The 127475-nt window shown below is 38.3% G+C and overlaps 2 protein-coding genes, 1 long non-coding RNA gene and 1 other non-coding gene across 5 annotated transcripts; 3 read left to right on the forward strand and 1 right to left on the reverse strand.

Annotated features, from left to right (window-relative positions):
- Positions 1 to 3446: 3446 nt before the first annotated feature.
- On the reverse strand, positions 3447 to 92763 carry BTAF1 (B-TFIID TATA-box binding protein associated factor 1). Of its 2 annotated transcripts, none has more exons than XM_081554484.1 (38): positions 92462 to 92763; positions 78977 to 79100; positions 73420 to 73534; positions 71588 to 71734; positions 64202 to 64365; positions 61410 to 61546; positions 59708 to 59837; positions 59386 to 59454; positions 58306 to 58395; positions 57310 to 57405; positions 57003 to 57179; positions 55872 to 56012; positions 54924 to 55048; positions 52353 to 52473; positions 43417 to 43521; positions 41244 to 41393; positions 40810 to 40952; positions 40069 to 40243; positions 38543 to 38746; positions 32634 to 33060; positions 31454 to 31644; positions 29185 to 29338; positions 28660 to 28769; positions 27097 to 27298; positions 25799 to 25947; positions 21505 to 21657; positions 20870 to 20991; positions 20612 to 20779; positions 18587 to 18664; positions 18321 to 18450; positions 17332 to 17473; positions 17059 to 17189; positions 15283 to 15408; positions 13745 to 13897; positions 8296 to 8507; positions 6930 to 7089; positions 6378 to 6548; positions 3447 to 4988 (listed from the first exon to the last, which is right to left on the reverse strand). In XM_081554484.1, exons 1-38 carry the CDS (start codon positions 92473 to 92475, stop codon positions 4845 to 4847), a joined length of 5550 nt encoding a protein of 1849 aa, XP_081410610.1. In that variant the 5' UTR covers positions 92476 to 92763; the 3' UTR covers positions 3447 to 4844. The 2 variants fall into 2 exon arrangements, with proteins under 2 accessions (XP_081410610.1, XP_081410600.1); XM_081554474.1 differs by having other exon boundaries at positions 61407 to 61546.
- LOC145531734 (uncharacterized) lies at positions 15333 to 32632 on the forward strand. Its single transcript, XR_014072699.1, has 2 exons — positions 15333 to 15431; positions 30439 to 32632. It is a non-coding gene; the product is annotated as an uncharacterized LOC145531734 (long non-coding RNA).
- Positions 75802 to 75908, forward strand: LOC145539949 (U6 spliceosomal RNA). The gene has a single exon (XR_014078086.1). It is a non-coding gene; the product is annotated as a U6 spliceosomal RNA (small nuclear RNA).
- Positions 92764 to 103380: 10617 nt separating the features above from the next.
- On the forward strand, positions 103381 to 104160 carry FGFBP3 (fibroblast growth factor binding protein 3). The gene has a single exon (XM_081554931.1). It carries the CDS (start codon positions 103381 to 103383, stop codon positions 104158 to 104160), a length of 780 nt encoding a protein of 259 aa, XP_081411057.1.
- Positions 104161 to 127475: the final 23315 nt, after the last annotated feature.

Raw genomic sequence — 127475 nt, forward strand, 5'->3', positions numbered from 1 at the left:
GGTGACAATACACAGCCTTGACGTACTCCTTTTCCTATTTGGAACCAATCTGTTGTTCCCTGTCCAGTTCTAACTGTTGCTTCCTGACCTGCATACAGGTTTCTCAAGACGCAGGTCAGATGGTCTGGTATTCCCATCTCTTTCAGAATTTTCCACAGTTTATTGTGATCCACACATGTACACACTGCTATTTAAAATGGATAACCAACAAGGACCTATTGTATAGTACATGGAACTTTGCTCAATGTTATGACAGCCTGGATGGGAGGGGAGTTTAAGGGAGAATGGATACATGTTATTATATGTATGGCTGAGCCCTTTTGCTGTGAGTGAGCGAGTGAGTGAGTGAAAGTCGCTCAGTTGTGTCCGTCTCTTTGCGACCCCATGGACTGTAGCCCACCAGGCTCCTCTGTCCATGGGATTCTCCAGGCCAGAATACTGGAGTGGGTAGCCTTTCCCTTCTCCAGAGGATCTTCCCAACTCAGGGATAGAACCCAGGTCTCTCGCATTGCGGGTAGATTCTTTACCAGCTGAGCCACCAGGGAAACCCAAGCCCTTTTGCTGTACACCTGAAAATATCACATTGTTAATTGGCTGTACCCCAGTATAAAAGAAAATTTTTTAAAAATTTGCTTAACTTTCAAATAATGTTTTCTATATTTTCACATCTAATTATTATTTTATGGTCTTTCAGATTATTCTCTTTGCAGTGTTTAAATAATGCATTCTCCTATTCGCATCTGCTGACTCTTCCTTCTGGTAGTTCGTGGCCTCCTGTAGACTGTGTGTGAGCATAATCCTAGAATCTTCACCCCATGGTAATCCTATGGGACCCTATCTGAAACTGCTCCTGTAGGGAAGTTTTGTATTTGCTTCTGCAAGGGTCCTAGAGTTGATTGGTTATTTTTTGGCTTGTGGTTCCTATAGCTATATGCTTAGCATAAACCCAGCCTTAAGCTTACCTGTGGTGTAGGTATTCTGGGATTCTTATTTCTCTTGGGTGACATGGGGATTTGGGGTCACGGACAGTTCTGCCTGTCCTGTTTCAATACATGAACTCTTTGTGGCTTTATGGAGAGAATTAAGTTATAGCTCCTCTTTCTCCTGTAAGCCAGAAACTATGGCTCTTGTCCCTACACAGATAATAGAATCTCAGCCCCTATATTCTTCAACAGAACTTCACTGGTTGGAGGGAATTTATCAGAGATTGGTAGGAACCCCTTCGTGAAACAGGAGGCAATTTTAAAACATATTTGGTTGCACCGGATCTTTACTGTGGCATACAGGACCTTTAGTTGCAGCATGTGGGATCCAGTTCTCTGACCAGGAATCGAATCTGGGCCCTGTCATTGAGAGTGCAGAGTCTCAGCCACTGGACCACCAAGAAGTCCCAGGAGGCAACTTTTTACAGTTCATTCTTATTGCAGTATAGTTGCTTTACAATGTTGTGTTAATTTCTACTGTACAACAAAATAAATTAGCCATATATATATATATATCTCCCCTCCCCTTTGGATTTCCTTCCCATTCTAGTCACCAGAGTGCATTAAGTCGGGTTCCCTGTGCTATACAGTAGGTTCTCATCAGTTATCTATTTTATACATACTATCAATAGGCTTCCCTGGTGGCTCAGTGATAAAGAATTTGCCTGCAATGCAGGAGACTCAGGTTTGATACCTGGTGTCAGAAAGATCCCCTGGAGGAGGAAATGGCAACCCATTCCAGTATTCTTGCCTGGGAAATCCCATGGACAGAGGAGTCTGTCAACCTACAGTTTATGGAGTCACTAAAGAGGAAGACATGACTTTGCGGCTGAATGACGACAACAGCAATCAGTAGTGTATATATGTCAATCCCAATCTCCCAGTGCCTTCCCTCCCCTCTCCCCCTTGGTATCTGTATATTCCTTCTCTACATCTGTTTGTGCTTTGCAAATAAGATCATCTGTACCATTTTTCTAGGCTCCACATGTGTTAATATACAGTATCTGTTTTTCTGACTTCACTGTGCATGACACTCTCTAGATCCATCCATGTCTCTACAAATGACCCAATTTTGTTCTTTTTATGGCAGTGATATCCCATCATATAAATGCACCACATCTTCTTTATCCTTTCCTCTGTTTACAGACATGTAGGTTGCTACCATGTCCTGGTTATTGTAAATAGTGTTGCAGTGAACATTGGCATACCTGTGTCTTGTTGAATTCTAGTTTTCTCTGTGTATATGCCCAGTAGTAAGACTGCTTGTTCATATGGTAGTTCTAATTTTTTAAGGAAATTCCATACTGTTTTCCATCAATTTACACTCCCACTAAGAACGTTCCCTTCTCTCCTTACCCTCTCCAGCATTTAGTTTGTAGATTTTTTGATGACGACCATTCTAACCAGTGTGAGGTGATACCTCATTATAGTTTTGATTTGCATTGCTCTAAAAATTAGCAACGTAGCGCATCTTTTCATGTTGGCCATCAGTATGTCTTCTTTGGAGAAATGTCGAGTTAGGTCTTCCACCCAATTTTTCTGATTGGGCTGTTTTTTTTTTTTTATATTGAGCTGCATGAATTGCTTGTATAGAGATTAATCATCTGTCAGTTGCTTTGTTTGCAAATATTTTCTCCCATTCTGAGGGTTGTCTTTTTGTCTTATAGTTTCCTTTGCTATGCAAAAGCTTTTAAGTTTAATTAGGTCCTATTTATTTTTGCTTTTATTTTCATTATGCTTAAGTGGGTCAAAAAAGATCTTGCTGTGATTTATATCACAGAGTGTTCTGCCTGTGGTTTCCTTTAAGAGTTTTATAGTGTCTGGCCTTACATTCAGGTCTTTAATTCATTGGGAGTTTATTTCTGTCTGTGGTATTAGGGAGTGTTCTAACAGCATTCTTCTACATGTAGCTGTCCAGTTTTCCCAGCCACTGGACCAGCAGGTAAGTCCCAAGAGGCAGTTTTTGATGTCTGACACTGACTTGTTGGATGGCAAATATTTTCTGTTAATTGGCACAACTCAAGTTTTTGCTTTATAGCCTCACATTGTGTACTCGGGCACTTGATAACACATGCTCCTACAGTCAGTCTCAGATTCCACTGATGCAAGCAAGCGTTCTGGGAAACTGAGGTCTATCTTTAATCAGGACATGTAAGATTGTACTGAGATTAAGTATCTGGAACAGTGCTTTTTTTTGATACCGTGCTTTTTATTTTTCTGTAATTTCTATTATATTCTTATAGTCTCCCCACTTTTGCCTCTGAGTGGTCACATTCCCACATAGCTTTACTGTGTGCTATATAGAATGGATGTTCTATATAAACTCAAGAATTTCTTTTGGTCTTCTATTGAATTTGACATAAATTCTCAATAATGAAAAAAATAACCATTAGAAAGAAAAAAGATCTTTTCTTTTGCTTTTTCCAGTGATCATTTCCTACAAATAACACACAGTTACACATATTTTACAGTTAAATCTTTTTTTTATTCTCTTGTGGAATGCTATGTTTAATGTTACAGTATGGTTGTCAAAGCTACTGAAATGTGACACATGTCCATGTCTAAATGCTGCAGAACAGTATAACTTTAAACAAAGTTATTTTACAGCTGAGGTCTGATGGTTTTTAAACCAATGCCTATGTGTATGGCCAGCCACAAACCTGGGGGATGTCTATTTCCTGTACATGTATATACAAATATATCCATACATATTTATATGCACACAGGCATGTATTAATTTATGTGTGAAATTTATAAAATTATGTACATACACATACATGCATATCTATATACATATACCCACCCTTTCTATTGAGCTCACTTTTCTAACACTAATCAGCTTCATGCCCAATTATTGCTGCCCAGTATAACTACATGATTTTAGTGCCAATACCAAGCACCTTTTCAGATGCAGGACAGGTATGCCTGTGCATATAGATATGTGTATTTATGTATGTTTGTGTATATAAAGGAATCATTTCTCCCTTTTATGCTTTAGTCATGCATTACTACAATAAACAGTCTTTTCACCATAGGTCTTGAAATTCTAAACAGTGTAAAATCTACTTCTGGAAAACTGTATATGTTCATAGTTACAAAAAATATATTATATATATGATTGAAACCTATTGAGTACATATGTTCTCTGAATCTGGCTATATCCTAGCCCTTAGATAAATTAAAAAAACACCCTCTTAACAGGATGTTATGATAGGCTTAAATAGAACATTACCTGTATTTAGAATAGTTGATAATATTTTAAAAGTTGACAAAATGATGTTAAAGATTTGAAAAACACTATGCCTCTGCATTAAATATATAAACGTTTCCACCAAGGGCCTGGTTCAATTCATTCTAAGATTCTCATGTTCCAAGCGTAACCAATAATTGTTGTCATTATTCTTAAAATTATGGCTCATTAAGGCTTTTATACAAAAAAAAAAAGCCCTAGTTTTAATCATTTATAAAAACAAGTTCTATTTAAAAGAAAAAATGTACATGAACACTAAAGTACTCATGGATATTATCCTGTACAAAGTGTGACTATGTAAAGATAGGAGGCTCGTTCCCGGTAAGAACACCCCATGGTAGCGCATGTAAACCTGGTTTGGTTCCTCTGCTCTGCAGCTATTCAGCATGTAAAATTTAAACCATTTTTCACATTAACATTTAAATTTAATACAGTGCAAATGTTTGAGAGTAACTTGTTCCCCCCAGTGAAACAAGGACCAGCGTTATGCTGAATATTCTTCAGATCTATTTACAAATTGAGCTAAAAGTTCACCATAAACTTTGAAATTTGCTGAATATCAGCAGAAATGTTACTGAACTAGCAGCAATTGCATTTACAATATCTGATAGTTATTTGAGCGAATGCATAAAATTTTCCAGGCTGTACTCTGAATCATATTGCTCTTGATCCCAAAGATCACTCAGGTTTTCAAGAATTGATCTTATACTTGTTTTTCCAGAAGTAGAGGTGTCAGCTTTTTCTGCTTTGCCATCCTTTAATTGGAAGAAAGATAAAATGGAAGATTAACTTCAAAAATTGTATTTTTCTTTACAATACCACACTTGTTTCTAACATTGCACTTTTTCAACAGAGTTGGAAACACTTCAAACTATGGGGAAGGTCATGATCTCGTAAGATAGCCTATTCTATTTTCCACTGCCCTAATAATTTACCATTTTATGCTTTTTATTTGAGAAGAATTTTAAAAACATTGCAAAGAACTCACTGTTAACTGTGTGACATTGGGCGCTATCATTCTTCCTCCCTGTATATATATTACAAAATTAGATATTTAAATTATCAGCCTTTCCCTAAACCAATTCAGAGTAAGTTGTAGATATTATTTATGCCCCTTTACCCCAAGAACAAGGACACTCTTATATAACCAGAGTACAAAGATCAAGATCTCATATATTCAGATTTTGCTAGTAAGATGGTTTATGGCAACAGCTGTTGCTTCCTTGGAAGACCCCTTGAGCCCAGTTCTGCTCGCTGAAAGAAGTCACCCGTAAGAATATTCTAATGAAATAAAAATACATTTAAGCAATCCATGTTTCTTTGAGCCTTTTTTCTAGGTGACACGGATCTTGTTCTCTCTACCTTATCTTACATGACATGCTTAAGGAACTTTTCTCCATTCTGGCCACCTTTTGGGGACTAATTTGTTACTGTTGCAAATGCCACACTCAGAATCAGACATAATATTCTAAACATGGCTTAACAGACAGAGTAGAGGGGAACTACTTTCTCTAAAATTTGGACATGATCACCCTGTTATTACAGCTGGTTTAACTGCATTATATAAAGCCATCTCTTACCATAATTTATACTGAGTGTACAATTGATTTTCTGAACCTACACAGGACTTTAAATCAACCCTATTTGTTTTACATTATTAAACTGACAGTATTTCCGGCTGGTGCATTCTTTGCTAATGGATTGTTATCTATTAGTTCTGTCATCCACAATAACAACAATACCTATTATCTTCATACCTTTGTGGTATTATAGGCATTGTTGTCCTGCCAAGGCTGAAGATGCTCAGAGAATTTAATTTGCCTCGAGTCACCAGTTAATAGGAGGCAGGGCAAGGACTGGAGAGTCAGGTCTAGCTGACTCGAGATAGCTGTCCTTTAGCAGGTAGGAACTAAGGAAAGAAAACCCAGGGAGCATGCTAGAGCCATCCATCAGAAAGTCAAAACTTCAAACATCCCCTAGTATCCGAGAGTTTTATCTGGATATCAAAAATGCCCTCAAAGGGTTATCTAGTTGATACTAAAGTGAACACCTTTGCTGGCCCTTTTAATGCTTTTACCAAGTAGTGCCAGGAAGTCTGTGAATACATATATTAAAAATACAAAAATTGTATAAAAGTTCTTTACCTTATCAAGAGTGAACAGATCAAGGAGTTGATCTGTCCCCATACTCTGCAAACTAGAATTCTCTTGGCTAATAACAGTATTTGCTATGTTCATCTTGAATTTCTGCAAACCCATTATTTTCTCTTCCAGTGTTCCTCTGGTTATCAATCGGTACACATTAACCACACGTTTCTGAATGAGAAAAAGAAGTTAAGCAACTGTAGCACAAATAAATGGATAAGCTTTGAGATTCACCAAATCAGAGGGCTTTGTATGCTTGTTTTAGGTACTTGACTACTACTGAAAGAGGACTGCGGGTTTTTTAAAAAATCTGTGCGCAAGACCTTAAAATGTTTGCAATCACAGAATATTAGGAATGGATAGTATCTCAGGTTTTCTTGGCCCAAGCACCTCATTTAATGTGTGAGGAAGTCATGCAGCAAAATTAAGTGACTTGCCTAATGTCACAACACTTATTAACATAAAAATAGGACCTTAAACCAAGACTTTGTCTTTTGGGGGAAGTATTTTTCCCAGTGTGCAGATTAACACCTGTGAGCGTTGACTTCTTACCTGCCCAATGCGATGGGCCCGGTCCATGGCTTGTAGATCACGCATGGGATTCCAGTCATGCTCCACAAATACCACTGTATCAGCGCCTGTTAAGTTAAGCCCCAGGCCACCAACATGAGTTGTAAGTAGAAGAACATCTATGGATGGATCATTGTTAAACCTAAAAACGTAGATGTTAAAAAAAAAAATTAGTACATTGCTTCCTAAAGTTCCAATAATAGACACTTAAAAGTTTAATATTGAAGAGCACAAATAAGAACATTGCTTTATAAATCCATGATATAGCCATTTCTGTGACCACTAGAGTTGAGACTACCTTCTTTTAAATATACATAACATCTTTAGTAGTAGATAAAAGGTATTCTAGAACATGTTAGAAATTTCATACCTAGCAATTAAGTCCAACTGCAAAATGTACTTGAGTAATTTTCAAAAATGGAACACTAAGACAAAACCCAACTATGAACCTATAACATATGGACACAGAGTAGTGTGGGAAAAGGTCAGATCAGTCAGGGGAGGCAGAAGATTAGGGTGGTAAGGGTTGCTAAAATCATACTAGTCCTAGAAGATATTGACAAAGGACATCTAGTAGCTTCTAGGAAAAAGAAAAACTAACTATCATTTATTAGTGACTCTGAGACAAACACTGGGCTTTTACTTTATACGCTTTATATTATTTGTTACAGTAGCTCTATAAGGATATTACTATTTGAAAGAGACCCAGGCTGTGTGGATAATAAACATTAGTGCCCAAAAGAACACTGCTTTGATGGTGGAGCTTGGAGTCAAACCTGGGTTTTAAGTCCCTTCATAGGTCTCTGTTTTGTGCCTTAAGATCTCTTAGGAATGCCTGTTAAAAATGCTTTGAAGTCAGCAGACTGTATGACAGATCCTAGGAATCTGCATTTTAAAAAATGAACCACTGACATTTCTAAAGCAGACCACACATAAGAAACACTGCACTCAGAGACTGCTTCCAAGCCAGGCCAGCTTCCAACTTGTTCTCCGTGCAGATGGAGAGATGAGGATAAAGATCATAAGCTACCTGTTTGCCACCTCTTACCCCCAACCACCAAATACAGATGAAGGGGAAATAGTTACCTCTCTGTTTTGATGCCTTAAACTTCTTTCATGCCCTTAAGGATGCTTTCCTAATACAGTTCTTTCCCCCTAGCTAAACAAACTACTCAATTACATTTCTGCAGTTCTGTATTTTAAAAAGGTAAAGATTTAGTTGGGTTGAATTATATAATAATAAAACACATTTTTCAGATATTTAGTCAAAGTAGTTCGTGGGTAAACTATGTAAGTAATAGTAATACACTGACTATAACTTGATTTATGAGCTTTAGAAGACACTTACCGTGAAACAATTGAATGCCTCTGACCAGGAGGTATGCTACCATCCAATCTCAAGTAAGTGACAGAGGGTAAATGAGGTTTGAGAAGATCATGCTCTACTATATCAAGCATGCTTTTAAGTTGACAGAAGATCAGTATCCTGTGCTGGGCTACTATAGACTCTGTGCCACTCTCGGAAGTACTGCCATTTCCCAAACCACAGTCCAACAGCAACTTGAAGAAAGAATTACTTGTTAAATACAGGTGTCCCATAAAAGTAGGCAATCAATCTCGCTGAAATAAATGCTTCTCTTTGTGGTGAGAAAAGGTTAACTTACCTGTGACCTGAAAAACAGGTTAGCATTTTGGGCTATCGTTATATAATATTTTCTACTCTAGCCCATGTGAAATCAAAACTCTTGATCCATTAGTGATTCTCAATAAAACTTAAGCCAGAAAAGCTATAAAAAGCTAAAACAATAACTGAAGTCCAGATTTTAAAACAGGCTTTTTTTTAAGGGTAGATAAACTAAAAGCCATGCCGTGTGGGGCCACCCAAGACGGATGGGTCACGGTGGAGAGGTCTGACAGATTGTGGTCCACTGGAGAAGGGCATGGCAAACCACTTCAGTATTCTTGCCTTGAGAACCCCATAAACAGTATGAAAAGGCAAAAAGATAGGACAATGAAAGATGAACTCCCGAGGTCAGTAGGTGCCCAATATACTAATGGAGATCAGTGGAGAAATAACTCCAGAAAGAATGATGGGATGGAGCCAAAGCAAAAATGATACCCAACTGTGGATGGGACTGGTGACAGACGCAAAGTCCGATGCTGTAAAGAGCAATATTGCATAGGAACCTGGAATGTTAGGTCCATGAATCAAGGCAAATTGGAAGTGGTCAAACGAGATGGCAAGAGTGAACGTCGACATTCCAGCAATCAGCGAACTAAGATGGACTGGAATGGGTGAATTTAACTCAGATGACCATTATATCTACTACTGTGGGCAAGAATCCCTTAGAAGAAATGGAATAGCCATCATGGTCAACAAAAGAGTCCGAAAAGCAGTACTTGGATGCAATCTCAAAAACGATAGAATGATCTCTGTTCGTTTCCAAGGCAAACCATTCAATATCACAGTAATCCAAGTCTATGCCCCGACCAGTAATGCCGAAGAAGCTGACGTTGAACAGTTCTATGAAGACGAACAAGACCTTTTAGAACTAACACCCAAAAAAGATGTCCTTTTCATTATAGGGGACTGGAATGCAAAAGTAGGAAGTCAAGAAACACCTGGCGTAACAGGCAAGTTTGGCATTGGGAGTACAGAATGAAGCAGGGCAAAGGCTAATAGAGTTTTGCCACGAGAACACACTGGTAATAGCAAACACCCTATTCCAACAACACAAGAGAAGACTCTACACGTGGACATCACCAGATGGTCAACACCGAAATCAGATTGGTTATATTCTTTGCAGCCAAAGATGGAGAAGCTCTATACAGTCAGCAAAAACAAGACCGGGAGCAGACTTTGGCTCGGATCATGAACTGCTTATTGCCAAATTCAGACTTAAATTGAAGAAAGTAGGGAAAACCACTAGACCATTCAGGTATGACCTAGATCAAATCCCTTATGAGTATACCGTGGAAGTGACAAATAGATTTAAGGGTCTAGACCTGACAGACAGAGTGCCTGATGAACTATGGACAGAGGTTCGTGACATTGTACAGGAGACAGGGATCAAGAAAATCCCCATGGAAAAGAAATGCAAAAAAGCAAAATGGCTGTCTGAGGAGGCCTTACAGATAGCTGGGAAGGGAAGAGAAGTGAAAAGCAAAGGAGAAAAGGAAAGATATTCCCATCTGAATGCAGAGTTCCAAAGAATAGCAAGGAGAGATAAGAAAGCCTTCCTCAGCGATCAGTGCAAAGAAATAGAGGAAAACAACAGATTGGGAAAGACTAGAGATCTCTTCAAGAAAATTAGAGATACCAAAGGAACATTTCATGCAAAGATGGGCTTGATAAAGGACAGAAATGGTATGGACCTAACAGAAGCAGAAGATATTAAGAAGAGGTGGCAAGAATACACAGAAGAACTGTACAAAAAAGATCTTCACAACCCAGATAATCACGATGGTGTGATCACTCACCTAGAGCCAGACATCCTGGAATGTGGAGTCAAGTGGGCCTTAGAAAGCATCACTACGAACAAAGCTAGTGGAGGTGATGGAATTCCAGTTGAGCTATTTCAAATCCTCAAAGGTGATGCTGTGAAAGTGCTGCACTCGATATGCCAGCAAATTTGGAAAACTCAGCAGTGGCCACAGGACTGGAAGAGGTCAGTCTTTGTTCCAATCCCAAAGAAAGGCAATGCCAAAGAATGCTCAAACTACTGCACAATTGCACTCATCTCACACGCTAGTAAAGTAATGCTCAAAATTCTCCAAGCCAGGCTTCAGCAATATGTGAATCGTGAACTTCCAGATGTTCAAGCTGGTTTTAGAAAAGGCAGAGGAACCAGAGATCAAATTGCCAATATCCGCTGGATCATCGAAAAAGCAAGAGAGTTTCAGAAAAACATCTATTTCTGCTTTATTGACTATGCCAAAGCCTTTGACTGTGTGGATCACAATAAACTGTGGAAAATTCTGAAAGAGATGGGAATACCAGACCATCTGACCTGTCTCTTGAGAAACTTGTATGCAGGTCAGGAAGCAACAGTTAGAACTGGACATGGAACAACAGACTGGCTCCAAATAGGAAAAGGAGTACGTCAAGGTTGTATATTGTCACCCTGCTTATTTAACTTATATGCAGAGTACATCATGAGAAACGCCGGGCTGGAAGAAACACAAGCTGGAATCAAGATTGCCAGGAGAAATATCAATAACCTCAGATATGCGGATGACACCACCCTTATGGCAGAAAGTGAAGAAGAACTAAAGAGCCTCTTGATGAAAGTGAAAGAGGAGAGTGAAAAAGTTGGCTTAAAGCTCAACGTTCATAAAACTAAGATCATGGCATCTGGTCCCATCACTTCATGGGAAATAGATGGGGAACCAGTGTCAGACTTTATTTTTTTGGGCTCCAAAATCACTGCTGATGGTGATTGCAGCCATGAAATTAAAAGACGCTTACTCCTTGGAAGGAAGGTTATGGCCAACCTAGATAGCATATTTAAAAGCAGAGACATTACTTTGCCAACAAAAGTACGTCTAGTCAAGGCTATGGTTTTTCCAGTGGTCATGTATGGATGTGAGAGTTGGACGGTGTAGAAAGCTGAGCGCCGAAGAATTGATGCTTTTGAACTGTGGTGTTGGAGAAGACTCTTGAGAGTCCCTTGGACTGCAAGGAGTTCCAATCAATCCATCCTAAAAGAGATCAATCCTGGGTGTTCACTGGAAGGTCTGATGTTGAAGCTGAAACTCCAATACTTTGGGCACCTCATGTGAAGGGTTGACTCATTGGAAAAGACCCTAATGCTGGGTAGGATTGGGGGCGGGAGGAGAAGGGGACGACAGAGGATGAGATGGTTGGATGGCATCACTGACTCGATGGACATGGGTTTGGGTAGACTCCAGGAGTTGGTGATGGACAGAGAGGCCTGGCGTGCTGCAATTCATAGGGTCGCAAAGAGTCGGACACGACTGAGCGACTGAACTGAACTCAAACTAAAAGCTGAGTTTTGCAATAAGGAGCTCACAATCTGTGATATGATGTGCTACAAGTGCTATGAGCAAAATGGGAGAGTAAGCAGTTTCTAGAAAAATAAATTCAAATGGTCCACAAGACCATACATTATAATCAGTCTGATAATCACAGTGACAAAAAGAGAAATCTTGAAAACAGCAAGGGAAAAGTGACTCCCACCACCCCTGCACTGCATGATTTGTGGGATCTTAGTTTCCTGATCAGGGATCAAACCCAGGCCCTGGCAGTGAAAGTGCTGAGTCCTAACCACTGGACCACCCGGGAATGCCCAGAAGTGACTTCATGTGAAAGGGATTCTCAATGAGATTAACACCCGTTTTCTCATCAGAAGCTACAGAGGTCATTATCAAGAAAGTGAAAAGAATCTACAGAATTGGAGAAAGTATCTGCAAATTATATATCTGATAAAGGCTTAATATCTATAATATAAACTCCTAAAACTCAACCAAAAGAAAACAGTCCAATGAAAAAAATAGTCGAAAGACTTCCAACAGGTATTTCTCCAAAGAAGATATGTCTTAATAAGGACATGAAAAAAACACTATTATTAGTCATTAGGAAAAACAAATCAAATCAACAATGTGACACCATCTCATACCTACAGTGATGGTTAAATTAAAAAAAGGAAAATCTTGGTGAGGATGTAGAGAAATCAGAACCCTAGCACATGGCTTGCAATGTAAACGTTACAGCCACTGTGGAAAGGTTTGGTAGTTCCTTAAAAAGTCAACCATAGAATAGCTATGTAATACAGCAGTTTCACTCTCACATCTATACCTAAAATAACTCAAACAGATACTTATAAGGTAATGTTCACTGCAGCATTATTCACAACAGCCGGAGGTGGAAACAACCCAAGTGTCCATCAACACATGACTGGATGAACAAAGTGTGGTGTGCTGTGCTGTGCTGAGTTGTGTCTGGCTCTGACCCTGTGGACCATAGCCTTCCAGGCTCCTCTGTCCAGGGGGTTCTCTAGGCCAAGAATACTGGACTGGGTTGCTATGCTCTCCTCCAGGGGATCGTCCTGAACCAGAGATGGAACCCTGGTCTGCACTGCAGGTGGATTCTTTACCATCTGAGCTACCAGGGAAGCCCACAGCGTGGTGGTGGTGGAGGTGGTGGTAATAACAGCAACAACAGAAGATTATTATTTGGCCATAAAAATGAAGTACCGATACATGCTGTAACGTGAAGGAAACTTGAAAATAAGTGAAATTAGCCAACCACAAAAGAACAAATATGTGATCCCACTTACATGAAATATTTAGAACAGGCATATTCATACAGACAAAGTAGATTAGAGGCTCCCAGGGTTATGGAAAGGAAAGTGGGAAGTTACTGCTAAATAGGTTGAGTTTCAGGCCTTCCCTGGCAGCCGGGTAGTTAAGACTTCTCACTCCCTACGCAGGGGGCCAGGTTCAATCTAAGATCCTGTGTGCTGCATGATGCAGCCAAAAATAAATAAATATAGGTACAGAGTTTCTGTTTGGATGATGGAAAAATTCTGGAATAGTGGTGATGGGTACATAACACTGAATGTAATTAATGTCACAGAATTCTACATTTCAAAAATAGTTGAAGTGGCATTTGTTATACTTTACCACAATTTTTTAAAAAGCTGTATCAAAAATTAAACAAACCAAATTTTTTGAAAATGGTAAACGCATCAGTAATCTTTTGCAAAAGCAAATTTACCTACTGTTACCGATCAGGAATGTACAACACACAGCTAACACTTAAAAGATGTACTTACTTGTTTCAAAGCTGAGAGTTTAGGGGCATGCTGAATATCATGGAGAGAAGAATTCTGAGCTGCAAGTTTTTCAGTAGTACTTCTGAACTCTGGATGCTGAGGTGTTAAGACTAATGCTGGATGGTTGCACAGTTTACGTAAGTACTGTAATGCCTTTAAGAGAGAAAAAAGTATATATAAGTCTCCTTCACATGACACAAATGTTTGTATCTCAATATCTTTTCCTGTGCTACCGCATCTGTCTAGAATGCCTTTCTTCATCTTATCACTACTCCCATTCATTCTTCAAGAACCAGTTCAAATATCTTATCTTTGATGTCTTCATCTGTGCTTCTTGTGCAATTTGTGTTTATTTCTGTGAGAGAATTTATAACATGTAAATTGTACTGTGATGTCTATCTTCCCCACTAGACCAATGACCTCATGACAGAAAGTCTTATTAGTTCCTATAGCTAACCCTTTTGAACTGAAAGTGCCCGATAATGTTGCTAGATGATTCTAGAATTAGACATCATTTCCTAAAGGAAGGTTCCTCAAACTTTAGTGGGTATAAAAACCTCTTAAGAACCTTTTAAATCTGTGAATCTCTCCCCTCTACACAGTATTTTGATTCAACAGGTCTGGCGGTGGGAAAGGGAAGGGGGAGCTATGTGGTTGTGTTTGAGAATCAGACCCTCTAAGGTCTTTGTTTCCTTTCTCTCACTCAGCCATACCCTTGTCTTTTGTCATTTACTTGGCCTCTGATTTGGGTCTCACTTTTGACACACAGATTTGTATCAGTAAGCTCCACTGCTGGGCACTATGACAGAAACTGGGCTTTCAAAATCGCCTTTTCCCATTTCCATCTTTAAAAATGCTGTAGTATTTTAATATCTTGGTGACAAGGAGGGGTTTGGGAGATATTCTACAGTGGAATATTTCAAAAGGGAAAGAAAATATGAGTTGATGCTTTCTCTTTTTTCTCAAGCATTCATCATCTGTCTCAGGACTTCTGTACTGTATGTAATCTCTCTGCCTGGAATCATTTCCTCCCACGAATCTACATGCCTTAACTTTCATTCAGATCTTTGCTCTAATGTCACCTTCTCGGTGACATCCCTGATCACCCTGTTGAAAAACTACAACCTACCCTGACTCCTATACTGTATAAACCCATAGTTGATTTTCTTTTACATGATACATGTTTTTTATTACATCTTTCACCCCTAGGGTCTTGTTTACTGCTTTAATTAACCCCTGAGGTTAGAAAAATTACTGCCTTGTGGTAGGTATTCAAATATTTTTTGAATAGGAAACAAAAATTCTCTATTTTAAAACTCTTCATGTAATAACATATTGCAGTTTTCACTTTAATATTAAATTACCTGTTACTAATTATGAACATAAAAATTAATTAAATTGGCACTTTACCTATTTTCAAGAATGTATACACAAAATTGAAAAAATTAGATAAACCCATATTTCAATGTTTGATATAAACATTGCTGTACTGAAGAGCATTCTTCAACAACATTTAAAAAGTGGGCTATAATATGTACCTGGAATACATGACCTGTAGCTTTAAGCTTTGGTTTTTCGGTTTCTTCAGAAAGTGCAGCTGAAGAAACTGTTTCATCAACATCACACTTGGCACGAGACTTAGCAAAATCCTCATAGAGCTGAACCTGTAAATTCCCCCACAAAAGCAGTAAGTATATTTATTTTCAATTGTTCAAAACATAACTAGAAAAGGCCAGTAAGAACAGCAATGTAAATCAGCCCTCATCAAAGAAAATAAATTACGCAACCTATGTTTCACTACTTGAATATAGATGATCCACTGCATCGTGGTAAATTCCTTTTAAATTACATTCAGAAAACAAGTTTAACACATTGTTTGGCTGCTAAAATATTTTTCAAAAAATAGTCAAATAATCCTAAATTCAATTTTTCTACTCTATTCAAGAAGGTAAATAAGTTACCGATAAAAGAGAACCTGAACCCTTACAAGTAAATGAGGAAATTGTCCTTAAAGTGAAGTTACATGGTCGAGATCCTAACAGGTATGTTTCAAAAGACCAAGTTTTTAAAAAGATACTAACCACAGAACCCACACCAAGTTTAAAGTATTTCCTTAAGAGTCTGGGTCCTGCCTTGTATGTTAAAACAATGTGAAAGGGAAGAAAATCTACAGTGCTAAAGAACAGAAGTCCGATAATAAAAACCTGTAGGTGCAAAACAAACCCAGATGTCACTTCCCTCTCCAGATCCCTTCCTCCAGACTACTTAAATGTGTTCTATGCTGATGTTGTAATACCACTATAATATCTCAGGTTTTTTCATATGGCACCTTTTCTTCATCATACTTAAAGTCTTCATCTCATTACCTCTAAAATTTTTCTTTCAAGAAATATTAATCTGATTTTTACAAACAAGGGATGGAGGCCGAGAGATGATGTAGATAATATCATAGAGCTCTTGGCATTTAAATTAGTGTTTTGTCCACAAAGCTGAAGCTGGATAGATAAATACTAAAAGGTTATGTCTATATACTGGAGGGGAAAGGAGCTATTTTGGAGATACGTCTGTGTATCTTTTATTCATTTGAACCATACTAAATCATCTGATACTGAAACAGACTGATGCTTACTAACCTAGAACACAACGTAAACATTCAAAGAGAAAATTCTGTTTATGATAAGGCCATATCTTACTAAGACAAGAGATAGCTTCCCCTTACAAAAATACCACACATAAACACACACACAAATACTACACAAGGAAAGGCATATGATAAACGCCTTTGACGATGGTCTCTATGTACAAAATCAGAACTGGGCAGAAGCCAATACTTCTCTTGAAAACTTATTGCCAATACTTTAGAAGACATGAGGTCCCACTTCCCAACTCAGCCCTGATGTATACACCTATATTGCCGCTGTAAGGAAAAGACATCACAGACCGACTTCTGGCCCTAAAAAACACTGGCTTACTTCTTTATCACTGGCTTACTTCTTACTTCTTTATAATTTTAACGTTCCAACTTTTTCAATTAACTTGAGATGTATAACAAAGCAATTATGACAATAGACTTTGTTTTAATGCTGTGTTGAAAATGCACAAACCCAAATGTGTACTTATATACCCAAACAGATTCATTTAGGTTTTATCTACACCCGTTTGAAAGAGAATATTCCTGAAGTCTAAGGAAGCAGAAGCTAGATTAGGGCAATAAAACCAAAGGCTAATCCCCTTTACTCACTACTTCTGTGATTTGTTCAAAGCATTCTAGTAATAAACACAGCATCAACAACCACAATCACCAGATTCCTAACCTGGAGAGGACTGAGAGTACAGTAATAGTCTTGAATAATTTTGGGTGGTAGATCCTGTAAAACATCTTCTTTCATTCTTCTCAAAAGAAATGGCAGGACCTGGCGGTGCAGTGCATCCATTGCAAGAACACCTGATAATAATTATTAACAGAATTAATTTTATTCTATTTATTATTATTAATTTCTCTAATAATAAAATTAAATGACTTCCTCCAAATTAGATATAAATTATATTCACTTCATAGAATACATAATGGTATCTCTTTTTCCTACCTGCTTCTTGTTCTCGACTGGAGCTTCGAGCATCCCTACTTGCTAATATAGGTTTACCATACCGAGCAGCAAACTGGCGTTCAGTCCCCAAAAATCCTGGCATGAGGAAATCAAATAATGACCACAGCTCCAAAACGTTGTTCTGAATATAAGAAAGGAACACCAGTTATCTTGTGTACTAGGATTATTTCCTTATACTTAAAAATGGAACATTAATGAAAGCCCACTGTAATGACATAGATGAGAGAGATTATCACTATATTTCTGGATATGAGTCTATATTTTATTGTGTAAAATTTGGAGAAAATACTCTATCCTGTTTAGAGGAACTTTCAAGTCTTTTCCACCACAATACGCCTTGGTCCACAGTATTTAAATCCTTTTGGTTGGTTCTATCAAGTAGTAAATAGAGCAGAAAGATGAATACGTTTCTGGTTTTTTTGAGACTAAGATTAACAACAAGATTTAAGAAATTTGGCCAACATCACCATTTATTCAACACAGGAAAACCCAGAAGAGTTTGGTTATAGGTTATGTCTACCCAATATTTATGTGTCATGAGAAAAGGTACAGGTTCTTTCCAATTCTACTTGGAGTTTCACGAAACAAAAACCAAAAAAAAACCCCCACACTTTTCCATTTTGGTTGCTTTCCCAGTATGTGTGGATCCTAAGGTACCATCCTATCTGTTTACCCCTTCCAGAAGCCCTTCTCACCCTGCTTAAGCTCTGGCTCACTGTGGTGGGTTGCCCTCCTGCAGTGAAACCCTTCTAATTGCATTTGGGCTTTGCCTCCTGACTCATGGGCTACTATAGCCTAAAGTCACATTTTAAATATGAGATTTAAAACCCAGTTTGCTCAGATACTGCTACATACCAAATGAACCATTATAAAAGCAAGATAATTACTGGAAATTATTCCAAAAACTAAAAAAACCCTCTTCTTTAATTCACTGTCAAATGCCAAGTAAAGAAAAGGTAAATAATTACCTGGATTGGTGTTCCAGAAAGAATAATCCTATAATTAGCAGTCAGTTGTTTTACTGCTTTTGACAATTTTGTTTTTCCATTTTTGATGACGTGGCCTTCATCAAGAATACAGTAGTTAAATTTAATATTTCTAAGGAAGAATAAACAAAAAATGTTAGCATCTTTTACTATAATGTCAGGAACAACACGAAGAGTCTTTGAGGCAGAAAGATACTAATTCTCTCTGAATTTGACACTGTTTTCCTTTAAAAAATTTTAATTCTTACCTAAAAAAATCTATGTCATTTCTCACAACATCATATGAAGCCACTATGAGATTGTGCCTTTTCACCTGGTGCTGTAACCTGCATTTAAAAATAAGATTAGAAAATGGGGAATCTGCAAAGTTTGTAATATACTTTCAAAGGGGAAAGCACAGATGCCATTGTATAAAGTGATTTCAATCTGCCTACCAAACCCAATATTCCTTTCTGCTTACTCTACATCCATGACCCTGCTACCTGAAGGCCATTCTCCTTACAACTTGGTCATGTGGCCTTAACTCAGTCTGATTAGAAAAGAGGTGAGTACCTGACCCACAATGTGGAAGTCATTTTAACTTTATTTGCCAAAACCTCTTTCTTGGAGGCACTATCCCTTCATCATTCCATGATGTGCTGGGGGCTGAGCGCGAGCCATCAATCACATGTCCCCATAATCACCAAATAGGTGAAGCATTTTAATCAGATCAAGCCATTCACAATATTTTATTCCCCAACCATGGAGGCTGGTTTGGGGACATGACCCAATCAAGGCCAGCCAGTCTGAGAGAATATCTCTGTTCATTACAGTTGCCAAGTAGGAGAATGTAGGCCTAAGACTGCCCATGACCTTTTATCTACACCAACAGTAGACAAAAGTCCAGTAGAGACCAACAGAACAAGCTATGCATGGGGAAGAACAGTAATTTAGATGTACCTGAAGCAAGCATTCACCCCAAGATGCTCAGTTTAATTAATGAATTTCCTGTTTGCTTAAGCTAGTCTGAGTTGAGTTTCTACTACTTATAAATGGATGAATTCCTTTACAGTAAATTCTTTCAGAGTACAAGCTCTTGAGCTGCCTGTGTTCAAATCTTCATTTAATCACACCTGCTGCTGCTGCTGCTAAGTTGCTTCAGTCATGTCCAACTCTGTGCAACCCCATAGACGGCAGCCCACCAGGCTCCCCCATCCCTGGGATTCTCCAGGCAAGAACACTGGAGTGGGCTGCCATTTCCTTCTCCAAATTACACCTAGTGACCTTCTATTTAATTAGCTGAGTGATCTTCTTCCCAGGCCCCATGTCTTAGGCTCCTCATCTGCAAATTGGGAACAATAATAGTACCCATACCTCATAATGTAATTAAAAGAATACATGGTATTCAGTTCAGTTCAGTCGCTCAGTCGTGTCCGACTCTTTGCGACCCCATGAATTGCAGCACGCCAGGCCTCTCTGTCCATCACCAACTCCCAGAGTCTAAACTGCTTAGAATATCTAATGCCTGACCAGTAAGTGCTCGGTACATGTTAGCTATTAATTCACAGAAGGGCAGCAAATTTACGGACTAATCAAAAATCTGTGACTATCCAAGCTTTAAAAGACGAACTGAAACTAATGATACACCACTCTTCAACATCTGTATTTAGGAACAGAGATGTATTAATAGAACTGTAGTGTTCTATGGTATCAGGGCAGCCAAAGCAAGCCACTGTGCACCAAAAGCATTTTTGGGGAGAGGGAAGAGGAAGAGGTAGCTCTTAGGGAAAGTGAGTAGAAAATGAAGAAATAACAGAAGCACCTAGGAGAGGCTATGATCACAAGATTTTAGAAAAGGCACCAAGAATGGTTTTGGTTCTTGATTGTTTCCTAGCTCCAAAAACTTAGAGCCTAACTGATTGTTGGCAGTGGTTAATGTCCTTACACTTTGTATTTATTTTATGATTTATTTGACTATTCCATGTTTTAGCTGTGGCTTTTAATTATAGCACATGGGATCTAGTTCACCAACCAGGGATTTAACCCAGGCCCCCTGTATTGGGAGCACAGAGTTTTAGCTAAGGAACCATCAGGGAAGTCCTAAAACTTTTTAAATTTTGATGAGTCTCATTGATTATATTTTTATTTTGTTCATTTGCCTTTCTTAAATAAGTTAAAGTAAGTTTCTATGTCTGAAACCAAAAAAGCTAACTAGAATTGATTTTTAATAAATTTTATTCTTCCAAACTACTTAAAGCAAAAGATTAAACATTTTTTGATTGTACAGTTCTTACCTTATTCTTTCAGTAGGAGGTCCAGTATAATGCAGTGGATTGAGATATTCTCTGGAGCAAAATTTACCTACTTCATCCACCCAATGACCCGTTAATGTTGGTGGACAAACCACCAAGGAAGGAAGTGGCATACATTCTGCCAATTTTGATCTTGCATATTCCTGGGCCCTTTACAACAGCAAAACACAATGAATTAACCAGCTTGTTTATATTGCTCAGCATCTGAAAGCCTTCTGTTAAAATAACATTTAAAATTACCTGTGACAGTGATCTCCTGCTAGAATACAGATGGACTGTAAAGTCTTCCCTAAACCCATGTCATCACACAGAATTCCATGAAGCTTATACTTATTAAGAAATGCTAACCAGTTCACACCATCCTGAAAGGTTGGGAGAAAGAGAAAAATGGTAAATGTGAACAGATCATAAAAATAGTTTTCTGTAAAGAACATGTTTACAAAGACCAAACACACTATATTTTTACAGGCAGAGAAATAAATGGATACAAGACACCAAACACAAGAATTTTAATTATTAAATCAGTCTTTAAACTCTTCAAGGTACATTTAAAAGGAATAATCAGTATTTATACTGCTACTGCTAAGTCGCTTCAGTCGTATCCGACTCTGTGTGACCCCACAGACGGCAGACCACCAGGCTCCGCCGTCCCTGGGATTCTCCAGGCAAGAATACTGGAGTGGGTTACCATTTCCTTCTCCAGTGCATGAAAGGGAAAAGTGAAAGTGAAGTCGCTCAGTCGTGTCCGACTCTTCGCGACCTCATGGACTGTAGCCTACCAGGCTCCTCTGTCCATGGGATTTTCCAGGCAAGAGTACTGGAGTGGGGTGCCATTGCCTTCTCCCAGTATTTATAAGATAAGTATAAAACTTTACCTGTTGATATTTTCTGAGTTCAGCATTGATTGGTACTGGAATCTTGTAATTTTCTAACTTTTTCCCATCTAACAATTGCTCCAAAAAGTGTCTTTCCTTGGCTTTCAATTGGATTAATTCTTCTGACATATTTGGAGGGTCCGGAATGCCTGCCTAAAATTATTTTTTAAGTGTATTAAAACAATTTGCTACTATCTATTAATTTGTCCATCCCCAGATTATGAAATTATTTCAAGTCTTATCAAAATGTAAATGCAGAGATAACACAATATTGTAAACCAACTATTCTCAATTAAAAAAATACCAAAGGTAACCACACGCATGCACACACACACACAGAAATATGCAAAGCAAAACCAATTCAAAAATAGTATCATTTTAATGACTAGAAGACAAATATTTAAGAGTTTGACAGGTATTAAAAGCACTATATAATGAGATTATAAGCACATCTGAGACTATTAAATAAGCACATCTAAGATATTTTAAGAACACAGCTACAACTTATTTTTCCCATACCATGTGTTACTTGATAAAGACAAAACTGTATTGTTTGTTTTAAGTGGAATGCTGTTACTATAGAGCCTCTCAATTTTAGTGTTAACAGTTACCCAAGGTACTGGTTCTCAAAATGTGGTCTGCAGACCCCTCAGGATTTCTAAGACCTTTTCAAAGGGTTACTGACTACAGCTATTTCATAACAAAGGATAAGACATTGTTTGCTTTTTTCACTGTGTTGACTTTTGCTCTGATGCACAAAAGTAATGGTAGGCAAGACTGCTTTTGCCTCAGAAAGAATCAAGGCTGTAACACCAAGTGTACGAGCAGTCACTATTACTTGCAGCCATGCACCAGCCTTTTTTTAAAAAAAGCTGGTTTCACTTAATGTCATTGAAGAAGTAAAAATAATTTTATTAAACCTCAAACTTTGAATGGCACATCTTTTTAACATTCTGTGCAACAAAATATGAAGTATTTCATAAAGCATTTCTGCTGTATACCACACATATTAAAGTACAAAATGAAAAAAAAAAAAAAAAAAAAAAAAAAAAAAAGTACAAAATGTTTAGGAAAAGCACTTGTAAGATTTCTTAAAATTGTGAGTTGACCTAGCGATTTTTTACAGAACGAGTTTACTTGAATGGGCTGACAAACTATGGTTATTCTGACTTGAGTATTTGGCAGATTATTATCTTTAAAAAATTTGGTCACTGCAAGGAAAATGAGTGGCACAACTCGTTGCCAATGATAAAATGCAAGCTGTCAAAAGAATTTAGCACTGCAGGTACTTCCCAATATTTAAAAATTTTCTGTTGGTGATACTGAGTCTGTTTTTTGCTACTGTATGCTGAAATGAATCAACCTTTAAAAGATTTACATAACTCAGCAAGCCAGTGTTCTCCAAATGACCAATGCATGTTACAAAGCACATATTTGTAAAAGGTCTATTCAAAAGTCTAATGGATTCTTTAAATGAATTAATAAATCTTTTTCCACTTCTCACTTTTAATTTCTACTACAGAAAATATGATAAACAAAAGTTCTTTGGGGTCTTTAATTTTTAAGAGTGTAAAGAGGTACAGAGACCAAAAAGTTTGAGAACTACTGCCCTATGATTAAGAAATGTAAACTTAAAAGTTAAGAAATGTAACATTCTGAGAACAGAACTTCAGTTAAATTCAAGTGTATGTTTCTTATAATACCAGAAATAGTATCAGGAGTGAGGTGTATATACTGTCTTAAAATGATTATATGTTATATTTTCAAAAGGGGTTTTCTTTTTCTGCCATGCTGTGCAGCTCAAGAGATCTTAGTTCCCCAACCAGGAATCAAACCTGTCCCCTCTGCAGTGGAAGCTCGGAGTCCTAAACACTCAACCACCAGGGAATTCCCTCAAAAGGTTTTAGAATTAACAACTTAATCAAGATACATTCAATATCCTAATGATAACCATCAAAATGAGGCCTTTCTGCACAGTGCTTTACATGGAAGTAACAAATCTTCAGGCATTTATCATCATGGACCTTTTCATAAATAACAACCAGATAAAAGGCCGTAGTACTTCCCAAGTGGCACTAGGGGTAAAGAACCTGCCTGCCAATGCAGGAGAAATAAGTGATGAAGGTTTGATCCCTGGGTTGGGAAGATCCCCTGGAGGAGGAAATGGCAACCCACTCCAGTATTCTTGGAGTATGCCTGGAGAATCCCATGGACAGAGAAGCCTGGCGGGCTACAGTCCAAAGGACCACAAAGAGTCGGACACGACTGAAGTGACTTAGCACAAGGCCATACAATAAGGTACATTTCGTAACAATGATTAGGATTCATAAATATTGTACAATGCCAGGAACCCTTCCACTGATATCTTCCTCACTCAAATTTCTATAAAAGCAGCAAGAGTTACTAACAGTGCAAGGAATGAAAGCTTCTATCAAACCCACTGCTTGATAGTCCCTGAATCCTTGAAAGGAAAGAACATGACTCTTCTTATGAAAATGTAGCAGAGCGAATCAACATCAAGTAGAATAGGAATTAACCTGCACGGCCTTTTTGTTTCTACTGCTGTGTCTTCAAATTCACAGCATCTAATCTGTCATTAATCCTATCCAGTGTGTTTTTATTTGTAATTGTATCTTTCAACTCAAGAAGTTCAACGTGGGTTGTTCTTATTTCTTCCATTTCACTCTTTATTACATTCATGCTTTCCCTCTACCTTCTTGAACATATGGAGCATGTTTTGATGTCCTTGTATACTAATTCTATTATCTGGGTCATTTCAGGGTCTGCTTCTATTGACTGACTTTTCTCTTGGTTTTCTCCGTGTAACTTTTTTTTCCCCCTCTGGCCACACCACACGGCTTGTGGGATCTCGGTTCCCCAACCAGGGATTGAACCCTGGTCATGGCAGTGAAAGCCTAGAATCCTAACCACTAGGCCACTAGGGAATTACCTCTGGTTAATTTTTTGATGTGTGCTAAATATCCTAAGTTTTATGCTGTTAGGTGCTGAACTTTGGGGGGTTAAATATTTTATTTTTTTAAAGTTTTTCTGGGATGTAGTTAAATTATCTGAAACCAATTCAATCCTTTAAGGCTTGCTTTTTTTAGGCTTTGCTAATGTGGGTTCAAATCAGTCTTCTCTCAAGGGTTAATTTGGCCCCACTACTCAGGCAGTGTACTTCTGAGGACTGTACTCAGTACCCTATGGTAGATCCTTCCTTTGACTCAGCTTTTTTTTTTTTTTTTTACCAGATATAGTCAAACTTTTTTTTCTCCCTGAGAGACTGTTCCAAAGTATTATGCTTATACTTTGCTAGTAGAAATATAAAATGGTACAGTTTTCTGGGAAAACAGTTTGACAGTTTCTTAAAAAGTTAAACATCATATGACCCAGTAATTCCACTCCTAAATGTCTGCTCAAAAGAAAGAAAAGCAGGGACTTCCCTGGTGGTCCAGTGGTTAAGTATCTGCACTTCCACTGAAGGGGGCATGGGTCTGATCCCTGGTAAGGGAACTAAGATCCCATGTGCCTCACAGAGAAATCAAAAAGAGAGAGGAAAAAAAAAGAAAAGCTTACACCCAAATACTTTATAAGTGCATGCTCATAGCATCATTACTCATATTAGCCAAATGTCCATCAACTGATGAGTGGATAAATAAAATGTGGTATTCTAGTGTATTATCTGGCCTAAAAAGGAACTACTTACTGGACACATACTACAGAATGGATGAAATGCATATATACTTACTTCTTGAATTACAAAAATCCCATAAAATATATTAAGTGGCTAAGTGGCTAAGTCCTGGCTTTTCTCTTGCTTCAAGCCACTTCTATTTCCTGCATTGGCCACATATATTATTTCTGTCCCATAAATATACTCCAAAATTGTACAACTTCAGCCTTGCATTCTGCTTTCTCCATAATCCAACAGACATATCATTTGCTTTTTACACTTTCAGTTACCATCTCTCAAATTTACCTTTCATGTAAACTCCAGAACAGAATCTTGGATATTACCCGGGATACTCAGGAACACAATTTATTTCTAGAATAGCATCTAGAAATTTAGCATCACCTAAAGAATTATCATTCTTTTAGGAACCATAGTTTTATTTAAAACAGTGTTAAAAAAAATTACCTATTAAAACATAAAAGTCTTAACACTTATAATGTAAACATATTCAACATCTTTTTTTAAAACCCGTTCTTTAAAACGTGTTCTTTAAAAGGGGTTACAATTATTATGAAGTTATTGAAAACATTAGGTTCATAAACCAAGTTATCATCAACTTACCTCAAGTGGCATGAGTCTAATTAGTGTTGCAAAGCATTGTGTAGCCATGAATCTTACGCTGTCCGTCTGATCACTCATTCTTCCCAACACAGGCACAACTAAGAGTACAATATATGGAACAATACCAACATCCAGTTGTTCCATTACACCTGAGTAAGTTACTAAGGAAACTTCTAACTGGTTCCAGGGTAGATGTTTTCATAAACAAACTGATACACCAAGACTGTGACTTCTAAAACAGTTCCTCATTGCTTACCTGTATTATGAGGGACTGACTATCCCTCAAGGTCTATGATTCAATTATAACAGCATTTATACAGGGTTACTTGTTTGTAAAAATTATGTAAATTTCTCATGATTAAGAAGATGATTTTTTTCATCTGAGGAATGCTGGAGGAAACCTTGACAAAGATTTTTTTCCACAGAGAAATTCCTACAAATTTCTAGAATTCACATATCAAAATAAATTGATTTACATTGCAAGCAAGGGAGCACAACTAAGTGTCAAAGATTAATTCCAATTTTCCCACCACGCTCTTAACAACCCTGAGCTGGAGACAGCAGGTCCAGTGAGTTCAGTCCCATAATCTTTAGCATCTCTTAGCTAGAGTTTCCACTGGTTTGATCTCTATCCATCTTTCTTGCTCTTAGACCAAAATATCTTTTAGGTATTTGGAGTTAAACAATGTTAGTGGATGCCATACCCTTGGTAAAAAAGCTTGTCTGTATATTTCTAGTTAATTAATCATTTTGCCAGACAATCAATGAACAAAGAAAACACAGTAAATTTATAAGAACTACCTACATAGTATCTGATTAATACTGGGTTGGCCAAAAAAAGTAGCATAGCATCATACAGAAAAAGCCAAACGAACTTTTTTGGCCAACCTAATATTTAAAAACATACTGACTATAAATTTTTTGCTTATAAAAAGATCTCTTAAAATTAACAGTAATTCTTCAATTTTTTTGTGTGAATATTATAATAAAATGTAAATACAGGTATAATATAATGCAATAAAAATAACACTTCGAAATAAAATGTAAAAAAATAGTTTTCTTTTTTGGAGCAAGGCAGGTTGTGTGCACATTTGTTTTTGGTGATGGTTTTTTTTTTTTGGCTTGTTCTCCTCCTACCCCCCAATCCCGACATGGCTTGCTCAGCAGTCAAAGTGTGCAGTCCTAACCACTGGACCGCCAGGGAATTCGCTGTATATATCTGAATAAATTTTATTTTAGTCACTCTTAAATAAAGCAAATATAATTTCTGAGTAGTTTTTAAAAGTGAAAAAGGATACAGGCAAGTGCTTCAATTGCACCCTCTTGTTTGATATTGTCGTCAATTGCTCCCAGCCATGGAAGAACCTTCTCCAAAAATATATTCATTGTTTCCATGGTAGCTATTTTGCTCATGACGCCCACACAACGAGCAGCCATGTGCCTCACTGCAGTGCTGGGGTACTGAAGGCACATGTAAAGATGAGGCAAATGCAGTACCAACTAAAAACAAAAAGTTTAAGACAAGTCAGAAGACTCATTAGGGAATCTAATGTTTAAATACAATTATAATGGCCCTTACTCAGAGGTTCTCAATATTCTAAGTGATGCTAAATCCAAGAATTATCTCCAGTTACTCAAAACACTGTCAGAACATCCTCAATAAAAATTTAATCTAAATCTACATTATTATAATACTTTTAAAAAGAATAGATAGATGCAGAACTTCTCCCCTGTTCAATATTCTCTTAGGCATCAGGGAACACTCAATTCTTTCCAAAATTCACAGGGAACACATCAAAGGCACTTGCACGATTCTCCTACTAAGGCTGGGAAAATGACACTACATATCATCAGCCTCCTCCAAATCTGGCTTAGGTTTAAGTACATACTTTGTATTCACTGGGTTGGGTGATCCTGATTTTGTTCTAGGCACCATACTCTGGTAGTTATTTTCCACTTTAACTTCCTGGCTTTCCATATGCAATATAATAATAATAATCCCATTATTAAATGTCTGATGCACAGAAGCCAGGATTAATGCTGATGAGAGTCAGGTACTTGGTCAACAAACTAGCCTTACAGTTCAACTGAATGCATCCTGTTTGATCATGGAGGGTGAGCACATACAGACGAATTCTCCCCTTCTTACTAATGCTAAATTCACAAAATTTAACAAGTAAAAGAATATGCTTTATTACTACATAAACAGAAAAATTTCCCTCTACTCTCTCCTATGTGAATAGAGAATTGACGCTAGCACCCTTTACGATGTTATAAATTGCAGAGAGCTTCCTATTACAGTTACATGGAAAGAATAACATCAGTACTTTCTTCAATGGAAAAACCAGATAATTAATTCTCTGCTCTATGTTCCTCCTCCCTCTAATTATTTGGTGAAAGATATTTTAACAGTCAAAAAATAAACCATGTTCTATCTTTGCCACTGACTAGTTTCATCTCAGAGAGGTAACGTCCTCCTACCGTTATATTTATCTAGGGAAGAGGTTTTATCACCTGTATTCTTCTGTTCCTGGACTATATTATTAAGATGGTACAGATGAACAGGGATGCAGCTTTCTTTTGTGTTTGCAGCTGGCTTCAGTGTCATCAGAGCCCTGTTCCTACTGCCCCGTATTCTAAACTCTCAGGGTGGGTTTTCTCTCATTCATGCACCCAGCTCTGCCTCAAAGCCTGGAAGAGTTAAGTTGTCAGGAAAAGAAGGAATCTAGTTATAGCATCTAAAAGAAAATGAAATCATAAGGGATGACATCATAGTTGCACTTTTCATTCAAGTCTTAAGTCTTTCTAATAAGACTACTCGTTTTATTAGAAAAAAAACTACACTTGCATTAGTTAGTTACCAGGGGATGAAGCTCAGAATCCATTGATACCGCTGCTGTTTCAAAAACTTGCAGAGAATTCACCAGTTCTTGGGCAGGGCCATCTCCCTTTTCCAAGAGGGACTTTCCATCTATTAAGATACATTGATTTAAGTGCATATTACCTTACAAACAGTTTTTCAAAATCCAGAGTCTACAAAAAGTCTTTGCACTCCCCTAGCTACTGTGGGAGAATCTCTTACTTTATAATGTAACATGAATTACCACACCTTTAATTTAACTGCTGAGGTGCTACTTCTAAAGAACTAAAGAAGCTTAATATAATGATCCATTTCAAATCTCTTTCTAAATACATAACAGGAAAAGTAAAAAGCAAGAAAGTATACAAAATGACATGAAAATCAATGTTTTTACCAACCGTCTATTTAAAAACTTACCAGCTGGCCTAGGATAAATAGGCACAGGCATTGTTATTTTATAAAGACATATGTAATGGATTTACACTGAAATCTGTTTCAATCCCAACTCGGAAAAATATATACACACCAAAATTATGTATGTCGATTGTATTCCTCAACGGGCCAACCATAGCATCCCAGAGATGTGGCAACTTCACTGCCATTTCACCACCAAAATGCTTCACTATAGTTGTCAAGGCAAACTCAGCTCCTCTCCGTTGTACCAAGTAAGGCTTCTGGGCCTAAAAATTAAATGTTAGGTGAAAACAAGATTTCAGAAAGAACTATAATGCTTTCAAAATGTTATTAAGAGAATTTAAAAGTCAGTGTTAAGAATTCAGTGTTACCATTAACCAATGAAGCAATTACTGGACATACTTATCCCTCAATAAATTTACACAGGCATAAAATCCTGAGCTAGATTTTTACATCCAAAGTAAAATACTTTGAGGGACTGGAGAAAAGAAATAGAAGAGTACGTGCTGTTTCTAGAGATAGTCCTAAGTGACATGTTTTTTTCTTCTTCTCTCTACCCCAAAGAAACTTACCATGACCTGCCCTTATTTATACTTGCTTAAGGGATAGCATGGCTTCCCTGAAAGCTCAGTTGGTGAAGAATCTGCCTGCAATGTAGGAGACCCTGGTTTGATTCCTGGGTTGGGAAGATTCCCTGGAGAAGGGATACGCTACCTGCTCCAGTATTCTTGGGCTTCCTCTGTGGCTCAGCTGGTAAAGAATCTGCCTGCAATGCAGGAGACCTGGGTTCGATCCCTGGGTTGGGAAGATCCCCTGAAGAAGGGAAAGGCTACCCACTCCAGTATTCTGGCCTGGAGAATTTCATGTACTGTATAGTCCATGAGGAGGACGCAAAGAGTCGAACACGATTGAGTGACTTTTAAGGGATAGAATATAAGCATCTGTTTAATTTAACAAGATTAGTATAACCTCATACTTAGCAGTAATTTCATAATAAATATAAAGAAAGTCCCCCCAGAAAGATACAATTATATTTTTAAGTGAAGGAACTATGCAAATCACCAAAATACACATTTTTGATTAAAATTAACATGAGAAGAATATAGTTAGTGAAAAAGCCTTCATTCACAGAATATTTTAAAAGGAATACAGACAATGAAATTTTCGTTTAAAAAAACAAAATAGGCCTATAGTTTATAGAAATATATTAAACACATCTTTCAGCACTGATAGTTTATTGCTGAAATCAGGTAAGTTCCGATGTCTTGCAACTGGAAGAGCTACCTAGAGAATTCCATTGTTAAAAATGTGACTTAAGATTTTTCAAAACCAAACAGTTAAAAAACAGTTTTTCTTTTTTTTCCAGCCACACAGCAGTGTGAGATCTTAGTTGCCTGACCACGGATCAAACCTGCACCCTCTGCACTGGAAGCACGGAGTCTTAACCACTGGACCACCAGGGAAGTCCCACCAAACGATTTTTAAATTGTCTTTAAAAACTGTACTGTAGAACAAGTAGATCAATGAAATAGAATAGAAAGCCCAAGGAGATCCTTACATATAGGAAAGCAGGATATATAACAGAAGAGCAATGGCACCCCACTCCAGTACTCTTGCCTGGAAAATCCCATGGACGGAGGAGCCTGGTAGGCTACAGTCCATGGGGTCGCTAAGAGTCGGACACGACTGAGCGACTTCACTTTCACTTTTCACTTTCATGCACTGGAGAAGGAACTGGCAACCCACTCCAGTATTCTTGCCTGGAGAATCCCAGGGATGGCGGAGCCTGGTGGGCTGCCGTCTATGGGGTCACACAGAGTCGGACACTACTGAAGCGACTTAGCCGCAGCAGCAGCAGCAGGGAGGAAAAGATTCAATGGTGGGATAACTGGTTGTTCCTATGGGCAAATAAATTTAGATCCCTACCTCACATCACACAATTAATAAATTTCAAGTTGACTAAAAGATAGGCAACAAGTTATTTGACAGTATAAACTTATCCTCTGAATATCAACAGTAATTCCTAACACTGGTAAGACTGAGAAAAGTTAGCTTTCACTATTACTTAACATCTCCGTAATCACTGCTACAGGAGGGAATTAGTTCGTATTCATGAATGACTTATACACCCACTATTGAGAGGGTTTCTTGCTAGGAAGATAATCAGAAAGCTAAATTAGTAAAAATAAGAGGCTTGAGAAATTTGAAGTTTATAGTTTTTCTGAACTCTGTTGCTGGAGTACTCCAAAAAGTTATTAGCCCCAGTTCATTCACTTAAAATATAAAAATATAATTCTAGAAGCTGATACGACAATTTAGCTCTCAATCTGTAAGAAATTTTGTTTTAAAATCAGAGTATTCAAAGAAGAAAAACTATTTACCTCATCAAGTTCAACAAGGAGGTTTCCACTACCTCCTGCAGGAAGATCTGCTATTTGAGCTTTGACGGCTTTGGGGGTAGGACCTCGCCTACTTGTGATAGCAAAAGCAGCTTTCTGATGCCGATAGAGTGTAATTATACCCCGGTGCTTGGTGACAGTATGATGCATTCCATCTTTTTCAGAGTTGGGTCCTATTAACGAAAGTCAAATAATCCTTAAAGCATAATATAGGTGACCAAAAGTTTCCTGCTCCAAAAGATACAACACATTTGAAAACTGTCTTTTAAGCCTCAATTTTTATCGGCCAATGATATTTTCTCTAGACAATGAAATGGTCACAAAAATCAGTAATTTGCAACATTAAGTTAAACATTTTGATATCTGCATAGGACCATACTTAATACAACCAAGGTTGCAGAATCCTGTTAACAACCAGAAATATCTAATGCAAGGATGACTGTACCTTCTGTTAAAAGTACATTAATTCTTTAAAAATGAGTTACTGTTTCCAGGCATAAAAAGACACATTAAAAAAATATTGTAAGTAAGTTCTCTCTTAAAAAAAAAAAGTCTATAATAACCATGAATTCAGAAACAGCAACCAATAAAAAATATTGTTGCCTCAACCAGCTCTCAGGGAGGGGGATGGGAGGAAATTAGGACTAAGGCATGTGATAAAACATTGGTCCTTGAGACTAGACTACAAAGAGCAGTTACTACTTTACATATAAATTTTCTGGAGGAAAATAGAAAAGCTGTTTAAACATTATTTGATAACAGAGTCCACTTATCTCATAAGACATGTACTAAATTAGAGGAAACAGAATTTTACAGGAAGAACTTTCAATCACCATTGGATACAGTTAAGTTTTCTAGCCCTGTTAACAGTAAACCTTATAATGATGATCTTGAAAGAAAAGTTAAGGGTTAATACCTGTCTTATAGAATTTAGTCATCTTAAATGTGAGAACTTAAAGACCTTAAAGATATCAGGTCTTTTATAAATAACTTATGAATTAAGAGGGCTGCTGATTTTATTAGCAATATTTGCAAATTCTCTCAAAGTGGTAAAAAGCTCCAACATAAACTGGATTTTGCTTAAATTATACCTGTAGATAACTGTAAACAAATTTAAATGGTTAATTCTTTCTCTACCCCAAATAAAGGCTTAGATATGTACCTTTAGAATTTTCCTGGCCACTTTGTGTTGGTACTGGACATGTGACAGAAGGAGTTAGATATGGGTCCACACAAAGAGAGCTACAGAGATTTTTAATAATTTTTGAATTGGGACAAGGAGTCCTTGTTGTGCACTGCTGAAGTAGTTTGGCCATGCATTGAGCTGCGTAGTTCTGCACTAGCGTATTCTCTTCTTTTTTAATTGTCTCCATTAATGGTTTTATAATAGGATTTAATTTCTCCGGAAGTTGCTGCAAGTTCACAACTGCACATGCAGCAAAAGTATGCACTCTCAACTGCAACACTTGCCACTCCTGGTTGGTCTCTGTTACTGTCATTTGGACCTGCTGTCGTTTACTATCTAACTGCTGTAATACTTGAGGATTTAAATTGAAGGATGATGTGACTTCGTTAAAAACAGTAGTGACCTATTAAAGAGAGAAATCAATAATCATTAATGACATCAACCCCAAGTAGCCTGTACATTCTTAAAGGGAAGACAGCAAGCTTTCTGTTTCAATTGTAAGTTCTACAATAACTAGTACATTTTAGTATTCAGTAAACTAAATGTCTAAACCCTTCCAAGTAAAGTTTATTTTAACCTGACTTAATTTAACATTGTATTATACTTTTTTAAGAAAGACACAATCTCTTCAGAGACTTCTTATATTTAGTAAGTTTGAGTGAAAAATCACACATAATACCCACACAGCACTTTGGTGAAGTAAGAACACTGTGAGCAAATATAAACCAATTCTTTGAGAATGGTTTAACAAGAGGAGGGTGACCGTGGCGGAGGTGCTCCAGAGCCAGCGCTCCAGAGCCGGGCTGAGAATGGTTTAACAGTTGTTAATTCTTTAATTACCAAGAACTGCTTGGAGCTACAACTGTGGCGTTAGACTACTTTACAAGCTCCATTAAAAGACTGTTCATTATATCTTTTTAAAACAACTTAATGAGATGTAACTCACATACAATACACTCAAGAGTGTACAGTTCAATAGTTTTTATTATATACAGAATTGTACAACCATCACCACAATTTTAGAACATTTTCATCATCTCCAAAATGAAACTCAATACCTATTAGTAGTAACACCTCATTTCCTCCATTTATGTAACCACTTATCTAAATTCTATCTTCATAGATTTGCCTATTCTGAATATTTTCATATAAACTAATATAATGTATAATCTTTTATGACCAGATTCTTTCATTTAGCATAATTCTTTAAAGGTTCACTGATGTTGTAGCATGTATAATTACTTCATTCCTTTTTTTGGCTAAATAATATTATACTACATGGATATACCATATTGCATTCTTCCATTCATTAGCCAATGAATGGTTGGGTTGGTTCCACCTTAGTATTGGTTGGTTCCACCTTAGTTAGTATTACAAATAATGTTGCTATGAACATTTATGTACAAGATTTTGTGTGCACGTGTTTTTTAAATTACCATTTAAAGATAGTATGATGGCTTACATAACAAAAATAGTCTTGTTTGATAAATAACTAGAGTCATAAAAAGGCTCTATAAATGGATCCAATCTGATCAATGTTGGTCAGAAAGTCTATAACATTAAAGAACCTAACTTTTTAAAAATGGATAACCCAATTTTTCAGACTTAGAAATGATCAACTTTCTTACGGGCAAGACTGGTAATGCCAGATTCTTATTATGAGAAGCAAAACAGGCACACAGATAAGATCTTCTTTTATCACTAAAAATATGAAAAACTTTAAGATCTTCTTTTATCACTATAAAATATGAAAGACTTTAAATTGAGCTTTATCTGCTTGATCGTGATCTGTTCTCTACAAAGAAACATGATCATATACCATTTCTAGCTTATATTCTCCACTTTGCTTTGTCTGTTTTATGTGTTCAAGCTCTGCATAAGATTATTTGAAACAGGGTTTCACTACTAAAAGTTTAAAACACTGTCCTAAATACACTATGCTTCTGTCAATTTTCAATGATTATAGGCAGCTTAGGTAAAACTTTCCAATTTCCATTCATTCAGTCAACAAATATTTAATGAGTAATACTAAAACATGAGTAAAACCAATGTCTTTATACATTCAAAAAACTGTTGAGACAAATGTGGGAGATACACAGGTAAACAATTAAAGACAATATAACGTGAAACTAAGGTAAGTGCCAGTTGCTGTGGTAGCACAAGGATAGCTTAACTCTTCTCAGGTGACAAAAGCAATGAAAGCTTGTTAAGGGCAGTTAACACTTATGCTAGGTTTTTAAACAATAGTTAAGTCTGGAGTTATGAGGACATCTTGGCAAAAAGAGTGAGGTAGTAAGTGGAAGTCGAGACACTGTTCAAGGAACTGACAGCAGTCATCATGGCTTGAACACAGGGTGCAGATGAACGAATATCAAGAAATGAACTTGGGATGAGCATAGAGGGTTGAGGGTAGGGAATTTTCGGCAAAGGGAAGAGGAGTTCAGACACCAAAGACAGAATGAGTGAAGCAAAGAAAGTGAGCAAGGGTGCTGTACTTTTGCAAGAGAAAAACTAACTAGGCTTAAGTGGAGGAAGTTTGAGAAATAATTTGAAAAGAGATGGGGAGTTTAGAGGTGGTGTTGAAAGTAAGAAAGGAAAAAACCAAAATCAAGGAAAAAGAAAATAATGTTTTTAAGTAGGGGAGGGATGTGTTCAGAGTGGCACTAAGAACTTCACTAGTCTGGCACAGCAGGCAGGGTGAAATGAACCAGAGACTGCCTGGAGCCTTAGAGATGAATCAGGACCTAGTCATAAAATACTAAGGCCTTTGACTGGGTTGTAGTGATGGAAACAGAGAAAGAATAAACGCATGCAACTTTCTGAAAGGAAATGTTAACAAGATTCGAGACTGTGGATAAAAAGGGCTATTTTCTGTTAAAAAGTAAATTCCAGTTTTGGTTGTGTTAAGTTTGAAATGACAGTGAGATATCCAAACAAAAATGCCTAACTGAAGAACATAAAAGATCAAGAGAAGACAGTACAGCCCATGGATAAGAACTAAATTAGTGAACGGTGAGAGACAGAGGAAGACCGTCAGGAAATGCCTGTATCTGGCAGGTAAGAGAAAAATAGGAATGCAAAGAAAGATACAAAGAGCAACTCTTAGCCAGGGCCAAGATTAATCTTTTAAAACTGTTCTTCCTTCAAATATGCTCTTCTGGAGACTCTGATATCCTAGGTCAAAACCACTGGACTAAGGAAGTTGATGAAACAGAACAGTAGTTCCACTAGGGACTAAGAGGTCTGAATAAGAAAAGCTTTAAAAGGCCAAGTAATAGCTTGAAAAAAAATCTTGTCAGAAACAGTAAAAAGGGATCCCAGACCTTAAAGAAAATTTGAGATTTTATTCTAAGAAAGCAAAATATGGGGAAGGAGAGGCAAAAAGGAGAAATTTTTTCCTATGTATTTACCCAAAAAGAAGAATGGAGAAATTTTAGCTTTTTCTCACAGGTGAGATCAAAAACAATTTCAACTATATTGTGTTTTGTTTTGTTTTTAATAAGAAAGGGGGATAAGAAATGCAACATGCTCCTTCACAGGATCAACTCAAGTAAAGTAGCTGAACTTCTGATTCTATAACTCAGGAAGAACTCTTTGACACTACCTAACCTCAAAGACTTACTAAATACAAAGATACAGTAATGAAAACACTGCTGCTGGCATACAGAGAGACAAACAGAATGAACAAATAGAGCCCAGATACAGAACCACACATCCATTTCAAATAATTTTTGACAAAAGAAACAAAGGAACACAATGGGAAAAGGGAAATCTTTTCAATAAATGACAATGAAAAAATCAGGTATCTATATGAAACAATGCAGTCTCTATTTAGCACTATATATAAACATAAATATGGATACTGCTGCTACTGCTAAGTCGCTTCAGTCATGTCCAACTCTGTGCGACCCCATAGACGGCAGCCCACCAGGCTCCGTCGTCCCTGGGTTCTCCAGGCAAGAACACTAGAGTGGGTTGCCATTTCCTTCTCCAATGCATGAAAGTGAAAAGTGAAAGCGAAGTCGCTCAGTCGTGTCTGACTCTTCGCTACCCCACGGACTGCAGCCTACCAGGCTCCTCCGTCCATGGGATTTTCCAGGCAAGAGTACTGGAGTGGGTTGCCTATGCCTTCTCTGTAAATATGGATGATTAAACATTAAAACTGGAATGCTGTAGAAGAAGATATGTGTGAATACCTTCACCATTTGGAGATAAGAAAAGATACCTTAGATCACAGAACACAATAACCATAAAAGAAAACAACTGATAAACTAGACTTCATCAAACTTAAAAATACCTTCTTATTCAAAGACAAAGCAAGCCTCATATTGAGAGAAAATGTTCTGAAAGCATCTATATGATAGAGGATTGGTATCCAAATTATATAAAAAACTCCTACAACTCAATAATAAAAAGACAACCTAATTAAAAATAGACAAGAACTGAACACACATTTTGGAAAGGAAGATCAACAAATGGTGACTAAGACATAAAAAAGTGTTATACTTATTAGTCATCAAGGAAATGCCAAGTTAAAACCACAATGCCACTGTCACACAACCATCAAAAAGGCGAAAATTACAAGGAGTGACCATCACCAAGTGTTGGTGATGACGTGGAGCAACCAAAACTCTCATATATTGCTGATTAGAAGGTAAAATGATATAGCCACTTCTGGGAAAGTGCAATTTTTTATAAAACTAAATAAACATCTCAGCCTATGACCCAGCAATTCTACTCCTATGTATTTACCCAAGAGAAATGAAAATATGTCTTAAAAAAAAGCTTATACAAAAATGTTTATAGAAGCTCTGTTCATAACAGCTGAAAACTTGGAGCAGCCCAAGTGTTCATCAAGAGAAGAAGGGCTTACACTTAATGTGGCATGTTTATACAATGAAAGAAAACTCAGCAATACAAAAGAATGAAGTACTGATACATATAACACCACAGATGATTTTAAAAAACATCATGCTGAAAAAGATCCTTACATCAAACAGCACAGAGTATGGTTCCATTTATATGAAATTCGAGAACAGGCAAAAGTAATCTATGGTGCACGAGAAACCAGAACTAGGGTTCTTTGAGGGCGAGGGATTGACTGGGAAGTGGGTATGGCACTGGCTGTATCTTGACAGAGGTTTGGGTTTCAAAGGTATACATTTCTGTTAAAATTCATCATATATTCCATTGAAGATTTGTACAATTCATAGAACATAAGTTTTACCTCAAAGAAAGAGCAAATCACCATAAAAACTAAATTTTAGTTAATGACACAAAAAGAGCAAAAAAAGGGAAAACCCTGAATTTTAGTTGAAGTGTACTGATAGCTGTCTGCAACTTATTTAGAAATACATCAAAAATATGGATTAATGGTTGCATATTACAATTAACACATATGTGATAAAGCAAATTTAGTAAAGTGTTAACTGTGGAATCTAGTTGGTAGGTATATGAGTATTCATTGTGTAATTCTCTTATGTTTGAATGTTTTCACTGTAAGTTGGGAAGAGGGAGGAGAAATACTCAGAAACTTTTTTATTTTCCTATACTCTGCCAGTCTTAGGCAAAACTGAGAAATGACAAAAGGCAACACCTTTTCTAATAAAGGTGTATTGGTTTGTCAAAGCTGAGATTTTTTTTTTTAAATCCCTTCCCCATTCTCTTGTTTGAAGAAAAGTCAATACAATGAAATAACCTTTCCAAAGGGAATTTAATTCCATTAAATTTTCCACCTAATGACTCTTACTTTATTCCAAATATATGATAGGTTACCAAGCCACAAATAGATTCAACAAATTAAGTGTTTTTGTGGTAAACATGATATGACAAATTTCTTATCTTATTTCATGCTCTAAAATTAAGAAAGTCACTTCTTTACTCACCAGGTCATTTGCTTGATCAATTGTAAAAACGTTGTTGTTTACTCTGTTACCAACTTCAATATGTGCATCAGCTAATGATGAAATAAGCTGTTTACACTCATTTTGCATTCGTGTAAATGGAACGGCAATTTCATCATAATATAAATGTTCTGAAAGGATATCAAGTAAACGTGGCTGCACAGCTAGGGTAACAGCTCTACACTCCTAAAATATAACAGACAACAAATATTCAGGGCAAATATGTAGACATAATTCTAGAAATGCATAATCTTCACTTGCAAACTACCAAGTCTAAATTTCTATTGTTTTTGAATCTATATTCTGTTATCTCCCAGAACCACATCGTTAGTTTCACAGAGAAAAGGTATCACACTCAAACTACTCTAAAATTTTAATATGAATGACTATAGAACATGCACATGGAACTATTACAATTCCATTAAATTTTCCACCTAATTACTCTTACTTTATTCTGAATTAATTCCAAGACAGATTTAAAAATATACAACTGTAAAAAGAAATCAGTCAGAAAAGAACACTTAGCATGCACTATAAAATGTTATTTAAAAACTCATTAGATTTCTTAACAATTGAACCCATAGTTTCACATGCCATACTGTAGAAATGGATATATAATTTAAAAGCTACTCACCTGCCCCCAAATTTAACTAACCCTTCCCACTCTCTCTGGTTGTTGCCTGCCCCAACCAGAGGGGGAATGACCTCAGTGGTGAGCCATGAGGGATTCTGTGGGATCTGGGTGATCAGCCTGGGCTTCACAGAGTAAGTCCAGAGAAGCTCTGTGAGGGTCCAGAAACCGAACTGTCAACACTTGCTGCTGAGTCTGAGAGGCACAAAAACACAGCATCACTGCCTCTCCAGCACACCACGTCCTGCCTAAAAACAGATGAGCCTTGCTTCTTTCCAGAGGCAAAGCTGGGGTTTCAGTTGCAATAGAGCATGGCTCAATTACTTTTAAACACAGCTTTGACAAACTGTTAAGAGGCAGTAACAAGCAACTCTCACAGCAAGTGCAGACAGTTAAATTTCCAGAATTCCAGTCAATGGAATAAACAAAGCCAGCAGGAAGTTTCTTTGATTTACAGAAGCAAGTCTTACACAAAATCAATACATCTTACTAGAAGTTAAAAATTAAAGGGGCTGCAAGGGAATGGTTTATTTGGAAACACAAAGATTTGGGTTTAAATGTGCTGATTTTATTCTTCCTGTGACCAAAAATCTGCCCTTGCTACTACTCATACAAATGGACTTCTATCTCTCAAAGCCTCTTATCTTTTGTGGTTCTCAGGTACAAAACTGGGGGTTCTAAGAAAAAAGGCTAGGGTTAAAGGCAAATGAGAGAGAAACAAAGTTTCAGTATAATTTGGAATACTTTTCTATAAATGTTCAATATTTTTACAGAGAAAATTTTCACTTTTCTGTTTGTAAAATACAATGAAAATAATCCTAATAGCTAATGGAAACTAGTTTAGATTGTCTTTGTTTATTTGGGGGCAAAATCTTACCTTCTGTAAAGCAGCCCATTCACAGATTACCAAAGCTACACTAATTCTCTGTAAGGCAGATTTGGAATTCAAATGGAAGAGTAGTAACTGGCCAAGGGATTCAGCTGGTTTAATTTCCTGGGTTACCACATTTACACTTGGATCACAAATACAGCAACAAAGTGCTCCTAACAACCTAAGAGGGAGAAAAAAAGAAATTACTATAAAAATTACTTTAAGTTTCCCCTACTGAAGCTATAACTTTTCCCAGGGAAGACTTAACTCCTATCTTATCTTCATAAAAAAATACAAATCCTTGGAGAAGGAAGTGGCAAACCACTCCAGTATTCTTGCCTGGGAAATCCCATGGACAGAGGAACCTGGAGGGCAACAGCTCATGGGGTCACAAAGAGTCAAACAGGACTTAGCAACTAACACAACAAAATAAACAAAGGAAATTTTCAGGCCTGAAAACAGTTATGTGGCCTAGATGTTCAAATTTTGTTGTGGACTGTGCAATTGTTGGGTTGCCTTCCCAAACAAATTTTAGTATCTGCCATTTAAGATGACTTCACCTAAGCTTAAATATTAAAGTATATGTACACCAAAAAAATACAAATCTTGTTTTTAAAACTTCAAAAGAATGAAAAACGTTTCCTTACATTTTAATTTTTTTCTTACTCTAGTATGATGGAGGAAGGATTGACAGACACATGGGAGGAATCTTTTGGTTAAATGACTTTTGAATTTATGTATACTCACTTAGCTGCCATCATTCTGGCCCGCATAACAACAAAGTCCCTGGTGGTGGGGTCTTCCATGATGGTGTCTGCACCTGCAATGTACTCCTGAAGTACTTCTTTACTCTGGCTTTGGCCCTGGCGCACCTTACCACCTGTTTTTTCCTAAGTGAATAAAGGGGGAAAACAATAATTAAAGATTTACCATTAAAATTTAATAGATAACATAAAAAATAATCTCATTTGTTACAATCCCACTAAAATACAGTTCTTTCACAAAACCTTAATGGATAAAAATTACTATGCATTTTGTCAAGGTTCCAATAAAATAATTTTTCCTTCTGTTACAATAATAATATCACACTTATATTAAAGCAATACAGATTTCTTAACACAGTTACTGTATTAATAATTATGAGTTGAACATACAAATACATTATGTTCCTCCACACTTACTTTGGCTCTAGCTTTTACTTCCAGCAACATATTTAAATCAATAGGTAAATGAGAAGGCTGCATCATTAAGCAAAGCCATGCAGCCATCCATGGACAAGCGGCCGCTACCACATACTGAACTGAAGCCTTGCTCAATAATTCCATCCAAACCTGCAGAATGAGAAGGGAACATGAAAATGAAATTTTTCTAGCAAGGCCTAATAAAACCTAATACTTTTAGTGATACTGAATTGAAAAAAAAAGTAGGAAATAGCACAAAAATTAATTTTAAAATTCAACATATAGGCTTACTTTCAAATACTGTTTTAGGGTAGGTAAGTTTGTATACTAAAAAAAAAGTAATACAAAAGAAAGTTTTTTAAAAAAGAACACAAAGTATTTTCCTCAGTATTTTATGAAAATCATTTTTTACAATACCCATAAAAAAAGTTATCAAAATTTCAGTAAATACCTGGAATCCTTTCTTTGTATCATAAAGCTCTATATGCATTCCTATATTCAATACATGCTTCAATATATAACAGCTCCTGCTAAATTTAGAGGAGTAATACCCTTAGTATATACTAGAGTAATATCCTACTAATATCTAGTATATCAGAGTAGTGAAAGTCGCTCAGTCGTGTCCAACTCTTTGTGACCCCATGGACTTTACAGTCCATGGAATTCTCCAGGCCAAAATACTGGAGTGGGTAGCCTTTCCTTTCTCCAGGGGATCTTCCCAACCCAGGGATTGAACCCAGGTCTCCAGAATTGCAGGCGGTTTCTTTACCAGCTGAGCCACAAAGGAAGCCCAAGAATACTGGAGTGGGTAGCCTATCCCTTCTTCAGCAGATTTTCCTGACCCAGGAATCAAACTGGGGTCTCCTGCATTGCAGGCAGATTCTTTACCAAGTGAGCTATGACGGAAGCCATATCAGAGTAATATACTAGAGTAATATCCTAGTATAAATTTAAAACAATGTAAATCTTCCTTCATGATCTTACTCAATAAAGCACTTTTTAAAAAACAATTTTATTTATTTATTTATTTATTTATTTATGGCTGTGCTGGGTCCTTGGTGCTGCAGAGGCTTCTCACTGCAGTGGCTTCTCTTGTTGCAGAGAAGGGCTCTAGGGCACTCAGGCTCGTAATTGCGGCTCCCAGGCTCTAGGGCACAGGTTCAGTTGTGGCACATGGGCTGAGTAGCTCAGAGGCATGTGAGATCCTTCCTGCTCAGGGATCGAACCCAAGTCTCCTGCATCGGCAGGTGGATTCTTTACCAGTGAGCCACCACGGAAGACCTAAAGCACTTTTCTCGATGCCTAGCATTAAATGGGCTAGGGCCAGCATGTAGCTACTGCTGCTGCTAAGTCGCTTCAGTCGTGTCCAACTCGGTGTGACCCCATAGACGGCAGCCCACCAGGCTCCTCCGTCCCTGGGATTCTCCAGGCAAGAATACTGGAGTGGGTTGCCATTTCCTTCTCCAACACATGCATGCATGCTAAGTCGCTTCAGTCGTGTCCAACTCTATGCGACCCTATGGACAGCAGCCCACCAGGCTCCTCTGTCCACAGGATTCTCTAGGCAAGAATACTGGAGTGGGTTGCCATTCCAGCATGTAGAAACACCACCAGTGTTAACCCACAGCTGTTAACAATGAGTCACTTCAGAGGCCAATGATTCAAGACTACCTTAACAGGTTTTAAGAGGACAACAGTGCCATTTCCTCCCATAAATATTATTAAACATATCAAGTGGCTATTCTTTATAGGTTCCAACACATATGACCAATCTTCCTAAATAAAGGGAAAAAGTACAAGTCTAAATTATGACAATCAGACTCTATATATTACCAATAAATCCCAAAAGATACTCTGTAGGACAGATGAGCATGCTGATAGAAAGCAAAAATAAGTGATGGAAAAAAGTTGTCTTTTCCTCATTTTTTATTTTCTGTATTGAGGCTATGAAGAAAGTGCTTAAAACACCTGCCTAATGGGTCACACAACTAACCAGGACTTAACCATTATAATCCATAAAAAGTCTATTTCCTTGATCTCCAGACTATTCAAGTGTCTTGGATGATTTCTAATTTCTTAAATCCCTGATCAACAACTGTACAGAAATATGAAAAAAAAATTTTACATCTACCAAGGTACTGGGAGAAGGAGTACAGATATATTCATCACATACCTTGTGAATGAGGTCCAGAATTTCCTGGCTGCTTTCTAAAACACAAAACTGAAATATATGTCGAAGCATATCAGGAAGGATAGGTGTAAGCCAAGACGAAGAGTTCTAAAAACAAAAGCAAAATCAAAATTATAACATAATTCTGCAGCATTAGCTTATTTTAAAAGTTTTAAGTCAAATAACAGAAATACTACCATGAAAAGACTGTTATGACTTCATCAAAAATGTTCAACTGGTGATAAATTTTGACAAGATTCTGAGCAAAAACACTGTATTATTCCAGTGATTTGGAGAAATTAAATGGTATACAATCTCTAGGAACCTGGAGAAAGTCTGATTATGATTAACAACACTGAATTTTGCTTCTACAAACTGAAACTATCCTGTATATGGGAGCAAGCTCTAACCAGTGACATCTCTTCGGTTTCATTGTGTATCACTGCTCTGTCATGGAAATTTGACAAATGATCACACTACAGTTGTTGTGCTAGATAACCAGCTTAAGTTGCATGTGCTCATCATTAATGCAAGAAAAGAACTGTGAAATGATATCCAATCTAGAAAATTCAACTTTGAGTTCACTACAAAATTAAGGCCAAACTTCCTAATTTATTTTGGGTTAAGGACTCTCTGAAAATCAGGGAAAGACTATGCACAATCTTCTCTTAGAAAAATACACTTATATACATACTTATGTATAATATTCTGCTTTCGGAATCAGGGATTTCCTTAAGCTCATGTTTAGAACCTCAATCTAAGGAATTTCTCAACAAATCAAAAGCCCACCCAAATCAAGCAATCAAATGGTGTTTAACTAAATCCACTGTGTGCTCAGAATTGTAGAAAAGGAATCTCATGTTGTCTACTGTTCAAATTACAAGCTCGCTGAATAAGAACTAACTAGTTCACAGTACTTAACATCACATCCTTCCACAATTTTTTTAAAAATAAAAACTATGTTGTCTGGAAGAAAGCTGAGTGCAGAAGAATTGATGCTTTTGAACTGTGGTGCTGGAAAAGACTCTTGAGAGCCCCTTGGACTGCAAGGAGATCCAACCAGTCCATCCTAAAGAAGATCAGTCCTGGGTGTTCATTGGAAGGACTGATGTTGAAGCTGAAGCTCCAATACTTTGGCCACCTGATGCGAAGAATTGATTCATTAGAAAAGACCGTTGCTGGGAAAGATTGAGGGCAGGAGGAGAAGGGGACGACAGAGGATGAGACGGTTGGATGGCATCACTGACTCAATGGACATGAGTTTGGGTAAACTCAGGGAGTTGGTGATGGACAGGGAAGCCTGGCGTGCTGCGGTTCACAGGGTAGCAAAGAGTCGGACACGACTGAGCGACTGAACTGAACTGAACTGTCTGGAAGAGACTGAAGAGAAATTTGGAAAATATTTAACTAAAATTCCAGAAAGTGAGACGGTCTAGGGATAATGCATAACTCAGAAAGCTACCTACAGTTCTCTTGCCAGTGGGAAACTAATAACCCTGGGCTTCTTTTTTTCACATGTTTCTCAAAATGGCTTGAAAGAAATTTAAAACAGACTGCAAAATCATCAGCTGGGGGGAGCCTACTCACTGACAAAAAAGAACTACTTTTCATTGAAAGGGAAAGGGATATTGGAAAGAAGAAAAGTTCTCCTTTCCTCAGCAGAGAGAACAGGCACAATTAGGAAAGCTGTAATAGCAATAAGCAAATAATTTAATATTACCCTCCTATATTTCTTCTCATTTCCCTCTACCATATTTACCAATTCTCATAATCCACCCCTAACCTCATCACTGGAAATCAAAACAGTTGCTTGTAGATCCCAAAGCCATACCTATAGATGAAGATTTTTTCCCCCTATATTGATAAACAGTGAATGTAATATAAATTGTAGTAGTCTTCTCAGGCTATAAACTTTATTACTCTAGTAAATTCTAGTCTATAATTATTTAAAAAACAATCAAAGGAATAAAGGAATGAAAGAACATAGGGTGTTTCTACGGTACAGAAACTATTCTGTAAGATACAATAATGGAAAGAGCATCACACATTTGTGAAAATCAGTAGAATGAATATGCAACATCAAGAGTGAAGCCAAGGGAACTCCCTGGAGGTCCAGTGGTTAGGACTGTGCTTTCACTGCCAAGGGCTGGGGTTCAATTCCTGGTCAGGAAACTAAGATCCTGTAAGCAGTGTGGCACAGCCCAGGAAAAAAAAAAAAAGTGAAGCCTAATATAACTATGGATTGGTTGACAATGACATGTCAACATTCGTTCACTAACTGTAACATTCTGGTGTGCAATGTTGATGGTGGGAGCAGCTATTTGGGGGAGAGTAGGAGGTATATTGGAGAAGGAAATGGCAACCCACTCCAGTGTTCTTGCCTGGAGAATCCCAGGGACGAGGAAGCCTGGTGGGCTGCCATCTATGGGGTCGCACAGAGTTGGACACGACTGAAGCGACTTAGCAGCAGCAGCAGCAGGAGATATATGGATGGGCACTCTGTATTTTCTGTTTAATTTTGCTTTATAAAGTGAAGTCAATAAATAAAGAGGAAAATAAAATTTTAAAAATAAAGAGAAACAAAAAGCCCAACCAAACAAAAAATCCAACCCAGAATATGCAGGTCACTATCATCACATGAATGAGTATTTTTAGAAATGCAGATTTCTCCAGCAACATAACATAAAGTCTGCCTAGCAGAAAATACAAGTTACAAAATAAAGCTGAGAAAACAGTTGAGGCCAAATTCAGTCTATCTGAACAACTGTGCAAGCATCTCCTTTTAGATATTGTTGCAAAAAGTTACATGCTTCAGCTCACTATTAGTATTTTCTCCAAAGATTGCTAAGTACAATTTGGCCCATCCAGAAACAACCTGCCTCTTGCAAATCTGAAAGTTGGTCCACCTGTTTTCATAAAGTTTGTGCCTGTCTTCCAGTAGACACTGACTTAGGCAGGTAACCTAATGTTGCTTTTTATTTATAGGTTTATTAAACTGAATTGGTTAGGAGTGGGGTACAGTGAGGGCTACAATACTTTAAGTTGCTTAGAAATTAACCACGTTGGGATTTTCCATCCCAAAATTTTAAAAAATAGTCAATGGACTTCTCATATGCTACTAACTAGGAGTCTACTAGTCACAAATTTCCCTTCTAATCTTAGGCAGTCTGGAAAGTTTTGATGACTTCAGAGTCGTCTAGCAGAGTATAATCCCAATTACAGAAAAATTCCTACCACAGACTGTTTACTTCACCAGGTTTAAATTAACTATAAGCTGTATTACTGCAACTCAAGTTATAAGTGAATTCATGTTTTTTTTTTGAATTCATGTTTTAAGAGGGCTTTTAAAAAAATATTTTGGTTTATGTTAAATAATTAACACAGTATTAGCACTTTATGTCAGTGCTAATAAACATGTTTCCCAGCATTTTTATAATGAGGGTCAGATGGAGGGGTGGGCATCTGTGGGAATACTCAGGGGAATGACTGGTAGTTATTTAGTGTAAAGAGAATGGGGTAGTCTCTGTACAGCTCCTTTATTCAGACTGGTGTTCCCTCCTTCACTCTGCCTTTGTGGAACTCAGAATAAGGAACGCTGATGACAAACAAAAATAAGACCATCAGACATGTCTCTACATTTACAAAATCAAGCTGAAGCTTTTAGCCATCTACATCCCCACACTCAATCCTTCAGCCAGACCAGTTTCCTTTCCCTTCCTCTGCAGTGCCATCATGCTCACTTCTGCTCCCGGAGTCTGACACATGTTCGTCCTCTGTTACCCTGCTCTTCACCTGGTTAAATTCCATTCATCCTTCAGGTCTCAGTTTCAACTGTACTTTCAGCAAGACACTTCCTTGACCTTTACTCACCTCACTAGTAAGGATCCAGTAGCACCATCTTCTTCCCCTACCAGGTCCTTACCTCATTATGTAATGATGGCTTTATAAAATGGCCATTATGTAATTATAAGGGCTTGTCTAGTTGTCTTCTCCTGTCTTGCTTAGCTTCCTGTTTTAAGCTCTACAGAAGGACACAGATCTTTTCTCTTACCAATCAGTATCTAGAAAATTGTAGGCACATAGTAGGCACTAAAATATCTGTTGAACAAATCCACCTTGACTATGAGAATAGTCAAAGTCACAAGGAATAGTTGGTAATATGCAAAATTTTCCACAATTGTAGGCTGGTAATAAATCCCTAACTGGCAAAATTGGCATCTTAAGTAGGATAAGATCTTGCCAGCACCATTTTGCTATGCCCCCTTTTTTATCTTCCCACAAGCACACCCATAAAGTGTGTAGATGTTGGGGGGAAGGGGAAGCAGCAATCTGATTATCATTTACCATGAACACCTGATTCATGTTGGTAGGTATCATCATTTCTATCTCCACATCAAATGATATGGGGTTGCAAGAAACTCTGCAAAGAAGCTACAACAAAGTTATGAATCATACTGAGTTCTGAGCTCCTCCACTAATTTGGTCTGAAATCCTATTTTAGCCCACTGCCAAAAAACAAAACCCAATTCTATAATCAGACAACTTGTAACTCCTTGTGTTATTTGTCCAATCAATATTTACTGAAAGTCAGATAAATATTTAAACTTTACTCTTTTCATACCTTTAGAAAATCTGGCCAATACCTAATTATGCTAATGTTCTCAAATGCCAAAGTCTCAGTCAACTCTGTTTTTTTGGTCTTTATTCCCTTCTCTACATATGCATACATTAAATTTTCTTACATCCTGGACTAAGTATGCCCCCAAATTCCAACTCAGTCTCATGTATATCTTCATGCTAAATTTATAAGCATCATGCTAGTGACTGCCTTTCAAATAAAAATCAATACTTTATGTACTGAAATTTTCAAATGACTCAGAAGGTGAGTCTGATGCAAACAGAATGGAAAAGCATACCCAGTCAACAGAATATGGCTAAACTAGAGGTTCATGTCCAGAATATATTTTCCTAGCTGAATTCTGACTAAAACCACTATTAAAGATAGCAGTTATCAATGCTAATTAATCTAGACATTCCAGTAAAGTAATTCACAGATAAACATATACATTCATAAATAAACCTGCATGAATAAAAAGTAAAAACAAGTAATGATCTACATGGGAAGAGAACCTAAAAAAATGAATATATATGTATGATTCATTTTGCTGCACAGCAGAAGCTCACACATGATAAATCAACTATACTCCAATAAAAACTAATTTTTTTAAAAAAGGAAAAACAAATGATAAATTACTTCACTTGGTCAAGCTCTTAGTTCAGCAAAAAAAAAAAAAAAAAGTTACATTCTGATTTTAAGTCATTACCAAATAAAATTAATTTGGTTTGCCTAAGAGTTCTTATTTCATACTCTCTGAGAAGCCAGACTTGCCAATACTTTCACATGTTAACATCAGAGATAAAGGCACAGGGATTAAACAATTTATCTTCAAAGATGCCAAGATATGTCATAAAAGAGTCTAATACAAATGAGATTTCAGGAATTTCCTAGCAGTCCAGTGGTTAGGACTCCATGCTTCAACTGCCCAGGGCCCAGATTCCATCCCTGGTCAAGGAATTAAGATCCTCCAAGCCATGTGGTGCAGGCAAATAAATTAAAAAAAACAAAAAAACAAGAATTTATAAATAACTTATTAACTGTGGTTCTATAAAAAAACATTTTAGAGATTTCATGGACTCGACTCACTGCCCCACCCTCCCAGAAACTGTTCCCCTCCCTTTTTGGCTAGGGTGGTAGCAGTTCTATTGTTACCAGTCCTGGATGACTATGTTCACTGTTGTATCCGGGTCCAGTTCTATGGCACATGTGAACTAGTCACATGGTTCACTAATTAAGCATTTTAATGAATTGATGGGAACCCCTAGCAATTGGCAAATATCTGCTTACATTGTGATGTCGTTTTTGATTCTTCCTTTTCTACACAAATCTGTCATTTATGTTCTAGGAAGTTATTACATCCATCGACTGCTTCAAACGCTACGATCACATTTGGCAAAAGGAGAAAGAAGAAACTATTATGACGTTTATTATAAAAAACCCCTCACTTCCTGAATTTGAATCCCAGATTCTCTACTTCCAAAAACTAGAGCAAGAAATTAATGCTGAACCTGAATATATCTGTGTGGGTGCCATTGCCCTGTACACAGGTTGGTTCATTATTTTTCAGTCAGTCATAAAAATTCAACAGTGTTGTTCTGTCTTTTTACCTAGATTAGCATTCCAGCAAGTTCTAGCTTTCTTAAAGATTGACTTTGCTTTTATGGGCCTCAAGCTTCAAGACCAATTTGCAGATTTGTTTTTAATTCTCTTCTGCATAATTATTTATTCTGGACTATTTTGGGACACTTTGCTGCTAAACCTTTAAAACAAAGGCTAATTAAGAGAAGGGAGGACTCTCTCATATTTGGAATTAAAGTGTACTGTTTTTAATAAATAATGATAACAACAACAAAAAAAAAATAAAAATAAAATGAGGACAGTCCATTAAATTGTAAAAAAAAAAAAAAAACATTTTAGAGACGAGCATATATGCATACATACTTATGATGGGATAAGTTGTAAGATTCAGACTATCTTCCTTATAAAGTCTTATGGTTTTGCAAAACAAAACAAAAAATTAGTAAAGATAGGCATATGAAAAGATGTTCAACATCATACATCATTAGAGAACTTCAAATTTAAACTATAGTGAGATACAACTACACACTTATCAGAAAGGCTAAAATCAACAACACTGACAACATCAAATGCTGGGAGAGGATATAGGGCAACAGAAAGTCCTAATTGATTGATGGCAGAAATGTAAATTGGTACAGACATTTTTGGAAGACATTTTCTTATAAAATTAAATATATTCTTAGCATATGATCCAGCAATTGTGCACTTCAGTATTTACCCAAGTGCACTGAAAACTATGCCCATACCAAAACCTGCACACAAATGTTTAAAACTTCATTTAAACTGATAAAAACAGAAAGAAAGGAAAATATCCTTTAATAGGTGAATATATGAACTGTGGCACATCCATACAATGCAGTATTACTCAGTGATAAAAAGAAATGAGCTATCAAGTTATAAAAAAGATATGGAGAAACCTTAATTTTGTAATGCTAAATGAAAAAGAAGCCACTATTAAAAGGCTATATACTACGTGTGTGTGGCTCAGTCGTGTCCAACTCTTTGCCACCCCATGGACTGCAGCCTGCCAGGCTCCCCTGTCCATGGAATTCGCCAGGCAAGAATACTGGAATGGCTAGCCATTTCCTTCTCCAGGGGATCTTTCCAACACAGGGATCAAACCTGGGTTTCCTGCATTGCAGGTAGATTCTTTACCATCTGAGCCACCACGGAAGCCCACATAATACATAACTCCAACTATGTGGTATTCTGGAAAACGCAAAAGTATGAGAACAATAAAAGAGTAGTGGTTGCTAAGGTTTTGAAGGAAGGAAAAGTGGAAATGCATAGGTGTGGCACAGGCATTTTTCAGTGCAGTGAAAACTATTCCGTATGATACTCTAATGGTGAGCACATACCACTGTACATATGTCAACCCATAGAATCTACAATATAAAGAGTGAACCCTAATGTAAACTGTGGGCTTTAGTTAATAATGTATCAATACTGGTTCATCAACTGCAACAAATGTACTACACTAATGCAAGATGTTAGCTAAAGGGGAAACTGTGCATATGGGTAGGGGCATATGGGAACTATGTACTTTTTGCTCAGCTTTTCTGTAAACCTAAAACTGCTCCTAAAAGTAAAGTGTATTAAAAAAATAGAAAACAACACCACCATGAAGGGAAGAAATTTGATAATTTCAACAGGTCTATCTAAAGTGAATTTAAGAATATTTACATCAAAAACATTTAGGCAAAACTCACAAAACTGAAAAAAAAAAAAATGATGTGAAAACTCAGAACCCATGCCAGCAGTTTTTTATATGAACCCATGCCTGATCAACTAAGGATTATATTCATAAAATGGACCTGATCGTTTTTTCTTAGAAGATTCTGATCAGACAAAAAAGATAATGCAAAAGGAAATTTACAAATGTTGATTCATGGTAGTGCAACACAACACTGTGCTATAGATTAAAGTAGGTCTACAGGGAATATTCCTAATTCACATAGGAATGCATGGTTGGTGAACACAAAAGAGACATTTATCCACAGTATTAATATATTGTCTAAAAAAAAAATTAACCATTGTTTTTTAAAGACCACTGGCTCAAACTGCAGCACCTATAAGTAACAGCGTAAGAAATGGATTCCTTATGATGTTTCCCTAAATTCTAGTATTTTGTTTGACTTTTAGGGCTATTTTTAAAACAGGAATGTGAAACCTTTCACAGATGGGGCAAGGATTACTCAGCTCATAAGAGATTTCTATTTACACAGTGATATTACCTGAAGGTTCTCTGTAGGCATTTCAATGTGTTACTGCTTGGAAATAAAATGCTCTTAAGACTGAGTATTCCTTAAAAGGAAGTAAGTGCCTAGCAATTGTATTATCAGTGTTTTCAAGTCATACTGCAGAGCTTCACAGGTAGCTTTCTAACCTGGGATGGTTTTTGCCAACCATCCAACTGTGAACCACACAGAGCAGGCAAAGAATGAATAACATGATCTCTGACAGGGAGGAATGATTCCATCTTTCCTTCAACAAAAACTTACTGAGAGCCACCTTTGTGTTAAGCAATATTCCATGGGCTGGGAATACAGACTAGAACAGTATTAAAATATTTCTGCCTTTATGATGATTATATTCTTATGTGTCTACATAGTCACCTTACCAATTTTACTAGCCCTAGCATTCTCCTGATCTTTATGTGAAGCAAGGGTAACCTGGTGGTCATATTTATCTTACAAAATTAATCTCTAAAAATTTCAAGATTACTGTAGTTATTAGTTCTTACCTGGTCTTGTGTTGATAATAAAGTGAACAGAGTTTCCAAGGCTGCTCTTCGAACTGATGATATAGTGTGATGCAAAAAAGGCCAGACACGTGGAACTAAAACTGTGAGTGACTGCTGAATACTAATAAAGAAGACACAGATTAATCTTACTCCTTCTTAGTTAAAATTCTGTTCATACATCATCTAAATATCATTTCCTTATGGACCTAGCAACTTTTTTGATGAATAAATTCTAAAAAGACAATACAATTTTCATATGAACACTTGCTTAACACCCTCATACAAAACTGTTATTATAAGACCAGAATAGACAGAACAAATGCAGTCATAAAGAGTAGCAGAAACATTAACATGAGGTTATCCTGTGGCACTAATACCATGAAGCACCTCTATCAAATTAGAAGTTTTCAGTATAACTGCACTTATTCTCAGCCTGTTCTCACTCAGGAAAATGGGACATGTATCTTAGTTGATAGTCAGCCTACACAAAAATCAGGATTGTTAATCCTTACTCCTCTCCTACCGTTAACGCCAATGGGTAACCAATAGGTGCACAGAATTTATATCCCCCTTTAGGGCCATCTCTATCACATATCAAAAGTATGGTAGTAGCTTTGGAATTTGTTATCCTAATCTAGCATTACTAAATTAGGAAAATTCAAATTATCTTCCTTCTCACAGATTAGATTTTAAATGTGAAAGCAAGCAAAGCCACAAGTTGGCTAACAACTTGGATCACAGGATTCCTGTCACATCCATGAGTCATTTATAAAAGTTACCTCAAATTAGCAAATTATTTATAGTAGCATTTGAAATATATACCTTGGTAGAAAAAGACATAAGGAAAAAAGAATATGTCAGTGTAATTATCTGTTCTTTTGGTTCCTCTCAGGAGGTCCACCTTTTAACGCTATTTTCATTACTTGTAGGTTTATATGAACATCGCCTTTTACATTTATTTACACATCTAGTAAATTTACTTATATAATTACAACTTAAACACATGCACACACAGACATAAAACAGACTCAAATATGAAAAAGCATTATAGCAGGTTTTGTTAATAGTGTAACTCTTCATGCTCCAAATACATGCTGCATTTCTTCTTACATAAGCTGGAAAGTATCTGCCAAATATCACAACATATGAAGCAAATTTTCTAAGGCAATTTTGAAAAAAAAAAAAAGATCAAAAACTACATTATTTCACACTGAATTAACAGAATTTTCACTACATTCTTTGATTTGTTTTTACATTATCTAGCTTTTCCAACACTGTCCACTTGATTAAATACATACATTTTTAAGTCCAAAGCCTGTTTTCTCTTTAGGGCAAGTGCCAACAAACCAAGGCTCACAGTTCAAGTTCACTCTATGTGAGTTTTTAAATAAAATTTTATTGGCTCACAGGTATGTTTACTTCTTTATGTATTATCTACAACTGCTTTTGTGCTACACGGACAGAGTTGAGTAGTTCTGACAGAGATCATATGGCCACAATGCCAAAACCTCATTATCTGGGCAGAAAAAGTTTGCCAACCCCTGATATATAATAATAATTAAGAATTCTTGCATTTTGCAGCTTGAGAAGGGCTTTCACACAGATTAACTCATTTAACCCTTATACCAATGCAAGTGTCTGAAAATTAGGAAACACCACTATATGCACTATCATTTCAATTTTTCTCTTCACTTTATAAGCACTTATTTTGCTATTCCAATTTTGGGTTGTCCCACTAGCCTAAATTTAACATTGAAGGACGACTGCAGGTCAGTATTATTTGAAACATTCTCTCCATGTTTTTCACACATCAATGATTTTCATTGGAAACAGATTTACTCACAGAACCAGAAATCATTTATAAACATAATTATATAAACATTCATTGAATACACTCACTAGGCTAAGAAGAGTAATTAACTTTCTCATCTGTAATTTTTTTTCCAGTATCTCCAAGGATACTAATATTCAGGAGCCAGTCTAAAAGGTAGGGAATACATTAATTAGCTAAGCTTCATTTCAGATATCAAGACAGGAAAATAAATGACACTAAATTTTTGGTTTACATCTTTGCTTCACCCATTCTCTGCTTTTGAACATTATATTACATTATTATGTATTCCCTTCCTGATGAGTGATTATTGAAATCAAGAGAATATTTCTTTGTGAACATTAGGAAGAAAACGCTTTTACAGAGTAGCAAAATTTGGAAATGTAAAACTGATGTTCACTGCTAATTCTATTAGCCACTGTCACAAAGGCTACAAAATTCTGTAGTCTAGAACTAGAGGTGAAAATAAAATGGATAATTGTTTGTCTAAAATTAACTATCATAGGATAAACAAGTTGAATGATTATATAATGGAATTAACCCAAGAATATGGCCCAAGTTTCTGCCCCAAAAGAGCTGGTGGCTAGAGAATAAAGAAGAAAAGTCCTCCTGAAAATAACTGTCTTTGGCATCCCCAACTTACAGTGCTGTTCTAAAAGATGCTAGACTACTATATTTTTAATTATCTGGAACTGTATGTAAACACTTTCTACTTTATTCCATTGAATAGAAATAATTACCTGCATTGTTGAACCTGAGGATAAGTTAACAAGGATGACAGAAGAGTCATAATACTATTTGTTGAAGCTGTTAGATCATCTAGTTCCAGAAGAGCATCCCATAATGTATTTATAATGAAAGGTACCTATAAGATCAGTTATCAAGAAAACAGTTATTAATTTTGCAAGAAATATTCACCAGCCAAGTCAAACTGTATTTCAGGAGTCACTACTGATTCAACAACATATACAACCCCAATGACCTTGGATAATCCCAGTTCTGAGTAAAGTTAAGGAGGAAACATTATTTGTCTTCAACAATTCTCTACCCCTCTTTTTAATGCCACTCAGTTCTACTTTGGCATTTACCTTTCTATCGAGGTTCATAATGGATGGAGAATTCAAGAAATAAGATATCCCAACTCTATTTTCCGTTAAAAAAAAAAATCGTAAACTTTGAAAACAATACAGCTTACACATACATGTCAGGACCCTCTGAGCAATTTTAATATAGTTAAAACATTCTTAATCATCATGAAAAGACAAATTTAATTTCTGAGCTTTCGAACTACCCTCAAATACACATGATATTGTTTTAATAATAGAAATCAGATGGACCTTAAAAGAGGTATTTCAAAAATGAAAACATAATAAAAAACCAAAAGTCAAAATCAAACTCTAAACAAGCAAAAATCTCATATGCCTAAAAACCAGGAATTAAATGAACAAGGAATGGTTGCTTTCTTTTTAAGGAAGTTCTCTACATCTTCTGTACGTGAAAGGGAAAGATAAAAAGACACAATTCACTCTTCCCAAGAATATATATATATCAAGATACTATGCACTAGAGGGCTGTCATAAGAAAAATGGAGAATGTCAAAAAAAAAAAAAAAACCTCAATGTTTTTTCTAACATGCTACACAACAAATGTAAAAAGGCTCTACAGGAAGAAAATGCAAAAATACTTACTTTTTGTGTCTGAAGATACACAAGGCTTTCTACCACAGGTACTAATGATGCTGCAGCAACAGCTCTGACATCATCATCAAGATCCTGGAGTCCTTCAATTATTCTAGTTAAAACTTTAGGCAATAAAGTATTAATTACATCCTATAAAAGAGTACACCAAGATAGATTAATTTCTATAGTACCAGTGATGTGCTTAAAAATCTTTTATTAAATTAACATACAAAAGTATAAATTCCAATATTTATTTTAAAAGAATCATGTAAACAGAAATGAAAAACAGTGTCATTAGATGCCTATGTAATTAATCTCACTTGAGAAAGAACATAACAGTATTAATACTTCATTATTCAATGTGACTTGAAACATCAGAACATGTTTTCAAGGCAGGAGCATGAATTCCTAGTGTGAATACACATACATATATACTCCTGTGCTAGAACCTGAACTTCTATTTCTCATTCAATACCACGGACAACCAAAGGGAATATGCTGCTGCTAAGTCGCTTCAGTCATGTCCGACTCTGTGCGACCCATAGACGGCAGCCCACCAGGCTCCGCCGTCCCTGGGATTCTCCAGGCAAGAATACTGGAGTGGGTTGCCATTTCCTTCTCCAGTGCATGAAAGGGAAAAGTGAAAGTGAAGTCGCTCAGTCCTGTCCGACTCTTAGCGACCCCATGGACTGTGGCCTACCAGGCTCCTCCGTCCATGGGATTTTCCAGGCAAGAGTACTGGAGTGGGGTGCCATTGCCTTCTCCGAAAGGGAATATGAGAGAAGAGTAAAAAGAAAGCCATCTCTTCCTGCTTCTCATTACTCCAAATTACCCTCTTTTCAATTGCCCCAATAGAGTCAGCCCCCACAGGCTACTCCTATGATCGTACACTAGAAATGTCACCGAGAATTGGTCTTGCTATGAAACAGAAACAGGTTTCCAAGCATAATTCTCTTTTAATTCTTACGTACATTCTTATTAGCATCACTGGTCTCTATGATACTACCTCAAGACGGCAAATCTTAAAGGACTGACTTATCTGTAACACCAAGAATCTAAAGCCATTTCATTTAATTAATGAGAATAAACTAAGAGGGGAAAAAACTCTCCTATACTTGCTTCAAAAACTGAAGTGTTTACCTGACGAACTGCCAAAGCATACTTTATTCCTAGCAGACCACCATGTCTAACTTCCCACTGTTCTTGTGTAAGTAATTTAAGCAGCACATCCACAGTCTTATGAACTCCTGTTTCATTCATGTGTTTTAACACCACACCTAATGTTTGAGCACAAGTTTCACGAACTGGTGCCACAACCTAAAAATGAGAAAGCAAGAAAATTCACATTTGCAAAAAATACACACACACACACACACACACACACACATATATATATTTTAAGAATTTGAAATCTGATTGGGTAAAGCCTCCCTTAGGAGATACTTACTTCATCAGAAACAAAGTCTCCAAATCTGTCTAAAGCAAACACACAAAGGAGTCTAATAACCAAGTCTTCCAACCACTCTTGATGCTGTTGAATCATCTGTTAAAATAATCACTTTTTAATAACATATTAAAACATATTAGGTCCAAAAACTAAAACTAAACTATTACAGCAAACTAAAACAAAACACTGGGACAGATTATTTTAGCTGTAGGAACAATAATCAAACTATGGAGTAGTCCCAATTACTATCTTCAATATTAACCTCATCTTCTTTGATGATTATTTAGATATACTGTACCAAAATCTATAAAATTTATGAATTCTATTATTTTACTTGCACTCCCAGAGAAATTGAGAAACCACTTAAGGTTACTGTAATGTCAACTACATGCAGTTTGGCTCAGTCGTCTCCGACTGTTTGCGACCCCGTGGACTGCAGCACGCCAGGCTTCCCTGTCCATCACCAACTCCCAGAGCTTGATCAAACTCATGTCCATTGAGCCGAAGATGCCATCCAACCATCTCATCCTCTGTCGTCCCCTTCTCCTCCTGCCTTCAGTCTTTCCCAGCATCAGGGTCTTTTCCAATGAGTCAGTTCTTCGCATCAGTTGGCCAAAGTATCTGTTATCTAGCCTGTTACTAGTGTCTCCATGTTACACCAGTCACATTGCTTACTGACCTTTAAACTGTACTCTCATTCATCTTAATCTACATTCCAATCCATTACACCCTGCTCAAATGTGAGTGCTTCTACATACTTTTCCACTCAATATTTCTGAACATATCTTTCCCCTGAACTCATTCTTTCTCTATCTATAATAGAAATAAACCTCTTCCTAACTTTTTAACCTTTTTCCTTATGTTCACCCTTCCGTATTTCTTACTATTCACCTCTCATTTCTATCTCATGGCACATGCTCTGTTACTTTCCTGTCTGAGAAAGAGGATATCTACTGAAATCTGATGATAATTTTGATTTACTACACTTATACTTACCTCTTCTAAAGTGCTATCTCCCATTTTACCACCACTTTTCCCATGAGCTTTAAGGATTTCCCTAAGTCCAGTGCCTGCACCATGTCGAACCTAAAAAGAACCAAGAAGCAAATATTGGAGGTTAAATGCTTAAGAAACAGTGTTTAGCTTTTCTTCAATATGAAAAAGGGATACTAGATTTTTAAGAAATTGGAACAAACTGAGTGGGACTTCACAAGAATGTGTTTTTCTACTATTATCCAAGAAGAATTATATATATTTATCTCACAAGTTGGATTATATGGATTTTATTTTTTAAAAAGGCAAAAAATAGCTATTCTGAATTCTTTCTGAGATACTAAACTGATTGGCTGTCACTCCTCTCTACTTGCATTCAGCATTATCCACAGCAAAGGAGAGAAAAGAAGCATCATATAATATCCTTTATAGTCCAAACACCAATATTTTAGAAATAAATACATCAAAACTAAGTTCCAAAGCCACCAGTGTTAAACATCAAAGGAAGACAATTTAAATAAAATGTCTCATGACTAATACTTCATTGTAGCCCTGAAGCCTTCTGCAATGTCATCTGGAAGGGAGGAAACATGCCACTGACACTGCCCCCGCTTATTAAAGACCCCATTTGAGTTAAAACTTGAATAGCTTTGAACAGAAGTACATCTGGGAGCAGAATGCTAAAGGTAAAGCTAAAGCTAAAAGGTATTCCAAAACAGTGTTTAAAATTACCCAGAGACAAAAGAATCTTTTGAGATTACCAACCCTCAATTTCAACCAGAAGAACTTCTCTTTCATCTCTTCTATATATTGAGACCTGTTCAAGATCTTCTTTGAAGAACTATTTCTGAGGCTAAGCTACCACTTGAAAACTACTGGTCTTAATCAAAACTGTCCACTTCCAAAGGAAATTTTTACTGTCTGAGAGAGATATGCAACTCTTTATGAAGCGACCTGACCAGTGGTTCTGAGAGGGACATCGGGGAAAAATAAGGACTCTGACAAGACATATTATGATTGATATGGTTCCTATCATTAGCAAAGAAAACAGAGTTGAGAGAAATTGTAATGAAGAAATCCTACCTCCCAGGAGGGATTAAAAAGGTCATTGCAAAGTTCTTCACAAAAGCTTTCCAAAGGCCATTCATTTGTCTGAATAAGAAAGACTAAATTAATATTAATTTAAAAGATCTATTTAATGCTAATAATTTAAGTGTACTTATCTGTAGGACTAATAATAGTCAGACTTTTAAATAATCAAAAAATTTTACTAACAAAAAGTACTTAGATTTTTAATAACAAAATTTCTCTCAATTAACAGATTATTATATACCATCTACTAACACATTAGTATGAAAAAATTATAAATGATTTCAAAGGATGCTTCAGGGTATTTCAGTAGTACCTCTTCAATTAAGGGAGAACTGTCTGGAATATTATCAATCAGAACTTTGGAATCAACTGCAGACTGATTAATAACAACATTTGGTATCTTTCGTCTCTTTTCTTCTGGTTCCCCATCAGTGCTATCATTGCTTTAAAAAAAAAAAAAAAAAGGTCACTATTTATTTAAAAGAAGTGAATACAGAACACTGTGAACCACAATGAATGTAAGAAAGTAAAGACAGTTTACCCACAGAGCTCTTTCCTACAATAGGATTAGGTAAATAAGCCTGGATTATTACCCACTATTTGGCTTAGCCCTCAGCCAAAGGAACAAATGATGTAATATGGTGACAGTTCTCACCTTACAAAAGTAGCAGTCTTGTAGCCCTCAGGCCATCTCTCTGAATTCACTCTCTAATACTCTTCTGTCTACTAATCCCAGCCATACAACCTTTCTGTTTCTTGAATATTACATGATTCAGGTATTTATACTTTTTCCCTTTACCTGGAATGCACTCCCCTTGGAAGATCTTCAATCCTCATTCAGAGCTCGTAATTATTATGAAAAAAATTTGCATATATGGATCTTCCTGGGGAAGTTGTCCTAGTCTCTAGTAATAGTAAATATGCTCTCTGACAATTGAGGGAAACAATCCAAACGGTACTCCACAGCTAAAAGCAATGTCATCAAAATGTTTTTGGAAATCAAGCAGACCAAGATTTAAGTTAACCAACATCACTATTTTAAATAAGCAAAAAAATTGATCATTATTAGAGAAATGTATATCAAAACTACAATGAGGTATCACCTCACACCAGTCAGAATGGCCATCATCAAAAAAGTCTACAAACGATAAATGTTGGAGATGATATGGAGAAAAGGGAACCTCCTTGCACTGTTGGTGGGAATGTAAATTGATACAGCCACTGAGGAGAACAGTATGGAGATTTCTTAAAAAGTTAGGAATAAACTACCATATGGCCAGCAATCTCACTACTGGGCAAATACGCTGAGAAAATCACAGTTCAAAAATACACATGTACTCCAATGTTCACTGTAGTACTATTTACAAAAGCCAGGATATGGAAGCAACCTAGATGTCTATTGACAGATGAATGTAAAGAAGTTGTTGCATATATATATGCACACATACAATGGAATATTACTCAGCCATAAAAAGGGACAAATCTGAGTCAGTTGTAGTAAGGTGGATGAACCTAGAGCATATTATGCAGAGTGAAGTAAGTCAGAAAGAGAAAAACAAGTATCATATATTAATGCATATATACAGAATCTAGAAAAATCATACTGATAAACTTACTTGCAGGGAAGGAATGGAGATACAGATGTAGAGAACAGATTTATGGACTCAGCGGGGTAAAGGGAGGGGGGAAACAAACTGAGAAAGTAGCACTGACATATTTACACTACCACATGTAAAACAGCTAGTGGGAAGCTGCTATATAACATGGGGAGCCTAGTCTGGCACTCTGTGACGACCTAGAGGGGTGGGATGGGGGTGAGGCGGGAGGTAGGCTCAAGAAAGAGGGGGGACACACACACACACACACACACAGAGTTATGACTGATTCACACTGTTGTATGGCAGAAAAACAACACAATATTGTAAAGCAATTATCTTCCAATTAAAAAACATTTAATTAAATAAAATGGTATAACAATAAATAAATATATAAATGAGCAAAAAAAGGATTACTACCTCTTCTCATTCGTTTCCACTGCATCCCTGGATCTCTGTTTTGCAAATAATTTGGCCATTCTTTTAGCTTTGTTCTTTTGTCTATTGCTCATTCCTGTTCGAAACTCTGAGTCAATCAGTTCAGCAGCCTGGAGAGTCTAAAAGAATAAAAGAATGTGCAGTTTGAACTTCTGAAGTTAAAATATATACCCACAGTCTCAGCCTCAGAAGAGGACTAAAGTCTGTAAGTTTCACTATATACAAACTGACTACATTCTTCTTTGACAGATTCATGCTCTTCTGCTGTATAGCTGTACCATAATTTCACTCTCTTCTTCCTTCTTCCCTATTCTTCCAGTTGCCAGGAAAAGCTCATGTGTTTCCTTACTTTATGTCATAGATGTGGCAAAAATGTATGATCCTAACTCCAGTGAGGACTTTGAAGAGGTGAAACTTTAAAATAACCATAATATAATCTAAAAGTTGTAAGCACATTAGTCACTCAGTCGTGCCCGACTCTTTGTGACCCTGTGGACTGCAACCCACCAGGCTCCTCTATTGGTGAGATTTTCCAGGCAAAGATACTGGAGTGGTTTGCCATTTCCTTCTCCAGGGCATCTTCCCGACCCAGGATTGAACCCGGGTCTCTTGCACTGCAGGCAGATTCTTTACCAACTGAGCTACCAGGGAAGCCGTGATGTAAGCATAAAGAATGTCAATTTTTAAAAAAAATTATAATCACCTTCTACTGAAAAAATAAAAATAACTATAGCCATAAATAACTGGCTTCCCAGACGGCTCAGCAGGTAAGGATTCTGCAGCAATGCAGGAGACACGGGAGACCTGGGTTCAATCCCTGGGTTGGGAAGATCCCCTGGAGCAGGAAATGGCAACCCACTCCACTATTCTTGCCTGGAAAATTATATGGACAGAGGAGTCTGGCGGGCTACAGTCCAAGGAGTCACAAAGAGTCTGACACAACTAAGCATGAAGACCTGATAAGTAGCTGGTCTTTCTCTCTTAACCACTCACTGCATACGGCTTTTGCTCCTTATTCCATTCATAGGAGACATTAAGGCTGTGAATAAAAATGCTTTAATAGAAGCCTAAAAATCCTTCTGCCCTTAACTGATTTAAGATTCAACTGAAATGTACACTACCACAACCAGTCAGGGTCACTGGTGCGGGTGCCCTGCTATAGACTTGTCCAGGGACCACTAGCGTATGTACAAGGCAATGGAGCAGTGATGAAAACTACAACAATAAACCTCAGCAACTCTTCCCAAAGGTCCCTGACATCTAAAGCCAACCAAATTTGGATCCTGCCAAATTTGCTGCCGCCATCTCCTATCCAATTATTCTGTCCACAGCCTATTTTCTCTAATACACTTACCTATTAATTTCCCTACACAGTATCCAACACCACACTGTGATCACGTTTGTTTTCCTTTGTTTTATTCTATTTTTTTTTATTTATATCTTATGCTTCCGTTCATACTCCATCTTTCTGTTCCTTCATGTTTGTTATTATATTTTCTGCCTCTTTGTACTCTTCCCTCCAGAATCTGCCCTTTTTTCCTCCTTGTCTACAAAAGTCCCATCATCATCACACACTCCTCAATGCTAAAAAACTTACTTACAAATTCTAATGATTTAGAGGACAACTAGAATAAAGGCGAATAGAACCATTCTCCACTTAAGCAAAAGGAAAAGCCAAGAGAATGAGAAGACATGGGTCTCATGTAAAGCAAGCCAAGAAGTAAGAGCACTAAATCCCCTGAAAGGTAATATTTCACATGTATGTACATTCTTCTAAGGAGCAAGAGCCACAGCTTTTACTGGAGCTTATGAAGACTTTAATGTATAAAAAAAGAAGCACACAGGCATCCATTGGGAATTGGAAAAACAGAAACAGGAAAAATACAGAGCAAAATTATGGTACAGCCATATAAACAGAAAGAAGCTATCAAGAAACAATGTGATCAGTCTGTATATATGGATGGGCGTGGATGCATGCTCAGTCATGTCTGACTCTTTGTGATCCCATGGACTGCAGGCTGCCAGGCTCCTCTGTCTGTGGAATTTTCTAGGCAAGAATTCTGGAGTGGGTTGCCATTTTCTACTCCAGGGGATCTTCCTGATGCAGGGATCAAACCCATGTCTCCTGTGTCTCCTGCATTGGCAGATGAATTCTTTACCACTGTGTCACCTTGGAAGCCCGCACACACAGGCAGACGTGGCTTAAAAAGGACTTGTGCATACACAGAAAATTTCAGGAAAAAAAGGACAAATAATTTTAAAAGGGTTGCTGTGAGACACAAGGAAATGTGTGTCCATCATTTACCAGAAAGAAACTTACTTCATATTGTATGTCTTTTTGCACTGTTTGAAAGTTTTCACCATGTTTGCTACTTTCTCAAAAGAATCAGCTCTAAAGATTTATAGTATCAGCATATCTAACTATGATAGCCCTTACTATCTCCTACCCTCTGAAATATTTTTTTTCTTCACTGAAGAATAAAGGAAAGAGCAACTGGTGCAACTATGATTTCTCAACACCAATTTCTCCTGAAAGGTCCACCACAGCTTTTATCTAATAGCCTAGCATCTATGAGACAGGCAGACGCTACCTTCTACCTCTTCAGAATCTATCACTAGAAATTCAACTTATGGAGATAGTAAATTATGGTGACACTAAGCAACAATGAGCAGAAATAAGGAACGTGGTTTTTTTTTATTGCAATTGCATAGCAAAATAAAAGCAAATCCTCTGTATTATTACTTGCAGTCAGACAACCAAAGGTTTTACCTACAGGTTGTTTGTTTACAAGGGCTGCTGAAGTTGGGGTATAATCCAAATCTTCATCATTGAAGAGCTCTTCAGTGCTCATTCCAATGGCTTCTCCCATATTAAGGCCAAGTTTTTTCTGTAATAGCTTTCGTTGGCGTGCTATCCTCTCCTTAGGATCCACTTCACCTTTAAACAAAAAAGAAATATATTTTCTTCAAATCAGTTAAGAAGCTTTCTAACATATGAAGATCAAACTCGATTAAAGAAAATTTTTTTAACTATTAGAACACCTCTCCTGATAATAAAACAAACCACACCACTCACAATCTCTGAACATGTCATGAACTTTATTATGTAATAGAGTAAGTACTTTACTGAATCTTGGAAAATAGCGTTCTAGCTAACAAAAACACTCTAAGAGTAATATCACTCACTTATGTTACCCCACTGCCTTACTGTCAATTATCAAGTATATATAAAATGAGATCTATTTCTATGAAGATAAACCAATCTTATTATTTTATTGCTACTCTTTGTACATTCTCTGAAATATCTAACCACGCTTTAAAAAAATATATATAGACTCTATTTGACAGAAAAGATCTCAACAAATACATGCTTATTCCAAGTGTGGCCTTTGTAGTATTCTGAAATGACACAGTCCTCTATTTATTTAGTTATCTATTTGATAGCCCAAATAAAAGACAAAGGCATAAAAGTAGATTTGAATGTTCCAAGTAAAATCCCTCCATATTTCAGTAGAAAATAGATCAAAAGGTATCATTTTAAAAATAAAAATTTGGGCTTAAAATATTTAAGCAGCAAGATATGGTTCTATCATGATTAGCTTCCAATAATAGCTGGCTTAAGTTCTTTTGGACTACCCCTCCAAAGATAACAAATTCTAGCTAAAAAAAAAAGTAAACAACCACCCAAAGGCACTGGAAAGAGAACAAAAGTAGGCATATACTTGGAGGAGTTATTAGTGCCTGGAACAAAGCATAGCATTAAGTGACTTTCCCATTTTTGAACCTTTTTAGCCTGAAGGTAGACCCAGTCTATGGTATGTTGAGCAGTCATATCCTACATTTAAAAGTTGTGCAAAAACCCAGTATGTCTGGCTTGAAGAACTAGAGGAAAGAGTCAGGAACAGCATAACCATTGGAAAATAAGGAGAGAAAACCCAGAAAGGAGAGAACCAGAGAGAAAGCCAAATTTCTGGATGATCTCTGAAATACGCACGGACAGCATAGACTCCAAATAGTCCAAATAAAGCTAAAAATTGAATTGAGATTTGAATTGCTGCCCACCACAAATGAGACTGAGTTTGCAATTTGAGTTTCATCAAATTAAATACCTATTAAAACAAGCAAGCAAAAACAACCAAACTAAACCAAACAAATCAAAACACTCTCTGGAAGAATATAACAGAATCTAGCCTGCAGTATAAACATTTACAATGTGAGAAATACAATCCAAAATAACTGACATACAAAGAATCAAGAAAATGTAACCCATTCCAAAAGAAGGCCAGTTAACGGAGATCAACTCTTAGATAGCCCAGATGTTGGAATCGGAAGACAAAATTTTTAAGCAACTAATATAACAATATTCAATGTAAAGGAAGATACTGTCACAATAATGAGAAGATAGGATACCTCATTACAGAAACAGAAACTATTTTTAAAAACAGAATCATACACTTGAAAAGGGTGACTTATATGTGCAAAATATGCCAGTTTTTTTTTAAGTCTGGAACTAAACAATACTTGAAAATTTTAAATCAACAAATGTGCTTAACAACTTAAATTGAGATAACAGGACAAAGTATAAGTGAATTCAAAGGTAAAGCTATGCAAAGTCCCTTATCTAAAGAACAGGGAAGGGGAGGAAGATTTGAAGAGACAAATGACTTGAATATAAAATTAACAAAATAATTCTTACTAACAACATCAAAAGCAAAACGTAAAATTTATATTTTGAAAACTACAAAATATTGGTTTAAGAAATTAAAGATCTCAATAAATGGAAGAACATTCTATGTTCATGGATCAGAATACCTAATAGTAAGACAGTAATACTTCTCAAATTGATATACAGATTCAAAACAATTTCTGTCAAAATATCAGCTGGTTTTTTACAGACACTGACTGATCTTAAAATTCATACAGAAATGCAAGAGACCAAGAATATCCAAAATAATCCTGAAAAAGAACAACAAAGTTGGAGGTTCATACTTGTTGATTTTAAAAATTACCTCTAGATCAAGACAATGAAATATTGACACAGACATCAATCAATAATACTACATGTCTGCAGACAAGGGTGAAAAAACAATCCAATGGGGGAAAAAAAGAATCTTTTCAACAAATGGTGTTGAGACAACAGGATAGCCACATATAAAGAATGATATTGGGAACTTCCTTGGTGGTACAGTGCTTAAGAATCCACCTGCCAATGCAGGTGATACCAATTCGACCCCTGGCCCAGGAAGATTCCCATGCCACAGGGCAACTAAAGCTCGCAAGCCATATCTACTAAGCCTGTGTAATGCAACTACTAAAGTCCATGCACTAAGAGCCTGTGCTCTGCAACAAGTGAAGCCACCACAGTGAGAAGCCTGTGCACCACAACAAGGAGTAGCCCCCACTCACATCTAAAGAAAACCTCTGCCCAACAATGAAGACCCAGTGCAATCAAAGAAATAATAATTAACAACCAAAAAAAAAAAGCCTCAAAAAGAAAAAAAAAAGAATTGTTAGGCTCTTAACCCCACAAGGTACAAAAATAAGCTCAAAATAGATCAAATACCTAACAGAAAGAGTTCAACTATAAAACTCTTAGAGAAAACAAAAGGGTAAATGACCTCAGATTTGGCAGTAACTTCTAACATATGATATGAAAAAGCTTGAGAAACAAAAGGAAAAAGATAAACAGGATTTCATCAAAATTAAAAACTTTATGCTTCAAAGGTCAGGAAAGTGAAAAGATAATGCATAGAATGGGAGGAAATATCTGTCAATCATTTATTAGATAAGAGGTTTATATACAGAATATATAAAAAACTCTTATACCTCATTAATAAAAGAACAGATATCCCACTTAAAAATGGGCAAACAACATGAATAGACAACTCTCCAAAGAAGATATAGAAATGGTCAATAAACACATGAAAATATGTTCAACATCATTAGTCATCAGAAAAATGCAAATCAAAACTACAATGAGATATCACTTTATAGTCACTGGTATAGATACAGTCAAAATCAGTGAATAATAAGCAAACACTGGCAAGGATGTGGAGAAATTGGAACATTTGTATCCTGCTAGAGGAATGTGAAATGGTGAAGCCAGTTTGGAGAACAGTCTGGCAGTTTCTCAAATGGTAAAAGTTACCATAAGACCCAGCAAGTCCATTCTTAGGTATCTACATCAGTTCAGTTCAGTCACTCAGTCGTGTCCGACTCTTTGCATCGCCATAGACTGCAGCACACCAGGCTTCCCTGTCCATCATCACCCTCCCAGAGCCTGCTCAAACTCATGTCCATCGAGTTGGTGATGCCACCTAACCATCTCATCCTCTGTCGTCCCCTTCTCCTCCTGCCTTCCATCTTTCCCAGCAACGGTCTTTTCTAATGAATCAATTCTTCACATCAGGTGGCCAAAGTATTGGAGCTTCAGCTTCAACATCAGTCCTTCCAATGACTATTCAGGACTGATTTCCTCTAGGATGGACTGGTTGGATCTCCTTGCAGTTCAAGGGACTCTCAAGAGTCTTCTCCAACACCACAGTTCAAAAGCATCAATTGTTCAGTGCTCGGCTTTCTTTATGGTCCAACTCTCACCTCCATACGTGACCACTGGAAAAACCATAGCTTTGACTAGATGGACCTTCGTCACAAAGTAATATCTCTGTTTCTTAATATGCTGTCTAGGTTGGTCATAGCTTTTCTTCTAAGGAGCAAGCATCTTTTAATATCATGGCTGCAGTCACCATCTGCAGTGATTTTGGAGCCCAAGAAAATAGTCTTTCACTGTTTGCATTGTTTCCCCATCTATTTGCCATGAAATAGGACTGGATGCCATGATCTTAGTTTTTTTGAACACTGAGTTTTAAGCCAGCTTTTTCACTCTCCTCTTTCACTTTCATCAAGAGGCTCTTTAGTTCCTCTTCACTTTCTGCCATAAAGGTGGTGTTATCTGCATATCTGAGGTTATTGATATTTCTCCTGGCAATCTTGAGTTCAGCTTGTGCTTCATCCAGCTCAGCATTTCACATGATGTACTCTGCATACAAGTTAAATAAGCAGGGTGACGATATATAGCATTGACAATACTCCTTTCCCAATTTTACAACAATCCATTGTTCCATGTCCGGTTCTAACTATTGTTTCTTGACCTACATACAGATTTCTCAGGAGGCAGGTAAGGTGGTCTTGTATTCCCACCTCTTTAAGAATTTTCCAGTTTGTTGTGATCTGCACAATCAAAGGACCATGATGTCTACTAGTGTGGTAAGTATCCCTTAGAAGAAATTGAATAGCCCTCATCAACAAAAGGTATCTACATAGAAGAAATGAAAACATACATGTACAAAAATCTGTACATGAACATTTATTGTAGCATTACATAAAAGCCAAAAAGGTAGGAACAACCCAAATGTCTTCAAACAATGAATGAATATATAAAACGTTATATTCATACAATGGAATGTTATTCAGCCAGAAAATGAAATAATTTCATACCTATCAGTATGGCTGCTACCAAAAAAACAAAATAACAACAGTTGAAAAAGTTATGTGGAGAAACTGAAAACCTCATAGATTGTTGGTGAGAACGCAAAATGAAATAAGCACTATGGAGAACAGTATGGCAGTTCTAAAAAAAAAAAAGATCAAAAATAGAATTACCATATGATCCTATAATTTCACTTCTGGGCATAGACTCAAAAGAACTGGAAGCAGGAATTTGAATAGATATTTGCGTGTCTGTGTTCACAGCAGCATTATTCACAATAACCAAAAGGTAGAAGCAACCCAAGTGTCTAATGATGGATGGATAAACAAAATAGGTATAAACATACACTGGAATTTTATTCAGCATTCTTAAAAAGGAAAGAAATTTTTACACATACAATACAGATGAACATGAAAGGAGATTATGTTAAGTGAAAAAAGTCAGTCACAAAAGGATAAATACCGTAGATTTCACTCAGATGAAGTACCTCGAGTAGTCAAATTCAAAGACAGAAAGTAAAACAGTGATTGCTGGCGTGGGGCAGGGGGGTTGAGGGGAGAAAGGGATAGGAATTATTGTTTAATGGGTATAAAGTTTTATTCTGCAAGATGAAAACAGTTCTGGAGATTGGCTGCACAACAATATGAATATACTTAATACTACTGAGCTATACACTTAAAAATGATTAAGATGGTAAATTTTACATTATCTATATTTGATCAAAGTTAAAAAACAGATAAACCCTATAACAGTAATAAATACTATTTAAGAAAAAAAATCTAAACAGTACTAACATGTGTACTACAATATAGACAAACGTTGGAAAAATTCTGCTAAGTAAAAAAGAAGTCAGTCACAAAAGACTACATACGATTCCATTTATATGAAATGCCCATAATAGGCAAATCTATAGATAAAGGAAGTAAATTAATGGTTCCTTAGGGCTGGGAAGAAAAACGAGGGATGTAGGAGAATAGGAGTATGATAAAGGATATGGAGTTTCTTCCTGAGGTAGTGACAATGTTCTAAAATTAACTACACAAAACTGTAAATATACTAAAACTCACTGAACTATACACTTTTAAAATGAGTGATTTATGTGGTATGTAAATTATACCTCTCTATACTATAGCTATAGTAAAAAAAAAAAAATAATAATAATAAGGCTGCTCTACCCAGAGGGAAAAACACTAGGTATCCAACATGAAAACTTCTGGATCATAAATTCAGTACACTCACCAAGAGCTCCAAATCAGTCCTCTCATTTCAGGGAAAGTTCTATTGGGGAAAATAACCAACACAACTGCAAAGGAAGTAAGACTGGCACCTATGCTAATCATGTATGTGTCATTTATAAATATGTAGAGATCAACATAGATGAACAGACGTTTAAAGAAAACCTAATTAGAGGGTTTTAATGAGCACTCTTTGGCATGCTATGACTTATCAGCATTAAAAACTAAGTTCTAGGGTGGAAAAAACTGAATTCTAAAAAAACTGGGGATCCCAATCCTGCTTACATATCAGTCAACTATGGAGTTTTTTCTTTTAATATACAATTTCCCAGAACTCTCCACAGATGTATTAAATCAGCATCTTTAAGACACGACCCAAACACACTTTCTTTTTTAATGACAAAAGTCACACTGACTTTTTTCCCTAGATAAGGGCCAATAATCTCTCATGATGTTCCTGGGAACACTACTAAGATTGGTAAACTAATTTGTAAACTTAGAGATAACTTTTTTCAAATTGTAAAGTTTTTGAAGACTTTTACTTCCTTTATTTAAAAAAACTATGCTTTTCTGGAACTTAAGCAAATTCTCCTCTTTATTCTCTCCATAAATAACTACACTAGATTTTTCAATAGAAAGCATATTAGGCAAGAGGAAATGAGTATCTGACTTGTTTTTTTAAGATGAACAAACTGAAGATCATTTCATTAACCTAGCTAGTTAGATATGCTTTGACTAATGATTAATTAGCAACAAAACAAAACACTGTTCTGTTTTGGTTTAAGTCAAAAAAGCAATTTATTTACTTACAGAAATCCATTAAAAACATCAAGGTTTTTTCCACTCAAGGCATCAATCTTGAATGGCCAAAACATTTATTTTATATCCAGATGGATTCTGTAAGTTTAAAGATAATGGGACAATTACCTATCTAAGACTTATTTTTCATCTTTTGCTTTGGTCATTAGCATCAGTAGTCCAATTACTTAAATATTTAAAATATATGATAAAAAGAATTGTCATAGTCTCTTAAATTTCAAGAATTCTGAAAACATTACCACAATTTGTGCTAATCCTGGATTTTAAAATCTACTCAACTAAAGCTCTTCGGTACCGCTTTACAATTGCTATACTGAAATACTAAAATATTAACATGTATGCTGACATACTAATATCTATTAATGATGCATATATATATATGTGTATATAATATAGCACACATTCAATTCAGGGATGAAAACTATTCCTATTTGTTTTAGACAAAGTGCTGTTGGTCACCTTCCCTATGCCCCACACCTCAAACTGCAAACTTCGTGAATTTACACTTCACGGCATCTGTTAGGTTTTGTATGACTGATCACATAGCACACAAAGTAACAAACTGATTTGAACACATGTTTCAGACTTTTTTTCTACAGGACTGTAGAATAACATACCTGATTTTTCATCTTGTACTTCAAATTCTGCACCAGCAGATCCCAAAAGTGATGCCCCGTGTTGTAACAATCTACATATATCAAATCTGTCAAAATTCAATCGATCTGTAGTAGATGAGTCTTCCATAGCACTTTCTGAAGTAGTTTCTAGATGAGGATTAAAAACATTCAATTTGATTATACAGCTAAAGTGCAGAATGAAAGAAAATAGCATTACTTCAGGTGGGTGGGTAGTATTTTAAGAAAAGTAAAATGTGGAGGAAGTAGAAAAGTTATTGTAGATTTATTTATGATCAGCTCTTATTTATGAAAAAACTATTTAGCAGATGGCTCCCTTTCTACCAACTATCAGAATGTTAGTGGGTGTGTAACTTTTTGACTATACAAGCACAATATTACATGAAGAAATGCATCCCCATGTTGAAATATGTATATTAAAGATCATGTTATATGTTAAACAGTTGAAAGATGCCAAGGTAATTTATCACAGTGATAAACTGAAAGATAAACATATTCATATAAATTTTCATAAATAACACTAATGAGCATCATCACTCCCTATACCTAGGAATATCTAGGACATAAAGGAACTACTCAATCAATAGGACTCATTTCTCATAATATAAGCAAATTACAATCTCCTAGCAAACTGCTAAAATTAAATATCTGTCTGGGGCCTAAAATTATTTATAAAATGTTCTGTATTCCTCCCAAAAAGGTTATGCCATTATAAAATTTTATATATACTATAAATTGTTCACTGACAATTGTTTAGCTGGCATTTGCGTATAATTCTCTATAAACTAAAGTATAATTGCTGAACTGAAAGGGAACTGCTATGAATTTCTTGATGTTTTCTAATGATGACAAGTAACCTTACTATATATTTTAATGCTAGTGTAACTAATTTAAAGCTTTTTTGGGGGGGGTGGAATTCTCTGGCAGTCCAGTGGTTAAGACTCCATGTAGTCAATGCAATGGGCTTGGGTTCTATTCCTGGTGAGGGAGCTAAGATTTCATTAACCAAGTTGTGCTGAAGGAAAAAAAAAGTTTTGAAAAGAATTTAAGTCCCAGTATCTCTGTATACCAAAATAAGCAGGGGTAATAAGTTGGAAAGAAAATGGCTCTTTTCTAAAACAATTTGTAACTTCTTCTGGTTATGTATTTCTTATGATGAGAGAAGACAAACTAACACAATCCCTCAAAATAATAGGTGCAGCAAATTAAAGTAAAAATTTTAGATGAGTTAAGACAGGATAAAACTTGTATTACTAAAAGTGACTTGAAAATGAAATGCAGTTAACCATATTAAATTCTCACTTAATTAAAATGTGTAACTTAATAAATTTGTAAAAGCATACGTTCATTTCAAATGTCATATACAACAGGCAGTCAGAAAACAAGTAATTTCCACTAAAAGACATCTAAAAGGCATAAAAGGACTAAAGACTGACCTCTCCAAATATCCACACGTAATTGTGCTTATTAAATTTAGTAAACAACTACCCTATTCTCACAGCAACAAGAAAAATTTGACTGTTTTAACTATAAAATATTTATACTCAATTGATTTCTTTTTTTAGGACATAAATCCTTGAGGGAAGTAATAATCTCTGCAAATCAACTATATTGTAGAATTAATAATTTAAAATATATATGAGAAGAGATTGTCTAGTACAATTTTTAAAACATAGTGAAAAAGGACCTTGTTCAATTTTATTTCCCAAAAAGACTGCACCTAAAAGTATGAAAATTAAGCCTTTAAAAGTGGAATTACTAAAACATAAAATGTATAGTTCTTACTACAAACTACTTTTTCCTCTTAAAAGCACCTTGTTTGGTTCTTGGCACAGGATTCCATTCAGGTACATTTTTCACTATAGCTTCAACAGCTTGTCCTGCTGCAATCCGAGTATCCCAATTTGTACTCCTTAAATATATCAACACCTTAAAAAATTGTAAAATAAAAGTTACACACCAAAAAATATTGTTTGTTCAAACAGTCAAAAGAGAGGAACACAAATTTACTTATTAATTTCTAATTTTGCAGCTCTCAAATTTATACAAAACACTGTGGAATTATGAAAATCATTTATAAGATTTTCTATCAGTCACAAGAAATATCACTACACTTTAAAAAAAGGAAACGGGAAGGGGACTTCCTCTGTGATCCAGTGGTTAAGAATCCGCCTTCCAATGTAGGGGGATGCAGGTTCAATCCCTGGTTGGGGAACTAAGATCCCACATGCCATGGGGCAACTAAACCCTCGAGCCGCAACTATCGAGTCCCTGTGCCACAACTAGAGAGAAGCCTGAGCATTGCAACGAAAGATCCCAAATGCCACAACCAAGACCAGACACAGCCAAAAATAAATACAGGTAATTAACTTTTTAAAAAGGGAAACAAGAAACTTAATAAAAGAACGCTTGCTGCTAAGTCGCTTCAGTCGTGTCTGACTCTGTGTGACCCCATAGACGGCAGCCCACCAGGCTCCCCCATCCCTGGGATTCTCCAAGCAAGAACACTAGAGTGGGTTGCCATTTCCTTCTTCAATGCATGAAATTGAAAAGTGAAAAGTGAAAGTGAAGTCGCTCAGTCGTGTCCAACTCTTCGTGGACTGCAGCCTACCAGGCTCCTCCATCCATGGGATTTTCCAGGCAAGAGTACTGGAATGGGGTGCCATGGCCTTCTCCAAAAGAATGCTTAAGTGCATTTAAAAAATAAGTTTTTAACATACTAAAAAGCAAAGTGCATATTAGTCACTAAGTCCCATTACTTAATGCAAGAGTTATAAAACCATTAGAAAAGATAAGTAAGTACAGCAAGAGAGCAAGATATAAGACATTGTACAAAAATCAACTGTATTTTTTTATTTACACTTTCAACAATCTGAAAATGAAATTAAGAAAATGATCTCATTTATAATAGTATCAAAAAGTATAAAATACTTAAGAATAAATTTAACCAAAAAAGTGCAAGACTTGTATACTGAAGACTAAAAAAAAAATTCAAAATACTATTGAAAGAAATTAAAGAAGACCCAAATAAACAACACCTCATGTTCAGGGATTAGAAGACTTAATATTATTAGCATAGTAATACCCTCTAAACTGAATACGGATTCAACACAATTTCTATCAAAATCCCAGCTTTTTTTTTTTCCTGAAGTAGACAAGTTGATCTTAAAATTTATATGTAAATGTAAGGGGCCCAGAATCACCAAAACAATCTTGAAAAAGAATAATAAAGTTGGCAGATTCACACTTTACAATTTCAAAGCTTACTACAAAGCAGCAACAATCAAGACAGTGTGGTAACAGCAGGACAGATACACAAATCAACGGAAAAAAATTTAGTTGAAAAATAATACTATGTGTCTATGGTCAACCAATTTTCAACAACAGTGTCAAGACAATTCAATGGGGAAAAAAAGGATCTTGTCAACAAATGGTGCTACAGCAACAAAATAATGACTTAAAATCCTTACTTCATGGTTTCTCTGGTGGCTCAATGATAAAGAATCTGCCTGCCAATGCATGAGACACAGGTTCGATCCCTGATCCAGGAAGATCTCACATGCCTCAGAGCAACCAAGCCTGTGTGCCACAACTATTGAGCCTGTGCTCTAGAGCCAGGGAGCACAAATACTGAGCCCACATGCCACAAACTACTGAAGCCTGAGCGCCTAGGGTCCACACTCCACAAAAGAAGCCACCGCAATGGGAAGGCTGTGCACTGAAATAAAGAGTAACCCCCAATCACTGCAACTAGAAAAAAGCCCGTGCAGCAATGAAGACCCCAGCAGAGCCAAAAATAAATAAAATTATTTTTTAAAAAATAAAAATAAAATAAAATCCCTACTTCACACCAGACCAAAAACTAACTCAAAATTTACCAGAGCCTAAAAATAAGAACTAAAACTATAAAACTGTTAGAAGAAAACATGGGATAAACCTCTGTAACCTTGGATAAGGCAAAGGTTTCTTAGATATGATCTCAAGAGCACACAAGTCATGTGTTTAAAAAAGTCATTAGTTTAAAACTAATAACTTTTATGCTTCAAAGGATATATTAAGAAAGTGAAGACAACCTCAAGACTAGCAAAATGAATTTGCAAACTCAAATCTGATAAGGGGCTTGTATCTAAAATGTATAAAGAATCTTAAATCTCACCAATAAAAGAACAAATATCCCACGTAAAAATGGTCAAAGGGTGCGCGCTTCGGCAGCACATATACTAAAATTGGAACGATACAGAGAAGATTAGCATGGCCCCTGCGCAAGGATGACACGCAAATTCGTGAAGCGTTCCATATTTAAAAAAAAAAAAGAAAAAAAAAATGGTCAAAGGATCTGAATAGACAGGTCCCTAAAGAAGATATAGAAATGGTCAATAAACAAATGGAAAGACTTGTTCAACATCACTAGTCATATGAAAATGCAAATCAAAACTATAGTACCACTTCATACACACTGGTATGAATATAAACAGTCAGTTAACAGTTATGTGCTGGAGACTTCCCTGGTAGTACAGTGGTTAATAATTTGCCTGCCAATGCAGGGGACACAAGTTCAATCCCTGGTCCAGGATGACTCCTCACGCCGTGGAGCAACTAAGCTTGTGTGCCACAACTACTGAGCCTGAGTTCTAGAGCCTGTGAGCTGCAACTACTGAAGCCTTCGCACTCTGGAGCCTGTGCTCTCTGCAACAAGAGAAGCCATCACAATAAGAAGCCTGCACACCACAACCAGAGAGTGGTCCCTGCCTGCTGCAATTAGAGAGAGCCCACACGCAGCAACAAAGACCCAGCACAGCCAAAAATACATAAACAAAATTAAAAAAAAAAAGTGTTGGCAAGGATATGAAGAAATTAGACCTCTCATACATGCTGTTGGGAATGTAATATGGTGGAGCCAGTTTGGAAGGCGGTCTGGCAGTTCCTCATAAAGTTAAACACAGTTACCATATGACCCAGTAATTCTACTCTCTAGTATACACCCATGTATGAAAACATACATCCATACAAAAGCTCGCACAGAAATTTTCACAGCAGCATTATTTATAACAGGCCAAAAAGTGGAAACAACTAAAATGTCCATCAACTGATAAAGAAATAAATAAAATGTGGTATATCCAACAACATTATCCATACCCATACAAAGAACGATATTTGGCAATAAAAAAGAATGAAAAATGAAACATGCCAAAATATGAAAGGCGGCTTCCCAGGTGGCACTAGTGGTAAAGAACTTGCCTGCTAATGCAACAGACATAAAGAGACATAGGTTTTGATCCCTGGGTTGGGTAGATCCTCTGGAGGAGGGCATGGCAACTCACTCCAGTATTCTTGCCTGGAGAACCCCATGGACAGAGGAGCCTGGCAGGCTACAGTCCATTGGGTCACAAAGAGCTGCACACAACTGAAGTGACTCAGCACGCACAATATGAAAGAACCTTGAAAATAATATTTAAGTGAAAAAACAATCACAAAATACCACATATTTAATATAAAATATTCAAAACAGGCAAGTCTATAAACAGTAGATTAGTGGTTGCCTAGGACTGGGTATGGAAGGGAGAGTGATAGAGAGTGATTGGTAATAGACATAAGGTTTCTTTTGAGGGAGACAAAAATGTTTCAGGGCTTACCCGATGGCTCAGTAGTGGTTAAGAATCTGCCTGTAAAGCAGAAGCCACGGGTTTGGTCCCTGGGTAGGGAAGATCCCCTGGAGGAGGGCATGGTAACCCACTCCAGTATTCTTGCCTGGAGAATCCCACGGAAAGAGCACCCTGGTGGGCAATAGTCCATAGGGTTTGCCAAGAGTAAGACACAAATGAAGTGACTTAGCACACAAAAATGTTTTAAAATTAGATCGTGGTGATAGTTGCATGTACCTGTGGATATACTAAAAATCACTGAATTGTACACTTTATCTGGATGAATTACATGGTATATAAAATCTATTCAATAAAGCTATTTTTCACAAAAATAAAACTGAAGGCAATAGGAAAACACTGAGGGCAGAGAAGGGATAGGAGATGAGAAAGTGCCAAAAAACAAACTGCCTCTTTTAGAATTATTTGATGGCAGTCATATGGTGGGGTCTGAGTTAAGAAGGATAGAACTCACTTGGAAGGCTGGAAACTTGTTCTCAGTTCAGCAGAGGTTAGTCTTATTCATTGTTTCCAGTCTCAGTTCATTCAGTCCTCCATCTCTTCCCTTGGGATGAGAAGAAATGGGTATGCCTCTCTATCCCCACATCTAACACGAGTATAGTATTGTCAAATGTGCATCTTGCTTCATTCTGAGAACATGGAACCTGTAGATGTCAAATCACTATCTCTCCATCTACGTCTTGGTTAGAAAGTTCTGATAGTATCTAAGTGAGGAGTGTGTTGGAGAGAGAGTTGCTGTTTGCCCCCATGACAGGAACAACAGAGGGCAGATTTGTGTAGGATGACAAGGGCTTGGAACTCCTACTCACAGGAATCAGGGAGGGAGAAATCAGAACTAGAGGAGGAGATAAGACTGGTGGGAATAGAGGTATCTTGTGTCTTGCAATATTTGCGTTATCATATTGCTTCCCATCCCATCTGCTATCCGCTGTCCCTACTCCCACTAAACACACATACCAAGCACTCCTGTTTTTATTTTGCATGCCAGAGAATTAAATACGTGGAATTTGCTGCTTACTATCCCTGGGTTGGGAAGATCCCCTGGAGTAGGAAATGGTAACCTGCTCCAGTATTCTTGCTTGGAAAATTCCACAGACAGAGGAGCCTAGTGGGCTGCAGTCCACGGGGTCACAAAGAGCTGGATATGACTGAGCAGAGCACTTCTACAAGCCCACAGAAATCAGTAAAAATAAAGCACCTGCTGAGGTAAAGAACATGGGCTAGGATTATGAAAAGACTTATCCACCAAAGGAGAAAGCCTCCACTTTCAAAGAGCTAATACCTAAGTATGTAACGACAACTAGCTTCTCATATATTTCCACCATTACCCATGAGTACTCATCCATTTGAAGACTGTCAACTGATATAATTAGTAGCTGCTAAGAACAAGTTAGACCACTAACAAACTAGATTAACAACTTAGCTCATTACCACATTGGATCAGATTCAAATTTGTACCAGGCCAAAGTTCTATGTTGTCAAATCCCTTCGACAATAAAACTTGAAGTAAAAAAAAAAAAATACTTTAAACCTTATGACAAAAAAATAGCAAAAAATTTTAAGTATTTGGGAAAATGCTGGACTTATTTAATGAATTTGAAGAACACAAATTGTCACTAATAAGACAACTTCCTTCTCTCCTTTTATGTTTTTACCCATGGATAAATTTCTACAACTGTATTATACTAAAAGAGAAAAAAAGAGTTCTTACTTTAGATAATAGATTATTCAGCTCATGGGGATGAAGCTTCACCACTTCTCCAAGTTGCTGTGCAGCAGCTTTTCTTGTAACTGGAGTAGTGCCAGTATCCAGCAAGATAAAAAGACGATCAAGCCTAAAATAATAAAAATATAATGGTTATTCTGAAATGTTTCCTCATATGTTTGAGTCAATAAATGCACATATTCAGCATCTATGAAGAAAGAGTTATGGCAGAGTTGTAGGAGATAAACTAATCTACTCCTAAGGAACTCGCTATGGAGGTGGGGTGAGTGGATAAGGCAAGCACACAAATAACCAGAATACAGGGTATAATACAGGAATTGTACATGCATATACACATCCAATAAGCACATGTCAGAAAAGGAGAAAGTGCTTTGAGGATCTGGAATGGAGGCAATAAATACTGTATCCCCAACTGTATAGGGCTTTCTAAAAGAAATGGTGTATGAGTTGGACCTTAATGGTAGCAAAAAAAATTCAATACTGGTGAAAATGAGGCAGTAAAAGGGAAAAAGGGGAGAAACATCTGGAAGAGGGAATAAGAAGAGAACAGCAGTAAGACAAAGCAGGCTATATTTAGAGAAGTGAGTAACACAGTCTGGTTGTAATTCAGGGTACACTTAAGAGAACAGTAGAAGATGTAGCTACAAAAGCAGCTAGAGAGAGACTTATTGTGGAGACCCTTGAATTATAGCTCAGCCATGAAAGACTCTGATCAGGAGAGACATGGGGGCTTCCCTGGTGACTCAGTGGTAAAGAACCTGCCTGCCAATGCAGGAGACACGGGTTCCATCCCTGATCTGGGAAGATCCCACATGCCGAGGAGAAGCTAAGCCCATGAGCCACAGCTATTGAGCCTGTGCTCTAGAGCCGGGGAGTTGCAACTACTGAGTCCACATGTTCCAACTACTGAAGCCCTTGTGCCCTAGAGCCCCAGTTCCACAACAAAAGAAATCATCACAATGAGAAGCCCACGCACCACAGCAAGAAGACTGCACACCACAACTAGAGAGGAGCCCCTGCTCACAGCATCTAGAGAAAAGCCCACTCAGAAAGGAAGACCCATCACAGCCAAAAACAAATAAATAAAATTATTTTTTAAAAAAGAAAGTCATGGGACTGGAGCTATGCTTCAGGAGGGTTAGTCTTGCAGCAGGGTGAAGCATGAAGTAAAAAGGAAACTTTTATGAGAACTTTTAGACCTGAACTACAATCATGGTTACAAGACTAGAAAGAAGTTGAGGAAAATGCTGCAGAATTACCATGGTAATGTCAAGGAAATGAAAGGATTCTGAGAAACTGTGAATCTTAGAAATGAAGATGTCATTAAAGAAATGGGAAGAACTAGTGGAGGAAATGTTTCTGAGAAATGATGACAAGTTTATTAGTGGCAGGGTCAGGAAAGCTAGGAGAAAGCAAAAAGAACAGTTGGAATAGAGATCTGATGTTCAGAAGAAAGTTGAGACTAAAGGTATATAGATAAATGAGTCATTTGTATAGAAATGATAGAATGGTAATAAGATCTCTGAGGAAACAGTTTGTAAAAGACAAACACCATTATGGGCCAGAGCAACAGCATCATGATTCAAATCCCAGCTCTGACACTTATTCAATAGATAGTTTGGAATAAAATCACAATGTCTTACACCTGGAATAAGTGGGGAAAAATGGAAAAATGTGTCACTTTGTTTCTGGGATACAGGAAAATCCTAAGATTTGAAAAAGAGAAAGAAACCAGTAACTACTACCAGCTGTCCGTGTGTCATATAGGTCTAGCCCTTCCACCACAGTATTGATCAGGTTCAATGAGGCAAATGGATACCACACGTAAAGAAAGGAAGGCAGTCTCATATACAGAATAAATGGGTATTTATACAAGATGAAGGATGAAAAGGGGCAAGGTGATATTAATTGTGCCCCAATCCTATATGAGGGGAGATTTCGAGAACAAACCTTTAAATCTCATCTAATGAGGAAGAGAAAGTAAGCAAGGTCCCAAAGTTAAGCATGAGTATTAAGTGTTAATAAACTGCAAAGAGGCTCATCTTTTACCTCTAGGATTATTTTTCTTTTACAAATAGCTAAAAAATCAGAAGGCAAAGCTCTAAAATCCCTTTATAACAAAATATAAAGCTATAAGGGGTCACATGAAATAAGCAGGGTCTTTTCTTCTTTTGGAGGGGGTTGTTGCTGTTTACTCATTGAGTCTGACTCTTTTATAACCTTATGGACCACAGACCTGCTGGGTTCCTCTGTCCATGGGATTTCCCAGCAAGAATTCTGGAGTGGTCATTTCCTTCTCCAGGGGATCTTCCCAACCCAGGTACTGAATTCACATCTTTTCCTGCATTGGCAGGCAGATTCTTTACCACTGAGCCACCTGGGAAGCCCTTTGGAGGGGGTAGTATTTATCAAACTAGCCAGTCACTAATAAACACAAAATCATCATTGTAACTAGTAAAAAATATATATAAAGATACACACACACACACGTGCACGCACACACGTGCACACACACACACACACACACATATATACACAACTGGACTTCCCTTGTGGCTCAGCTGGTAAAGAATCCACCTGCAGTGCAGAAGACCTGAGTTCGATCCCTGGGTTGGGAAGATCCCATGGAGAAGGGAAATGCTACCCACTCCAGTATTTTGGCCTGGAGAATTCCATGGAGTGTATAGTCCATGGGGTCACAAAGAGTCAGACATGACTGAGCAACTTTCACATATATACAACTAAAATAGGTCTTTTTCAGTCAAGAAAGCTAAGGGTACCATGAAAACTTTTCAACTGACTCAAAACATTAAGAGGCAAGGTTCAAATTTTACAGTTAAGGGTATATAAGAAGGACATATTTTAAGCAAAATATGAGGTAATTAAAGCCAATGACATAAAGAAAAAAGAGTAATATAACACAATTTTTGCTTCTTATATACTGAATGGCACACAGAGTGATTATAAAGAAATTAATTCCAAAAAAACACTGTTTACGGACACACCCCACCTTTTGACATGACATTTCTCCTTATCCATCCAAGGTTGCCTAAATATTTGTCTTCACTCATTTACTCTTCAGGCTTTGCTACAGGATTTGGTGAAGAATGACTCAGAGATGATGGGACAAAGGGGAGAAAAAAATCTTCTGACAGTGGTTTTCATAAAATTTTAACACTAAATCAGATCCCAAATCCTTTTCCCATAAAATGACCTCCCTCATACATCCCATACATAACTCTAAGAATGCTCTTTGATGTATTTTCATCTTTATAACTGACTGTGATGTTAAAGTTACTGAAACTGTCTCTGAAACTTCACAACAAATATATGCTTATTGCCAGGAGTGATTTTTGAATGCCTCTGCTCAATGAAAAGAAATTTGCAAAAAGAAAATTTAATATCTATGAACAATTTTATATCAAGGCAAATAAATATTCATTTTAAGTCTATATTCTATGGCAAGCAAAATTATCAAAAATTAAATGTTTTATTATAAAAATTATGTCTTAGGTCATATTTATGCAACAATGGACTTATATCTGTATATGATGCATGTATTCTTTATACTAATATCAGGCTCTCTTGTATGTGTTCAGTTTACATAAATCCAAGACCTTCCTACAGGAAAAGTTGCAAAATGGTAAAACAACCAGACTGGAAGTTAGGAGATCTTTAAAAGTATTACTTTTGTCACTTGTTAGAAGGCTTAGAGAAGAAATTCAACTTCACTTAACCTTTTATTTTACAGGGTAAAACTAGATTTAGTCATATTTCATAGCTTCACATCACTGCAATTGTTTATGGTTTTCTTCCCCTTATATACCATGTTTGTCATATCTTTGATTTATTTGATGCAAAGTTCCTTAGACTGTACCTCTGGATAGATTTCAACTATTGGATCGGCCAAAAAGTTCGTTTGAGTTTTTCTGTAACATCTTACAGAAAAACCCAAACTTTCTAGCCAGCCCAATACTTCATAACTCCTTTTCAGTGATGGAGTTCCTGCTTTTGTGATGAAAAGCAAAGCTGGCTGTAAAATGAACACTCTAAGGAAATGACAATACTAATCTGTTTGTAAGTCCATGTAAAAATAGCATAAAATTGAGTTTTCCAAGTTCCCCCCCAATCATTTCCACTTTCCTCAAATCCCAATTGCCATTACCTATTCCTTAAAAATGAATGAACTGAATGAATTGAGTAGATCCCTAGGTTATTAGACTACAAACCATCTCATCTCACTTATTACCTTTAAAGGTCTTTTCACTCATCCTTTCAATTTCAGATGAAAAGACAGTCCTTGTTTTTCTTCAAGACTTGCATAATGTCCCAGAATTTTCTTGATATCATCTCCTTCTAACCTCATTCAATTATCCTTTCTCTAATATCTTACATCACTGCCTTATTAATCTACTCTCTTCTGTCTTCAAATATACAGAGGTCCATCTCTAATAAGACAAACTGCTTGACCTCCATCTTCCAGAACACTTTTTGCTGCCAAGCATCTTGAACAAGTGTTTAAAATCACTTCTTTTATCTTCTCACCACATTCATTTTAATCCCTATAAATCAAGTTTCTATCCTTCTCTACTACTGAAATAGTACACCTGAAGGTCACCAATGAACTTCTAGGCTCTAAAACCAATGGCTTTGTTTTTTGTAAATCCAATTTTCATGATTCTTCTGTGACATCTGATTTCACTAAGTACCCCACTCTTAAAATACTTTCCTTCCTAAGTTTTCAAAACATTCTATTACCCTGTTCTTCTCTGATCTCTTAATTCTTTCCATGGTTTCCCTACTCTTAACACTCTTAATATGAACATTCTCCCAGATTCAATCCTTGGCTGTCTATCTCTCATCAGTTTCTCCTGTAGGAAACTGTAATTTGTTTAAATTATAACACAGAACAAATAATCCCCAAATCTAGCCCATCTGGGAGCTCAAGTGTAAACTTTCAACTGACTGATGAGCAAAACTCCATACTAATAAGACCTCAATGCTAAGTTTACTTCCTAGAACACCCTGTGATCAAATTATTACCTAAATTATTCTAAAACTTTCAATGGCTCACCCTTACCTACCAGGTAGTAATCAAAAACAAGAAAGTATCTCCCAAACAAGGGCCATTTTGGTTTCCACAATTTTGTCTACACTGTTTCTTCTACTTGGAATGTCTTCTCTTGGTCCAATTCTTCAGCTCACTCCCACCCATTCAGATTCAGTTCAAGTTCTTTACCTTCTTGAAACCATCTCATGGACTACTACACAATTACATCCTCTTCTAAAATCCACAGGCATTCTCATTTTGCATAACCATTTTGGCATTTATTATGCATTTTTGTGTCTTTACATTAATTTGTCACATGTTGTCTTATGCTTATTAGCCTTCACCTTCTTCAATGATTCTTTTTGTCCCCCACAATACTGTGCAAAGTGTCGTTGCACAGAATTCAAATATTGTTGAATATCTGGTATTTACTGTAATTAAAATTATAGATAAAGAAAAATTCAAGTTTCTTGGGGACAGGTTGAAGCACCATTTTTAAACAAAGAGAGTACTATATATTTTTTTGCTTCCTTTGAGAAATATCCTTAATCTGTCACAGCTATACTACACAAAAACAAGTTATAAAATTAACAGAAGTGATGTTAAAGCAATGTTTCAGTAAGTAAAAAGATGAGTACAGCAGTACTTTAGCAATCTGAACATCAAGGCAGTTATGGTTGCTGCAAAGAGCAAGCTGAAAACAACTGGGCAGTAGGCACTGTATTCCTTCAATAATTTCTACCCTTCCTAAACTTTCCTTTAGTTCTCTGCAGAAACATACTCCTGCCCAAAGACCTTCTACTCCTCTAACTTAATGCTGAATTTGCCTCACAACCGCAGAGTTCCTCCTGCCTCTCCTTTCTTCAAAGCCTTATACCCCAATGCCTTGTCTTATCACCTCTGCTCCCTCACCAGTCAACTGCCCTGAGGGTAGATCAGCTCATCCTCTCATCCAATTCCAGACCTGTCTATTTTCACCTCTCCCACCTTCTGATAGTCAGATTTGACTCCCTGAATAGAAGAATGGGGACACAAGAATGCTTCTTTGGTGCTCTTGACTCAAAGCCCCTTTTGGAGTTTTTCATTCTTCTCTCCAGGATAACAGATTAGATGCCACACAAAAGGAACAACAAAGGGATGAGCAGACCGGGATCTCACAAGAGGGCAATCTGACCTATTACACCAGGATAGCCAGCTATGAGGCAAGCAGGGTAAGCACAGGGTCAGGACACAATGGAAAAGACTGGTATAACGAACAGGTAGGGGAGAGGGAAAGGGTATGAGACAGAGCCAGTATTATGCTGGAGGGCAGACAGGGCCCTTGATGAGGGAGAGGTCTGAAGGAAGCTAGGTGATCAAAAGAAAAAGAAAGTTAAAAGAAGGGCTGATTGAGGGAACACAGTACTTACCACAATACTTCTTTTGGCTTATGTTGCATAACAGCTAACAGTAAAAAATGCTACTCTTCATTCTCCAAAGCATAGACAAATGGAGGAGAAAGAGGTAATATATGTCAAGCTGAACAGAAGATACCAGAGACTGTAGAAGAATAATTTAAATAAAACATGGTGCAATTATATTTGACAGTATCCACCGATTGCATTAAAAAAACAACAATCATGGCATCCGGTCCCATCATTTCATGGCAAATAGATGGGGAAACAATGGAAACAGTGACACACTTTATTTTCTTGGGCTCCAAAATCACTGCAGATGGCAACTGCAGCCATCAAATTAAAAGATGCTTGCTCCTTGGAAGAAAATCTATGACAAACTTAAACAGTATATTAAAAAGCAGAGACATCATTTTGCAATAAAAGTCTGTATAGTCAAAGCTATGGTTTTTCTAGTAGTCATGTATGGATATAAGAGTTAGACCTAAAGAAGGTTGAGCACCAAAGAATTGATAATTATGAATTGTAGTGTTGGAGAAGACTCTTGAGAGTCCCTTGGACTGCAAGATCGAACTAGTCAATCCTAAAGGAAATCAGTCCTGAATATTCATTGGAAGGACAGATGCTGAAGCTGAAGCTCCAATACTTTGGCCACCTGATGCAAACAGCCGACTCATTGGAAAACACCCTGATGCTGGGAAAGATTGAAGGCAGGAGGAGAAGGGGACAAGAGAGGACAAGATGGTTGGATGGCATCACTGATGCAATTGGACATAAGTTTGAGCAAGCTCAGGGAGATGCTCAAGGACAGGGAAGCCTGGCGTGGTGCAGTCCATGGGGTCACAAAGAACTGGACATGACTGAGCGACTGAACAACAATTGGTTATGAATCTATTGATGATGACAATCTGGCCCATTTTCAACTGGATTTTAATTCAGAGAAATATCTATAAAAGACATGACCCGTGTTTATTTTATGAACCTGTGATTTCAGAAAACTGATCTAAAGACTGCCTAGAGAGAAAAAGGGAATGAGAAGATAGGTGTGTGGGATTAAGTGATACAAACTACTATATATAAAACAAATAAGCAACAAGGATGCACTGTACTGCACAGGGAAAGACAGTCATTATTTTAACTTTAAATGATATATAATATATAAAATATTGAATTGCTATGTTATATCCTTGAAACTAATACAATATTGAAAATTAATTATACTTCAAATTAAAATAGAAAATGTGGTTAAAAAAACTGGCTGTTAGAAAAAGGAAAGTACATGGGGTTTGTAGAGGTTATGCTGGCAACTGTAATTTAACTTCTCTTCAGCTGTTTGTGTTATCATAATTCAAAAAGAATATAAAAAGAAATAATATGCATGCTAAACTATAAAAATGTCCTAGATTACTACTTCAACATCAATAAACAAATACACATTGCATTTCTGCTATCTGAGGATGGAAAAGCTATTTGAGGATGGAAAAAGAAAGTGTTTAAGGTATAACTTTTGCAATCTATTTCCAATCTCGGTATTCTCAGAATAAATTTAATCACTCTAAAAAAATTATGGAAGGTCAACGGACAGAATACGTCAGAGATGGCTTTGTAATTGTAACTAAAAGGGAACAATCAGTCAAGTTTGTCCATTTTGTCATGCATTTTTTACATTTACTACATGAGGCTTTTCTTTTCTGCATTACTTAGGGAATAAGAACATAAACATCTGGTATCAACACTGTGCTTAGTCCTAACATCATTAAGCAAGGAAGTTATGGTCAAAAGAAATGACTTTAAAGAAACTGCCTAGACTGATGTTTTAAAATGTATGCCTTCAAGTTCCTACTGTGGGTTATTTGAAACTATTTATGCTACAAGAAAGTAGATTAATTTGAAATACCACAAAGAACACTGAGAACAAATATGAAGAAGTGAAACAACAACGAAGCCAGATACAAGGGCAGGTGTATGCTAGCTATTTACATTCTCCCCACACCCCCAAGAGCAGGAATTCCATGAAAATGGGAAATCCATTTTTATTCTCTGCTGTAACTCCAGCACCTGGAACACAGAAAGCAGTTTCTAAATACTTGTTAAATGAGTGCTGAAAAGGACAGCCAAGGTGCGTTATTTCCTTCAGGACACTTTTTTCCCCCTAACCTCTGCCTCTTGTATGATTTTATCTTAAACATAAAAATCTAGATTTCTCAGGGAAAAAAGGTGTGTAGTGGATTAAAACTTCATTTGAAAGTGTACATTTTAAAATGGTTAAAATGGTGAATTCTGTTAGGTGTATAGTACTTTGAGAAACAGGCTAAAGAAACAAGGAGGAATTTAACCAAAGGGATTAAAATGGATACACTTATATAATGCTTCCTCTACCTTTCCTAGCTTTTGGTCCCCATTTTTAAAGTACAAAATATTTAATATATTACAATTTACAACAGTGTCTTCTGTCAATCTTATAATGGATAGAAATTATTAATAATGGAGGAATAGGCCTAGCAAACAAAAAACACCTGTGCTCTCCTACAGGTGAGATCATATTAGCATTTTCCCTGTCAAGAGCAAGGACCCCCACATCAAGAACTTCCCTTTACTGTGCAGAATAGGTCATTGAAACAATGTTTCTCTGAAGCATCAGCAGTGTTGGGAGAGAATTAACACAACAGAGAAAGTTCTGCTCACATATAGCAATTTGTTTCTTCCATAAGAGGGTATGTTCAGAATCTTTTCTGAACACAGCATCATTTTTAAACTGCCAAGATGTGTGTCACAGACTTAAAGTATGACTTCTAAAACAGTCAAGTCATAATTACTGTCTACATATTTTAGACATGACCTTTATAGTAGAGATCACTGATGGAAAATTCTCTAAATTACATTTTTACATTCTCTCTATATGATCAAGGAAAAACTGAATTCATAATAGCTAATCGATACATAACAACAACCAACTGTGGTATAAACAGGTAAAGGTATCAAAAACAATCTTTTAAAAAATCTGTATTAAGCCATGGAAGCCAACATTGTTACAGATTCACCCACCACCTTCTGTAATGAACATAACTTTTAATAATCCCTGTAACATTACCTTTACTGTTGGTGGCTCAACTCCAATTAGTGACAGATGATACAGGGAGAGAGGCTTATAAAACAACACAGTATCCAAAGATTTAATAATTATGATTTAAATTGCTTGCAAACAACACTGAAAGCCTGTAATATATACTAATTTATTTATTTATTTTTTGCTGAGGTTGATGTTATGAGAGCAAGTCAAGTAGCTAGTGAGTGAGTTTGGCTGACTTTCCTGCTGCTGCTAAGTCGCTTCAGTCGTGTCCGACTCTGTGCGACCCCATAGACGGCAGCCCACCAGGCTCTGCCGTCCCTGGGATTTTCCAGGCAAGAGTACTGGAGTGGGGTGCCATTGCCTTCTCCGGGCTGACTTTCCAGCATTCACTTATTAAGGGCAACATTGTTCTCTCACACGTGTATACTCTTTTACTAGGGGTCTAAAGGAATCATACATTTTTAGTAGTATTTCACTGCATTTTATGGAGAACTTCAAATGCTATCATTGTATTTGCAATTTTAGAGTCACAAAGTTTTGTGGAGTTTTTTGAGGGGTGGGGTGGGTGTTTGTGGCAAGATTTAACTCAGCCATAGGTGATCAAGAGTTGACCATACATTTCACCATTTGCTACATTCTTATAATTCAAAGTATTACATTAAAACTAAGCCTTTATAAAGCTAAGTGTGGGACTTCCCTGGTGGTCCAGCGGTTAAGAATCTGACCGCCAATACTGAGGACACGAGTTCCATCTTGGGTCTGGGAAGATTCCAGATGTCTTGGAGCCATCTAAGCACGTGGACCATAACAAGAGAAGCCACTGCAATAAGAAGCCTGCACACCACAACTAGAGAAAGACTGCTTGCAGCAACGAAGATCCAACACAGCCAAAAATAAAATAAATAATAATTTAAAAAAAACTAAGTAGGGTCTAAAAATTTTGATTACACAAAATGCAGTTACATTATCTCCAATTTGCATTACAAAAGAACATGCTATCACAGAATTGTACTAGACTATAAATTTATAAAACTAGTTCTGATGATATTTATCGTTTTTTAAATTACAATTCTGGTCAATATTCAAACTTATAATGAAAGCTTTTCTCTCTTAGGGAAATCCATAAAACTCAGAAACAGTTACTGAAAAACACCAGAAATATCTACAAGTTACAGAAAAATCATGACAGGAATTAAACAAGAAAACAATCACTCATTTTTTAAAAAGTGTTTTGAGCACCTATGAGAAAAGGCACTCTCCTGGGGAAAGAAAGAGTAAAGACATTCACTTCTCTCACAGAACTGATGTTAACTCAAGCAAAAAAGCGAACAATGAAACAATCACAAAGTATGATAAACATGACTGGCAAGACAATATCTCAACAGCTGAGATGAATTAATACCAGAGAAGGCTTCCCAAACAGTGACACATGTATAGGCTTAGGGTTTAGATCTAAAAACTAAGGTTGGAGGTAGGAGGAGAAGGTAGGAATTAATTAATGTTCCAGAGATTAAGGTAGGAATTAATGTTCTAGACTAGACTAGGAGGTGAAAAAGAACAAAGATTCAGAATGAAGAGGAAGAAAGAGAGAGATGCAAACAACTTGACAAGATGAAGCTTAAAAAGGTAAAGCAGGAACCAGATCACAATGATCTGGTTAAGATGCGTTTGTTACAAAATTTGTCCTTTATCTTAAGGCAACAGAAAACTTAAAGTTTTTAAACAGGAAAAAAAAAAGGCTACATTAAAATTAACGTTAGCAAACAATAATATAACTGAAGCAAAGAATAAATTAGAAAGAGACACCAATGGAGGCAGGAAGAGCAGAATGGCTGCTGCGACAGGTGTCTTGGATTAGAGATGATGGTGGAATGGAGTAGGACTGTGATAAATGGCCTGGAAAGAAAAGATTGGCCAGAGAAAGATTAGAAAGGTAGAACTGACAAGATTGGATCTGGGGACTGGCTAGACTGGGGGAAAGGAAGGGAGGGCAAAGTCAAATATTATTCCTGGATCTCTGGATCTGGCAATCTGAACTTAACATTTCCCTATTATTGGAAATATTTAAAGGTTATAAAAACATTACCATTTCTTTTCAGTCACACACTGATACAAACAGTGCAAAAAATATTTTAGATTTGATTCTCGCAAATGATTTTTATCTCTTCAACCATTTTCAATCTGTTCTACAATAAAATATTAAAATGAGTCTGTATGTATGTGTATGTGCTTATTCATGTCGGACTCTTCGTGACCCATGGACTGTAGTCTGTCAGGCACCTCTTATCCATGGGGATTCTGCAGGCAAGAATACTGGAGTGCGTTGCCATGCCCTCTTCCAGGGAATCTTCCCAACCCAGGGATCGAAACCAGGTCTCCCGCACTGTAAGCGGATTCTTTACTGTCTGAGCCACAAGGGAAACCCAAATGAGTCTGTATTTCACACCAAGAAGGGAAAGAAAATTTAGTTCGTAAACATGTGTGCTCAGTGCATGGAGAAAGTCAGTTTGAAATTAAAGTCTGTTATTCAAAGTGAATCCTCATATGAAAAAGTCAAGGACTGGTAGTATCCCTAAATCAGAAAGTGTCTCAAAAGTGTTTTCCCTGAACCTGTTATATTATCAAAATAAGCCCAGGTCTAGCTCTTTCATAACACCATGACAAGTTTTCTTTTTAAAGTAGAATTTAACAGAATTTTGGCAAGCTAAATTAAAAAAGATCTACAGAAAAAAAAAGAGCACACCCTTTGAAATCCAATGTCAAGAACAAAAAGCAGCTGCTTTGAAAACTCATTCATTTAGAAATGTAGGTGCCTTAAACTTCTGTAAATAGATTTGCATTAGTCATGCAGATTAGGTGCTCTTTAAACTTTCATTTTTTTCTCTATTTTATACATCACAAAATAAGAATTTCCTCACACTGAATGGAATCAAATAATCTATGAAATAAAAATTAGATGCCACCTACTACAGGTACTTTGCAACTCCTCACACTCAACTCTATTGGGTTTCTCCCACACTTTTTCATCAGTTATCTAGGGAATCTGTGAGGTAGGGGTTATCCTTTCGCTTGCAAAATAGGAATCTGTTCAATTAACTCTGAAAAATGAACAAAAACTATGTTTTCTGAACTGTCATGATTTTTCCCTTTCAATCTATATGGTAGAAGGACCCATTTCTCATAAAAACTAACAAACTTGGTGAACCCTTATGCCTGATATCGGAGGGGCTATCCCCAACTGACACATGTAAATGTCCACTAATGTCAAGGCTCTGACAAAATATACTCCCCACCCCAGTCTCTCATATTGGAGAAAAAGAAGACTTTCCTGCTACATCTATACAAAGAAATGTCTTGCTGGTCTCCCTATAGTTTCCTATACTTTCCTATCGAGGAGCCATCACTTTAAAATAATTTAAGATTCGTGATACATCTTTCACGCCTTGGTTAAAGAAGATGATACTAATACAATAATTTGCTGAAGATTACAAAGCTGACGACTGAATGTGTACTGCCAAACAAAAGGAAGAATTATACTATAATGTAAGAAAAATGTCCTCAGGAAAGAATATATCCCTAAAGCCGTAAACACAAATTTTAACATGATTAGATAACTGTAACTCAAAGTCTCCCCGACTTCGTCAGTTACTATCAAGTTTTTCCGTGAAATGGAGGTTAGCGATCGGCCTTAGAATACTAAGAAAAAGATTCTCCTAGAACTGAAAGAGGGAAGAGAAACCAGACAAGAGAAACATGGTGAGGAAAGAGAAAAACTAGCTCTAACGTGCCAAAAGGTCTATTCAGCGAGAAAAAGACATTCCTGAACTGACTTACGTGGAGTAACCCGAGTCCAAAGCCCCGCTGACTGAGGGGCTAACTGCGGAGTCTAGGTAGGAAGGCGCCCGAGCTCAGTGACAATGGGAACCTCCTGTTCGATCTGGAGGAATTAGACCCACCTGGAGACCGCCATGGCCAGACGCCGGCGGTTCGGAGCTCCCCGCGAGCGACGAGCCGCGCAGCCGAGGCGCTAGTTTCCAGAGAGCTGAGCGGCGCAGGCCCAGGCCGCGGAGCAGAGGGGAGCGGCCGGTGCGGCGCAGAACGTCCCGGCGCGGGCCCTCGGGCATCTGCCCTGCCGCCTACCCGAGCTCTTCCCCGCCGCGGCCCGGGAGCAGGGGGTCTCAGACAGCGGCAGAGGCGGCAGCGCTCCGACCCGCACGACTTCAAACCGGGTGCCCCCAGCCCCGCTCTTTGCTGACGCAGGCGTCGGCACGCCGGACTGAGCGTCAGCGCGCCGGAAGTGACGTCAGCTCACCGCGAGGTGCTCCGCTCTGCTGCTGAGCCGAAGGAGTACGAACCGCTGCGGCCTGGCGGCACGAGCTGCAAAAAGGGCTGTTTGTGCTCTTCCGGAGAGGGTCGTTAGTCTTCAAGGACTTAATTTTCAGAGAAGGAAAAAGATCGATCTAGCCGAGACTCTCGGAGTTCAAAACCTTTACTTCTAATTCTTCATCGCCCCGATTCTCATCTCACCAGACTGCTTCCAGAGAAAACAGAATCCACAGGTCCATAGGATGCTCTAGTCCAGATGGCGATCCCAGTGGGAGGGTGAAATCCACAAAGGTGTGCAACGGCAGTGAAGACACAGCTCAAATGTTTGCCATGTAACCGCCGTATGTTCTGCATAGGTATTGGAGGGAAGAACTTCTGCCAACCATTTTGCAAAGTGTGGTATCTTAATTGTTTAGGTTGTTGGTACCATCATTTTCTCAACTGTATTTGAAAACTGTCAGCCGTTTATTTGTGTCTTTTTTTGCTGTGTAGCTGTTCAGTCTCTTAATTTGTTAGGTTTTCAAACATTCTCTGTCACCTAGCGCATGCCCTTATCACCTTAAACTTGATTTTTATGACAGTAGTCAAAGTAATATTTCTCCAGCTTCTTCAGTTGAGCCCATCTTAAACGCCTCCAACAGATGAATTTTCAAGAAACACTGCTTTCATTGAGTCACTCCTCTGCTTATAAAACTTGTCCATTGGCTTGTCATTACCTGAAGAAGCTTTGCCTCAGCCCCTGAGTCTTTTTCATCCATAAAATAAGACTAATGAGAAGTACTATAGAAATAAAATGAGGTCATGCGGCTAGAAGAGCTTACAAGAGTTTATAAAATGTAAAGGGGAAAGAAATTTAAGAACCTATGTGCTAGACATTTGGCATGCATTATCTCATATAATTTGTAGGCTAATCCTGTAAAGTAAGTTTTAATCTTCACTTTATAGGTTAGAAAACTAAGCTCAGGAAGGTTAAGAAATTTGCCCAAAATTCAAGCTACTAATAAATACTGTTCATTCTTAAACAAATACTAATTTTGCCCCTGTTCTATGCCAAACACTCTGTAGGCACTATTTATACTATTAGACAAAAGCTGATGTTTAAATGCCTTCATATTTCACCAGCTCCTCCCACCTGCCTTCTCAGTTCATCTACCACCACTGAAACTAACAAGCAGATACATTTACTGATCATACACACTACATTAATTTATTCAGAGAAAATTAAGTACCTACCACATGCTAAACTCTATACTAGAGATTAGGGCTTCAAAAGAAACCAAAACAGATAAGGAGCCCACTGTAGTTGAACTTACATTCTAATGGAAGGAAAGAGAGTGAACAAGTAAATGAGAAAATATCATGTTTATATGCAATGTAAAACAGAATGACAGGATAGAGAGCATGATTAGAGACTCCAAACTGGGTAATTAGGGGAAAACCAAGGAGGAGCTTAATCTGAGGCCTGACTAACAGGAGGGAGTCAGCTATGTTAAAAGCTGGGGAGTCTTCCAAGTAGGGGATACACCTCAGGTAAAAACCTAAAAGAAGCTGGCTATCTTGGGGGACAAGATGGGAGAGGTAGAAAGGGACCATTGTAAGGAATTTGGATTTTCGTCTAGCAGTAGTAAGGTAGGAGATAGATAGGCTCCAGATTAGATATTTACAACTGGCTTCCTGTTTGCATTTCATGGGGTACGAAGAAGTGGGTTTCAGATTGAATACTTAAAACTAGCCTCTTGTTTACATTTCCTGAGACGAGATAGAGGGGCTCTAGTTGAGGAATTTACAATCAGCCTCCTCTTTGCCCTCCAAAATGGAAATAACAACAGAAACAGAGTAAATAACCAGTCTTTCTCTCTTGTAAATACCTTAAGGTAATAGTCATGGCAATAGTCAAGGTAATAATCATGGCAAAGACAGTTCAGTTCAGTCGCTCAGTTGTGTCCAACTCTGCAACCCCATGGACTGCAGCACGCCAGGCCTCCCTGTCCATCATCACCTCCCGGCGCTTGCTCAAACTCATGTCCATCGAGTTGGTGATACCATCCAACCATCTCATCCTCCATCATCCCCTTCTCCTCCTGCCTTCAATCTTTCCCAGCATCAGGATCTTTTCCAAGGAGTCAGTTCTTCACATCAAGTGGCCAAAGTACTGGAACTTTAGCTTCAGCAACAGTCCTTTCAATGAATATTCAGAACTGATTTCCTTTAGGATTGACTGGTTTGATCTTGCAGTCCAAGTGACTCTCAAGAGTCTTCTCCAACACCACAGTTCAAAAGCCTGAATTCTTCGCTGCTCGGCTTTCTTTATAGTCCCAACTCTCGCATCCACACATGACTAAGGGAAAAACCATAGCTTTGACTATATGGACCTTTGTCAGCAAAGTAATGTCTCTGCTTTTTAGTATGCTGTCTAAGTTAGTCATAGCTTTTCTCCGAAGGAGCAAGCGTCTTTTAATTTCATGGATGCAGTCACCATCTGCAGTGACACTTTCCATTGTTTCCCCATCTATTTGCCATGAAGTGATGGGACCGGATGCCATGATCTTAGTTTTCTGGACGTTGAGCTTTGAGCCAACTTTTTCACTCTCCTCTTTCGCTTTCATCAAGAGTCTCTTTAGTTCTTCTTCACTTTCTGCCATAAGGGTAGTGTCATCTGCATATCTGAGGTTATTGGCCAAGGTTTAAAGGAAATAATGAATATAAAGCATTTAACTAAGTGACTGTAACTTTAAGCACTCAAAAATGTTATTAACTCCATTGAGTAAACTTTTTGTTAACTAGGCAACCTTAAGCAAATGACTTAAATTCTATGTCTCAATTTCCTCAGCTGTGAAATGGGCATAAAAATAGTACTAATACACAACCTTTGGGGTTTCCCTGGTGGCTCAGTGGTAAAGAACCTGTATTCCAAGGTAGGAATTGCAGGTTTGATCCCTGGGTCGGGAAGATCCCCTGGAAAAGGAAATGGCAACCTACTCCAGTATTCTTGCCTGGGAAACCCATGGACAGAGGAGCCTGGTGGGCTAAAGTCCACAGGGTTGTGAAAGAGTGAGACATGACTTAGCGACGACTAAACAACAACAACACAACCTTTATCTGAGACCTTGGTTAAATGGTTTTCTGAATTTAGAATGTTTTAGATTTTGACAAGTAATCCAATGCATATACCCTGTCACACTCCCAAAAGCTTCTAGGGCAGCACCCAATAATCAAGTACATTTACAGTTCTGCAGCAAAATGTATGAATAGCCATACTAAGAGGACTAAATAAGAGACTCTGTTTAGCTGCATGGCATGGACTTTCCTGGTGGGCCAGTGGTTAAGACCCTGTGCTTCCACTGCAGAGGGCATGGGTTCCATGGGGAATTAAAATCTCGCATCTCGCATGCCATAAGGAACAGCCAAAACATAAATAAATAGAAAATATCTTTAAAAAACAACAACATAAATAAATAAGTAGCTGCATGGAAGTTAAGGTCAGGTTTTGCTCCCAAGTGAATTTTTTAAAAGTATCATGTTCGTCCGTTTTTCAATTCCAGAATTGTAAAGAATGGATCATGAACCTGTACTTTATAAAGTAGTTGTAAGGCTCAAATGAGTTGATACATGATACACTTAAAAAATACTAAGTGGTAAATAAATTTTAGCTTTTTTTTTTTTTTTTTAATCACCAGAAAGGTGGCTTCAAAGATCAATGGCAAAAGAACTATTAAATAAAGAATGTTGGACCATTGGCTCTCCATGTGGAGGGGAAAATCAAATCCCTACTTCATATCATATCTCCAAATAAATCTTAGATGGATTAAAGTTCTGAAATTGAAAGCACAACTTGGAAACTATTAGGAGGCTATGTTGAATATTTTTACCTCAGGGTAGAAAAGGATTTCTTAATGCACAAAAAATACTTAACATTCAGGAAAAAAAAAACATGAACTGACTAAACTGTAAAACTTGTATATTGCAAAAGAAAAGTATCCAAGGGAAAGGGGAAGAAGATTGGCTTTCCTTGAGTCTCTTTTAAGAGCAGGGAAAAACTTTCCCAGAAGCTGACAGCAAACATTGACAAAGTATACAGAATTGTGTCACACCTAAAACTAAACCAACCTCTGGCAATGGGGATGGAATTATCCTTAGACCATCCAGGAAATGAGAGTGGAGTCAGCTTCCTCTGAGATAACAGCTCTACTGGAAAGATAAGCTGGAAAGATGGCTCCTTTGCCACCAGGTGTCACACATCCAAAAAGAAGAAGGAAATGGAATGGTGCTTGTTTCAAGAAGGCAAAAAGCTTTCACCAATTCTTAAGAGAATGATATCTCATGACCAGAACTGTCTGATATGGCCACCATAACTTCAGGGAATTCTAGGAAGATAGGGGAATGATACTTCCATAAACTTTATACTTCTCATATGATCAAAGAGAACTTTGATATGAATATTAGAGTATAAAGTGTCCGGTTGTATTATTTAGACTATTATGTCAAAGTCATTAGATTTACGATACATTGTTGTCTCATGCTAAAAACAAAAATATATTTTAGATTAATAGGTTAAATTTTCAAAATAAAAATTTAATATAAAACACATAAATATTAAATTTTATGCATAAAATATCAAATGAAAGGTGATATGGATGAGAACTATGCCTTTCTATAGTCAGGTGAGAGAAGAGCAATTGTGAATGGAGGTGGAAAATGACAACCTACACAGCACCCCAACCACAGGCCTAGAGCCAGGACTATGCTTGAAATAAACATATGGAGGAAAGCACATATATGGAGGTTGAGGATCTTGAAATTTGAGTTTTAAAAATATCAACTTAGGTCTAAAAACTTCTTGAAAAGTTTTTGGTATTCTCAGGAGTACACACACTTCAGTTTAAAGATCACCACTCTAGGGAACACTCCCGTACACAAGATCTTGTTCACGGCAGCGTTATTTATTTAGAAAACCTGTGTTCTAAGTCGCTTCAGTCGTGTCCGACTCTTTGCAATCCTATGGACTGTAGCCCGCCAGGCTCCTCTGTCCATGGGATTCTCCAGGCAAGAATACTGGTTGCCATACCCTCCTCCCGGAGAAGGCAATGGCACCCCACTCCAGTACTCTTGCCTGGAAAATCCCATGGACGGAGGAGCCTGGTAGGCTACAGTCCATGGGGTCGCTAAGAGTCGGACACGACTGAGCGACTTCACTTTCACTTTTCACTTTCATGCATTGGAGAAGGAAATGGCAACCCGCTCCAGTATGCTTGCCTGGAGAATCCTAGGGACGGCGGAGCCTAGTGGGCTGCCGTCTATAGGGTCACACAGAGTCGGACACGACTGAAGCGATTTAGCAGCAGCAGCAGCAGCAGCAACATACCCTCCTCCAGGGGATCTTCCCAACTTAGGGCTCGAAACCTCATCTCTTATGTCTCCTGCACTGGCAAATGAGTTCTTTACCATGAGCGCCACCTGGGAAGCCCATATTTTGCAGAGTGGTATCCAAATCATTTGGAAAGCTAATCTGCTTTGAATGTCTCGTTAATTATCATCAGGCAATTGTTTTGACTTTTGAGGAACACATATGCTGCTTCCAAGAGTCTCCTCTGCTTCTTTTCTTTCTTCATCCTCCTAGTACAATCTATATATCTTGTCAAGAAAGATTTACAGTAAGCAGAGTCTGTTGCATAAAACTGTATTAATAATATTCATGGAAATGACCTAAATGTCCATCAGCAGAGTGATGGCTAAATTGCATGTGATATAGTTGTATGACTGGATACCAAGAACAGCAATTAGATAACCAGATCTGCATATACCAATATGGACAAAGCTTAAAACCATAAGCTGAATTTTAAAAAGCATCCTGCAGAACATTTACACTATCATATGATTTCTACAAATTCTAAAAACTATATTTACAAAGCTACACTGTTAGTATTTTCAAATTATGAATTATTTCCAACATACAGAAAAATACAGCGAATAAATCCCCGTATGTACTCACTGCTCAAGTTGAACAAATGTTAAGAAACTAAAGGTGTGACTGAGGTCTTTTACTCTTTTCTAATCACATTCCCCTCCCTACCTTCCCAGAAATGACTGTTACTGTAAAGTTTGTCTGTGTACTTCCTGCCCATGTTTTTGTAATTTTGCCACATATATGTGTATCCATTAATAATAAAAGTATAATTTATAAGCTTGCTTTCATTAATTAACATTGTTTCCAAGATCAATTGCATCATATAAAAACCCATGGCTTATTCATTTCTCCACTGATTGACATTTAGGTTTTTCCAATTTTTCATTATTATAAATGAAGATACAATAACTGTACTTAACATTAGTTTTACATACATGCATAGACAAGTATAAAATTTTTACAAGTGGATTGTAAGAATACACTCCAAACTTATGATAAAATGCTGATTACCCCTGGGTGGAATTAGAGTGGGGAGCAAAATGAAATTTGTGAAGGGTAACGGAAATGTAAGAATTACATGACCTTTGTTTCCTTTAAAAAATTATGTAACACAAATCTGAAAAGATACTAATATACGTTAATTTTAACTACAGGAATGATAGTTAATTTTAATGGTAATTTCAAAATAGTTTTATTTTCTATTTCTATTTTTTCCAACATTTATCATGGAATTTTTTTAAAAATATAGAAAAGTTGAAGAAAATTATGCAGTCAACACTCATATAACTACCACCTAGATTCTACAATTAATATTTTACTATATTTGCTTTATCATATAACTCTAATACTCATTTCTGTCTATTCATATCATCCATATTAATTTTTTATATGTTTGAAAATAAGTTGCAAATATAAGTATACTTCAACCTTAAACACTTCAGCATGGATATCAACAACTTGGGTTTAATAATTGTTTAGAGGCTTGGGGTTGTTCTTTGGGAAATTTTTCATACAATGAAATACACAAATCTTAAATATAACCCAAGCCTCTATCAAGATATAGTATATTGCCATAACCCCTAGAAGTTTTTTTTTTAATCCCTTCCTGGTCAATACAAGCCTCACTCATGCCCTAGAGGCAGCCCTGTTCTGATCTTTTCCCACCATTGATTAGTTTTGCTTGTTCTAGAAATTTATATAGATGCAGAACTTAAAATAGATATGGTGGCTCAGCAGGTAAAGAATCTGCCTGCCATTCGGGAGACCTGGCTTCTGATCCCTGGCTTGGGAAGATCCCCTGGAGAAGGCAAAAGCTACCCACTCCAGTATTCTGACCTGGAGAATTCCATGGACTGTGTAGTCCATGGGGTCACAAAGAGTTGGACACGACTGAGCAACTTTCACTTTTAATAGGGGCTCTTCTGTGTTTGGCTTCATTTGCTCAACATTATAGTTTTGAGATTAATCTGCTTAAAAATTCCTTTTGTGCATCAAAGGATACTATGCTGCTGCTGCTAAGTCACGTCAGTCATGTCCGACTCTGTGTGACCCCATAGATGGCAGCCCACTAGGCTCCCCCATCCCTGGGATTCTCCAGGCAAGAACACTTGAGTGGGTTGCCATTTCCTTCTCCAATGCATGAAAGTGAAAAGTGAAAGTGAAGTCGCTCAGTCGTGTCCGACTCTTAGCGACCCCATGGACTGCAGCCTACCAGGCTCCTCCGTCCATGGTATTCTCCAGGCAAGAGTACTGTGAACAGAGTGGAAATGCAAGCCACAAAACAACTTTTCATTGTAATTAGTGAAAAATGTCACAAGATGTCACTCTTGAGCTGAAAAATTATTCCTATTTGGTTCAGTAGCCAGTAACTATAAGTAATGCCAGAGCATCAGATAAAAGCCTGTATATAGTACTTTGCTTATACAAATAAGGTTTTCTGGGAAAGAGAAGGGTTACATCTGTGAAATGGATTAATAAGCTACTCTGTTTAAAAAATCTATATTAATATTTCTTAACTTCATTGGTACGAATTGTTTTTCAGTTTAAATTTAATTGGTGTAATCAAGACCTAACTAACTTTGCAGGTGATAGTAGTGAAATGCAAAGCTGAAATGTAAAGATCTTCGATCATTTATAAAGTCAGGTGGCTTCTGGCTTTAACACTAAATGATATGTGACATTGGGTAAGTCCTTTAATCTCTCTCATCTCACCAGAGTGGTAGAAATGTCCTTCCTTAGGTCAACATACACTATTGGATGTTTACTTTGTGCAAAAACATATTTAAATACCTTCTAATACTAAAATATTCTGATTTTTATAGTAGTAATAAAACCGCAACAGTTGAAATATAATACCAATGGGAGTTCATTAACAGAAAATACTATCCATAAGAAGACATTAGGAAGTATAATGAGACTTCTTGACCTCCCAAAGGAGTATTTTAGGAAAATACTTACTTTTATCAAACAATTATAGTCAGAGGTATAAACTCTTGAATTAAAAAATATCACATGTATTACTGAGAACAGTTTTAAAAAGATAGTGGAGTATCCTGAAATGTAGAAAAAAGTGCTTTGTTTAAATGTAAATATTTTTAAGATTCAAGAACATGTTAATTCTTAATATGTATACCTATGGCTGATTCATGTTGAGGTTTGACAGAAAACAACAAAATAGTATAAAGCAATTGTCCTTCAATTAAAAAAATCAATAAATTAAAAAAATAAAGATTGGAGAAAGAAAAAAAACATGTTAATTCTTAAAGATTAACCATTTGAATTGGTAATATTATCCTATAATAACAAATTTTTAAACTTCTAATTTCTGTAAGAAGTTAAGTTTGATTTATAATACCTAAAAATAATCAAAAGATAAATGCTCACCCCTGGGTGAAATGCTGGACAATATAATAAGTCAATAAACTAGGATTTACATTTTTATCAGTAGTAACAGTTATTAGGATTAATATTATTAGGACGAGAAAAATTATTTGAAATGGTGGGTGAAAATAAAGAACTCAGAATGACATAAAAATCAGAGTGTAAGTAGTGCACAGTTTAGGCTATTTACAGTTGTTTTTGCTTCATTTCATTTTATTTAACTCTTAAAACTCAGATCTTTCTGTTTTAACTTTCATTCCCAAATGATTAAATATGTAAAAGGAGAGGGGGTATAGTAGCTAATGGGTATGGGGTTGCTTTTTGTGGTCATAAAAATGTTCCAAAATTAACTGTAGTGATGTTGCACATATCTGTGAATATATTAAAAACCACTGAATTTTAAATGGGTGAAGTGTATAATAGGGCTTCCCTGGTGGCTCAGACAGTAAAGAATCTGCCTGCAATTTGGGAGACCTGGGTTTGTTCTCTGGATTGGGAAGATCTCCTGGAGGAGGGCATGGCAACCCTCTCTAGTATTCTTGCCTGGAGAATCCCCATGGACAGAGGAGCCTGGCAGGCTACAGTCCATGGGGTGGCAAAAAGTCGGACACGACTGACCGACTAAGCACAGCAAAATGGTAGATAAAGCTGTTATTAAAAGATGAAGGAAGCACTATTCAAACATTTTTTCTATTACTGAAAATATAATTATGAATGCCTATTTTTAAAAGAGCATTGAAAACAACTGATTTGGAGGGAAGGATAAATTGGAAGTATGGGATTAACAGATGCACACTACCGTATACGAAATAGATACACAACAAGGGTTTACTGTAGATCACAGGGAACTATATTCAATCTCTTGTAATAAACTATAATGGAAAAGAGTTTTTACAAGGAATATTGCTATATATGTATAACTGAGTTACTTTGCTGTACATCCGAAACTAACACAGTATTGTAAATCAGTGATAATTCAATTAAATACAGTTCAGGTAAGAAAAAATACGTAAGAGGAAAGAAAAGAATGACGTTAAAATTCGCGTGATTAAACACTGGGATCAAAAAAGATTTATATTTCATGTTATATCATCACTTCCATCATACGTGTGTGTGTGTGTGTGTGTGTGTGTGTGTGTGTGCGTGTGTGTGTGGCGCGGTGATGGGAAATCTCCCAGTGAAAGAGAAGTTTGGGAGGGGCGTAGTGGGGGAGGCCCCTTCTGTTCCATTGATAACACGTTCATTCACTGGGAGTCGGCTAAAACAGACTAATCCTTCACGCAGTAATTCGCTCTACCTTAATAAGGCCCTGCCACCTCTCCCAGAATTCGGTAAGTTCAAAGTGCAGTAAAAGTGCATTTTTCCAAAGAATAATTTGAAACAATTTTGTAGATAATTACTGGAGGGTGAAGAGAGCGGGTAGAGGAATGGGTGTAGGTGGTAATTACCAGGCGTCGCTTTGCTATAGTATTTGCACTGGGGAGATCACCTCAATGCGCAAATAGTTTCAAAAAGATTATTTAGACAGAAATTGGCTTTTTCTCAGGAAAACTTTTCAGAAGGGACTTTCGCAAGCTGCTACTGACCCCTGGAAACCAGCGCCCAGGGAGCCTGGGGAGGCAGGTTGGCAAATGCCTGTACTTTGTCAGTAGCCGTCTCTGCCTCTGTCCCCAGGACCAAAGGATGCTGCTCTTCTGGCCCCGCTACCGCTGAAGCGCCCAGGGGGTCCCTGGAGAGCCGACCTGAGCGCAGACACCACAAGCCATGAGTCCTCTGAGGTGGCGAGCGTCGCTCTCGCTTCTGCTGCTGCTGCTGCTGGGCGGCTGCCTCCTCGCAGCAGCCGGGAGAAAGCAGGGGGCGGCCGGCGTCGTGGCCGAGTTGGCCTCGGGCTCCGCAGGCGGCTCCTCCGGCCGCTTTGTCAGTTCCGAGCGGCACACGTGCAGCTGGCAGCTCCTGCCGCCCGCCCCAGGGCCCGAAGCCAGCATCGAGCTGGCGCTGCGCTGCCAAGGCCCGGACGGGGCGCGCCACCAGTGCGCCTACCGCGGAGAGCCCGGGCGCTGCGCTGTCTACGCCGCCCGCCGCTCGCACTACTGGAAGCAGGTGCTGGGCGGGCTGCGCAGGAAGCGGCGGCCCTGCCACGACCCCGCGCCGCTCAAGGCCCGCCTGTGCGCCGGCAAGAAGGGCCGTGGCGCGGAGCTGCGCCTGGTGACCCAGGCATTCCCAGTCGTCAGCCCCAAGGCGGCGGCGAGCTTACCCCGGGATCCCAAGCCCGGGGCCAGGAGCTGGGGGCAGCCCCGAGAGCCCGCGCTCGGCCCCGCGGCAGGGGCCCCGCCTCCCCCGAGCGCGCCGCCCAAAGGGAAGCCCTCTGAGCAGAAGCCCAAAGGGGGCCAGAGGAAGGCGGCCTGGGACCCAGACGAGGAGCGACCGCTGGGGACCGGGCCTGATCCCGACGGGCTGGACGAGAACGCGAAGCTCACGGACACCTACTGTGCTGAGAAGTGGCACTCTCTCTGCAACTTCTTTGTCAATTTCTGGAATGGCTGAGGATGCGGGCCTGGGGAAGCCCGGGAAAGAGGGATAGGGGACGGGTGAGGGGGGTCTATGCCAGCCGGGGAGGGAAAACTAAGGGCATCCTAGGCCAGGAGATGCAGGAGAGTGGGGAAGAGTCCCGGTTCTAGAAGGGGACTGGGGGGTAGAGTGGGGCGGGGGGCGGGGGGGCTTGGGATGGGAGTGTAAAGGGTATGGACAGTCCCTGAGACAGCAGAGAAGTTAAAAATTGAGTCGAGCCTGATTAAGAGCAGAAAAAACAATGGAAACAGACAAAGTAGGCATACCTTAAATGTGCAAAAACTGTAGACTGGGGAGAGAGATGGGTACAGAGGGAGGCTGAAAAAAGGAAGTGGGAAAAAGTGACTAAAATGATGTGACTCCTGTGGGAAGCAGGATACAATGTACACTATTTAACACATTTATATTACAATTGATAACCTGAGCCAGACTAAATTTTCAGTGTCTTCTCATCTACTCGACTGACAAGATTAACAACTTTTTTCTTTTTAGGAATTAGTATGAACTTGGGTGCTGTCTCCAGTCATAGATGATCCCGATAGGGATCAAAGCCAATGGGAACTCAAAATTGACTCCAGTGAAAAGATTTTCCAGATGATTTGCCTCTGAATTCTTTTAGAAGTATTGCTTTTAAACAGTGATGCCTGGTATTCTGAAACTTTCCCATTAACCTTCCAAATTCAGAAGTGAATTATAGAAGTTGGTTTTAAAAAACAATTCTCTTTGTATTTGATTGTGTTTTTAAAGACAGCTAAAATGTAAGCACACATCTCAAAATGGAAGTCATATCTCTGTTTCATGTAATTAATTGTTAACATATTCCATTTTAAATAAGATGTAATAATAGACTTTTCACATGTTAGGTGCTCAATAAAAACTGTATGGATTTAAAGAACTGGCAGGACAATGGAAATTTTGATTGCATTTGATCTAGTTCTGACTATACCTTGAAGTTAAGTTCCTAAAAATATCTTGAATTGCTGGGGGAAGGCAAGAATTAAGAAGTCTGCATAAGGGAAAAATCACAAACTGGCAAACCTGGGCCTTATCATTCCTCTGTTTGCCCTGCATGTAGTTACCTCATTTTTCTGTTCTTCCTCCCAATTGGGATTTGTTGCCAGCATTGAAAATTAAATAATTTCATGTAAAAAGCCAGATGTTTGAATTCTCTTGTAAAATTAGATCTAACAACATTCAACACACCTTTCTACATGGCAACATGATGCTGAAGTTGGCTGCCCTCTTTAGATTAGATATATTTTCCTTCAGATTTATTTATTTCATTACTTTTGGCTGTGGTGGATCTTCGTTGCTGCCCACAAGCTTTCTCTAGTTGTGTCTAGCAGGGGCTACTTTTCATTGTAGTTCAAGGGCTTCTTACTGTGGTGGCTTCTCTTGTTGCAGAGCAGGGGCTCTAGGGTGCACGAGTGTGGGCTTCAGTAGTTGCTGCAAGTGGGCTCAATAGTTTCGGCTCCCAGGCTCTAGAACAAGGTCTCAGTAGTTGTGGTGCCCAGGCTTAGCTGCTCTGCAGCATGTGGGATCTTTCCAGACCAATGATCAAACCCGGTGTCCCTTGCATTGCAAGATGGATTCTTAACCACTGGACCACCAGGGAAGCCCCTATATGTATTTTCCTGAGTTTTTCCACTGCTCCTGCATATCTTTTCAGTCGACTTTATTCATTTATATTATAGGGCTCAACCTCTGAGACTTTTGAGCCACCACCAGATAGAAGGGTTTTTAGCTGACCTGTTCTTCTCACCTCCTATCCTTTAAAACAATCGTAAATGCAACAATCTGACAGATACTGAACATCTCCTGAACCTCTTCCTCCTTGAACAGCCCCTAAAAAAATGTAAACTTTTACCTGTTCTGTACATTCTTCACACAATTGGCAAAACATTGAGATTGATGAGATGTCTTTCAATGACAACCACTTGAAAGGAGATGAGAACGTTTTTGCTTTTGGAGGCTTGGGGACCACAGCTGCCCTCCCAACTCCATGGCTCTCTTACAACTTCAAAGAGCAGTTCTCCTTACTTCCTGCCAGATGCTTATGGGCTGCAGAGCTTTGATGAACTTATCCCAAGTTTGTCCCTCCTGTGACCTCTGGCTCACCACAGTCACACTCTTCCCCATTTCAATTGTTAAAAACAGGCTCCAAAGCCCTCCTCTCCCTTTTGTAAAGCAAGACAGCTGCTTCAGCTATATTAAAATTATTCAGTGGTCATTATATACAGAAAACAGCAGGAACTAAGATAATGTAAAGTGCCACTAATAATGACTAGCCAAGGCAAAATACCCTGGGCTTCCCTGGTGGCTCAGATGGTAAAGAATCTGCCTGCAGTGCAGGAGACTTGGGTTCAATCTCTGGATTGGGAAGATCCCCTGGAGAAGGAAATGGCAACCCACTCCAGTATTCTTGCCTGGAGAATCCCATGGACAGAGTAGCCTGGGGGTTGCAAAGAGTTGGACACAATTAAGTGACTAACACACACACACAAGGTAAAATACCTAAGAATAAACTCAGTGAAAAAATATGCAAGAGCTACATGTAGAACACAGAAATACACTTGAGGGCAGAACAGAAAGACCTGAGTAAATTAAAACATATATGGATTGTGATTATGACTATTATTAAAGAAGGCTTAATATTCAAAAATGTCAACTAATCTGCACATTTAAACACGATAACAACAAAATACCCAAAGGATTTTGTGATGTGAGAACTAGGGAGACTGATTCTAAAGTTCCAAAGGAAAACCAAAATGAATTTGGGGACTGGATGGGTGCAAGATTGTATGTTTCAGAGAGGAAGAGAAAAAAAGAATGTTTTCATTAAGGGCACAACTTGAAATGGCTAAATACAGAATCTCCCAAAGGACTGTCAGCAGCACAGTGCAGAACAATGTAAATGACGTGAGGGGACTGTTTCTAGGTAACCACAGGGACTCTCCATAAAAGGCCAGAAACTTCCAACCAGCACTCAGTTGACAGTTGCCGCCTTTGAGCTGGGTGGTCACGTGATCGTGGCGGGGCTGAGGACCCTAAACCTTTGATCCGTATGTTCTTTTGTTTCCACGCATAGCGATCACAATGAGGACGATTCTTCTCCACACAGAGATGGGGAGAGGGCCCTTAGGCATTGATTTTAAGATGTAGGTAGAGAGGTTGAAGGGAAGAAGACTAGTGTGGGATCCCCAGAAGGGTGAGAGGTCACAGTTTACATTTAATCAAGTGTCAGTACTCCTTGGGAGTGTCACAGGATGAAATATTTTCCAGCATTTAGAGGCAGCTCTTTACCCTCTCTCTTTTCTCCCTTCTGATTATTGCTCAAGGCTTGGGAGGGCTCTCAACTACATTTAAAAAGGCAAAGCAAAAGAACACACAATGCTACAGAACACACACACACACACACAAAGGATTGGAGTACTTTAAAAACTGACTGCTGGCAGTGTGCCCCAGAGGAGGAAGCTGGTTAGGACTGTCACATCTTTTATTCCTGCGCTCACACCAACAGTCTCCAACAGGTGGGTAGGCAACCAGCTTCTTAGATGGCTTTGGATATTCCTGCAAAACCCTGTTAAAATCCACAACATAACCCCTCAGTAAAATCTGGAGGGTGAAATCACTTTGAGTAACTGTGAATGGCTGGCGCCTACACTGTTATAAAAACTCTGAGTGAGTCACTGAGAATGAAGGAGGACCTCAGTGCAAGATGACAGCATGCTTGCCTGAAAGCAGGTGGGCTGGCTTGGGAAGGCTGGGGGCAGACCGAAGTTGGGAGAGCTGAAGTTATTTGCAGGAGGGATACTTAGCCTCATGGGACCAGCTGGTAGCATGTAAGAGGGCAGGGGCTGGAAGCGGCCAGCAGGGGCATTGGACTGCAGCCTCAAAATCTGGCTACTGTTTAAAGGTAAATTTGTTCAAAATAGTAGAGGAGACTTTCTCTTTTAATAGTCATTAAGTTTCATTTGCCATTTAAATAATAACTATAGTTTAATGTCAATGATCTTCTTGAATTTTGAAAATAACTTAGACATTACCATTTAGATAGGCTGCCGCTGCTAAGTCACTTCAATCGTGTCCGACTCTGTGCGACCCCATAGGTGGCAGCCCACCAGGCTCCTCCGTCCCTGGGATTCTCCAGGCAAGAATACTGGAGTGGGTTGCCATTTCCAGGACTGGTGTGTTATTTTGATAATGAATGCTGGTTCACAAATTCTGTATCAATAGCATAAAAGTTTCTTTGTTTATCATTCTATTGTTTTACCTCAAAGTTTGCCATTAGATCCTAATTGAAATTTATAGTCTTTCCTGGTCCTTGTTAAATACTGAAAGTGAGAGCTCAGATCTAAGAGTGAAAAGGGTTAATGAGTTTGTGAACTTGTGTTGGTGGCCTGTTCCCAAGTCTGAACCCTGCATGTGTTGGGGAACAATGGTTGCCTATTAACCTCCCAGGTGGAACAGCTGGTGGGGATCAAAGGCACCCTGCACTGTGTGGTTTTGCTCAAACTGACTTCCCACTTAACCCCCAGGAAAAGGGCCCTGCTAGGTCCCCAGGGAGCGGTGGGCTGTGCTAAACCCAGAAGCACATCTGAAGGAAGGTCTGTCCCACTAGAGTTTCTTTGGAAATGTGCCAGCGGAGGCTACGGGAGTAAGAAATTGGTTCTCAGAGCTGTGAAAACAGGGATGGGAATACGAGGATTATTTAGGCAGAGACATCACACCAAGTAGCATTTCCTGCTTTAGGTCCTCCTCCAACATTTGCAGAGTCTGGAGCAAGAATTCCAGTGGAGGGAAGTCCACTTACTCTATGTCTGAATAGTAAATAATCATGATGCAAGCTAGTAAATATAGTCTATCCTCCTGTCTCAACTATACCTTTGAACAACAAAAATTTAAATATATACATGTGAAAACTATAACTTTTATATGATTGAAAGTTGGTAAATATCAAAGAAAATGAATTCACATATATGTGGGACTTTCCTGGTGGTCCAGTGGTTAAGACTCTGTGCTTCCACTGCAGGGACACAGGTTCGATTCCTGACTGGGGAACTAAGATTTTCACATGATGAATAGCAGGGCTAAAACAAAACAAAACAAAACAAAAAGGTACTTCCTTGGTGGTCCACTGGTTAAGACTCTGTGCTTCCAATGCAAGAGGTGCCGGTTCAATCCCTGGTTGGGGAACTAAGATCCTACATGCCATGCCAAGAAAATATTTTTTTTTAATTAAGTTTAAAAAATGTAACGCAAGGAACATCTTCATGCTGGAAAGATGTGTCATTTTCAAGGATCCTTACCACCACCACCCCCAACAAAAGTTCCAAAGGTCTCCTCTTTTTCATCTAGCTTGCTGATTTCACCGATGCAATCTTCTTTATCAGGTAATAGTCCAAAATAGCATCTGAGGTTTTGATTTGTGATTTAAAAGGGATAATTCTTTTAAATTTTTAATTGCTTTGATTAGTCATTACTTCTCCACTTAGTAGTTAAATATTCATTAAAGAATGTATATATATTTTTTCACATTCTGTATGGTCTTAGCCTACAGTTTAGGGTTTAAAAAAATAAACAGATCTCTCTGAAAATGTTCTATTTCCTTTTTTCCTTCAGTTTTTTTCCTGCTATGAGTTCCACTTGGATATTTTCTTTACTAGTAATCCATTCTCAGTGATCTAAGGGATTAAAAAGTAAAGTGTAATATGGATAAACAACAAGGTCCTACTGTAGAGCATATGGAACCATGGTCAAGATCCACAGTGCATTCTTGGGCACAGTGCTCAAACTTTAAACTCCAGAAATATTCCAGGGAGGTTGAAAATAATAACAATTGTATAACATAATTACTGTAAAAAGAAAAAGCAAACACAAAACATGAAATTTTACTGGATTTTGGATTTTTTAAAAACTTAGTTAAAAGGTATTTTGTGAACAATTGAGAAATTTTAAATATGGCCTCTATTTTAAGTAGCATTACTTAAACAGAGTTAATTATCTTAGGTGTGGTAACAGTGTTGTGGTTATGAAGAAAAACGTCCTTATGTCAATTCCTGCATGTGAATTATTTCAGGGCAAAATGTTAGATCTGAAATTGTAAGTAATTCAGGAGAAAGAAACCTCTCTGCAGATATATGATAAAGCTAATGGCAAAATGCTAACAAATGGTGAATGCAGATGAAGGGTAGAGAAACGTCCATTTGTCTTGTTGTATTACATTTTCACCTTTTGTAACCCTAACCCTAATCTAGCCCCATGATTATCTTAAAATGTTTTCTAAATTATTTGAATTGCAGTAAGAAAATGTGGTCCTGAGGAATATAACTACCTACGGTGATTAAATGATGAGAGTGGGGGGGGAAGAAGGCAACACTAAAAGAGCCACGAGTATATCTAGAGGAAAATAAATCTGGCAAACCAAAGTACCGCGCATGGTCCTTGGGAGCGAGGGATGCTCCGCACCCCGGGTGACGTAATGTGCGTGTCTGGCGATGCTCCGCGCGCCTGGGAATGCTCCACCGCAGGCGCGCACAGGGTTAACTGCAGGCCGAGGGGCCCGTGCATCCTATGCCCGCCCACATTCCGCCACTGAATGGAGGCGGTGGTCTGATTCCGGTGGGGTGATGTCGCCGCTCCGCATCCAACCTTCCCACTGGCCAGGCCCCCAGCCCCTCCCGGGGCCGACCCTGCGCTCCGCAGTCACGTTATCTTCACCACCATTCACGCGGCCCGACGGGGGTTACAAAGCGGTACATTAAGAAGTCTAAGGACGTCGTCGCAGAATCTAGAAATGCTTGGCTAGAGACCTGTAGACAATTACCGGGGTTCTGAAGGCCCCCCGTCGTCGACCAGCCTAGTAATCTAACCCTTTCCGTGATGTGACAGGGGGTCCTGTGTTGGCAGATCTGTTTCTTTGTCTGAATTTTGGAAAGAAAGCTTGGTACAATTTGAGAAATGTGTGTGTGCGCGCGCCCTTTCATTAAGTCCCTATGAACCAAAAAGAGACCTTTCCCGATTTGCCCTTATCTAACTTTATAAAGCACATCTCATAAAATATAATCTTTAAAAAAAAAAAACGGTTTTTAAGTCTAGAGAGACCTAGATGAAAATAATATATTATGTTCATATATCGTGCTCCACCAAATCTAATAATTTATTACTCTTCTTGTAATAACCGTATTTTTGATACCTTCAGCTGGTAATATTTCCTAAAATATTTTATAGAATATATAAAACATAAAATAACGTGAATGCTTCATTTTTATCACCTATCCAACAACCACGAAAATTAGAGAAAGTGTGATTAAGTGGGCAATACAAACTGACATTTATTATCACTAGAGAAAGTCAACTGGCATGTACAGAATGAGTGAATGAAAATTAATTCACTCCTTCAACTAGTACTTAGAGAACCCACAATGCCCCAGGCTCTGGCAATTCAAGAGTGTGGGACACCCTTGCCCTTCAGAATATGTCTTGTCCTTCAGAATCTCCCAGTATTCCTGAGGAAGAGCACTGAGTGAGGGGGCCAGAATTATTAAAGGGTTAAGTACCAGGTGCTGTAGGAGCCTATGGGAGGACATACAACTGGGTCAGGGTCATGGATGTGTGTGGAGGTGACAGAAAGGGGTAATCAGTGAAGGCTCCCTGGAGGAAGAAATACTGAGCTGAAATCTGAAGAATGAAGTTGGGCCTGTGGTTCCCTAACTTTGTAGACATTAGAATCACGTGGGGAGGGACCTCCCTGGTGGTCCAGAGGCTGACTTCAGGCTCCCAACGCAGGGGGCCAGGTTCCATGCCTAGTCAGGAAATTAGAGTTCACATGCTGTAACTAAATATCTCACATGCCTCAACTAAGACCCAGAGCAGCCCCTGCATCACCGGCCCCCCGGGAAAAAAAAAGTCATCTGGGGAGCGTCAAAAAATCCCTGTTGCCAAGATCACACTCCTATTAAATCAGAATGTCTAGGGGTTAGAACGTGGCAACAGTGTTTTTAACAAGTATTTTAAAACCCAGGTAAGCCCAACATACAGCAAAGTTGTGGAAATTACTAAGGCAAATGGAGGGAAGCTGACATTTTTCAGTTTTCTAAAGGAAAACGTTTGCCCAGCAGGCATGTAGTAGTTGTTAGTCATTGTTCTTGTTTCCAGCTTCTCCTCTGTACCGCCTGCCTCTAGTACACATTTCAGGAAATGTTTATTGAAGTTGGAGAAAAAGCCAATCAAAATCTGGATGTATAAGAAAACCAGGCACTCCAAAAGAATGCCGGTTGTCACGCCTTAGGGTCTGAAACTTACAGTGGTAGGTTCTCCCCTAAAGACAAGGTAAAATGCAACATTCTGACAATTGGGGGGAAATGTGTAATTGTCACTTCATAGGCAATGGCAACCCACTCCAGTATTCTTGCCTGGAAAATCCCATGGAGCCTGGCAGGCTACAGTCCATGGTGTCACAAAGAATCAGACACGACTGAGTGACTTCACTTCAGGCAACAGTTGGGCTTCCCTGGTGCCTCAGAATCCACGTGCAATGCAGGAGACCTAGGTTCGATCCCTGGGTCAGGAAGATCTCTTGGAGAAGGACATGGCAACCCACTCCAGTATTCTTGCCTAGAGAATCCCATAGACAGAGGAGCCTGGTGGCCTACAATCCATGGGGTCGCAAAGAGTCAGACACGACTGAGCAACTAACACTTTGACTTCAGACAACAGTTACAGGATTACTGTTTCTATCTTGAAAATGGCTGCCCTCTCTTTACTAAAAAAAGCACGTCTGCTGTTATGGGTACATTAATCATGAACTGTCAAGAAAAACCTGAGGAGGAGGCCACTGGAAAGAATATTTCTCCAAGTGAGAGAGATAAACCGTATGGAGCAGAAGCTAGGGCTCTTCCACCCAGGGGCTACTATCTGCCTGCTGCTCTAGGAGCAGGATTTGCCCAACAAGCTCTCCTAGCTAAGCATTCTCTGAGATGCTATTCTACCTGGGCATGAAATAGCCTCTTGGAATTTACCTCGTTATATAAATGACTTGGAAACGAAGAGAGATCATTCTGTTGTTTTTGAGATTGCATCAAAGTACTGCATTTTTGGACTCTTTTGTTGACCACGAGGTCTACTTCATGGACTGCAAGGAGATCTAACCAGTCAATTCTAAAGGAAATCAGTCCTGAATATTCATTGGAAGGACTGATGCTGAAACTGAAACGCCAACACTTTGGCCACCTGATGTGAAGAACTGACTCATTGGAAAAGACCCTTATGCTGGGAAAGACTGAAGGTGGGAGGATAAAGGGATGACAGAGGATGAGATGGTTGGATGGCATCACTGACTTGATGGACATGAGCCTGAGTAAGCTCTGGGAGTTGGTGACGAACAGGGAAGCCTGGTGTGCTACAGTCCATGGGGTCGAAAACAGTCAGACGTGACAGCAACTGAACTGACTGATAAAAATGGCAGTTCCATGCCTGCGTGCTGCGCCCGTGTGCTCAGTAGTGTGGGACTCTTTTTGACCCCACTGTACTGTAGCCTGCCAGGCTCCTCTGTCCATGGGATTTCCCAGGCAAGAATACTGGAGTAGGTAGCCATTCCCTTCTCCAGGGGATCTTTCTGACCCAGGGATCGAACCCGGATCTCTTGCATTAGCAGGTGGATTCTCTACTACTGAGCCTCCTGGGGAGCCCAGGCACTTTAAAACGGAGGGGAGAAGAAAACCTCTTGTAATCCAGACTGAGGCAGGTGGCGTTTTCAGTAGATCAGTTACCACAGAATATGAACTTTTTTTTTCAAGGGGCTGGGTGCTATTCTGACATTCTAGGGGACTTTCTGAAACCTGAGGAAACAAGCATGTCACACCACTCAAGGAGAGGCCCAGGGAATGAACCTTACAGGGTTCCATCTTATAAACCTTTAGGAACCTTTGCCATCTCTGCAGGAAAGTCAAATGTAACGTATTTATTCCATTCCCCCACCCCTCCCCGCTCCAAGCACTGGTTGCAACTGTGACCCCATGGGATTAACAATCCCTGTGACCTAGATTCAAGTCACAAAGGTGCTCCTCAATCAGGGCTGGGAATGGTCTGGAGAGACAGCACTCTTTTCATTAGTTGTTCCATACGTGATGCAATAAGGAGTCCAAGCCTCTGAAACCAACCAATCAGCATAAATCTGTGCAAAGTGGAAGCCGACCTGAAATGAAGCCAGTTCCAGGCAAAGCCCATGGACAGGGAAGGAGAAGGAATGGAGGAAAACAAGTGTGGATTTTACAGCAGGCTTCCCAAGGGTAGCTGGGAGCTAAGCCCTGAAAATCAGTCAGTCAGGCTCTTCCAAAGATCTTTTTCCTCTTGAGCACAGTGAGGGAATGCCTCCTCCCGTTTATATGCAGTCTATAATCTGCCAAGTGTTTTCATTGACATGACCTCATCTGAGCCTCACAGCCACCCTGTGAGGTTGGCAGGGCATGCATGACCTTCTGGCCCCCTCTCCCCTGCCCCCCCGCAATTAACATTGTGAGAAACCAAGGCTTAGGGTGAGTGTCCTGTAGGGAACAGCTGCCCCTGAACCTGTCTGACTTACAGTGCTCTTTCTACTCACTGTATTTCTTCAGTACCATTAGTATTGGGTATCAGGCTCAACATCAGTACCTCTTTTTAAATCACCCTCAGAGCTCATGAAATATACGGATTTTTAGACCTCACTTGGATCTTCCCAAAGTCACCATCTGGGGCAGCGCTGGGGAGACTATTTTTAACCTGCAGATTGCCCTGGCGATTTTGCTAAGAATCACTTTGGGTAGCTTGTCACCCAGACAAGACCCAGGAGGGTTTCACTTTGGTTCGCAGTTCCTGTGAGCTCTTGGGTCTAGTGTTTCCTTAGCCTTGCACCACAAATTAAACAGTTTGTGTTTTAAAATGAATGAACCTATAAAAATTACTCCTTGGCTTCCCTCTCCTTTATCCCAGCATGGCCATTATGGTTTTGGTTCTGGGACAGAACAAAACACTCTTTTAATGAAGCCAGCCCTTGGGCCTCCCTTCATCCTTTCAAACAGTGATTTGCAGAAAATCCAAGGCAGTATCTCTTTCCTCTAGCATCCTAGTCTTCAGAACTGTCCAGTGCTATTTATCCCCCTTTCTCCCACCTACCGCCCTTACTCAATTCTCATCAATCTTCCCTGGGCCTTCCCCCGACTGCTGGAGCCACCAGAGCTCTGATTTACAGCACAATTTCATGCTTGGAATTATAGGAAAGCATAAGCACAGCTGTATACATGAGTGTCTCAACAATTCCCTAGGCTTGGCCAGCTTCTTTCTCAACTGCAAACTCTTAACTGGCTCCAAACCCCATGTCCCTCATATCGATGACATCCCAAGTCCCTCAAGGGATAATTGCCTTTCACACTGAATCAGTCTTCTCGAACTCAAGGTTAGCCCAGCCTGCCCCTAGTCCTTGTTAAAACCCCCAGATACCCTGGTCACCTGTCATGTGTTATCTTCACCTGCTTCCTCCAGGTACCTCCAAACTTGGCACAAACTGTCCGTCTAGTCAAAGCTATGGTTTTTCCGTAGTCATGTATGGATGTGAGAGTTGGACCATAAAGAAAGCTGAATGCTAAAGAATTGATGCTTTTGAACTGTGGTGTTGGAGAATACTCTTGAGAGTCCTTCGGACTGCAAGATAAAACCGGTGAATCCTAAAGGAGATCAGTCCTGAATATTCATTGGAGAGACTGATGTTGAAACTGAAACTCCCAACACTTTGGCCACCTGATGCGAAGAGTTGACTCACTGGAAAAGACCCTTATGTTGGGTAAGATTGAAGGCACGAGGAGGGGATGACAGAGGATGAGATGGTTGGATGGCACCACCGACTTGATGGACATGAGTTTGAGCAAGCTCCAGGAGATGGTGATGGACAGGGAGGCCTGGCGTGCTGCAGTCCATGGAGTCGCAAAGAGTCAGACACGACTGAGCGACTGAACTGTACTGGGTCTCAGAGCCTTCAGCATCCCCCCAAAAATCCACTCAGGCTTTGAATCAATGAATTCCCAGGGATATCACTGCACTCATCTCAAACATATGACCATGGCATTGGGCAGGATGCTGGAAGACAGTCATGAATAACACTAACGTGGTTCCTGTCTATGTGGAGCTGGTAGCCAATTTGGAAAGGCAGTTGAACAAGGGATCAAACATTGTGGCTCTCAACTCTGGATGCACATTAGATCAGGGCTGATCCATGAGATAGGATGAAATATCTTGGTGGTGGTCCTGGAGAATCAAGTAGTCTTCTCCAAGCTTCTTAACTCACAGGGTATTCTCATAGCATTTCTTGCCTTCCATCCGTTCCTTAGAGGGCTCCTGTGGAATTTCACCTACACAGACAACCTTCTACCACCCATTCCTTGTCTCTATGACTGGGGCCTGAGTGGGTGTGTGGTGCTGCGATGATGACTCTGTAGTCAGTGGGTCCCACAGTGCAGAGTATCACTCCTCCCACTCTCTCTCCAGTGGGCAGCTCTGAAGACTTCAGAAGGCAAATGAAGAACTGTGAATGACGGTTTTCCTTTAAACTTTATTTGGGGAAGTGGGGGCCAGTGCTTTTATTATCTGTATTGGGGTCTAATTAGGTCAAAAGAAAAAAATAACACATGGGAACTAGCGTCAGAACAATGAAATACATATAGGTGACAAATATTTAACTCCCACTTTCCTCATCTATTAAATAGGATCATTATAGATAAAACCTCAAGGTCTGCTATGAAAATTAATGGTTATTTCGGTAAAAAGCCTGTTATGTACCACCACACAATAGGTGGCATTTACTATTTCTTTTAATCTCTGAAAAGGCTGGAAAATGCTGTCTTATGATTTACAGATCTACAAATAAATCTCCAGAGAGGTTGTACCAATGCATACTCCCATCTGCAGTCCACGAGAATACACATTTTTAGCTCCTCCACCACTGAGCATCATTCTTAAAAACAAAAGTTGACAATTTGATAGATAAAACTGATGTTATTTTAACTTTCATTCATTTTTTTAATTCTAGTGAACTTTTTTGTCATATTTCTATTTTGTCTATATTTTTTACATAAAAAATTAAAAATTTTAAATGTAATCATGTGTCTTTTGATTTACAACCTTTGATTTTATGCTTCATCTTGAGATTATATATTCACCTTTATCACCTTTTAGTTCTATTTCTAAAAACTACTTTTTAGATCCACATGGAATTTATTTTAGACTACGATGTAAAATATTTTCCTTAATTTCTTCTACCAGGAAGACATAATTCATTCTATTTAATTCTACATAATTCATTCTTTTCCTATTGATTGGAAATACCATTTTCATTCTTTCAATAACTTTAACCATCTCTTCTTATAATAATAGCACATATTTTAATTATTATTCAGTTCAGTTCAGTTGCTCAGTCATGTCCGACTCTTTGCGACCCCATGAATCACAGCACACCAGGCTTCGCTGTCCATCACTAACTCCCAGAGTCTACTCAAACCCATGTCCATCGAGTCGGTGATGCCATCCAGCCATCTCATCTTCTGTCGTCCCCTTCTCCTCCTGCCCCCAATCCTTCCCAGCATTAGGGTGTTTTCCAATGAGTCAAATCTTCGCATGAGGTGGCCAAAGTATTGGAGTTTCAGCTTCAACATCAGTCCTTCCAATGAACACCCAGGACTGATCTCCTTTAGGATGGACTGGTTGGATCTCCTTGCAGTCCAAGGGACTCTCAAGAGTCTTCTCCAACACCACAGTTCAAAAGCATCAATTCTTCAGCGCTCAGCTTTCTTCACCGTCCAACTCTCACATCCATACATGACTACTGGAAAAACCACAGCCTTGACTAGACGGACCTTTGTTGGCAAAGTAATGTCTCTGCTTTTAAATATGCTATCTAGGTTGGTCATAACCTTCCTTCCAAGGAGTAAGCGTCTTTTAATTTCATGGCTGCAATCACCATCAGCAGTGATTTTGGAGCCCCAAAAAATAAAGTCTGACACTGTTTCCACTGTTTCCCCATCTATTTCCCATGAGGTGATGGGACCAGATGCCATGATCTTGGTTTTCTGAATGTTGAGCTTTAAGCCAACTTTTTCACTCTCCTCTTTCACTTTCATCAAGAGGCTCTTTAGTTCTTCTTCGCTTTCTGCCATAAGGGTGGTGTCATCTGCGTATCTGACACTATTGATATTTCTCCCGGCAATCTTGGTTCCAGCTTGTGTTTCTTCCAGCCCAGCGTTTCTCATGATGTACTCTGCATATAAGTTAAATAAGCAGGGTGACAATATACAGCCTTGACGTACTCCTTTTCCTATTTGGAACCAGTCTGTTGTTCCATGTCCAGTTCTAACTGTTGCTTCCTGACCTGCATACAGGTTTCTCAAGAGGCAGGTCAGATGGTCTGGTATTCCCATCTCTTTCAGAATTTTCCACAGTTTATTGTGATCCATACAGTCAAAGGCTTTGGCATAGTCAAGAAAGCAGAAATAGATGTTTTTCTGGAACTCTCTTGCTTTTTCGATGATCCAGCGGATGTTGACAATTTGATCTCTGGTTCCTCTGCCTTTGCTAAAACCAGCTTGAACATCTGGAAGTTCACGGTTCACGTATTGCTGAAGCCTGGCTTGGAGAATTTTGAGCATTTCTTTACTAGCATGTGAGATGAATGCAACTGTGCGGTAGTTCGAACATTCTTTGGCATTGCCTTTCTTTGGGATTGGAATGAAAACTGACCTTTTCCAGTCCTGTGGCCATGGCTGAGTTTTCCAGGTTTGCTGGCATATTGAGTGCAGCACTTTCACAGCATCATCTTTGAGGATTTGAAATAGCTCAACTGGAATTCCATCACCTCCACTAGCTCTGTTCGTAGTGATGCTTTCTAAGGCCCACTTGACTTCACATTCCAGGATGTCTGGCTCTAGGTGAGTGATCACACCATCGTGATTATCTGGGTTGTGAAGATCTTTTTTGTACAGTTCTTCTGTGTATTCTTACCACCTCTTCTTAATGTCTTTTGCTTCTGTCAGGTCCATACCATAGCCCTGTAGTATATTTTAGTATCAGGTAATGTGAGTTCATGGGGGAAAATCTTGATACTGTATCTTGTGTGTCACACACTTGTTTGTGCACACTGTCCCCTCAAGTAAAACATACCACTTTGGGTAATGCATCCTAAGTTGAGATACTTTATATGATGGAATAGGATGCAGTCATTAAAAATCTTTTCCAAGAGGAGTTATACTTTAGCTATAACATTAAAAGATTCAGGTTAAATAATATGATCTGGCTTTGTTAAAACCAACAAATTACCTGTCTATATGCATAGAAAACAGATTGTAAATAAATACACTAAAATGTTAGTGGCAAGTTGTTTATAAGTAATAGGATGACAGAAAATTTTTAGCTGTATCTTAGCTCTTTCAGCTTTCTCAAATTTTCTACAGTGAATGTGCTTTACTGTTACAAGCAGAATAATTAGTAATTAAAATTACTGAAATGTTTTAAGGTCCACCTCCAGTAATGGTCAGGAAGGTTGGAGGAATCAATTCCCCCTCATCCCCACCCCCAGAGGAGACTGGCTCTTTCTCTCCAGAGGGAGTCATGGATAGGTATCCAGCCCTGAAAGAGCTCAACCTCTTGATCAGCGAGATGCTGCCATTACAACACGTTAAATGCCAAATAACAGCATCCAGAATCTCTGGATGACCCTTTGTGTTGCCAGCTGGGAGAGGGCGGTGGGTGTCACCTCCTACTCCCCTCTCCGAACCCCACCCAGGAGGGCTGGGAGAATATAAAAATGGTGCACTACATCAGGGAGGTATGCAAATGCTGGCATGTCTCTGACCTTCTAATCCTATCAGAAATGCTTAGGGTGTTAATTTGACCATGTTTCACAGCTCATAAATCTACTTGGGGGCAAAGCTGAGCTGCCACATGACATCAAGCAAAACACCTTCTGAGGTTGGCAGTTGGAGTAAAACAGCCCAGACCGAAGTCCAGTAAAGAGCTTTGTATGTGGGACTGGCAAGTGGCGTCTCACATTTTGTTACAAAGGAACAAAACTGTGGGAAATGTGCACGTCTGATTATCTGGACTGGTGGTCTCCCCTATGCCCTGCCTGCCCACTGAGCCATGATCCTCATTCATTCACTATTCTTTGCACGCAGATGGATCTATCGTATTCCCGAACAACTGCTTGCAGACTCCTGTCAGATTAGCTTATTTTATCCCTGTCAGTAAATACAAATTGACTAATTTCACTACCAGGGAAACTGCTAGCCTTTTTATATTGAAATCTACTAAACTTCAGGCAGGTCGTTTCTGTCTAGATTCATTCTCCCTTTATTTAGTGGTCAGAACAGAAACATTCTCCCTTTCTGGGACAGAACACTGCCCCAGAAGAGTCACCCCTATTTTCTCTCTTTTTACCCCTATTTTCTCTTAACAAAGGTAGGGAAGAAACTAACAAATCAGTTTCAACCTCCCGATTACAGCTTCATCCGGAATCCATCTGTTCCTCCAACTGGTCAGTTCACAACTGGGCTGATTTGAAATTCTAAGTAAAAACATCCTTTCCAGTATCTGTTTCAAGAGGGGAGGCACTGAGGCAGGCAGTTAAGAGTTTCAACTTCCTTCTAGGTCCAAGCCTCTTTGAAGGCATGTTGGTGCAGTTTTCTGCCTTCAGAGTCATAAAGCTCCTCTGACAGATTCTGCACATCAACTAGGGTGAGGAGGAAAGCTGGCTCCAGGAGAGGCACACAGCAGTTAATTCCCCTGAAACTTATAAAGTACCAGCAAAGACCTACCTGCTCTGCATCTCCATATGGTAGAGGCGACCAGTGATATTTCCAGAACCTAGATGAAAAACTCCTGTCTCCCCTGGGCTGATTTACTGGCTGCCAAGAGCACAGCATCTTTGGAGGGTTGCAGAAAACAGGGGAATGGAACTCACAAAAAACTTACCAGCCACTGATGGTGAGTTGATAACTGTGATTTTTGGTATTATTTTGGGTGGTAAATTTTTAAAATGGATTATTGGTGTTGTCAGTAATGGATTTGATAAATAACTTGTTATTGTTGCTGCTGGTAATGCCACTACTAGCCATTTCTTCATATAATGGTGTGTGCTAAGCCACTTCAGTCGGGTCCGACTCTGTGTGGCCCTATAGACTAGTATGCCAGACTCCTCTGTCCATGGGATTCTCCAGGCAAGAATACTGGAGTGGGTTGCCACGCCCTCCTCCAGGAGACCTTCTTGACTGAGGGATTGAATCTGCATTGGCAAGTGGATTCTTTACCACTAGCGTCACCTGGGAAGCCCCTCATATAATGGTGAGTAGGCTGGAGAAGGGAATGGCAACTCACTCTGCTGCTGCTGCTAAGTCGTTTCAGTCTGCGTGACCCCAAAGACGGCAGCCCTCCAGACTCCTCTGTCCCTGGGATTCTCCAGGCAAGAATACTGGAATGGGTTGCCATTTTCTTCTCTAATGCATGAAAGTGAAAAGTGAAAGTGAAGTCGCTCAGTCATGTCCGACTCTTCGCGACTCCATGGACTGTAGCCTGCCAGGCTCCTCCGTCCATGGGATTTTCCAGGAAAGAGTACTGGAGTGGGGTGCCATTTCCTTCTCCAGGCAACTCAACTCTAGCATTCTTTTTTTTTTAAATAAAGCCTTCACTGAATTTGTTACATTACTTTTTAGTTTTTTTCTTTATGTTTGGTTTTTTGGCCCCAAGTCATGTGGGATTTTAGCTCCATCAGGGATCAAAACCTCAACTGCTGCATTGAAGGCAAAACCTTAACCACTGAACCGCCAGGGATGTCCCCACTCCAGTATCCTTGCCTGGAGAATCCCATGGACAGAGGAGCCTGGCAGCCTACAGTCCATAAGGTCACATAGAGTCAGACATGACTGAGCAATTAACGCACACACAATACAGACTTTAAAGAACGAGTGAAGATCATATAAGCCAATTCACTCACAACTGTTTATTGAGCACATCTATGTGCCAGGGACTGTTTGAGGCACTGGTGCTACGTCAATGGAATCCACCCTTGTGAAGTTTACCTTTCAGTGTGGGGAGACCAAGAATGTTAATTACATGCATCTCGAGGCGATGGCACCCCACTCCAGTACTCTTGCCTGGAAAATCCCATGGACGGAAGAGCCTGGTGGCCTGCAGTCCATGAGGTCGCGAAGAGTCGGACATGACTGAGCGACTTCACTTTCACTTTTCACTTTCATGCATTGGAGAAGGAAATGGCAACCCACTCTAGTGTTCTTGCCTGGAGAATCCCAGGGACGGGGGAGCCTGGTGGGCTGCTATGGGGTCGCACAGAGTCGGACACGACTGAAGTGACTTAGCAGTAGCAGAATGTCTTAGTTTAATAGGGAAAACTAGAGCAAGGTAAGGAGGATGTGGAGTGAGTTGGGGAGAAGGCGGAGTATGCAACGGCATTCCAAATAAGGTGGTTCTGGAGAAACTTCCTGAGAAGGTGGTGTCTGAACAACCAGGAAATAGGGGAAATGAATCACGGAGAATGATGAGGAAGAGCATTTGAGGTGCAGAACAGCCCCTGCCAAGGATGTGAGGGTGAGGACACCCATGCTACGAAGGCTGGAGTGGCCAGGAAGAGTGGGAAACAGCATCACAGGGGTGCAGCAGCAGGTCAAGAAGGATCAAGCTGGGCATTTTAAAGACTTCAGCTGTTTACTCTATGTGAAATGGGGAGGCACTGCAGTTTTGTGACATAGTTGACTTATGCTTCAACAGGATCACTGTGGCTCCTGAACTGGAAGTAAGACTAAGAGATGTGGGGGTGTGGTTAAGGAGAGGTTGGTAGCGGACAAGGGTGAAAAGCAGGGAGGCCAACTGAGTTGAGGTAGGCAGTGAGGGGAAGAGGACATTTGACTTGCAACTAGAAGAACGGAGAGGACTTTCACTAAGAAGACTTGACAGCAGAGCAGGTTTGAGGGATTTTTTTTTAATTTTTATTGGAGTATAGTTGGTTTACAATGCTGTGTTAGTTTCTGCTGTACAGCAGTGAGCCAGTTACGTGTCTTCATATAGCCCCTCTTCCTTGGCTTTCCTTTCCATTTAGGTCACCACAGAGCACTGACTTCCCTGTGCTATACAGTAGGTTCTCATTAGTTGTCTATTTTGTACATAGTAGTGTATATACGGGCGACCCACTCCAGTACTCTTGCCTGGAAAATCCCGTGGACGGAGGAGCCTGGTAGGCTGCAGTCCATGGGATCGCTGAGAGTCAGACACGACAGAGCGACTTCACTTTCACTTCTCACTTTCATGCATTGGAGAAGGAAATGGCAACCCACTCCAGTGTTCTTGCCTGGAGAATCCCAGGGATGGGGGAGCCTGCTGGGCTGACGTCTATGGGGTCGCACAGAGTCGGACACGACTGATGCGACTTAGCAGCAGCAGCAGTGTATATATGCCAATCCCAATCCCCCAATTCATCCCCATGTCTTGGGGGGATTTCCTAGTTCTGTTTTGGTCACACTTTTGCAGACTTATACAGCTTAAAAAAAAACACTTAGATATTACTTAACTCAAATCTCATCTTTAAACAAAATTTTTAAATGAGCACAAAGTACAAAATTCTAAAATACAAGATGGAAAGTTCACTCTCATTCTACCCCTAAATCTCCTGCCACCCAGATCTCTTCCTCAGCACACATATGCTTTTGTGTTAATATTTCCTCTCTATATTTTACATCAGTAACTTACTATACACATAGTTCTGAACCTTTTCTTTTTTCCACTCCATAATCTATCTTATCAGTACATGTAGGACTGGCTCATTCTCTTGATTCCAGACATTCTAGTATACGGATGCACTGTAATTTATCCAGTCCCCTACTGATGGAGAAATGTGCTATTTGTAACTTTGTGTTTCCAAATAATGCCATAATGTATTTCCTTAGCACAGGTCCTGTTACTCAAAGGGTATACCCATCTAAAATTTGGACAAGTATTGCTCAGTCAGCAAGAGACGTATTCTCCTCTACCAGTGGAACTCTACTAGTTGCTATCAGCATCTTTCTGTACCCACTGGTAACTAGCTGCTGGCCCCAATCCTGAGTGCTCTTTCTCACAGGCTCTAGTTCCTCCACAACTTCCCCAAATCCAGCAACTAAAGGACTAACACCAGGCAGAAGCAGCAGTTTTCAGTCTGTTGACTGGGGAGTGCCTCAGTGTTAAATATTTTGAATATACCTTCCTGTTTACCAGTAGGTGGTGAAAAAGTGGTATCACAGTATATAGTTAAGCTGCATTTCTCTTCTGTAAATGCCATTTTAATCTTCTGTATACTGCTCATTTTCTATTAGGTTGTTGGTGTTGATTCCTGATTTTGAAACGTTTAATGTAAATAAGAAAATTCCTTGTATGTTGTAAACATTTCTTACAGTTGGCCATTTATCTTTTAACTTTGTTTGCAGACAAAACTTTTGTGAAGTTGAACTTACTCTCTCCAGAACTTCTGGGATTTTTTTATAACTGAAAGGCATTACTATACCAACACCGTCCTGTTTTTCTTCTTGTAATTTTGTAGTTTCATTTTTCTATCATTATATACTTGACTCAACCGAAGTATTTTGATGTAAGAAACAAAGGTCCAACTTTATTTTGTCCAGATGACTCCTCGTTTGTTGCCAAGACAATTATCTTTCCCACTGCTACTGCTAAGTCGCTTCAGTCGTGTCTGACTCTGTGCGACCCCAGAGACAGCAGCCCACCAGGCTCCGCCATCCCTGGGATTCTCCAGGCAAGAATACTGGAGTGGGTTGCCATTTCCTTCTCCAATGCATGAAAGGGAAAAGTGAAAGTGAAGTCGCTCAGTCGTGTCCAACACTTAGCGACCCCGTGGACTGCAGCCTACCAGGCTCCTCCGTCCATGGGATTTTCACAATATCCTACCTTTACCGTACACTGTAGATTTCAGACCATTTCTGGATTCTGTATTTCATTTCAGCGATTAGTTTACGTGCCAGTATTACTGTTTTAATAGTTTTAAAATACTTTAAATAAGTGATACGGCTAGCAGCCTTTCAGAAATCTTCTCAGCAACTTTTTATTAAGAATCCTTGTACATTTCCTTTCCCACAGTAGCTTCGGAATCAGTGTGCACAGTTTCCCACCCTTTCCCTCAAAAGGGTTGTTATTTTTTAAATTAATTTTGGAGTCTAGTTGATTTACAATGTTGTGTTAGTTTCTGCTGTACAGCAAAGTTAATCAGTTAGACATAAATGTGAAGTGAAAGTCACTCAGTTGTGTCCGACTCTTTGCAACCCCATGGACTGTAAACCTTGGAATTCTCCAGGCCAGAATACTGGAGTGGGTAGCTTTTCCCTTCTCCAGGGGATCTTCCCAACCCAGGGATCAAACCAAGGTCTCCTGCATTGCAGGCAGATTCTTTATCAACTGAGCCACCCAAGGGAAACCCAAGAATACTGGAGTTGGTATCCATTCTTTTTTTTTATTCCATTTCCATATAGGTCATTACAGAGTACTGAGTAGAGGTCCCTGTGCTATATAGTAGGTTCTTATTATTAACAGTTATCTATTTTATATATAGTTATGCATATATGTAAATCCAGTATGTTATCAGGTCATGGCAAATGTATATACTTATTTAAGGAGAACCAAAATCATTGTACTACTAAACTTTTCTGCCCAGGAATGGCATATAGTATTCTATTTGTGCCAGTCTTATTTTATTCCTACATAACATTATTTTCGTTTTATTGTTTCCTCTTTATATACCCAGAAGTAGACTCCTTCATTTTATTGGTAATGTCAAATTGTTTTTCAGAGCACTCAGACCCACAGCAGTAAGAGAGCCACATCCTCTAATACTTGCATTGTCAAATTTTTAATTTTTGTCAATTTCAGCAGGTGCAAAATGGTATTACATGTTACCTAATTTGAATTTCCCTGATTACCAATACGTCTAAGTATTTTTTGGACTGCTCAGTTGCCACTAGTCTCCCATTTTGAGAAATGCCTGTTTTTTAATTCATTTTTTCTGTAGTTTAATATATTCTGGATATGAATCCTTTGTCCTTTAAATGTATTGCAAATATTTTCTCCCACTTTGTGACCTGCCTCTTTACAGAAATCATTTGATGAACAAGGATGTTCTTAATTTTAATATAGTCAAACTTATAATCTTTTCTTTTAGGATGAAATGTTCTTTGAAGCTCAGTTAAAAGCTCTTTGTTATCACCAATCAGGAAGTCTTCTATATTTTCTTAACATTTAAAATACTTCAATTTTCGTATCAAGCCTTATATAAAATCCATCTGGAATTGACTTTGTGTATGCATCTAGATATACATTTTTTTCCCATATGCATAACCAGTTGTTTCCTAACAGTTTACTGAACAGCTCCTTCTTCCCACACGATCTGTAATGCTACCTCTGGTGTATATAAAAATTCCCTTTATTCTCTGTTCAGTTGGTTAGATGAGTATGTCCCTGCACCATTATTATGCTTAATTACTACAGCCTTAATGCTGTTCTTGACATCTGGTCCTCCTGGTTTTTTTTTTTTACTCTTCAGGAATGTCCTGCCTATTCTTAGCCCTTTATAGATTATTTCTTACTCATTCTAGATTCTTTCATACGTTTTGGGAGAGAAAAAAGTATGTCACTAAGATCCCCATTTTTGTTGGAGTGTTCTTTTTTTACCTTTCTTCCCCCACCTTTCCAGTTCTATTTCTACTTTAAGTGATTATAGTCCTGCTAGAAAACTCAAAATGAATAAAAGAATATACAGTAAAAAGTCTCTTTAACAAACTCTGTCCCCTGGTACCCAGGTGTCCTCCCAATAGTTTATGTGTATACTGCAGGCATTTTATGCATAAAGCAGCTAATGTATATTGTACTTTTTCCTATTTTATACAAATGAGAGTAACAAATCAAACACAGTAGCCAACTTCTTGCTTTTTCATTTACTGTATCTTGAAGATTATTCCGTATCAGTTAATAAAGTTCTTCTCATTTTACACGAGTGTAATTTCAGTCTGTTTACCAATTTCTTTGTTCACCATGCTTCTTGCAGTCCATTCCTTCCTTTCTGGATTCAACTGCCTTTTTTCCTGAACCACCACCCTGAGTTCTTGAAGCAAAATCTGAAAATGTGTTTTTCAGCCTCTCTTTTGAATGCTAACTTATCTCTGTATAGAATTCAAGGCTATCACCCATTATTTTTTTTTTTTCCCCACCCATTCTTTTCATCACTA

The sequence above is a fragment of the Giraffa tippelskirchi genome, chromosome 2 (genome assembly GCF_054371585.1).
Source record: "Giraffa tippelskirchi isolate mGirTip1 chromosome 2, T2T-mGirTip1v1.2.pri, whole genome shotgun sequence".
In the NCBI taxonomy this organism is placed as follows: domain Eukaryota; kingdom Metazoa; phylum Chordata; class Mammalia; order Artiodactyla; family Giraffidae; genus Giraffa; species Giraffa tippelskirchi.

Excerpts from the sequence above, each read along its gene's own strand:
- BTAF1 (XM_081554474.1), bottom strand. Across the intron at positions 41,394-43,416 it reads TTCTGGACCTCATTCACAAG|GTTTGGATGGAATTATTGAG; the intron begins GTATGTGATGAA and ends CTCATTCTGCAG. Across the intron at positions 18,665-20,611 it reads CCTCCTACTGAAAGAATAAG|GTTACAGCACCAGGTGAAAA; the intron begins GTAAGAACTGTA and ends TTTTAAATGCAG.
- FGFBP3 (XM_081554931.1), top strand. The coding sequence starts at position 103,381 with ATGAGTCCTCTGAGGTGGCGAGCGTCGCTCTCGCTTCTGCTGCTGCTG.